A 139,456-nucleotide genomic window follows, 5' to 3' on the forward strand; every position below is an offset into this window, starting at 1 on the left:
CCCTAGTGGGGGGCTGAGCAGTGGGAGCCCCAGGAGGGCCTCTAATCCCTGCTGGGGAGGGGCTTCCTGGAGGAGGTGGCAACTCACCTGTGATGGGGGTAAGTCAGGCTGGGTTTTTTTTTTTTTGGCGGGGGGGGGGGGTTGTCCAATCAGGCTGAGGAGATCCTTTACCAGCTCAGCCCTCTGAGGTCAGTGTCTGGGAAGTGGAGAGGATGTGTGCCCCCAAAGGATGATGGGGTTTTGATAAATATTATGGATGAGGAGGGAAGGAGGTTTATTATCATCAGCTTTGGAGCCTTGTTGTGGGGTTCCGGGTCAAGCTGGGGACAGGCCGGCGTGGGCTTGGGGATCTGGGTTTGTGTCCTAAGAGGGTCTCGGAGAAGGCGTATAGAGAGAGAGGGCAGTGAAATGAGGTTGACAGCTGGGCAGTGGCCCTTGATCCCCAGCTGGCACAAATGGTGCCCTACCGCTCCTCCAGGAGCTGGGGTGGGGGGGCCAGAAAAGAGGCGCATGCAGCCCAGCAGCATGGAGGGGCCGCCCCAGGGTGCTGTCCAGGGGCAGCTGGCAGGAGCCAGGTGATTTTTCCAGAACAGACCCAACCCTCCAGGACTGGGGAAGGGCTGCGGGCAACCTCCCAACAGCAGCTGCCCCTGTGCCCGCACACCCAAGTGCACGAAAGCCTGTGTCCATCTCCTGGGCAGCAGCGGGTGAGACAGGTGAAGCAGGTGGGGGTCTGCTGACCAGTGCTCAGCCCCACCCCCACCCTGCCCCAGGCCATTCTGGGCACCAGCGCCAGTTGCCCTCAGGCCCCAGCCTGAGTTCCTCTGACTTCCCTCTCACCCTCCCGTACTCCACCTGCATGTGAGACCCCCACCTTCCTCCTGACCCTGGGAGGGGGGCGGGGCTGGTGGAGCAAAGCAGAAGCCTTGCGGAGGGTGGGGCTGTGTGGAGCCTGGGGGCTCTGGAACCACGGCCCAGGGTGCAGGCAAGGACTTTAGGGCACAGTCCGCGCCTGGAGAAACAGGGCTGCCCCTGGTTGGGGCTTGGTGTCTGGGGGGGAATCCTCTCTTCGACTCTGAATCAGGTGAAGGCCCCGAGCAGGGCCGGGATGTCACACAGACCCCAGGATCACAGGGCCCTTGGGCTGCGAGTTGAGGCCGTTGCCTCAAAATGTTGCCAATATGGTTTAATGTGGTAGAACCTTTCCCCCACCCCCCAGTCCCAGGACACACCCATTCTGAGAAAGCCCACGCCAGGTGATGGCTGGTGGGCCCCAACTGGACTCCCCAGTCTTCTAGGAGGCCCCTTGGGGGAACCGCTGGGGCTCCCTCATTTAATGGATTTCATGGCTCTAGCCTTCAAGAGTATGTGGTATTTGATACGTGGTACTCTAGTCAAGGCTATGGTTTTTCCAGAGGTCATGTATGGATGTGAGAGTTGGACTGTGAAGAAAGCTGAGCGCCGAAGAATTGATGCTTCTGAACTGTGGTGTTGGAGAAGACTCTTGAGAGTCCCTTGGACTGCAAGGAGATCCAACCAGTCCATTCTGAAGGAGATCAGCCCTGGGTGTTCATTGGAAGGACTGATGCTAAAGCTGAAACTCCAGTACTTTGGCCACTTCGTGCGAAGAGTTGACTCATTGGAAAAGACCCTGGGAAAAGACCCTGGAAAAGATGCTGGGAGGGATTGGGGGCAGGAGGAGAAGGGGACGACAGAGGATGAGATGGCTGGATGGCATCACTGACTCGATGGACATGAGTCTGAGTGAACTCCGGGAGTTGGTGATGGACAGGGAGGCCTGGGGTGCTGCAATTCATGGGGTCACAAAGAGTCGGACACGACTGAGCGACTGAACTGAACCCTGGTATGTGAGGGACTTGGAGGAACAGGCCAGGATGAGAGGACAAAGGGGCTGGTTTTCAGCCCTGGAGGCAGGAACAGACCCTGGGGTCCCCCTTGGGAGGTGGAGCCCAATCCCCACAGCATTAAGGGCTCCCGGGACTTCTGTGCGTGTCCCAGGAGGCCACTGGCTTCTGGGGCCAGAAGCTTGTGTGTGCCTCTGATGGCTTCTTTCCACTCAGAGGGGGCTGGCAAGCCCCCGCAGCACCTTCCTCCTTCCCTGTCCACCTCTCCCTCTAGAATGTGCACTTTGGGGGAACATAAATTTGGATCTGCGTCGTTCCCTGTGCGCCTGTGTCCCCAGTTTTTGTAAGAGCACCTGGCTTCTAGGGCGTGTCTGTTAATGAACGATGTGTAAAATGAATATGTGTGTGTGTGTGTGTGTGTGTGTACACACAGTATAGACACAGGGATTCAGAACTGGCTTTATCCCAGATGGAATTCCACAACAGAAACATGTGGATTGAGGGTGTTTGGCATAGGAGAGATGTCATCAATGTGTCACAGATGTGATGACATCTGTGCTCAGGGGCTCAAAACCTGAACCTTTGGTCATCGTTTGAGATTTTCCTTAATAATACATCTGCACTTCCTCCCAGGGCTTTCGATGGTCCATACCATGAATTTTAACAGCTCCCTGGCCTTCCATCATCCCGGATACCCTCATCATTTATTTATCTGCCCTTATTGTTGGATAATTGATTTTCTAAGCTGCATCAGCATAAGCAGTGCTTTCGTGGGCACCTTCGAACATAAATCTCTGGGCCAATCTATTGTTTTCAGGTATGTCACTAGAAGTAAAATTACTGGGCCAAAAGGCATGCCTGTTTTTAAGGCGTGTATATATTGTTCTCCAAAAAGATGGTTCCAATTTGAATAGGGTTCTAAAAAGAGTTTTGTCAGTTTTTAGTACCCAAGTAGGGAAATGCACAAGTGTGCATAGAGACCACCCACAATCCACCTCCCTGAGAAAACAACGGTTCACGCTATGACTTTCCAGATTTTTAAACTATGCTTATTAAATAAACATACAAACTGTATGTAAAATATGTAATATGCATATATTTTATGCATATTAAACACATAATATTTATACTTTATATATTACCTCCCTTTCCCGGAGATCCTGCTGCGGCCACCCAAGAGACAGTGGTTGCTCCTCTTGATCTCTGTGCCCACCAAGAAGATGTTGAGTGGCTTCATTTTTTTAAAATTTGAATTATGAAAATAATAAGGCTGTCCTTTCCATTTTCTGAATATAAAATTACAACATTGGATTATTCTGTTTCATACTACACACATCTCCCCAGACATGCGGATGGGCGTGCCGTCTAGAGTTTAACTTGCTTTTTAAAAAAAAAATTATTTATTTTTGGCTGTGCTGGGTCTTCATTGCTGGGTGGACTTTTCTCTAGTTGTGGCAAGCGAGAGTCACTCTCCAGTTGGAGTGAATGGGCTTCTCGTTGCAGTGGCTTCTCTCGTTGCGGAGCCCGAGTCTAGGGCACTCGGGCTCAGCAGCTGTGGGCCCCCGGCTCTGGAGCGCAGGCTCAGTGGTTGTGGCACATGGGCTTGGTTGCTCTGCAGCATGTGGGATCTTCCCCGACCAGGGGTCAAACCTGTGTCTCCTGCATTGGCAGGTGGACTCTCCACCACTGAGCCTCCAGGGAAGTCCCTTAACTTGCTTTTAAAAAAAAAACTGCACTATATTGTAACCCTCCAGGGAATACATTTTCACTGGAGGAGGAGGACTGGGTGGGCAGGATGTTGCTGCAGGGGGAGTGTGGGAGGAGGGGGGCACTGTGGGGAGAAGGGCTGAGTTGTCGGGATTGTCTGAAGAATCTGGAGTAGGAACAAGAGGGGTTTAAGGCTGGACATGGAGAGCAGGGCTGGATGCCAGGACCTCAACACCTGATCTGGGTAATGGGACCTTGTTGGGAGGGTCCTGGGGGACCCCAGGAGGCTTTAGGCAGGAGAGGGACATGCTCAAGGCTGTCTTTTAGGGCAGTTAATCTGTCAGTTTATGCAGAATGGCTCAGAAGGTGCTAAGATGGCAGATAGTTTGAGCAGAGGCTTCAGGTCTGTGTCCTGGGTCTGGGGTCCTTTGGGTGTGCCATGGGTAGAGAGAGAAGCTGAGCTCAAGTGGACGTCCAGACTCTGTCTCCATCTGCTCTAGCTTTTGATGTTGGGTAACTAGTTGCCACAAACACAGCAGCTGAAAACAACATCCAGAGCCTTCCCTGGAGTTCTAGTGGTTAGGATTCTGCTCCCAATGCAGGGGGCACAGGTTCAATCCCTGGTCTCCTGGTTGGGGAACTGAGATCCCACAAGCTGTGTGGCACAGCAAAAAGAAAAAAAAAAGAAAGCAACAGCCATTTATGATCTTACAGTTTCTATAGGTCAGGAGCCTGGGCACAGCTTAACTGGGTCATCTGCTCAGGGTCTCACAGGCTGCAGTCAAGGAGTCCCCAGCTGAGGTCTCATCTGGAGTTCAGTGTCCTCTTCTGAGCTCGTTCAGATGTCAGCAGGATTGGTTTCTTGTTTGTTTCTCAAGGCTAGAGGGAGCCTCCCTCTCTGCTCTGAATCTCTTCTTCCAGGGAAGACCTGAACTGTCTTTTAAAGGGCTTACCTGATTAGGCCAAGCCCACCCAGGACAATCTCTCTTTTGATCAAAGTCAACTGAGTAGGGACCTTAATCACATAAAGTCAGAGATTCTACCCCTACCCAAGGAGAGGGCATGACAAAAAGTGTGTCTGCCTGCGGTGGGAATCATGGGGCCATCCTAGAATTATGCCATCCACACTACTTTTTCAAGGGCACCTTCTGAGTTCAAGGTGCCCACTCCTGACCCCTCATATCCCAAGTTCAATCCATTGCCACTTCTAAGATGTGAGCTAAATGTTAAGAAGCTCTCAATACACTCTTCCCAGCACTTTCAATAGAGAAGGGAATTCTTGATAATCACAAGCTTCAAGACCTGGAGGACTCCCAGTGGGCTAACAGGAGTGGTGTAGCTTCAGATGGGGGCTACTCATCAATAGTTGCTGAAAAGACAAGTCCATCTCTGAACTGAAGCACCATGAAAGGGACACAAAAGGGAAGAAAGCACTTTTTTCCTCCTACTTCAAAGAGCTACTTATATAGCTGGGACGATCACATTGGCCTGCTTGTTTTGTTTCCCTGTGAGGTTATTAATCTCATTACAGAAAACATGGAGATAAGTGGATTGTGAGCCATTATAAAGTATTTACATTCCGGTTTGGGTCTTCCTAGACTTTTTACATTGCATGTTCGAAAATGTATGACAAACATCTTGGCACACGTTGCTACCCCCCACCCCCGGGCCCCCTCCCCCTTATTTTGGATTACTTTTTGAAGTAGGGCTTAGAGAAGGAATTACTGGGTCAAAGTATGCAAGCGTTTTTGAGGCTGTTGGTACATTTTCCAAAATGCTTGTGTTGATGTTTATACAGGGGCCCCGGCTGGTGATCTGGGACTTGCCTGTTACTTTATCTTCGGGTCAGGAGCCTGGGCCAGCTCTGGCGATCTGTGTGGGAGAGAGCCCTGCTTCTCCCAGCTCTGTGTCTGGCAGAACAGACACAGCGCTCCCCACAGCGCCCTCCAGGGGCCAGCGGCAAAAGTGCAGAAGCGGGGGTGGGGGAGGGCGTGGGGTACCGTGTTGCTTTGGTACAGGCACCGCCCCGCCCCAGCTGTGCCCACGAAGTGTGTGCTTGGAAGGGGCAAAGGGGAGAGCCAGACTCTCTGGGCAGGGAAAGCCAATTTTACTGCAGAACGGGGAGTATGTTGACTTTCTCAAACTCCACCCCTCGCTCTGTATTTTTCCACCAAAAACACCGAAGCACTTGATGGAAGGTAACCGTGCCAACAACCCTGTGAGGTGGCTTCTGTCGTCACCCCCCATTTTACAGAGGGGGAAACTGAGGCCTGGAGAGGTGCCTCGCCTAAGGGAAAACTCCGGTCTTTATTTCTCAGGTTTTGGGTTTGGCAAGAAGAGCCAGAGACTGCCTTTCCTTCCGTCTCTCCCTCTTTCTCTCAAGTTCCCTTCTTTCAAACAGAAACAGAAGCCCAGGCACGCCATGCCCTGTCCCAAGCCTGCTTGGCCAGATGGGCAAAGGGGAGGCGGAGGGAGGAGGATTCCAAAGTCTCCCGGCCTGGGACGGAGGCCTCGGGTACCTTATCCTCATGGAAAAATTATATCCCTGGATGGTGCCCAGGGGGCTGCCCACGCAAGCCCTGTAATTAGGGCCACAATAGCGACAGCAATGTTGGAGTGTATTTTCTTTCACAAGGAGGGCCCCGTGCTCCCTCCCTCAGCTCCCCAGAGCTGCATGTGTAAACGATTAAGCCGGTTTGTTTTTTCTAGAGTGCTGGGGAGGAAGTGACATTGACATCCTTGCGGCCTGAGGGCAGGGCCAGCGCCTCTGTGGGAACCAGGCCCACGCCTCTCTCTGAACCTGGTCTCGGGACCCGCCTTTCCAGGCCCTAGCGGGAGCCCCCACCCAGTGGCTAGAAGCCCCCCACCCAGTGGGGGTCCATCTCTGCTGCAGGCAGCCCCAACCTGGCAACGCTTCACGGCCGCTCCCTTTGGACTGAAAATAGAAAGACCAGACGTGCCTCTGTCTGAACTCCGGAGCGCTGCCCGGGACCTGGGCAGGCTCATCCACTTGCTCATGACCAGTCCAGCGCTTCTGGGAGGAAAGAGGCCACTTTTCCTGGCTGTCCATGAGGGCGCAGCTCTGGACCCTGTGCGCTGGCCCTTGGCTGGTGCAAATCCCCAGGGCGGGGGCGGGGGGTGGGGGTGCGGTAAGCTGCATGTGAGGAGACCTCACTCAGACTAGGATGGCCCCAGTGCTCGTCGGATGGAAGGGCACTGACGAGCCCTTCAGTGGCCAGCAGGTGGCAGAAGAAGGCAGCTGGCTTCTTCCCGCCACCTCTACCAGGTGAGTCCTGCTTCCAGGGGCTCTTCCTCCTGGACACATCCATGTGTTTAAACCACATCCTGGCCCCCTGGCCTCCCCCTAGTCCAACAGCTAGTCATCAGCCTCTGTCTCTGCTGGGTCCAGGACGCCTCCTGAATTTCCCACTCTGTCCTCATCTGGTCCAGGCTGCTGCCCTCCTGCGTGGACAGCCTCTGCAGGGGTGTCTCTGCCTCCACACAGAGTCCAAGGTGGGGAGGGGGGGATCCCTCTACCAAGCAACCTCCCTCCATGATGCCTCACTGCCAGGATCCGCACTTCAGATCTGGCCACACAAACCCCACGTGAACTGGTCCCTGCTTCTGTCCATCTTCATCCTGCATGAGATCCAGACCCAGAACTGTCCCCCTCTGGCCCAAAGAGACAGCTTCTGGCCTACCGCAGGGCCTTTACACATGCTGTTCCCCTAGCCAGAAACACTGTTCTCCCTCCCTCTTCATCTTTCCAGGACACCTCCTCCAGGAAGCCTGCCTGGATGCCTTAGACGAGACTTGGAGCTCCCTGTGATTGAGATGGCCTCTGTAGCTAGGCACCCCATGTCAGTTCTCTGCTTTCTGCTCAGGGCCCTGCACACATCAAGAGTTTTACAATATTTGTTCAGTGAATGAATGGCAAATGGAGACCCAGAAATCACTTGCCTAAGGCAGAGGCCAAACTGAGCAAGAAGACACAGCTCTGACTGTCCCCCCCTCACCCCCCATCCCTGTCCCCCATCACACACACATGATCAGGGCACTGGTCTCTTCTTGTTCTGGCCCCTGTAGTCAGCTGGGCAGAGCCAGCTGCAGACATCAGCAGAATGGCCCTCCCCATGCCTTCAGCTGGAGCCAGTGCCTCCCTCCGTTTATTGGTGCCCCCTACCAACTGACCAGAGCCTGAACCTGCCATCACAGGTACACGGCGATGGTCCCGGGGGCCGTTGGCACATCTGAAGAGGGTGACACCCACCCCACAGGAACTGTGTTTTCATGGTGGAATTCCCAGTGGAAGATGGGGAAGACTCTCTGGGGGTGACTTGGGAGATGGGGAAGGTCCTCACCTCACTCGGGGACGGTCACACCTTGTAAAACAAAAACAGAGACCGTTTCTTATGTTAGGATTGCCACGTGGCTTTGACCTGTTCAGGGTCACCTAGAAGATGCAGCCTGTGGCGAGGATGCTGGCCCTTTGGAGGTGTTTTGATACCATATGGGCAGGGAAGACTGGAGGAGTGGGGTCCATCCATGGAGTCCAGTGGTGTGATGAGAGGCTGAGCACCTCTGGGCCGTCTAGGGGTCGGGAAGTGTGTTCTTTGTTTTTCTATTTTTGGCCATGTCACATGGCTTGGTAGGATCTAGTTCCCCAATCAGGGACTGAACCTGGGAGACAGCAGTGAAAGCACTTAGTTCTAACCACTGGCGGGCATGCATGCTAAGTCGCTTCAGTCGTGTCCTACTCTTAGAACAGTGGAGTGGGTTGCTATGCCCGCTTCCAGGGGACCTTCCCCACCCAGGGATCGAACCCATGTCTCTTATGTCTCTTGCATTGCCAGGTGGGAACCTACCGCTAGAGCCACCTGGGAAGCTCTAACCCCTGGACCCCCAGGGAATTCCCCTGGGAAGTGTTGTGTCTCACTTCCTGGGGGCTGGTTGCAGAAATGATCTCTTAACCTCTCTGGAGGCTATGCCCATCAGGAGGGGTGGCCTGGGGCCAGGTGGAAAGGGCTGGCTTCAGACCACTCCCCTCACTGCACAATTTTCTGCAGACTCCTGAGTGGCTGGTGGCACACAGGTCCTCTGTCACCCCCAGTGACCATCTGCAAAAGGGCAGGCTGGAGAACTTGGAAGAAGGGCTCTGGTGGTCTTGACTGTTAGACCACCAGAACCACTCTGTCCTGTAAGCCCACCTGGGGCCTCCTCTCTGCACCCCCACTGTCTGAGCCATTCGCCCAGGCCCCTCCACAGCCAAAGGCCCAGGGGCACCCACACCTCCTGCATGTCCAGCAGCAAGGGCTTTAATTCCAGCCCCTGCCCCCCACACCTGTGCTTCCCCTGCCATAGGGTAGGGGAGACACCCCCTGCCCAGAGAGGGCTGGGATCCTGCCCAGAGTCACACAGCAGGGTTTCTCCCAAACACCTGGGTGTAGGGGCTCCAGGGAAGGTCTCTGTCCTCCAACCCCACTCCCCGCCCCTGGGGTCTGCACGGTGATAAAGGACTTTTTCAGAACGAGGGACACAGACAAGGGCAGCTGGCCCCCCCAGAACGGCCCCTCATTGGTTTGCTGTCCTGTCCGCAACCCCCCCGCAACCTTTGGGGGCTTAAACAATTTCTTCTTTTTTTATTTCTTACAGACAACAGCTTTTTGGCTTTCATACACCAAGTAAGTGAGGTCCTCGGTGAGCTGCTATTCCACCTTCTGGCCCAAACCCTCCAAGGATCAGGGGCCGAAGTCTCCAGCGGCCGTAGATGAGGGGCTGAGCCAGGCTCCAGGCATCTCAGCAGCCTCTTGGGCCCAGGAGTCTGGGCTGCAGAGAAGGGCCAGCCAGGAGAGCCCACCCAGCCTGTCCTGGAGACAGGGGGCAGGAGAAGGTCACTTTCCTGCGTGTCTGCCCTCTTTTCTGTTGTCGTTAGACCAGGGAGGCACTGGGATCCTGGCGGAGCCGGCTGTCAGTTCACGGTGGGCACCTGGCTGTGATGCAGGCTGAACTCCTTGGCCTTGAGACGGAGACTGGCGATACTGTTGGCCATGCTGACCCCCGGGGTCGCGGGGCCTGAGCCTCCAGGGCTGTAGGGCGGCACCGTGCTGGGGGCGACAGAAGACACAAGGACATGTCGGTGCTGCCCGGAGCTGACCACCCTGGCTGTCCATCCAAGGACCCCAGCCTCTGGTCCTCCTGCCTCCCCTCCTCAGCTCGCAGGCAGCCTTCCCCTGGGGCTGGAGGTGACCTGCGGCCGCAAGATTTAGGGCAGAGGCAGAAGGGCCCACGGTCGGCACTGGGACCTGGAGCCGCCCCTGCAGGTTTGGGGTCATTCCTCGCTGGACCAGGAACTTCCTGCATCCTGTTCACCCCCCAGCGCCCACCGGGTGCCTAACACACAGCAGGGTGGGGGTGGGATGAACGCACACCTGTATGGAAGGACACCTCTTGATGGTTCTCCTGCCCCAGGTAAGGAGAGGGCAGGGAGGGGGTGGGAGGGCTGTGGGTCTAGCGTGGACATTTCCAGGACTCAGATCCCACAAGCTGACCCACTGGATCTCCTGAGACCAGGGCTCCCACAGAGCTGCTCACACAGCCTAAGGGGTGGACAGCACCCCTGGGAGCTGTGGGGTGCAAAACCCCAACTCCCCAGCACCCCCTCCCTCTCCCGCCCTGCCCTGCCACCTTTTCCTGGCTTTGACCAGGACAAAACTGCCCCAGCCCTCGCCTCCAGGTCCCAGCCAGGTCCCCAGGACTGGGAACCATCCTCGGGGGCCCTCCCGGCCTCCCTCCAGGATGACCAACAAGAGGTGCGGAGGTGCTCGCGCCAGCCTAGAAAGCTGCAGGTTTTCTTTCTTTTTTATTTAAAAAAAAATTTATTTAGTAATTTATTTGGCTGCGCTGGGTCTTTGTTGTGGCATGTGGGCTCTTTTAGTTGTGGCTGTTAAAGTTCTGCTGAAGATCTAGTTCCCTGATCTAGATCCCTGTGGGATCTAGTTCCCTGACCAGGGATGGAACCCAGGCCCCCGGGATTGAGAGTGCAGAGACTTAGCCACTGGACCACCAGGGACGTCCCAGAAATTGGCAGCTGTTCAGCTCCCTCAGGGTGACAGGGTTTCTCCACTCCCTACTCTCATCTTCTTGCCAGTCCACACATTTACAAATATACGTGCGTGCGCGCACGCGCACACACAAACATACACACACACATTCTTACAACCTCCCCCATGCACACAGTCACACGCCTGCCCACACACCCCCAGTCCACGGAGGGCCTGGGCCCCTTTCACAGTTCTCTCCAGAGCCTCGAAGGAATCTGGATCCTAAAACACCCCATGGGGGTCTCCAGACTGCTGCCCGCCCGCCAACCCTGACCGGAAGCAGTTCCCACTCTCACCTGTAGGGGGACGAGGCTGTCCAGGAGAGATAGTCCGGGCTCAGGGTGGTGGGCCGGGGAGCCACCGGCTGCTCGATGGCGGCCTCCTGACTGTAGGACTTGAGCAGCGAGGCCGAGCGGTTGGCCAGCATGGCCCGCTCGTTTCTGCGGAACTTGGCCCGGCGGTTCTGAAACCAGACCTGGGGTGGGAAGGAGCCATGAGTGGGCTGCCAGGGGGACCCAAGTCCTTTTGGACCCACTGTGTACCTGCTCTGTCACCCACCCTACACTGGCGGCCTCATTTCCCTGAGCCTCAGTTTTCTCATATGTAAAATGGGGGTGATATAGTGCCTGCCGCTGGGTCAGTGTGTGTTGGAGACTGTGCCAGTGGAGGAATGAAGGCATGAACCGATGAACATTTAGCTGCTGGAAGGTTGTAATGAAGAGAGCTGTACGCTGGGCACTCTGCTCAGAGCTGGCACGGAGAAAGCCCTGGACACTTTAAAACGACTTTTATTTATCAAAACCCTCTGTGCCAGACACTGAGCTAAGCCACAAAAATAATTCTTTTCTCATAAGAAGGCTATAAAATAGACCCACGCGATCCTCATTTTACAGGGAAGCCACCCTGTGGGCTTCCCTTATAGCTCATCTGCCTGCAGAGCAGGAGACCCCAGTTGGTTTTGATTCCTGGGTCGGGAAAATCCCCTGGAGAAGGAAATGGAAACCCACTCCAGTACTCTTACCTGGAGAATCCCATGGACAGAGGAGCCTGGTGGGCTGCAGTGCATGTAGTCGCAAGAGTCAGACACGAGTTAGCGACTACACCCCCACCACCACCTATGGCACAGAGGGGTTAAGTAACTTGCTGAAGCTCACACAGCTGGCCAGTGGCAGGGCTTGGATCGGACCCTCAGCCCTCCTGGCCTCAGACGCCCCCGCACACCTTGGCAATTCCTTAACCCTGAGTGCATGGTGGCTGTACACGCTCCTGCGAGGAGCCCACGGACTCGCAGCGCTCACCTGGACGCGCGCCTCGCTGAGGTTGACCCGCCGGGCCAGCTCCTCCCGCACGAAGGCGTCGGGGTAGTGCGTGCGCTCGAACACGCGCTCCAGAGCCTGCAGCTGGCTGCTGTTGAACGTGGTGCGGTTTCGCCGCTGCTTCTTCTTCCGCTTGGCGGCGCTGCTGCGCCCGGGGCTGGGACACTCACCTGCAGAGGGACCCAAGGGTCAGCTCAAGGCCAGGCCGGGCCGCCCCTGCGCCCGCAGGCGCCCACATGGTCACGACTCAGGCAACGTGCGCTGAGCGCTTTAACCTGTGTCTTCCCACTGCGGGTGGATGGTCCAGCCCTGAGATTAGGACCCTTTAATTCACTCCTTTGTTAATTTCTTTATCCATCCATCCATTTATTCTACAACACACTTACTGAGCACACGACGTGGCAGGCACAGGGCTAGGGCCCTGGGGATATAAAGGTGAACCAGAGCAGCCAGGTCCCCCTCCTGGGGAGCCAGGGGACAGGCACCTGCTGCCGTGAGGGACAACAGACCTGATCAGGGAGGGCCAGAGGCATCTACGTGTCCTCAGAAGCTGGCTCAAACTCTGGGGTATGGTCAACCACCATGGGTATTTGTTGTTGAATCACATTAATATATAAAAAGGCACAGTGAAAGTCACAGTTCTGAGGGTCCACTGCATGCAGGTAGGCTTTTTAACACCCACAGACCATTGGATGTTCACAAAAACCCAGGCAGGTGCTATTCACCTCCTCATGCCCCATCTACGGAGGAGGGGGGAGTTCAGTTACTGTTTCCACATTTCAATTTTACCCAGGGGTTAAACTGCTGACCCTTCATCCTGAAGGGCCCAGCTCACTGCTCACTCCTCCAGGAAGCCCTCCCTGATCTCCTGAGTGCACAGGGAATGCTCTCTCCTCCATTGCATTCACTGGACACTTAGAACCAACCCTGTCTGGTTCAGTACTTGCTTATGTATCTTATTTTCTTATTAAAAATGTGTATTTTATGGATAAGCAACAAGGTTCTACTATATAGCACAGGGAACAATATTCAATATCCTATAATTAAGCATAATGGGAAAAGAATATGAAGAAGAAGGTATAACTGAATCACCTTGCTGTACACCAGAAATTAACACATTGTAAATCAACTATACTTGAAAAAAAAAAAAGGATACTTCATCAAATTAAAGAATCTGGAGATTTCATGTTAAAAAAAGTATATTCTAATAACCAAGTAACATCAGTGTCACAGTAAAAGATTCAGACAACACAGAAAAGGACAAAGGAAAAGTAATGACGCCCTTCTCTTGACTCTACTCCCCAAGCTTTACAAAATTACAGATGTGCATTTAAAATAACTTACAAGCATGACTCTACAAATGACCCTACTTCACCCCTTTTCGTGACTGAGTAATATCCCATTGTGTTCATGTGCGTCTTCTTTCTCCATTCGTCATTGAGCATTTAGGTTCTTTCCATGTCCTGGCCATTGTAAATAGTGCTGCAATGAATATTAGGGTACACATGTCACAGAACAAAATAGGGTCATTTGCAGAGACGTGGGTGGACCTAGAGTTGGTCAGATGGGCTGTATAAGTCAGAAAGAGAAAAACAAATATATATTAATGCATATATGTGGAATCTAGAAAAGTGTTACAGATGAACATATTTCCAGGGCAGGAAGGAAGGCTGGGAGGGACGGGGAGATCAGGACGGACACATGTAGACTGTGCTGTGCTGTGTTTCGTTGCCCAGTCGTGTCCGACCCTTTGCGACCCCGTGGACTGTAGCTCACCAGGCTCCTCTGTTCCTGGGGATTCTCCAGGCAAGAATACTGGAGTGGGTTACCACGCTCTCCTCCAGGGGCCACTGCTGCTAAGTCACTTCAGTCGTGTCCGGCTCTGTGCGACCCCATAGACGGCAGCCCACCAGGCTCACCCATCCCTGGGATTCTCCAGGCAAGAATACTGGGGTGGGTTGCCATTTCCTTCTCCAATGCATGAAAGTGAAAAGTGAAAGTGAAGTCGCTCAGTCGTGTCTGACTCTTAGCGACCCCAGGGACTGCAGCCTACCAAGATCCTCCGTCCATGGGATTTTCCAAGCGAGAGTACTGGAGTGGGGTGCCTTTGCCATCTCCGCATATATACACTACCATGCATAAAATAGATATCTAGTGGGAACCTGCTATAAAGCACAGGAAACTCAGCTTGGTACTCTGTGATGACCTAGAGGGGTGGAATAGGGGGTGGCTGGGGAGGAGGAGGTCCAAGAGGGAGGGGATATATGTATACTTATAGCTGATTCACTTCATTGTACAGCAGAAACTAATACAATTTTGCAAAGCAATTATACTCCAACAAAGTAAAATTTAAAAAGCTTACAAGTATGAGATCACGCTGAACACACTGGTGCTGCAACGTTCCTCTTCCTATTTACTATACTCCTGAGACCGCTCCAACCCGGGCCAGCAAACCAGCCTTCTTTATTTGCATCATATGAACTGATCTGTATTTTCCCTTTTGTTCCCTTCTTCCCTGGTGGCTCAGCTGGTAAAGAATCTGCCTGCAATGCAGGAGACGTGGAGTCAATCCCTGGGTTGGGAAGATCCCCTGGAGAAGAGAACAGCTACCCACTCCAGTATTCTGGCCTGCAGAACCCCATGGACTATTTCATGGGATCGCAAAGAACCAAAACAGTTGTCATAGGAACAGTAACCATCACCTGTTGTCACAGTAACAGATTCAAACAACACAGAAAGGGACAAAAAGTTCCCGACTCTGCTCCCCAAGCTTTACAAAATTATGTGTGATTTAAAAATAATTTATAAGCATGACTCTACAAATGACCCTATTTCATTCCTTTTAGTGGTTGACTTTGAGCGACTTTACCACGTTCCCTGTCCCACCTTCCACCTGTCAGAACCATTGTAAAATTCGTCTTTGCTTTATCCTTTCCGCACTGCTTTTTGCAGTTTTTTCTCTCATATTTTCTCCTGCTCTTCTATTGGAAGCTAGCAGACTGCGGACTGCTGTGCCCCTCTCTTTGATCCCACTGAGCAACACATCCCAGGGATTTTGCCACCCAGTTCAGACAGCCCTGCATGTGGCTCTGTGCCACTCAGTTGTGCAAATGTACTAGGTTTTTAAAAATATTTATTTACTTATTTGGCTCTGCGGAATCTTTCCATTGTGGCACGCGGGATCTAGTTACCTGACCCAGAATCGAACCCAGGCCCCCTCTGCATCAGGAGGGCAGAGTCTTCGCCACTCGACCACCAGGGAAATCCCTAAACTGTGGTTTATTTAACTAGAACCAGAGCCCTATCGATTGGCAGGTGGTGTGTTTCCCATCTTTTGCAACTCAGAAGAATACCACAGTGAATAACCTCATGCTAACATGATATTCTATTTTTTCCAGTGAATATTTGGGACAGATTCCTAGAATTGGGATTGTTGGGCCAATGAGTAAAAAGCTAGCTAGAGCCAAGGACCCCCTCCAGGGTTCCCAGCAGCAGTGGATGGGAAGGCCAGTTCTGCTCCCAGCTGGGTCAGCAGAGGGTGTGGATAACCTTTTGGATTTGGGGACACACCCTGTATTTTTGCTTCCTCAGTTACACATTCCCTTTATGTTGCTGCTCAATTGCTCATTCATGTCCGATTCTGCGACCCCATGGACTGCAGCACGCCAGGCTTCACCATCTCCAGGAGCTTGCTCAAATTCACGTCCATCAAGTCCGTGATGCCATCCAACCATCTGGCCCTCTGTCGTCCCCTTCTCCTCCTGCCCTCAATCTTTCTCACCATCAGGGTCTTTTCCAATGAGTCAGCTTTTCGCATCAGGTGGCCGAGGTACTGGAACTTCAGCTTTGTATCGGTCCCTCCAGTGAATATTCAGGATTGATTGCCTTTAGGATTGACTGGTTTGATCACATCCTACATTCTTCACACGATGCTGAGTTGCTCAGCTGAGCATCTAGAACATTCCAGGCCCGGCCACAGATACCATTCAATCCTGGCTTTTGAACGCTCCCACGTTCGCAGAGTTTACTGACTCTTGAGCAACCAGCTGATTGGATTGGAGGGCAAACTGTTCCATGAGTCCAGTAATGGTTGCATGGGTCGGAGGTGGGGGCAGGGGAGTCGTCAAGCAGGAATCAGGCAGGGTTTCCCGGGAAAAGATGGCCTTACTGGGTTTGGACCGGTGGTTCTCAATTGAGGGCAATTTAGCCTCCAGGGGACATCTGGCAATGTCTGGAGACAATTTTGAAGGTCAGGACTGAGAGGCGGATGGAGCTCCTGGGACGGAGGTAGAGACCGGGGCTGCTGCTAAGTATGCTTCAGTGCCCAGAACAGACCCTGGATCAGGGAATTCTTTGGCTCACCGTGTGCACAGCGCTGAGGGAGAGAGGCCCTGGTTTGGAGGGAGGACCAGGAATTGAAGTCCAGTACTTTCCCCTTTGGAAAGTACTAAAAACACAGGACACATGTGGGAATGGGGTAGGCGGTGGCAGGGAACACGGAGCGAGCTGGCTTCGACTCCTGGACCCGCTTCAATCTTCACTCCTCACCCCTTTCCTCCAAGAAAAGGTGAAGATGGATGAGAATGTCTGGTGGCTGTGAATGTCTCTCCACCCCCGCCCCTCACCCCCTCAAGCGGGAAGAAACCTTACACCGAAATATCAAGGGTCGAGCGCTGAAAACCTGTGTGATCAAGACCCCAGAGAGTGGATGGAAGCTTCTGGAACACCAGCCATCGCGAGCCGATTTCCGCCCCCCACTTTAGGCAATGCTGCTTGGGCACAAACCCAACGCAGGAGGCCTTTCAGCCAAAAAAGGAGACTTTTTCGGGAAATTTCTGAGCAATTCAAAACGGAGGGTGTTGAAATGAAAACCATTTTGCAGCCTTGGCCCCTGCCAAGGGGGTGCCGGAAGAAACAACTCTGCTCTTTGGCTAAACTGCTGGAGCCTTGGAGCCGAAACTCTCAGGCAAGGGATTTACACCCCCAGCTCCAGCAACCCGACTCTCACACCCCTCACCCCAGCTGGGCTGGACTCACTTCTCTCCGTCAGGGCAGCTGTGATGGAATGCGCTCAACCAAAGTGGGTCTGGGCACGAACAGCGTCCAGTGTTGCACACACTCCCATCCACTGGATCCCAGCATCTGCCCTACGAGGTGTTATCCCATTTCACACACTGGGAAACTGAGGCTCTGAAAGGTTGACCCAAGATCACGCAGCTGGGACGTGCCTGTGGGGAGACTCAGGCAGCCTGGAGTATGAGTTTGTCTCTGCTGGGTCGTCTTCCCTCATTCTGCTGGTTCCCAGGGAAGGTGATGCCAGGTGTGGGGCGGGGCAGCGGGGGATCACACTCTCAGTCCCAGCTCTGGGAGACCTCATGGATCGTGTCATCTCACTGCTGTGTAAATGTCCCCAAGACTCCATCCTTGGGGGGACATCCTTGAGGGGGGAAGACCTCACCTCTGGGAGTCCTGCAGGACCGTGGCTTGCCCAGGGTCACACAAAGTTTCTGCAGAAGCTGAGTTTAACTGAATGCCAAGAGCACAGTCATTGCTCCATAAATGCTCGCTGCATTTAACATTTTTTTTTGGCTGTGCTGCACAACATGTGGGATCTTCATTCTCAGACCAGGTATCGAACCTGCGCCCCCTGCATTGGAAGCGCAGAGTCTTAATCGCTGGGCCTCCAGGGAAGTTCCTGCCCTTAACATTCTTGACTGTATGCAACCCGCTTCCACCCCCCACCCCCCAAAAAAAACAAGGATCTTTCTTCTTCAGCCCAGCCCCTAGCAGAAAGCTGCTTCCAGTCCCAACTGCGGGCAGAGGCTGAGAAGAGGCCATTGAGGATGTGGAAGATTTAGGAGGTGTCTTGGAGGTGACCCAGGACTTGAACCCACAGCTTTGGCCTCAGCCAGGGCTCACTCTCAGGCTGCACTTTGCTTCCCAGTGGATGCGCCGGATGTTCGTTACCACGAGTTCCTGAATCGCCCCCTGAGAAGTGGATGTGGTGGGCGTGTGTCCTCTGGGGGTTCCACGCTTGAGCTTCAAGCATTTGGAAAATAAATAAATACTCTTGAAGCCTCGGGCCAGCGAGCACTGGGGCCAGGTCTGTCCCAAAAAGGCTGTGCCCAAAGTTTCCTTTTGTTCAGTAAAAGTTCTGGGATTGAAAATAAAGCCTGAAACCACCTCCATTTACCTGGGCTCTTTAGGGGCTACCGTGAGGGGCTGAGTCCGGGGAAAGATAAACGGACTCAGATAGCAGAGGCAGCCACGCTCTCTCTCTTACTACATTACAGTGAGAAAAAGTGACTGCTGCACTGTTCTCTGCCATTAAATTATTTCACACATACCATTTACTTGGCTGACTTCAGGCCAAAGACATTTAAAAACCCTGCTCTCGGCCAAATGATCAAGTGTTCCTGGCTCCTTCCCCTGCACCCATGGTTTTTCTTATTCCATTTAATTTAAGGGTCTAAATAGTCTGGAGGGAATTAACTGCAAATTCTTCCTAAGACAAATAAACCCGGCCTCTTCGTTTCTGCCTTTCTCAAGCTGTTGAGAGACACTCTCTGTTTGTTTTTGCTTCAAATAGTCAGTTTGTGCCTGACCCTGGGGCCACGGCGAGCTCCAACCCAAATAAATAACTTTTATTAATTAGCATTTATTCCGACCGAATAAGCGGTCTCCCCCACCCCAAATGTGATCTCTGCCAACACGTTCACAAAAATAAACAACGGGTCCCCAGGACCTCGATGTGGATTTAACAAATTAACACTGGGCCTTGGTCAAAGGAGTTTTGAGGCTGCAGAAATACTTACAGCCAGAAGAGGCTGGGGAAGGAAGTGGAGGTGGGGGGGTGCATGGAGGCTGTGCCCCCTAACACCCAGGTTTCTTGGGAGAGAGCTGGGTTCCTTTGAAAGACCCCCTAGGAGTGGGGCTCAGACAGGAATTCTGGAATCTGTAGCCTTATGTGCCTTCCAGGCAGCATCCCTGACTCCAGGGCCAGCAGGAGAGCCTTGGGAGAGAATCACGCCTCATCAGATAAGAAGTAACAGGGAGCAGAGGTGGTTAAGGAGGCCCGGGTCCTGGTTTAGGGCCGCAGGTTGGCGCTGGCTCATCAGCACAGTGGCCACAGGCGAAGCCTTTATTCCACCCCAGCCTCAGGAATCCCCCTGAGAAATGGAGGTAACAGGAACCACTTCACTGAACCCTCATGAGTATCCGACCTGGGTGCTCTTAGCCTGATTTTTACAGAAGGGGAAACTGAGGCACGGGGTTAAACAACCTGTCAAAGCCACATGGCCAGTAAAGGCTGGGGCAGGGACTTAAATCTGCACATTGGTCCAGAGCCCAGGCTTCTTACCACCTTGGCATAGGCAGCCGGCCCAATGAGTACCCCCAGGTCCTCTTGTAGAGGGATCCTGGGAGGCGGGGGAGTCTGTCCAGGGGCTTAGCGTGAATGGTCAGCCAAGAAGAGGGGGCTGAAGGCAACCGGAGCATCTCTAAAGCTGGGGTCTGTGCTGGAGTCCCCGGCACACAGGCCAGGGGTAGCTGGGAGGGGCATGTAGGGCAGGGTAGCTTTGAGAAGGGCCAGGGGGGTGCCAGCTTATGATGCCTGAGAGGGCAGAGCCAGGGTCGGGCCTGGCACTGTATGCAGCACTCATATTGGAAGGAAGAAAGGAAGGATGGGCAGGAGGGAGGAGAAGAAGCGTGGACCCTGGAGCCCTCTGGAGAAGGGCACCTGGGCTTCCGGGGGCTTCCCCAGGAGGCCAGCCCCACCCCACCCCCAGAATCTCATGCAAGGAGCCAAGAGCCACTTTCACGCTTGGACCGGTCAGCCTCTGTCCAGGACACGCAGGGACCAAAGCTAAGGCACAAGTGGGAGCAGGTGGTGAGATCACTGAGGCGAACTTTCCAGCATCACTCCTGGAGGCCCCCAGCAACCTCGAGAGTTGGGGGGGGATGTCACTGCTTCACAGAGAAGACGGAAGGGGGGCCCAGAGAGGGGCTGGGACCTACCCAGGGTCACATAGCAAGTGAGGGCTTTCCCTCTGCAAATCCCAGACCCATTCTTTTTCTTACTACACCCCTGGTAGCTGCTTGGCAGAGAGAAGGGAGGGAGGAGGTAGCCCCAGTTCCCAGCCCAGCCCTGGGCAAACTGACCATGAACTTGACAGAGGTATGGGGCCATCCTCTTGAGAGCTTTCTGGTTCTATCTACTGGATGGGACCCCCAGGTCCCCCAGGTGGGCAGCGCCAGGACAGGGCGCCTCAGTGGTTTCAGAGATGTTGTCCCAGGTTAGTGGTCTCCCGGAGGCCAGCATTTACATTGGACAGGCACATCCTCTCCCTTGTGGACTCCTGCCCATTCCGTTCCTGGACTTGCCACTTCTCTCTGCCTCCCTGCTCACCTTCAGTTCTCAGCAGAATGCCACCTCCTCCAGGAAGCCATCCCAGACACACACACAGCCCCCCATCACAGCTCTGTCACGCTGTAGGGTAAATGTAGAGTCGTTTGTCTGGCAGGGACTGGAACTTAACTGTTTTCTGACTCCCTGGGACCCATCACAGGGCCTGGTCCAAGGTAGGAAGTGTTAATCGCTCAGTTGTGTGACTTTTTGTGACCCCCGTCGACTGTAGCCCACCAGGCTACTCTGTCCACGGAATTCTCCAGTCAAGAATACTAGAGTGGGTAGCCATTTCCTTCTCCAGAGGATCTTGCTGACCCAGGGATTGAACCTTGGTCTCCCGCATTGCAGATTTTTTACCGTCTGAGCCAGCAGGGAAGTCCAAGGCAAACTCTGCACAAATATTTGTTGAGTGTTAAGTGAATGAATGAATGAATGAAGAGATAAACGAATGAATGAGGAGGCACTGAAAATGTGTGGGAAGACTTCAGAGTCTGCTCCTGTCCTGGGCTGTCTCCAGGGTCCAGGATCCTCCTCGCGGAGCTACAGAGGCCTGGCCAGGGCTGAATCATGACAGCACGTGTCACAGGGCAGGGGGCAGGGGCTTGGGGCGGTGGGCTGGGGAGTCAGCCACCAACAACCACTGCCCAGCCACCCCTCCGAGGATGTTTCATCTCAATAATTCTGAACAAAAACCCAAGCAGCTGATCCACTTTTATACCTACCAGTCTGGAGAAGGAGAAAGTATCGCAGGAAGGAAGGTGAGGAAGGAAGACACACTGGCACCCAAGAGAGCAGAGAGGTGCCCTGGAGACCTATCCATGTCCCCATGGCCTCACAGGCCTCAGACAGCATATAAGAAGCCAGGGGTCATGGGCCACCCCCGTCCAGGACTGCTGCACCCCTAGGCCTTCCCAGCCTGCACAGTAACCAGTGTGTCTACGAGGAGGGCTCAGCCAGGCTTGGGCTGACCCTGGAGGAGGCTGGGGAGGCCCGCATGTCCTTCTGAAACATCAGCAGAGTTCTGGAGGCAGGTGCAGTGCATCTGGGTCTCCCTAGAGTCTAGAACCTCTATGCACAGGCACTCAGGACATGGCATGCTGCACACACTTCCATCAGGCCACTGGATGCCCCAAGAAGCCCTAGTGGCGGGGCCGGTGTGCCGGGGGAACTTGCCTTACTGGACAGCATGAACTTCTGTCACCTCAGGCCCTTTGCACATGCTGTTCCCTCTGTCTGGAGCCCTGCACCCCTTTTGCCTGGCGAATGCATCCCTGCCTTTAATCTCAGACTAGATGCCCTGTCGTTGGGGTCTTTTTCAGCCCCCAGACCAGACACATCTCCTTGGTACAGGCTTCTGGGCCCTCTCTCTCTCCTGCACATCTGTAATTAAGTCATTCTTCCTTTGGTTACCTGCTTCATGCCTGTCTCTTTCATTTCATTGTAAGCTCTAGGAAGACAGGGGGTGGTTTGCCTTGTCACTGCTGTATCTCCAGCACCAGGCAAGTAGTTTGGTTTCAGAAATATTTCTGAATGATTATATAAATGAGGGAAGGACTCGTTCCAAAAAAGGATAAGAAGTGTCAAGTTCCAAAGCCACTTCCCTTCACCCTCAAAAGGGTCAGACAATGGTTTCTTAGATATGACACCAAAAGCACAAGGAATTAAAGGACAAGAGAGAAATCAGACCTCTTCAAATCAAAAATTTTGTGAACATCATCAAGAGTTAAAAGGCAACTCACAGGATAGGAAAATTACTTACAAATCATATATTTGGCAAGAGACCTATATTTAGAAGATGTTAAAAACTCTTGTAACTCAACAACAAAAAGACAAACAATTCAATTTAAAAATGAGCAAATAGGGACTTCCCTGGTGGTCCGGTGGCTAAGACTTCACGCTCCCAATTCAGGGGGCCCAGGCTCCACCCCCGGCCAAGGAACTAGATCCCACACGCTGCAACCAAGAGTCCGCATGCCACACCTAAGACTGGTGCAGCCAAAAAATACAGAAATATTTTACAAAAATAAATAAAAATGAACTAATGATCTGAATAGCCATTTCTTCAAGTAAGATATACAAATGACCAATAAGCACATGAAAACCTGCTCAACATCATTAACCATCAGGGAAACAGATGGAGAAGCAAAGCAAAATTCACAATGAGATAGCACTTCATGCCCACTAAGACGGCTAGAATCAAAAGACACAGTAACAAGTGGTGGCAAGAAGGCAGTGAAATCAGAACTTCCAGCCACTGCTGATAGGAATGCAAAGTGATGCAGCCGCTGTGGAAAACAGCCTGGCAGTTCCTCAAAATGTTAAAAATAGAGTTAGCATATGACCCAGTGATTCCACTCTCAGTTATATACGCAAGAGAAATGAAAACATATGTCCACACAAAAACTTGGATATGAATGAATGTTCATAGCAGTATTACTCATTATAGCCCCAAAAGTGGGAACAACCCCAAATGCCCATCAACTGACGTGTACACCAATATCCATACAATGGAATGTTATTCGACTGTCAAAAGGGATGAAGCACTGACCCATGCCACAAACGAATAACCGTTGAAAACATTCTCTGTGTGCGCTCAGTAGCTCATCATGTCCCACTCTTTGCAAACCCATGGACTGTAGCCCGCCAGGCTCCTCTCTCCATGGGATTTTCCAGGCAAGAATACTGGAGCAGGTTGCCATTTCCTACTCCAGGGGATCTTCTTGACCCAGGGATCAAACTTGTATCTCTTGCATCTCCTGTATTGGCAGGTGGATTCTTTACCACTAGCCCCATTATGTTGAATGGAAGAAGATGGTGACATTGACAGAAAGGCATATAATGTAAGATTCCACTCATATGAACTGCTCCAAATAGGCAAATCTATAGAGACAGGAAGTAGATTAGTGTTTGCCAGGGTGTTGGGGGAGGCTGGTGGAGGTGGGGATTGGGGTGGGGTGAGAACTAAAGTGTGCAGGGTTGCTTGCTGGGTGATGAAAATGTTCTCAATCGATTGTGGTGATGGCTGCACAACTGAATAGATTAAAAATCACTGGATTGTATGCTTTAAATGGGTGAGTTGTATGGTATGTGAATTATGTTTCAAAAAGTTGTTCAACAAGAACACAGAAAAAGGGAAGGAGGCAGAGAGAAATACTGGGATTGGCTGAGGATAGCAAGGAAAGAAGACCCCTGTATGCTTGGGGGGTGGGGAGCCAGGGAAGCAAAGTGATAGCAAGTGGGGGGGCTCAATCCTGCCTGGGAAGCCCCAAAGCCACTGGGTCAGAAATGCTTAGAGAGACGGCAGCCACAAGCTGGGGTTCTCCGGATAGAATGTCTTTGTGTGGGGGCTGCTGGAGGCAGACAGGTGGGACCAAAACATCTTCAGAGTCCCAGGGCACTTTGACAAATGGGATCACTGGACCCAAGTGGGGAGAAGGGATGAAGCTACCAGACAGAGAGCATTTGCATCCTATTCTCAGGCACAGAGAAGGGTGGGAGGTCAGAAGCCAGACATAGCTGGCAATCTCAAAGGCTCTGGGTCCCCGGAGCTTCCCCTGGTGTCCCTAAAACCTCTGGGTCTGGGGCCTGATCACCTCCCATCGCAGGGCCCCAGGAACCAGAAATTCACATCTGTGGTCAGCCCAGCCTTCTCTGCTTTCGAGATCCCCAAACAGAGCTCCATAAATTGGGGGCACACGGTTGGAATGGGGGTGCATAGGGGATTGAGGGTTAGGGAGTCCATCACGAGGAAGAGCAGCCCTTTGCTCAAAATTTGATCTGAGAAGGAGGTTAGCGTCTGTTCCGTCTGGTTTTAATCTAAGGTTGGTGGCTAAATGCCAGATTTATTGTAAAACCTACATTTTAATAAGGGGCTGGTATCTGGAGGAAAGCTCATTAACCATTTCCAGACCAGGGTGAAGTTGCTGCTCGGGGCTCAGTGTGGGGTTTTCTCTCCCAGCTCTAGTTCCCGGGCCTCTTGAAGCCCAGGGCCAGCACCTGCTGGGAGTCAGGGCGAAGGCTGGGGGCCAGGCGCAGAGGCAGTCCGACTCTGTGTAACTTGATTCCGAAACAAAGCTGCAAACAGTTCTGGGATCTCAAGTCTGTAACGTTTGTCTTCTCAGGACTCAGACTTGAAGGAACCTTACAGATTATCTGTCAAAGTCCCTCACGTTGCCCATGGGGAAACTGAGGCACGTGGCGGGGGGCACGGTGACTTAGCCAAAGGGCTTTCAGCAAGGCGGTAACACCCCAAGTCCTGTCCACTGATGTCCACCCCTGAGGATATGCATTTTCCTCCTTGCTCCTCTCTGCTTCTGGGTTCCCTGGGGAGCGGGTGCAGATGCGCATCCTTGACCCAGCAACAGGGCGTGGTTGGCAGGGGGCGGGGCAAACCAGCAGCCCCGCCAGAGAGCCAATGGCTACCTCCGCCGCCGAGCATTGGAGACGGAGGAAAACATAACCCTGTGGGTTCTTAGTCAAGAGAGCTCCCCTCTTGGGTGCTCCGTCTCACCATCTGTGCAGTGGGACAGGAAGAGATATACCTCCCTCTCAAGGCGGCACAGAGAACGTGGAATAGTCCAGGGCTTTCCCGAGAACATGCTCAACGCAGTGGGCTACACACATGCCCACCACCTTCACTAGTACTTTTTCAAAATGAAACCGAGACCCTGACTCACTGGTTCTTCCCCTAGGTCAATCATGAACCCTTGGAGGAATCTAAGGAATTCTATGGACCCTTCCCTGCTGGCTCAGATGGTAAAGAATCTGCCTGCAATGCAGATTCAATCCCTGGGTTGGGAAGATCCTCTGGAGAAGGGAATGGCTACCCACTCCAGTATTCGTGCCTGGAGGACTTCATGGACAGATGAGCCTGGCGGGGTACAGTCCATGGGGTCACAAAGAGTCAGACATGATTGAGCGACTAACACTTCCACTTTCCCCAGAAAAACACAGGTGCACACAGAAGTTTTGCACATACCTTTGGGGAGGGGGCATGGTTCATAGACTTTCTGAATTGTGTTCACAGACCCTATGCTAAAGAGTCGGCTTGAGGACTTCGCTGGTGGCGCAGTGGGTAAGATTCTGCCTGCCAATGCAGGGGGCACGAGTTTGATCCCTCGTCTAGGAAGATCCCACATGCCTCAGGGCAACTAAGTCACAACTGCTGAGCCCACATGCTCTAGAGCCTGTGCTCCACGAGAGAAGCCACCGCAACGAGCAAGCCAAGAGCAACAATGAGGAGTAGCCCCTTCTTGCCTCAACTAGTTGCGTGTTGTGTGTTAGTCACCCAGTCGTGTCTGACTCTTTGTGACCCTATGGACTGTAGCCCACCAGACTCCTCTGTCCGTGGAATTCTCCAGGCAAGCATACTGGAGTGGATAGCCATTCCTGTCTCCAGGAGATCTTCCCCACCCAGGGATGGAACCTGGGTCTCCCACATTGCGGGCAGATTACCGTCTGAGCCACCAGGGAAGTCCAACTAGAGAAAGCCCGCATAGCAATGCAGAACCAGGGCAACCAAAAATAATAAGTTAATTAATTTAAAACATTAAAAAAAAATAAAGTCAGCTTAATGGAAAATCAGCTTCTGTGCTCTAGAAGGGAGAAGGCAATGGCAACCCTCTCCAGTCCTCTTGCCTGGAAAATCCCATGGGCGGAGGAGCCTGGTAGGCTGCAGTCCATGGGGTCGCTAAGAGACGGACACAACTGAGCGACTTCACTTTCACTTTTCACTTTCATGCATTGGAGAAGGCAATGGCAACCCACTCCAGTGGTCTTGCCTGGAGAATCCCAGGGACAGGGGAGCCTGGTGGGCTGCCGTCTTTGGGGTCGCATAGAGTCGGGCACGACTGAAGCGACTTAGCAGCAGCAGCAGCAGTGCTCTAGAAGAAACTGACCCTTTGTCCCTGTTTCACCTTGGGGTCCCCTGCACAGACCACCACCCCCCCAACAGAGATAGCAGCTGAGACAAAGGCAGTGCCCATCTGCCCCTCTTCCAAGGTTGGCGGGACCTCCTCTGACCCCAGCTCTGGGGCAATGTTGTACTCCCAGAGAGGCTGACCTTTAAAGCATCGCTGCAGGTTTTTATGACCCATCTGTGAGTTCCAGGCATGCTGGAAAATGTGAGTTTGAGGCTCGGCTCAGAGAAGCTCCAGGCTGTCTCGAGTGTTTCTGCTGGTGGCGAGGACAGGGCCGCCCCCGCCTCCACTTTCTTTTTTGGCTTCCACTTACTGAACTTTTATTGTGTGCCTGGCACTGTGTTACAAAGCCCTGCCTTCGCCAGTGCAGACGGCGCTGTTAGTAAGCCTTGTTCTCCATCACAGACGTGAGGGTCAGGCGGGAGAGGTAGCCGACCCAGGTCACACAGCCAAGCAGTGATGAAGCGGAGGCTTACGTCTGGTCTGTTTGTCCCCAGAATGGCTGGCACGTGGCAGGGGAAGCTGCCCTCATAGCCATTTCCAGACCAGGCTGAAGTTGCTGCCCAGGACCCAGTGTGGGTTTCTTCTGCCACTTAAGAGCTCCCAGCCTCTTGAAGCTTGCAACCTGCTGGGAGTCACAGCGAGGGGGCCGGGTGCAGAGACCACTCCAATTTCCTGTGGCTTAGCTCTACTCGAGCAAATCTGTGTGTTCTGCCCACACCCACACACCAGGCTCATGGGCCCTGGTGCCCTCAGAGCTGATGACCCTGCTATGCGTCCTGGCTCCCACCAGCCTCATCGGCAAGGTGGACTCAGAGCCTGAGGACAGGGCCATCTGTGACATCCTTTCTTTTTTAAAAAAATATTTATTTGGCTACGCTGAGTCTTAGCTGCAGCATGTGGGATCTGGTTCTCCGACCAGGGATTGAACCCAGGCCCCCTGCATTGAGATTGTGGGGTCTTAGCCACTGGGCCACCAGGGAAGTCCCTGTGACATCTGTAACTGGTCCTAGTCACACCCTGGGATGACAGTCAACACCGACTCTGGAAATTTCTCTATGGTAGTGAGCCATAGTCCCTCTCTCTGTGGGTCCCCGAGTTTACGCTTCGAGCGAGGGACAGCGCACCTGACCCTTCCTCAGGGCCACCTTGCTAACATTTGAAGGCAGCTTTTCCAAAGCCTCCGCCATGATGCTTGGAGGCTGCCCTGCCCCCTGTCCACCCTGGTGGCCCCCAGGAGGGCTGATACCAGATCTTCCAGATTTCTCATGAAGTGTCCACTGACGTTCTGCTTCGAGACTCCCTGGGAAGCTCATTAAAAAGGGACATTCCCATCCATCCCCAGGGAAGTCCCAAGTTACCCTTTTCCTGTTGCTTCTGTTTTCCCATCTAGAAAATGGAGATAATGTATTCCAATAAGGCTTCCTGGCACTAGGGGTAAAGAATCCGCCTGCCAATACAGAAGATGCAAGAGATGCGGGTTCAACCTTTGGGTCAGGAAAATCCCCTGGAGTGAGGAAATACCCCACTCCGGTATTCTGGCCTGGAAAATTCTACCGGCAGAGGAGTCTGGCAGGCTATGCCAGGGGCCTGCAAAGAATTGGACACAACTGAACACATATCCCTAACAAGAGTTTTTGTGGGGATTAAAAGAGTTACCATATGTAAAGTTCTTAAGACAGTGTCTGGGACATAGTAAGTGCTGAATCACATTAACCATTGGTGTATTTATTTGGAGTCAGCTGGGTCTAGGTTTGATTCCCAGACTTGCCATATGTTAGCCATGCCACCTGCTGGCAAATTCCTTAACCTCTCCAAACCTCATGTTTGCATCTGTCAAGTGGAGACTTTCAGAGGATTAGGGGTGGGAGCCCTAAATCTTGCTCCTAAACAACAGCATGTCGGACACTTACTTTCCTCCCAAGAGCTAGTGCCCTCCCACTGGGAGGCTGCCCTGAATGCGCCTGAGAAGTCTTTATCATCAGCACCTGGCACATAGTAGGTGTTCAATAAATATGGAGCAAACACATGTCTGATCTAATGAACGGAACTTGGGTCCCAATGGGGAGGTAGTCCCAGTTCTCTGTCCACCCAAACACTTGATGACTTCTGTGCACTGTAGATCGGGTAAACCGTGTCAGGCTTCCTGACTCCCCCGACCCTCCTATGTGTGTGCACGCCCAGTCGTGTCCAACTCTTTTTCGACCCCATGGACTGTAGCCCCCCAGGCTCCTCTGTCCTCGGGATTTTTCAGGCAACAATACTGGAGTGGGTTGCCATTTCCTTCTCCAGGGGATCTTCCTGACCCCAGGGATTGAGCCCCCATCTCCCGTGTCTCCTGCATTGGCAGGTGGATTTTTTTTTTTTTTTTAACCACTGAGACCCTCCTATCTGCAGAAACAAATTTACTGGGTTTTATTTATTTTTATTTTTTTTTACGTTTTGGCCACACTGCACAGCATGTGGGATCTTCGTTCCCCAACCAGGGATTGAACCTTCTCCCCCTTTGCAGTGGAAGCACAGTATCTTAACTGCCAGAGAAGTCCCACTTATTTTTTTTTTTTTAATTAAGGGCCAGAATATGTGCCAGAGAAATCCCCTCCCAAAGAGAAAGCTTAAGTATGGCGCTCAAGGCCAGAGGACCATGGGCATCATCTGCCTGTAGGAGAGGCAGTAAAGAGGTGCTTGGGTTGGAGCCCCATCTGCTGAGCCTGCTTGGACGGGAAGGGGTGGCTGGACTGGACTGAAGGGGCCGGGGGCTGGTGATTCCAATCCCCTCTCCAACTGGGGCCACCACCCTCCCTCTCCCTTGGGCCCCCAAATGCAAAGGAGACTTGATCTCAGTCCCAAAGTTTCCAAAGCCCAGCAGCCTGGATTGGGATCCCAACTCTTACACTTCACAGCCCTGTGACCTTGAGCTTGTCGCTGTGCATCTCTGGGCCTGTTTCCTCCTGGAGAGGGCACATGCTGGTTCCCACAGCAATGTGACAAATGGCCAGAGAGCTCTGACTGCCCGGGGCTCTGCCTGCTCCACCCTGAGCCCCTGGGGACCACGCAGGCGAGTCCTCTTTCAGTGTTTTAATGTTAAGGGGACTGACACCTCCTTCCCCCAACTCAGCATCCTAGCTCCTCACTTCCAGAACAAGGAAGCCTGGCATGGCTGGGAAAATCCAGTCTTTCCACATATCTTCAAAGGTTTTCTATGAGACACTCTTCTAGGAAGCACGGGGGGTGGGGGTGTAAACCGAGGGGACCGCCACCCCCCGCCTCCAGCCAAAGGCCCTGCGTGAGGCCCCCTCCTCTGCGGCAAGGCTGGGCTGGCCCAGCCTGACAGCACCGCCCTGCCCTTTTGCCTTCTCTCTGCTCTCCATTCCGCCTCCATCTAGCGGTACCAAACCATCTCCCCCCTGCCTCCATCTTCCTAACCTCCCCTGCTGGGAACGGTCGCTGCGGGTGGGTGGGGGGCCTGGGAGCCCAAGCACCGACAACTGGGAGCTCTGATGGCTCAGCTCTGTGGCTCACTTCACAGGACCCCCGAGAAGGCCCGGAGGGCACAGCAGAGCACCCCGAGGCTGCCGCGGCCTGGGGGTGGGGCAAGCGGCTGACCAGCCACCGGGCCAAACTGGGAGAGGCCTCAGTGAAATCCTTGTATTTCACAACCCTCACCCGCCCCGTGGGTTAAGAGCCCCCCGTCCGAATCCATGCGTCAAAAAGCCTCCAATCCCTACATTTCCTTTGCCCTATTTCCTGCCCGCCTCCCCCTATTTTGGCATTTCTCGGCACGGCCCAAACTCTTCGTCTTAGGGGAAGCTCTGACTCAGAACTTTAAAAAAATCTTACGCACAAACTTAAGAAAACAAACTTCGGGAGGGGGGCGAGGCGGGAAGAGTCCCCTGGCCCTCGTAGGGGGCGTGGAAGGGCTGGGCCTTCCGAGTGGGAGCCTTCCCTCGGGGGACCCCACCCGCGGGAGCCCAGCATCCCGGGGCCACTGGCCCATCCGGGCGGGGCGCTGGCCGGCAGGCGGGGACCGGGGTGGGGCAGGGTGGGGAGGGAAGGTCGCTTTTCCGCCCCCGCGGGTCTGGGGTCGGCCCCTGAACCCAGGGGGTGCCCGCCCGGGCGCGCCCGCCGCCGCCCGTCCCTCCCCGCCATGTGCGCGCCAGCCCGTGCGTGCGAGCCCGCCGCGCCGGTGGCGGCCAGAGCGGCGCCGGGGCACATCTGGTTCCAGGCGAGCCCCTGGCGCCTGCCTCGCCGCAGACCCGCGGCCCAGACACACAGACGTTAATAGATCGGCGCGCCCAGCCCCGCGCGGCCCGCGCCCGCCGCCGCCAAGCCGCTCAGCGCGAGAGCGAGGCGGCCGCCCGCGCGGGAGGGTGGGCGCGGTCGGAGGGGTGGGCGCGCGGCGGGCGCGGCTGGGGGCGGGGGGCGCAGCGCCCACCCTCCCTTCCCCCTTCCGGCAGCCTGTCTTCCCCGCTGCTCCGACGCCTCAGTCCCCACCCACCCTTCCCCCAGCCTCCGCTGGGTCCCGCGTCGGAGCTAGCATTGGCCTTCCCCATCCTGGGAAAACAAATTCAGTTAGCAACAGAGGTAGTTCCTGCTTGTCCGGGGGCGTGTCGCGGGCTCCGGGGGGGACCGGGCCCGGCATATCTCCTCATAACAATCTTATGCGACAGGTACGCTGCTACCAACGCCGCTTCCCATTTCACAGGCCGGGAAACTGAGGCTCAGAGGTCACTGGCCCAAGATCACGCAGGGAGAAGGCAATCGCAGAGCTGGACTGTTGGACTCCAGCCCCCAGGCAGATCCACATCCCTGGGACCGGAGGTCTCCCGAAGTTGGCAGCAACACGTGCCTTCATCTGGGGCGCCCCTCCCCTGCCTTTCTCGGGTGAGAGCAGGTTCTCACCCGCATCCCTGGTCCCTTATCTGACAGGTCCTCTGACCCAAGCACCTGGGGGCAGTGAGGCTCCCAGGGGACTCCCAGGAATTCGGGTGGCTGCTTATTCCCCATCGCACCGCACACCAAACCCTGCACTTGGAGGGCACACTCCAAGGCCTCACTTGCTAAGAGAACTGCTCAGTTGTAGAAGCTCCTTTAAAAAAAAAAAAATCATTCATGGCTATAAGAGGTGTTCTGCTTCTAAAGGGGGCTATGATCTTTACAAACAGTCCCCCTAACAGTCCCCTCAGGGTTATAGGTCTGAGTGGGCTAAAGTGGGTGGGTGAGTGGAGGTGGGTTTTGTCTTTCTCGTTTTCTTTCTTTCTTTGCTTATTTTAACCATGGCCTTTAGCCCTAAGGGCTAAGCATGTGTGCTTGCAAATTGCATTGGCAAGTACTGTGTTGTGTCCAGGTTAAGTTTAATATCCTCCTTCTCCAAGGGGACTTTATAAGAAAAGGAGGCCATGGCAAAGTGCCACACTCAGCCTTAAACTGGAAGAAGAGCCTTTTTCTGAAATGCTTATACAACAGCAAAAGGGTTATACTCAAAACTTTCCCATTCATACCCTCTGAATTCACTCGGGGTGGGGGTGGGGGGGTGCTTATTAACTCTGGCTGTCAGAAATTCTAGGGTTTCGAACAAAACCACACTTTAAAAGTTCCCAGGCTGAGGGAGGGTAATCAGCTCTGTAATGGTCTCTGTGGACATGCCCGGGCACTGAAAACCAACGGGGAAAGGAGTCTTTTTTTATTTTTCAGCCAAGTCCCACAGTAGAGGTTCCTGGCTCGTGGGACACCCCCTTGCCCTCCCCCTCAAAAGAGGTGGGGGTCTGGGGAAGACCAGCATGGTACAGGAAGGGGAAGGTCAAGCAAACTAGGGGCCCTGAACGGGCTCTCAGCTCTGATTCCCTCCCCTCCATCGTGGTGAGACGGGCCCCTTCCCTGGCAGGCTTGGGGGACAGGGGGTGAAGGCCAGGCACTGGCCAGGACTAACGGACACTGGCTCTGATGTGTGAAAAGCAAACCAATGAAGCACACTGCTCAAGTGGGACCTGGGGCAAGTGACTGAATCCGGAGGAAGCGGATTCTACAAGGCCTCCGTTGCTTCTGCATCCTTTCTCCCTGCAAAGGCAGCTTCTTTTGCTCCTTGAGAGGGCTTGTGGCAATTCCTGGTCACAGAACTTGATCTCCTAGCCTTCCTTTACCCCTCACTCCCCCAGAGTCAGAAACTTCTGGAACGGGTGCTGACTGCAGGCACTCTGTCCACACTCCAGGGCTGGCGGTGAGCGAGGGAGTCCTGGGAACTTGCAGAGCAGCCCTAATCTCCACGAGGGCTTCCCTGGTGGCTCAGATGGCCAAGAACCAGCCTGCAATGCAGGAGACCTAGGTTCGATCCCTGGGTTGGGAAGATACCCCTGGAGAAGCGAAAGGCTACCCACTCCAGTATTCCGGCCTGGAGAATTCCAGGGACTGTATAGTCCATGTGGTCACAAAAAGTCAGACGCACCTGAGTGATTTTCACTCATCATCTCCACGAGGCCCACGAGACGCTGAACTTCCAGGCAAAGGCTTGACCCGGCCACAAGGCCTTTGCTCGGCCACGTGCTGACACCATATGATCTAAAAGGGGCTGCCTTCCGTGGAGCCCTCTGGGCACCCTCTTTACATGGTGACTTTGTGGGACCCTCACACCTGCAACCTTAGGAAGCAGGTAGCATCAACCCATCTTACAGAGGAAGACACAGGATCTGAGAGGTCTAGTAACTTCTCTAAGGTCACACAGTCTATTAGCAGAAGAACTGGGACTCACTCACACCCTGATGTACCAGACTCCAGCTCATGTGCTCCTAACCACTGAGACATACTGCCCCCTGTTGGGAAGGTTTTAGCTGGGCACAGGTGAGTTTGTGCTCACCTCCTCCCAGGAAGCATCCGGTACAGAGAGTCAGAATTGCAAAGGGCCTCAGGGAGCACTCAGACCAGGGCTGGATCTCGGTGTTATCCTCCCCGGACCACCCACACCCCGGTCACTCAGAGTAACAGTCTGGTAACAGCTGGTTGGAACTCTGTGTTAAGGAGGATTCTGAGGAGCAATGATTGATTAGTTTTGTTTGGAGGAGCAATGATTGATTAGTTTTGTTCGCCACGTGCTCAGGAAGGGGATTCTGGTTTTTTCCTAAGATTTATTTATTTATTTGGCTGCACCGGGTCTTAGTTGTGGTTTTCAGAATCTTTAATTGAGACATACACACTCTTAGTTGTGGCATGTGGGACCTAGTTCCCTGACCAGGGCTCGAACCCAAGCCCACTGCATTGGGAGCATGGAGTCTTATCCAGTGGATCACCAGCGAAGTCCTGGGAAGGGGATTCTGACAAGGAGGCAAATAATTGCCAGTCCTGACCCTGGGTTTGAAGAGAGAGTTCTGGACAGGGCCAGGGAGGGGATATGGGTTTTGCTCCCTGCTCAGGGCTCTTTCCACCTCAAGGGATACAGCGAGCATGGTCAGGTGTGCCACCATCTCACCACCCTTGCCCCTGACACGTTCACCCTGGGAAGTTGCACACAGGTCACGAAAGTCCATTTGAGAGAGCTATGTTAGTTCTGGGGCTTCCCCGGTGGCTCAGCAGTAAAGAATCCGCCTGCAATGCAGGAGGCACAGGTTCAATCCCTGGGTCGGGAAGATCTCCTGGAGAAGGAAATGGCAACCCGCTCCAGTATTCTTGCCTGGAAAATCCCATAGATAGAGCAGCCTGGCGGGCTGCAGTCCATGGGATCGCAAAGAGGTGACTATGACAGATTAACTAACACACACTTGAAGCGACTGAGCACACACATTAGTTCTGCCTTTTTAAGGAAATTAATGCATAGCACTCCAGTGTTGCCAGGAGACAAACCCTCATCCAGGGCCCTGGTGGTGCAGGAAGAATTATCTAAACTTCTAAACACTTAAAAAGTAGGAGCAAGAGGGGATGTAATGTACAACAGGATAAACATACTTAACAATCCGCCTACAATGCAGAAGACCCCTGTTCAATTCCTGGGTCGGGAAGATCTGCTTGAGAAGGGATAGGCTACCCTCTACACTATTCTTGGGCTTCCCTTGTGGCTCCCCTGGTAAAGAATCCATCTACAATGCGGAAGACCTGGATTCCTGGGTCAGGAAGCTCCCCTGGAGAAGGGAAAGGCTACCCACTCCAGTGTTCTGGCCTGGAGAATTCCATGGACTGTATAGTCCATGGGGTCACAAAGAGTCAGACACAACTGAGCGACTTTCACTCACTCACTCACTGTGTGTTATATACGAAAACCGAGAGAGTAAATTCTGAGTTCTCATCCCCCCAAAGATATTTTTCCATTTCTCTAATTTTTCATCTATATGAGATGATTAGTGTTCATTAAACTTATTGCATTAATCATTTCATGATGTAGGTAAGTCAAATCATTATGCTGTACACCTTAAACTTATACAGGGCCGTATGTCAACTATATCTCAATAAAAACAGAAGGAAAAAAATAGGGACAATATCCTACCTCCTGCATAGAAATACTACTAGATTTTGCCCCAAGAACACGTGTTTTTTTTTTTTTTTAAGATTATCTACTGTGAGAAATTTTTTTAATAAAATTAAATTATAAACAGCCCAATTAAAAAAATGGCCAGAGATCTTAATGGACACCTCACCAAAGTAGATACACAGATGGCAAATAAGCATATGAAAAGATGTTCTACATCATGTCATTAGGGAAAATGCAAGTGAGACCAGCAGTGAGACACCATCACACATCCACTAACACAGCCCAGATCGAGAACACTGGCAATATTCAGCGCTGCCGAGGATGCAGACAAACGGGAGCTCGTGTTCGTTGCTGGTGGGAATGCAAAATGATACGTTCACTGGAGAAAAGAGTTTGGCGGTTTCTTACAAAATGAAACCAACTGTTCCCATACAACCCAGAAAGCATACTTCTTGGTATTTACCTAAAGGAGCCGAAAACTTATATCCACACAAGAAGCTACACATAGGTGTTTACAGCGGCTTCATTCATAATTGCCCAAACTTGGAAGCAGCTACTTGGCCTCAATATGTGAATGGATAAGTAAGCAGTGGTCCATCCAGATGACGGAATAATATCCAACAATTAAAAAAAAAAAAGAACTATAAAGCTAAGAGAAGACATGAGAGAAGTTTAAATGCATGAATGAAAGTGTTAGTTACTCAGTCCTGTTTGCAACCCCATGGACTGTAGCCTGCCAGGCTCCTCTGTCCATGGAATTCTCCAGGCAAGAAATTCTTCAGGTAAGAATACTGGAGTGGGTTACCACTGCCTTCTCCAGGGGATCTTCCCAACCCAGGGATCAAACCCCGGTCTCCTGCATTGTAGGCAGACGCTTTTACCCTCTGAGCCACCAGGGAAGCCAATTTCTCTGAGTCACCAGGAAGTTTAAATGTATATTACTAAGTAAAAGAAGCCAGTCTCCAAAGGCTCTATATTGTATGATTCTGGAAACTACACGACATTCTGGAAAAAGCAAAACTATGCAGAGAGTGAAATGATAAGAGGTTGCCAGGAGTTGGGGGCAGGAGAAAGGGGAGGGATGAATAGGCAGAGCAGAGTGGATTTTTAGGGCAATGAAACTATTTTGCGTGATACTATAACGGTGACTATCTGTCATTATATATTTGTCCAAGACCAATGGACTTCCTTGCCCCCTATACGTGTCAATTTAGGCTCATGGACTATAACAAACATACCACTCTGGCTGGGGGCAGGGGAGGGGGAGTGGAGGGCTTCCCTGATAGCTCGGTTGGTAAAGAATCCACTTGCAATGCAGGAGACCCTGGTTTGATTCCTGGATGGGGAAGATCTTGGGCTTTCCTTGTGGCTCAGCTGGTAAAGAATCCGCCTGCAATGTGGGAGACCTGGGTTCGATCCCTATGTTGGGAAGATCCCCTGGAGAAGAGAAAGGCTACCCACCAGTATTCTGGCCTAGGGAACTGCAGGCCATGGGGCGACAAAGAGTTGGACACAACTGAGCAACTTTCACTTTCTGGTGGGGGATGTTGATAGTGGGGAGGGTGTGTACATATGATGGGGGCAAAGGCTATGTGGGGACTCTCTGTACTTCCTGCTCAATTTTTTTGTGAACTTGAAATTCCTCTTAAAAATTAAAATCTACTTAAAAGGGAAAATAAAAAATTAAAATATAGCCTATGGTATGCTGGTAAATATTTTAACAACTGGCTCTCTGGGAAAGGGGACCCTTAATTTATAGTGTTTTCCAATTTCTGGAGGATAGATACTTCTACAACAGCCAATTTCTAGCTATAATGTGACATCAATTAGGGTAAAATTGTGTGGAGACACACCAGTATATAGTATTTCCACTAACTAGATATAAATAATCCCAAGAACATACCTAGATAACAGTAAAATGTAGTAAAATTACTAGAGGTAAGTTTTGAGTATATATTGCCTTTATTTTAAATATGTGCTGTGCTGTGCTTAGTCACTCAGTCATGTCTGACCCTTTGTGACCCCATGGACTGTAGCCCATCAGGCTCCTCTGTCCATGGGGATTCTCCAGGCAGGAATACTGGAGTGGGTGGCCATGCCCTCCTCCAGGGGATCTTCCCAACCCAGGGATCGAACCCAGGTCTCCCACATTGCAGGCAGATTCTCTACCATCTGAGTCACCAGGAAAGCCCAGTTTTAAAAGTAACGTGTATAATTGTAAGTTTATATAATTTAACTTTTGTGAGCATCTGTATTTGACAACCAGCTTCCAAAATTCTGGAAATTTAACAGTTGGTTCTCGTGAGCCAGCACTAGCTACACCACTGCGATTTCCAGCCCATCTAAGGGAAGTGGTCTCGGCTTTGCCTATTTCCTCCCATCTTTATCCATGTGCAGGCGTCTTTTGTCAGAGCTGGCAGCATGCTGCACAACCTGTTTTTGATCTGCAAACCAGGCGTCATAGTGACTAGCAGCCCCCCCAGAAAATGGGGAGTAATTATGGAGGCAGAAAGGGGGAACTGGGGTCCTTAGTCCAAGCTGGGTTGGGGGTGGCAGAGGTGGAGTGTTCTGAAAAAGAATGGGACTTCCCTGGTGGTCCGGTGGCTGAGACTCGTACTCCCAATGCAGGGGCCCTGGCCAGGAAACTGGATTCTGCATGCTGCACCTAAAGTAATCCTGAAGACGGCAATGAAAGACTGAAGATCTTGCATGCTGAAACTAAGACCTGGGGCAGTCAAATAAATAAGTAAATATTTTTTAAAAATACTAAAGGAAATCAGTCCTGAATATTCATTGAAAGAACTGATGCTGAAGCTGAAGCGCCAGTACTCTGGCCACCTGATACAAGGGACTGACTTATTGAGAAAGATCCTGATGCTGTAAAAGATTAAGGGCAGGAGGAGAAGGGGATGACAGAGGATGAGATGGTTGGGTGGCATCACCAACTCGATGGACATGAGTTTGAGCAAGTTCTGGGAGTTGGTGATGGACAGGGAAGCCTGGCATGCTACAGTCCATGGGGTCACAAAGAGTAACTAAACTGAACTGAACTGGAAAAAAAAAAAAAAAAGAATGCCAAGCCCCACCCCTCCAGACTGGAGAGTCTGACTCAACAGGTTTTGGGTGGGGTCTGGACATGGAACTCACTGACAGCTCTCTAGGTCATGCAGCTGTGTAGTCAGGGTTGGAACCACTGACAATGCCAAGTGCATGATCACTGGCTATTAGACTGGCCTAGAGTCAAGTCCCAGCTGCAAGCCACTTACCCAAAATGAGTTTCTTCATGTGCCAGATGGACATCTCCCTCCAGGATTGTCATAGGTGCTATCTCAGGTAACCAAGCACAGTACAGGTACAGGGAGGGAGAACGGGAAATAACGATGGATCCTGTGCACATGCGAGGAGAGATTCCTGTGTGCAGGGCACCATGCCAAATGCACCACCCTGGGAGATAAGCATTTACTCCTCTTTTACAGATGAGGATGCAAGGCTCAGGGAAAAGGAGGACTTGCCTAAGGTCGTCCAGTGAGCTGGAGCAGTGTCAGGATTCAGACCAGCGCCGGCAGCTTATGACTTAGGAAGTGAGTGCTTTGGGGGCTCAGAGAAGAGCTGGGGGTGGAGATGGCAGGAAAGCTTCAAAGAGGAGGTCTTTGGAGAAGAGATGGGAGTGTGCAAAGGGGTACAGGAGTGTCTCCTTGTGCCATGGGACCAGTACCACTAAGCCAGGGGCCTCTTAAAAACCAACAGTATGGAGCATTCCTGGCCTCATGTATACTTCAGCTCTTTTCTCTGAGACCCTCCTTATTCATAATTTATGGGAAGTCTCAGCAGAGTGGGGGCTTGCCATTTCATTCTATAAATGAGATAGGGATGCTAGGCTCAAAGTCACACAGGTGGTATGGCAAGAACTGGTTAACAGTGGGCTCCTACTCATCCTACAAGACCCCACTTGAAAAACCCTGCTCCACAGAACCCCTTGTGCACATGTCTGCTTCAGCCTCCTCATACTAGCAAATACGGTCCTCTATCTCACCCCCTACTAGGCTATGAGCTCCAGGTGCCTCTTTGGATGTAGTATAACTGAAGGGTTAGTTGCTCAGTCCTGTCTGACTCTTTGTGATCCCATGGACTGTGCCTGCCAGGCTCCTCTGTCCATGGAATTCTCCTGGCAAGAATACTGGAGTAGGTTGCCATTCCCTTCTCCAGAGCATCTTCCCGACTGAGGGGTTGAACCCGGGTCTCCTGCATTGCAGGCTGATTCTTAACCATCTTCAGCCACCAGGGACTGAAGAGAAGTAGAAAGAGCAGAAGAAATGTGAGCCTAGGGAGCCTTCCTGGCCTTTCTCCTTCAGCATCAAATAGACCTTGTCCTGACATTGATGTGCTTCTTGGAGGAAAGGTGAGATGGATGTGTATTGCACATGTTTAGGGAGTGGGGAGGAAGCTCCAGACAGAGGGACAGATGCTGAGATGGACAGCTCATGCTCAGTGACCACACCATGGAGCCTGGGTCAGACAACCTCCTTTCACACCATGAGACCCTTCCAGTCCTCAGGTGTTAGTTGCTCAGTCATGTCAGACTCTCTGCGACCCCATGAACTGTAGCCCACCAGGCTCCTCTCTCCATGGGATTCTACAGGCAAGAATATGGAGTGGGTTGCCATGCCCTCCTACGGGGGATCTTCCTGACCCAGGGATAGAACTTGCATCTCTTACGTCTCCTGCATTGGCAGGCAGGTTCTTTACCACTAGTGCCACCTGGGAAGCCCTCAAAGCCTTTTTCATCCACACTCAGTAACAGTGCACAGCAGGTGCTAGCACTACCTTGCTTTACAGGAGAAACAGGCACAGAGGGTTGGTGTTCCTGCCTGAGCTTGCCCAACTGGGATCTGAGCTAGAGTGTGTCTACTCGCTCTTACTGCCTGGGCCTGCTACCTTTCTGCTCCCCACATCTCAGGTGGATAAATAGGAGTAGCCATCCCCTGTGGGGTCTTATCATGACTGCATGGACTCAGGGACAGTGACCAAAGTGGGCTGCAAGGGACTTTCTCAGTGGTCAGGTGGTTAAGACACCATGTTTCCACTGCAGAGGGCGGGGGCTCGATCCCTGCTTGGGGAAATAAGATCCCGCATGCCACAAGGCTATGGTTTTTCCAGTAGTCATGTACGGATGTGAGAGTTGGACTATAAAGAAAGCTGAGCACGGAAGAATTGATCCTTTTGAACTGCAGTGTTGGAGAAGACTCTTGAGAGTCCCTTGGACTGCAAGGAGATCCAACCAGTCCATCCTAAAGGACATCAGTCCTGAATGTTCATTGGAAGGACTGATGTTGAAGCTGAAACTCCAATACTTTGGCCACCTGATGCGAAGAGCTGACTCATTTGAAAAGACCCTGATGCTGGGAAAGACTGAGGGCAGGAGGAGAAGGGGATGACAGAGGGTGAGATGGTTGGATAGCACCACCGACTCAATGGACATGAGTCTGAGTAAACTCCGGGAGTTGGTGATGGACAGGGAGGCCTGACGTGCTGCAGTCCATGAGGTTGCAAAGAGTCGGACATGACTGAGCGACTGAACTAAACTGATGCCACAAGGTGTGGCCAAAAACTAGGGAAAAAGAAAGGGTAGGGGAGCGAGTCAGGCTGCTGGTTCTGTGACCCTGGCAGGTCATTGCACTGCTCTGTGCTCAGTTTCCCTGTCTGTATAGCATGTCACTGGGCTTCCCCAGTGGCTCAGTGGTAAAGAATCCACCTGCATTGCAGGAGCCACAGGAGACACAGGTTCGATCCCTGGATCAGGAAGATCCCCTGGAGGAGGGCATGGCAACCCACTCCAGTATTCTTGCCTGGAGAATCCCCATGGGCAGAGGAGGCTGGCAGGCTACAGTCCATGGGGTCACAGAGTAGGACACAACTGAAGCAACTTGGCATAGCATGCCACTCATGATTGTGGTGAGGATTCCATGGGATGATGCCTGGAAAGTGGTCAAGACACAGGACCCACAAGTGTCTCTGTGGCTGACAAGCACTTGGTCAGCCCTCTGTATGGGTCACCTATCCAGAGGGGTGGGTTGTATAGACCAAGCTCCCAGCCAAACCAGGGGCCCCTCTTCGCCCTTTCCCTTCCATGAAGCATCTCTGAAGGCTGAATGCAGCCCACGTCTCAGGCTCCAGGACTGAAGAAGCAACCTGCCCCCGTCATTCTACCCCACCCCCCTCCCTCTATCCCCCTCTGCAGGGGGCTGCACGGCAGGGGGCTGTCCCTCAGTCAGCACCAATCAAATATGGAAAAGAGCCTGCAGCAGGCTTGGTGTATGTGTTTGATTCTTCCCTAACCAGGGCCTGGCCCCCACCTGGGCACCTCTGATTTCATTAGCATTCTGCCCAGCTTCCCCCCTCCTCCCACCAGACCCACCAAGGCCCCCTACTCAAAAATCAGTACGGTGGAGTTTTTTTTTTTTTTTCAGAGAGGAGGGGAGGGAGCCCCAGGTGGAGGAAGGGTAGCTGATTGTGAAGATGAATTCCAAACCTCCTGATGAGCAGGGACCTCTTTCTAAGCTGGCCCTACCAGGGAGGGAACCAAAGGGAGGGAGGTGCCATCTCAGATACATCCTACCCCCAACCCCCTGGAACTTACACGAGCCCAATAGCACCTCCTTACAGTTTGCATCCTCTATACCGCACTCCCCTCACCCTAGTCCTGACCTGGAGAAGAGCCAACGCACAGGACCAAAGTCTAGAATCCATACTTAGGAGCCCCTGTCCCACCACAAACATCCCACCAGCCTCACTCTGTCACTTCCTGTCTTCGCGTATGCTGTTCTCTCTGGCTGGAATACTTTCCCCACGAAGCCCGATCTAGTCTTCACCTCTCAGCTTAGGCACCACTTCCTGTAGGAATTCTCCTGTCACTACTCAGAAAGGCTCGTCTGCCTCCCCAGATGCTTCAGTAGCACGGCCTAAACTCGCTTGGACTACACCAGTGTTTCCATCTGTCCCTCTCCAGGGTTCTCTGTGTTGATAGCGGTGCCCACAAGGTAGGTGCTCAGGAAACACTGGATGGATAAATGAATGAATGGGTCACAGCCCATCTCAGTTTAGCCTTTAGGCTCACAATGCCTGAGGTCCAGGTGCTTTTCAAAATCTGATCTTTGGGACACCTGAAATACAGTTTCTTATTGCCTCCAAAATACGAGCAGAAGGGCAAGTAACAAATGGTTAATGACATGTGGACCGCGCAATGACTGCATGTCAGCTGGACACCCAAAGTCCACCTCACCCTTGGCTGTGTGTGGATGAAGTCTATTTGACCCGGAGTGATTGATGGTATGGGAGGGGGACACTGATACGTAAGGGGGCCCAGCAAGACTCTCGTGGGTAATACATGTGAAGCCCATGAAGCAGGGCTAGCGCTGTTTCGTGAACTCTACCTTGTGAATGCGCGCTCTGCTGTGTCCAGAAGCATCGCTTTGGAGGCAAGCTCCCTGCATTCCCGGTCCAAGGGGTTCGGTTGAAGTCCCACCCCCCACAGTCCAGCTTTGGCCAATCAGCACGCAGCTCCTCTGCGGCCGCTGTGATTGGCTCAGAGTTGGGCAGGGACCCGATGTGGCAGCAAGATTCAGACAGACTCTGGCTGCTCCATTGTTTAAGCCCGGGATCGAGTCGTGCCTGAAGTTCCACCCTGGATGTTTCAGTTTTGCACATTATCTTAGCTTTTCAAAGCCACTTGGGGCCAGTTTTCTATCCGTTGTAGGTGCCAATCCCGACTAGCATGCTGCCCAAACCCCACCTGGACACTGGCAGAACTAGTAGAGTGCCCCTCACACACATACTAGGGGAACCCCCACCCCCAAGTCTGCAGTGAGTACTGCACCGAGGGACTTGTGGACCTGCGTTTAGAATACTCTCTCCTAAAAAGAATACATTTGAATCAGTTCTAATGAGGTGGATGAAACTGGAGCCTATTATACAGAGTGAAGTAAGCCAGAAGGAAAAACATAAATACAGTATACTAACGCACATATATGGAATTTAGAAAGATGGTAACAATAACCCGGTGTACGAGACAGCAAAAGAGACACTGATGTATACAACAGTCTTATGGACTCTGTGGGAGAGGGAGAGGGTGGGAAGATTTGGGAGAATGGCAATGAAACATGTAAAATATCATGTAGGAAACGAGTTGCCAGTCCAGGTTCGATGCATGATGCTGGATGCTTGGGGCTGGTGCACTGGGACGGCCCAGAGGGATGGTATGGGGAGGGAGGAGGGAGGAGGGTTCGGGATGGGGAACACATGTATACCTGTGGCGGATTCATTTTGATATTTGGCAAAACTAATACAATTATGTAAAGTTTAAAAATAAAATAAAATTGGAAGAATAAAAAAAAAAAAAAAAAGAATACTCTCTCCTCTGCTCCCAGTCCCTCTCCTGCCTTGTTGGCTGTTCGTGGTTCCCTCTCCCGATTAATTTGGGATGTGTTCAGAGGGGCTCCCGTTAGCCACAGCCTTGGGCAGTGGGGACGCGAGAATGAGAGGGCTCTGGGCTGGCTGTGCAGTCGGGATGGTGACTTGTTTCTGAGCCCCAGATGCTCTGTGCTTCTCAACTTAGTCGCATTACCGACCTAGCAATTAATGATCTGTAGAATCCATCCGCCTGCCAACGCAGGAGACTTAGGTTCGATCCCTGGGTCAAGAAGATCCCCTGGAGAACGTAATGGCAACCCACTCCAGTATTCTTGATGGGAAAGCCCACAGACAGAGAAGCTTGGTGGGCTAGAGTCCATGGGATCACAAAATCGGACACGATTGAAGCGACTGAGCGCGCGCGCGCACACACACACACACACACACACATACACACACAGGCACACTGTGCCATTATCAGTTAATTGACTGTCTCCTGTTACCTAGAAGCTCCTAGGGGCGATGGGCGATCTCTATGGTGCCCGCACAAAATACAGGCTCAAGAAATACATGCTGAGTAGAGGAGCCTCTGATAGCTTCTCTAAAGATGAGGGGTGAGCTTATACACTCTGGGGTTAGTGCGGGCCCCTTTAGGGAGATGATGCGTTAACTGCTATGAAGGGGGTCCCGGCAAAGGCTCCCGGTGGAGTGACTTCGGCCAAAGAAGGGACATTAAAGATGGTGCGGCAGGCATGGGCCCAACTGGAGGAGAAGGGGAACAATGCAGGCCATACTCAGAGGTCTCCATGCCAGAGATGGAAGCCCCTCCCCAGAGCTGCTCCTGCCCCGGCCCCTGTGTGCCCAAGATGGGGGAGGGAGGGGAGTGCTGAGTTCCCCAGGATGGACACAGCCGCTGCTGAGAGAAGGGTGGTCACACTGCCTGCACGCTCCCCACTCCATCTCACCCCAAACTTGCCAGAAGATGAGGGGAATAAACAAGCCCCACCCACACTGTCCACCCCAGGGTGGGGCTAGGGGTGGAGCAGCAAGGGAGCCATCGCCTTATATGGAGCTAGTTTGGGTTAGACAATTCCCATGCTCATGCTGGGGAGACGAGGGACCCTGGGGACCAGCAGCTGCCCGGGGTGTGGCTGGGTCCCCACACCCACGCTGTCTCCGGGACCGCCTGCGAGTTGCTAATAATAGCAATGGCGGCAAAGGTGACAGCAGCAGCTGGCCATGTGCCAGGACTACGTGCAAGGCTTCCTGTCTCTGGACCCTCACCATTCACTCGCCCTTATTCCCACTTAACAGATGAAGAAACTGAGGCTAGGAAAGGGTAAGCCCCAGGCCCAGGAAGTCAACTGGGGTCAGTCGGACTCGCTGGCCCCACTCTGGCCCTCCTCTCCCTAGGGCCCTTGGGTGCATTAGGAGGCCTCTGGCATACTGCTGACCCCCTGGAGCTGCTGCCCTCCTGCCAGAACCCAGGAGAAGGTGGGAAGAAGAAAGTGTGCATTGCAGAGGGCAGCCCCCTTTCCCAAGCTCTGCTGTTCCAGTTGGAAGTAAGCAGCAAAAACATTCGCCACAGTCCCCAAGAAGTTTCCTTGAACTGAACTCTCCAGAGGCCCACATTCTTCCGCGGGGGGCTCCAATCTGGCCCCTGGGTGCCACAGGGGACACGTCCCACCCGTGGCCTCAATGGAATGGGGCTCTTCCGGCTTGTCTCCCTCCCCGCTGATCAGGGCTCCATCCCACGCTGTCTGCCCTGTCCGCAGACCCACTGTTCACTTAGATTTCCATCTGGTTTTTGTTTTAGGGGGTGGAGGAAGGGGAGGGTTTAGGGAGAAGCTAAGAGCTGGCACCCGATGGAGGTTAACCCGCTGCATTTGCTTCTCTTCTTGGCGCCCCAAGCTCTGTGCGTTTCCCCCCTGCCATCCGCCTCCGCAAATCTCAGGGCTGCTTGATCATCACATAACCTGCTTCTGATGGACGGTTAGACATCAGAGCCCTGGGCAGAAAAAGGAGCCAGCATCAAGATCAGCTTTCTCAGCATTCCAAACACCATGTCTAAACCAGCTTAGCTCAAGCCAGAGATCAGCTGAGTGCAAGTGTGTGTGTGTGGGTGGGTGTGGGTGTGTGCACGCACACATGCAAGTTCTAGATGTGTGGTGAGAACCCATCTGTAATTCCTGAAGGAGCGTATCTGAGTATCTCAGTTTTCCTCCCCAAGCCATCTTATCCAGCGACCCTCTAGAAGTTGCAATTAATCTCTAATTTGCATTTTTAACCTCAAATGCCACATTATAAAAATAGTTGTGTTTTATAGACGGTATTTGTCATGAAATTATACATGGTTACAATTTATACCATGGAAAAGAAAGCAAGCTGCTCTTTCTGCACGGGGGAATGCCAGCCTGGGTCTGCAGCAAAGCCCCATCCTCCTAGAGAGGGGACCCCAGGTCACTGGGCAGAGCTGGGCAGAGGCAGAGGGCTCATGGTCCTGGGTGTGCATTGGATAACTTGACTCCTTTTTAGAAAGCATCATTAAAGAGCCAGCAGCTCCTGGGACCCAGAACTCTATTCCTGATCTCGACTCCTCTTCCTGCAGGGTCTTGGGAAACTTCTCCCGCCTTGGTTTTTCCATCTTTAAAAGGGGGTTTGACAGTCCTAAACTGGGTATCTGCTTCTTCCCAAGTGTCAGGGAGCATGAGAAAGAAAACAGAGAGATGTTTACTGCACGCCTCCTGGAGACCAGAGGTGAACCCCTGCCTGCTTGACTTCATCAACTCCACTGAACAGCCCAGGCCCCAGGTACCGGCATTGTGCCCATTTTGCAGATGAGGAATTTGAGGCTCAGAGAAATGAGGCCCTTTTCCAAGATCATCCGGGAAACAAGGGTGAGGTTGGAGCTGGAGTCCCACAGCTAAGCCAGGCAGCATGCCCTGCTTGAGAAGGTGGGGGACTCCCTGGGATATCGGGGCCAGCTCTCTGCTTCTATGCCTGGGTCATTGTCAAGCTGCATATGAACAACAGGAGCAGGCAGTCCCTGTCCCAGGATCCTGGCCGCCTGCCTGCCTGGGTCAAGGAGCAGTTCTGATTTCTTTCTGGCAATCCTCTGCCCGGCGCTCTCACCACTCTCATCCATCCCTTTTTAAACAAGCCAAGAAAGGCTGGGTGAGGTCGGAGTCAGCACAGCCCAGGGGCTCCAGGCCAGCAGGGGTGGGGAACACCACGAAGACAAGGGTCCAAGGCCTGGAGCCCCCATGGCCTCCATACACAGCCCATCTTTCTGGGTCTCCGCTTCCTCCTCTGGGAAATGGAGCCATAAGACTGCCTACCTCCTGGAGGATCTGGGAGAAATTAATGAGATTTACACAGAGGGCTGAGCACAGAGCAGGTGTGCAATAAATGGTCCTGACTGTCGGGGTCTCAGTGATGATGAAGGGGAACACACTCCAAGGCCACTCAGCGCACCCCAGTCATCCAGCCCCCGACTCAGCCACAAGCACCCCATACTCCCTCCACTCCTCCTGGGAGGCAGGGTTTGCAGTCAGCCTGGGCCTACCTTCCTCATCTTGTCAAGGAAACTGCCATCCCTGAAGCCCTGGTGTTGGGTCTGTGACAGGTGCAGTTGCCCCACTGATGGAGTGGCGAGCCCCACTCTGGGCAGGGGGACACCCTGCCTCGGGTTCTGCATGGCTCCTGGACCCACCCTTTCCTGACACGGGTTCTTGGATCTCAGAGAGAAGGTGTGCTGGGGCAGACAGACAGCGCTTGTGGTCTGCTCCTTTGGAGATGGGGTGCCCACGAGGCTCCGGGCAGCCAGGACACAAGAGGTGTTCCCAAGTTAGCCATTCACTTCCCAGATGACAGGAGACATACCAGGGTGCTCTGCGCACCCCCAGTACCCACAAGGGGCACAGAAAGCATTCCCACCCCTCCTAACACAAAAACTGCCAATCTTGAAGCAGGCCTTGCTCATTGGTCCTCTCAGTGGGACTCCCTCCCACTTCCTCTGCTCCTGGAAAAGCCCCTCTCTCTCTCTTCTGGTGTGCTGAACAACATGTGGAATCTTAGTTCCCCGACCAGGGACCGAACTTGTGAACCCTGCATTGGAAACATGGAGTCCTCTGTATCTGCTGTTCCTTCCATGTGGAGCACCCTTCCCAACTTCTTCTGGTTAACTTCACTCATCCTGTAGAGCCCTTCTGAGAATCCACTTCCTCCAGAACGCCTTCCCTGAACCTCCAGACCAGGTAGGTGACCCCACTATCTGTTCTCATCTCCTTTATAGCAGAGATCACACCTCTTTGTTTCTTGATGGGACCCCAGGATCCAACCCTCAGACTAGCACGGAGTAGTAGATGCTCAAGAAATATTTCTGGAAGGGAGGCTGGAGGGAAGCCTTCCCCATTTCCTCCCCTTGGAGCTCTGATCTGCCCCCAGCTTGAATCCACTGCAACGGCAATAGATTCCTTTAAACGACGACCCCACTTTCAGCCGCATTAGATCTTGGCCTTTTCTTTTTTCCCTCCCCGTGAAACCAGAGTAGTTCATTTTTACTTCTTGTCTCCAGCAATTTCCCACTTTGAGCTCTGACACTCTCCTCGCTTGGGGGTTTGGTGGCAGGGCAGCCGGCTCGGCAGGAGAGGCTGGCCTTCCAATTAGAACATGATGTCTCTCAGAAACTCGAGATTCCCAAAGGCTGGGGGCCCTCCCAAGCCGCCCCCAACTCCCACATCACAGCATAGCCCAGAAGCCCTCTGTCCTGGCAGTATGGGTCAGACTCTGCACAGGGATGTGTCCCCGGAAAAGCAGTATCTTAGCCACTGTGGAGCTTTGGGGTAAGAACCGAGGGAACCAGAGGGACAGTCCCTCCCTGGCAGGGGCTATGCTGATTCTAGCAAGAGGACACTACGGGGCTTCCCTGGGGGCTCAGCGGTAAAGAATCCGCCTGCCAAGAAAGGAGACACGGGTTCGATCCCTGAGTTGGGAAGATCCCACATGCTGCAGAGCAATGAAGACCTGAACACCGCAACTATCGAGACTGTGCTCTAGAGCCCGCAAAACTCAACTACTGAGCCCATGTGCTGCAACCACTGAAACCTGGCAGCCCTAGAGCCTGTGCTCTGCACAGAGAGAAGTCACCGCAATGAGAAGCCCGAGCACCGCAACTCGAGAAAAGCCCGAGCAGCAACGAAGACCCAGTGCAGCCAAAAACAAATATTTAAAAAGAGGACACTGTGGCTCTTGGGCCATCTGAGGGCTCAGCACAGAGTGGTCAGCGTTGAACCTGGGCTCTGGGGACCACAGTGTATTTCCTGGGTGACCTTGGGCAAGTCACTTGGCCCTTCTGAGCCTCAGTTTCCTCATCTATAGTGAAAGTCGCTCAGACCCTTTGTGACGCCATGGACTGTAGCCCACCAGGCTCCTGTGTCCACGGGATTCTCCAGGCAAGAATACTGGAGTAGGTAGCTGTTCCCATCTCCAGGGGATCTTCCCAACTCAGGGATTGAACCTAGGCCTCCCGTATGGCAGGCAGATTCTTTAAGGTCTGAGCCACCAGGGATAATACCGCACCTGCCTAATAAGGCTGCTGAGAGAACTCAGCATGAGGCAGCTTGTGAAGTCCTGAGCTCGGGCCCAGACAGAGGTAAAGAACTGGGCATCAGGGTGCTCCTGACTCTGCTCCACTCGCTGGTTAGGGACAAGCATGATCAACCTAGACAGTGAGTTAAAAAGCAGAGACAGCACTTTGCTGACAAAGGTCCGCATAGTCAAAGCTATGGTTCTCCCAGTACGGATGTGAGAGCTGGACCATAAAGAAGGCTGAGCATCAGAATTGATGCTTTTGAACTGTGGTGTTGGAGAAGGCTCTTGAGAGTCCCTTGGACTGCAAGGAGATCCAACCAGTCCATCTTAAAGGAGATCATTCCTGAATATTCATTGGAAGGACAGATGCTGAAGCTGAAATTCCAATACTTTTGCCTCCTAATGTGAAGAACTGACTCATTGGAAAAGATCCTGATGCTGGGGAAAGATTGAGGGCAGGAGGAGAAGGGGACGCCAGAGGATGAGATGGTTGGATGGCATCACTGACTCGATGGACATGAGTTTGAGCAAGTTCTGGGAGTTGGTGATGGACAGGGAAGCCTGGTGTGCTGAGGTACATGGGGTTGCAAAGAATCGGACACGACTGAGTGACTGAATGACTCATCTGTCCAGTGATGCCTCAAACAACAGGTGTGTGCACGCAATGAATGAATGAATCAGTTCAGTTCAGTTGAATGAGTAAGTGAATTAATGAATTACATCCAGTGTTCTGGGAACCAAATAGCAAGGCATCGCTTGGAAGGGGACTGGGAGGGATGGAGTTTCATATATAGTCTTTTAGGGGAAGGTTGGAGAAGGCAATGGCACCCCACTCCAGTACTCTTGCCTGGAAAACTCCATGGATGGAGGAGCCTGGTGGGCCGCAGTCCATGGGGTCGCTCAGAGTCGGACACGACTGAGGGACTTCACTTTCACTTTTCACTTTCATGCATTGGAGAAGGAAATGGCAACCCACTCCAGTGTTCTTGCCTGGAGAATCCCAGGGATGGGGGAGCCTGGTGGGCTGCCGTCTCTGGGCTCGCACAGAGTTAGACACAACTGAAGCGACTTAGCAGCAGCAGCAGCAGGGGAAGGTGGAAAGACCTGTTTTCTGTAGCCTCATCACAAGGGAAATAGGGAACAAAGGGCCAATTTCTCTTTTCTCCCATTTCTGGGACGTTTTCCTGGCCTTTCCTCCCTCATCTGAGATGCACACCCCCGCCACCTGATTTGAGTTGTGAGAACCGTGCTTCAGGTCCTGGGGGAGGCAGCCACGTGTCCAGCCACGCGGGGAGGACCTTGCATCTTGAGGCATCTCTTGCTTCAAAGCCCACGGGGTTAGAGGTGGGGGGCGTGGAGGGGTGCTGGCCTCAGGGAGGGCAGGGCTGGGCTGTACTCTCTCAAAGGTGAGTCCATCCTCTGCCATCCGCACAGACCAGGCATTCCCGAGGGCAAGGGGCACGGCAGATCCAGGTCTGAACATCCCCCTCACTTACTACATCCTCAGTTCATGCTTCATGGGGTCATGAAAAAAGATGCAGACTCTGAGGCTCCAAACCTCGGCTCCTCCGCCCACCGTGGGCCCTTGGGTGAGTCACGCAACCGCTCAGAGCCTCAATTTCCCCAGCCGTCTTGAGAACGGCAGACCCCCCATATGACCTTCTCACGTGATCAGCTACTCTACTTCCATCACTTCCCTAAACCCTTAAAACCACCCCGCAAGGGGCACGATTCTCCTCCCCTTGACAAACATGCTCAGAGAGAAGATGACACTTGCCAAGGTCACACAGCTGGCCAAGCCCCAGCCCCGGCCCTTGAGTGGACGGCTGAGATGCCCTGTCCAGAAACTATCCCCTTGCAAAGAGACCCCTGGATTACTGGTTCTCTTCTGCAAGAGGAGAGGCCTGAAGACTGGGTTGGAGGAGGATGAGAAGGCAGAGAAGGAGGACCCCAGGTCCACAGGGTCCCGGAGGGGAGGCCCAGGAGGGAAGGGGAGGGGTGCCAGGGACTCCCAAGGGCCCTTGCCCACCTGGGGTGGGGGGCGGCCAGGGCCTGAGCCCTGGACGATGCCGGCTGCCCGCTGGCTGGACCGGCCGCCTGAGGCACCATCTTGAGAGCATTAGGGGCTGCTGTTCACAGATGTTTTCTGTTACATGTTATTTGTTAGTCTAATGAAAGGAGGTGCACGGGCTTTCAAGACCTCGGAGTTCTGCGGGGGTTTTATATGGGAGGCCCGCGCAGAGCTCTGGCGGCAAGAGGAGGCCGCGAGGCCCCTGCCAGGCGCGCCCGGCGGCTCCTGCTTTGATTCCGAGGTTTGCAGCCATCCGCGTGGTAATTCTAGCTCTGGTTAAATGTCATTTTTAATAACGCCATCTCTGGCATGTAAACGGCTGCGCCCGCGGCAACAGGGGCAGCTGGGAGGGGGAGGCTGGTGGTGGGGGGTGGGGGGGGTGGTGGAAGGACAGGCAGGGAGGGAGGCGGGATTGGGGACCAGTGGACAAAACCCTCAGGGGTGGTGGTCACCGTCCTGGGGGCATGGATGCCCTACCCTGCGGACCCTGCTGAGGAAAGCCTGCAGCGTTGTGAGGGGCAGAGAGGGTGGGGGGACAGGGAGGAGCAGGCCAGACAGGCCAGACAATGGGAGGGGGCTTTTCCAGTGACAAGTGATAGAGACCCCCCAGCTCAGGCTTCTGACCCCCACCCCCGACCCCGTCACCCTGGCAGCGAGAGGGAGTCAGGATGCTCGAGGGGAAGAGACAAGATCTTCCGCGTGGGAACGCCCCCTTCAGTCCAGCTCTTTGGGAGCCTTGGGCTGGCACCCAGTGGGTGCCCGCTGAGTGCTGGGAGGTGCTCAACAGTGATTGTGCTCCCCTAGACCCAGCTGTGCGGCTTCCAGTGCAGTCAGGTCTCTGGGGAGGCGGAGGCTGGGCTGGGCCTTAGAGCAGCAAACACCGCCCCCCACACACATACTGGCCCCTTCTAGATGCTTCCAAACGATGCCAGTCTTCCCTGGCGGCTCCAGTGGGCCTCTCCATCCTCTCACGAGAGGACCATTATCCCTGCAGGCAAACAGGAGGACGACAGAGGGGCAGAGTTAACCCTGGAAAGAGCTTCCGAGAGCACAGCGGTGCACACGCTGTGATGCCTATAAAAATGACTAGCCTTGTTTAGTCGCTCAGTCGTGTCCGACTCTTTGCGACTCCATGGACTATAGCCCTGCCAGGCTCCTCTGTCCATGGGATTCCCGAGGCAAGAATCCTGCAGTGGGTTGCCATGCCCTCCTCCAGGGGTTCTTCCTGACCCAGGAACAGAACCCAAGTCTCCCGCATTGGCAGGCAGATTCTTTATCATCGAGCCACCTGGGTAGCCCCCAAAATGACTGGGACTGTGCCAAACGCAGAGGCCCAGGTCCAGGCTCCAGAGGGTTTCCTTCCATAGGCCGACACATGGGAACATGCATTTCACCTGCTCCCAGGGTGATTCGAATGCAGTGATTCCTGGGCCCAGGTGTTGACAAACAGAAGGTCCGACTCCCTCACCAGGGGACACTGAGGCACACAGAGTCAGGGAGTGTCCCAAGCTGTAAGGCTGGGCAGGTCCTGGTTCCTGACTCTTAGTCCTCCTCCTCCTGCCTCCAGGGCAGCCACAGCACAGGTGACACGCCCTTGCCTCGTCATCTCAGCTCTGGGTGGAAAAGCCTTTGGGGAAGCTTCCAGGTCTTGTAGCCCCTGGGCATCCCGCTCTCACTGCCCTGACCTCCCCCCAACCCGGAACCTTCTCCAAAGACCACAATGCCCCCAGCATCCCCTACCACCCATCCTCAGGCCGCCAGGTCCCAGCTTCTCGACTCCTCTGCAACTCATCGCCCCAGCATCCTTCCAAGGTCCCCACTGCCCATGCCCTGGCTGCACCTCCCAAGCACAAGAAAGCGGAAAGGATCACAAAGAGGGACCCAAAGTAATGTCTTCCAGAGCTGGCTTCACTTTTAGGACGCAATAAAAAATATCATGAGCCGTAAAGGGCCCCAGGTGGATGGCGTCCTGTCATCACGGGGGCCCCTCGGAGCCGGGCTGGGAGCAAGCAGCTTCCCACATGTGGAAGGGACACGGGGCGAGGGGCCTGGCTGGCAGGGTGGGGGGGCCCAGCCCGAGCATCAGGGTCACGTATTCAGTGACCTTCATTCCCAGGACACCTGGAGATTCCCTGGCTCCTGGGGAGGCATGGCCTCTCGCTAGCAGCAGCTCGGCTCCCTCTGGGCGGGGAACACCCTGCCCCCTTGCCCCTGGGGGCTGCCGGGCACCCCCATCTCCCTGCGTCTGCTCAGCATGGGCGCCTGCCGAGACCACTTTTCCCAACTCTGTCTAAACAGGAAGCTCCCACGGTGCCTTTCTACTCACCACCTCGCAAAAAGCACTTAACCCCTGGCCCTGTCCAGGCGCAATCTGGCTGCGATCTGGCTGCAATCTGGCTGCTGGTCTGTCCACCAGCGGCCTGCGGCCACCCTGGCTGTCAAGAGCCTGGACCTGATCATCTGGGCCAGGCTGGAGCCTTCGGGACAGGGGTGTGAAGGTGGGTGTGGGTGCAAGTGTGTGTGTGTGAGAGAGAGAGAGCGTATGTGTGTGGGAGTGAGTGAGCAGGTGTGTGTGTGGTGGTCGTGTGTGTTGGGGCGGATGGTGTGTGTCCCTGTGTCCGTGTCTGGGAAAGCCACCATGTGGCTCCCAAACGCCAGCCAGAGTTATCACCGACCCACCGCAAAATGAGGAAAACAGGGGCAACTTGCAAGCTTTCTGGTTAAGTAAGTCTGTTTTAAGGACCATTCTCGACTCTGAGATGAAGATGCTGAGAGGTGCTCGCTTGGATAAAAGGATGGGGGCAACAAGATGACAGTTGTTGTCAGTAAATGGCTTTTCTTGGCCACTTAAAAATGCGTTTCAGTTTATCTTTAATTTTTTGGCCATGCCACCTGGCATCCCATCTGGGGACTGAACTCGCGCTCCCTGCCGTGGAAGCATGGAGTCGTAACCCCTGGATGGCCAGGGAAGCCCCTCTTGGCAACTTCTAAAACTGCCCCACTCTATGCCAGTTCTTCGAAGTGCCTGGAAATTCTCACCGGGGCTTGAGATCTGAAAGTCTAAGCAGCTGGTAGGAGCTCAAGGCGAAACACATAGTGGGTGATCGGAAAACAATTGCTGAATGCAGTGAGTGAGTGAGTGAATGAGTGAATATGGGAGCAGGCGGTAGACAAGAAAAGAAGTCCTACTGATGGTCCTCAGTCAGGGACCCTCCACAGCTCTCCCCTGTCCATGAGGCCATTCTGGATGTTTCCGGGCAGGACTTCCACTCACTCTTACATCTTCCAAGCCACCCCTCCCCGCTACAAGCCAGACAGTCCCCATGCTGCCAGGCCTGACCCACCTCACCCCCAGCCCCAACCCCAGGACCCAGGTCACACTGCTGAGAATGTGGAGAAGACCCCTCCCCTGGCTGCCTCGTGGTCCCCTGAACACAGCCAACGCCAGCCTGGGAGTGGACATCCCTGGTCAGAGCACCCAGCATTCTGGGGGCTCCAGGAGTGGCTTTGGCCAGCAGTGGAGGGCAGGGGTTTGGGGACAGGCCTGGGCTGGAATCCCATATTCATTTGTGTGACCTTGGCAACCACTCAGCTTCTCTGAGCCTGTTTCTCTCTCCATAAAATGGGTATAATAAAAGGACCCACTTCTGGTTGGTGTGAAGACAATGAAGGGTGAAGCACGGGGGTGCCCTGGCCAGCAAACAGTAACCGGTCACCCTCACCACGTACCATCAAAGGCACCTGCCTTCCCCTCCACTCCCACGGCCTCTGGCCCCAGGGTACCACCCTGGTCAGGTTCCAACGCCGAAGCTCTGTTTGTAGGATGTGTTCAGGGCAGCACTGGCGCCTTAAATCAGTCCCAAGTTTCACTCCCACCTGAGATTAGCCCCTGCCCTTTGGATCTGGCACACCAGGAAGGCCTCCCAAGTTTTGCCTTGTTCAGGCCGACCTCACATCCCTGCCCAGGACAAGACACTGGGAACCCTTCCTCCCTGCCTCTATGCACTTAGAAACCTAACACGGCTGAGGGTCATCCCAGTGCCCCACTCCGTGCCAGACCTCAGGACCTCCCTGACCGCTTTGATCCTCAAACAAACCTCAGTCTCCCCAGCAACCAGGTAGGGCTTCCCCTGCCCCACCCCTCCAGCCCAAACACTCGCTGTGCAGGAGAGAGAGGCCTGGACAAAACAAAGCCCCCCCACCTCCCCAGCCAGGAGACCTCAGGCAGGTTACTTTGCCTCTCTGGGTTGCCCCCATAATAGGAATGGCAACCACTAGCCCAGCCTGACTCATAGTGAGCATCGCCATGAGCTGTAAAGGAGGCCCTTTATTGAGCACCTACTATGCTCCGGGCATGGTCTTCCACACCCTATAAGGGACATCACTGTCCACCATCCCCATTTCACAGATAGCAACACTGAGCCTCAGGGAGCTTCCTGGGCCTCAAGGGGGCCAGCAGGGATTATCACTACTGCTGCAGTCACTTTTCTGGAGTCTTCTGGAAGGGAACAGTGGAAGCTCCTGCCCTGTTGAGCTTCTGTTCACAGGGAAGGACCCTTGTGGGAGTGTCCGGTGGTCCCAGGCCCCCATGCCAGGCTTGCAAGCTCCACTCAGATGATCTATCAAATAGAGCAGCAAGACCACCCTGGAACCATGGGCAGTGCACGAACTAGCCAGAGTCCTCCCTGCTGACAAAAAGCCCGAGATGCAGATCACTGGCCCCTCCTACCAGGTGTCCAGCCATTCTCAGACTGAATGCCCTGGGCTCTCAGCTCTACGCCTGGTTCCTACACCTGGTTCCTCAGCTCTCATCACTCCTGTCTCCCTGCTCCTGGGCATGTGCTGAGGGAGGCTCTCACCTGTCTGGGGGGTCCAGGCTCAGCCAGGACCCAGGCCTCAGAGACGCCACCTCCCTGGGGAAATGGGCCCATCCCAGGGCAATTTCTCAGCCCAGATCGAATCATGGAGGAGAGACAGGAGGTGCCCCACAGACACCTGCGTGCTGCTTCCCATCCTTCAGGTTGGGGCCTGGAGGTCACACACGGAGAGGCGAGCCAAAGCCAGGAGCTGGACCCGGGTGTCCCGACCGCCCTCTTCCCGGGCTCATTCACAGTGGATCGCTGTCTCCCCACCCGTGCCCCCCAGAGGAAATGGATGGAGGGAAAGGAAGGAAGGGGAGGAAGCAAAGCAGGCTTGTCTTTAAAAGGTCGGTTCTGAAGAAACACTTTTGTCTTTATCGCCTACCAGCCCTGCCCCTGTCTCGCAAGCTGGCACCTGGTACCACCCCCATCTCCCTTCTCCACGGCCCCAGAGGCTGCCGCTGCCACCTTTCAGAGCCAGTTAGAGGGAGGCTGGCTAAAAAGTCAGATGTGGAAAACAGTACGGCGGTTCTCAAAAAACTCAACATAGAATTCCACTCCTGGCCCCTCAAAGAACTGAAAGCAGGGGCCACACCCGTGTTCCCAGAAGGATCATTCACAATCGCCCGACGGCAGAAGCAACCCGAGTGTCCACCAATGGGGATACGGGGAAATCAAATGTGAACTATTTGCAACACGGTGGGATACTGCTCAACCTTAAAAAGGAAGGAAATTCTAACACCTGCTACATGACGTACACATCGTGAGAACGTCATGCTAAGTGCAATAAGCCAGGCAACGGAAGGACAGGCACTGTACGATTCCACATCTATGAGGTCCCAAGGGTTGTCTAATTCATAGACAGAACTTAGTGGTTGCCAAGGGCTGGGGGAGGGGGGATGGGGAGTTAGTGCTCAATGGGGGGCAAAGTTTCAGCTGGGGAAGACGGAAAACGTTTAGGAGCTAGACGGTGGGGATGATGGTACAAGGATGCGAATGAACTTCACGCCGTCCAACTTGACGCTTCAAAACGACTGAAACGGTAAACGATGGTAGATGGTTTACTAGAAAAATCCAAAAATGAAAGGCCAGCTGGCCCATCTCTCAAACTCAGTGGTCCCTTCAGGCCTCCCGCTCAGATACTTGGCCTTGCCTGCCACCACTGGCAAAGGGGAGAGGGACATGCCACCCAAGCCAGCCGTGCCCGTGGCTTCCTTCTGCCCATCAACAGAGGTGACTCAGAGAACAGCTCCGTGGGGGTAGCCCAAACCCCCGGCCCAGGGCCCCAGCCCACCCCAGCTCAGCCTGTGCCCTCAGGCTCCAAGGGCCCCACTTGAATCTCTGAGAAGGGAACCCACTGGGTTCGGGCATTTTTCCTAAACAGGTCGCGGCCCCAGTGGGGCCAGGCAGCCTCGCTGGGTTGTGGGCTTCATCCCTGCCTGGCTCCAGGGGTTTCGTTTATTTTCAGTGCATCCGCATTCCTGATTCCGCCCTGCCCACAGGAGGGAATGTTTTAAGGAAAATCTCAGTTATTAATGTGGTTTCTTTTGTTGTAAGTCACTGCGAAGGCAGCAAACGAGAGTTTATTTTCCTAACGTGCTTGGCATAGCTTGGCGCCCCGGCCCAGACCTCAGCGTTTGACTTGGGAGGAACCCGAGACCCTGGTTTGCTCTGAGTCACCGGCGAAGCCACAGCCTTCCTGGTCAGTTCCAGCGGGGAGCCTGGTCCAGGGAAATCATTGGCAAGAATAGGCTAGATGTACTGATGACTTTGTGAAACGAAAGACTGAAAAATCTATTCAAAAATTTTTGAGACTGCTAACCAGACAGGTTGAAAATACATCAATTTTCTAACTCATTGGTTTCCCCATTAACCTTTATTTTTCTAATAAGGGTCACCCCATCTCTTTACGGGCTTCCCAGGCGGCACAGTGGTGAAGAATTCGCCTGACAATGTAGGAGATGCAGGTTCGATCCCTGGGTGGGGAAGATCCCCTGGAAGAGGAAATGGCAACCTGCTCCAGTATCCTTGTCTGGAGAATCCTGTGGACAGAGGAGCCTGGCGGGCTATAGTCCATGGGTCTGAAGAGAGTCAGACCCAACTAAGCGACTGAGCATGCACGCACCTCTATTCGGTTTCAGTCGCTGCCTTTGGATCTGGAAACAGCTCCAGAAGCCACAAGAAAAACCTACTTCCAAGCGTGTCCAAATCCTCAGCGAGGGGCCAGAACTGGAGGATGAAACCTCAGCCTAGGGCCCACAGATGCTGGCCTGGGGACCAGAGTCCCAGCACCCTGAGGTTTGGCTGCCCGCTTATTAAAGGGGCCCAGTGACGCAGGCTGGGCTCATGAGGATGGGGACGAAAGGTCCCTTCTCCTCCACCTTTGGAGACTCCATGAGTTGGGAATCCAGCCGCAGTAGGAGGGGGCACCTGCTAGAAAGAGGAAGTAGGGGAGCAGGGCAGGGTGCCAGTCTCTCTATCCACCTTCCTGCTCGGGGGCCCGGACCCCTGAGCAAGCCAAGGGATTCTCTCTCCTAGGCCTGGGGGCTGCCCCAGAACACCCCCAGCTCTGCCCCCCTGCCTCCTGGCAGCGGGCACCACTGGAATGCACCCAATTGGCCTTGGGGAGCTGCTTGACTCGACATAAAACATTTGGGTTTCATGGCCTAGAGATTTGTTTTCAGTCTAAGGAATGAGTATAGGGTTACCTCCTTTTAATTTTGCCAAGTAAGGACATTAAAATAAACCCATCTCCAGACATTATCCCTGTTTCATAAAAGAAAGTGCCTTTTAACACCAAAAGTGAGCTAGGAAAGACGCAATCTCAAACAGAGAATTCTTTAAGCTAGGTTTTTGAGCTTCAGGAACTCTCTGTAGTGTCCACATTGGGCTTCCGTTTGTCTGTTGAGGTCTGGAGAAAATGTCCCCAAGGGCCGAGGGCCGGGAGGATGGAGCTGAGGTCTAGAGGGTGGGGGCTTCTTGAGCCTGGCCCTGATTCTGCCTGGGGCCCCCAGTCCCTCACAGTGATGGAAGGAGATGTCCACCTCTGGGGGGCAGACTGGCCACTGCCCTCGGCCCTGTCCCACCAGAGCCCACACACGGGGGTCCTCTGTCCCCAGTGCCTGGGAATTCCCCGTGTGCAGAAGAGAAAGGGCTCCCGGGCCCTCAGTGGGGGAGACGCGATCCCGGGGGGTTGCTGGGAAGGCCTGGGGGCTTGGGGACTGCCAGAGGCCCTGGCCGAGCACTTGTGACCCCAGCTATTCTGGGACTCCCCCAGAAAAGCCCCCCACTTGGAGCCCTTTTAGGCTGTGAGCAGGAGAAGCAGGGCCATCTCCTGTCCGTCCCCACGGCCACGGCCAGGACTTGAGGACAAAGCCCGCCTGGCCTCCTTCCTTCTCTCTCCACCCCACCTGTACTCCTTCCTTTTCCTTTCCTGCCTTTCTTCAATTTGCTCCTCTTTCTGTCCCCAGCCCCCAGGGGTCCCCCATGCCTCAGGGGAAACTCGGAGACCTCCCCTCTGCCCTGCTGGGAAGCTGGCTCAGAGCCAGCAAGAGACCCGACGGCCACAAACAACCAGCCGGCAGGACCCACCCGACACCAGGAAAGGGCACTCCACTTTTCTCTTGGCCCAAACCAGACACCATCCATCCTTCCACCAGGGAAACCCCAGCTCCCAGGAGGGGGTCAGCCTGATTCCTGATCCCCTGGGTGGGTGAACAGAGGCCAGAGGGGCTGGCGAGAGGTGGATGGACACCACTGGGAAGGACTTGGAGGCCATGGCATGCGGCTGGCGCCAGGCGGGCATGGCATGACATGTCTGAGACGCACCATGACAGTCAGGTGTGTGTCGGCCGTACCTCTCCGGTACACCCAGGCTCCTGGACAAGGCTTCCGACAAGGCTGATGACACCTCACCTTTTCCTGCACCTTCTCTCATCTGAAAAGTGGGGTACGCAGCCACCCTGGGCTCCTTGCAGACCCCGGAGGCTGGTGCAGGAAGTTGAGGACCCCAGGGACAGGTGGGAATGCTTCTGGAGTCAAGTGGGTGACTCTTAATGGGCCTAGAGTCTCCAGCAGGTCTGCCGGCTCCCCAGAGCTAGGAGAGCCAGGAGTGGTCTCAGAGGACCCCCACACTCCTTTCCAGGGCCAGGGGTGAGCTATGTGGACTCCAGCCCTCCCCCTCTCTCCAGCAAACTCTCCCCGGCCAGGATCTTTGCTTTATCTTCATCTTCTCCTCTTCCAGCCACTCCCCCCTTCTTACCAAGGGCTCAAGACCCTGCAGTCCTCTGTGACTTTTTGACACACACACACAAAAAAAAGCCACTTGGGTGGGTTGTTTGTTTTTAAAGCCCCTTCCTGATGACCTTTAACCTCGGCAGGGTAAGAGAGGCCTAGCTGGCTTTTCAGGGCTGGGCCGCTCCCCCTAGGGAGCTGCTAGAAGCGGGGGCAAACTGGTGGGGGAGGGCAGCATCGATACCCTAGCCAGGGCATCCTTCTTAGAAAAGCCTAGCAGGGTGTCCTGGAAGAGAGCGGGGCAGAGTTGGAGACCCAGCTGTGCGACTAGGTCTCTTCGCCCCACTCGGAAGCCTCAGTTTCCCCAGCAATAATCGCACCCACTTCTCCCAGGCTGTTTGGGAGTGGGGGGATCAAGGGGTACCACCCGGGGCAGGGCACAGGGCAGCACAGCGCCCTGTTCTCCCAACGACTGGAGGTGGATCTGGCCTCCCACAGCCGACAGCTCCCGTCCCGTCCATCGCGGACATACAACCTCAGGGAGGGCGGCGGCGGCGGCGGCGGCGGCGGGGGCCACGCCAGCCGCTCGGGAGGCGGCGCCCAGCGCCCGCACCCCCGGAGGTCCCGCCGCGACTTCTCCTTCCCAGGCCGGGCTCCGGCAGAGCCAGAGTCCCCGCTTCCGTCGCCGGTCCCGCGCTCGCCCCTTCGGGCCCACGAGCCTCTGGCCCCGCATCCCCGGCCCCGGCCCCGCGCACTCACCGTCCTGCGGCGCCGCCTCGCTGCCGCTGCTGCCCCCGGACGGCTCGCGCGCCGCGCCCTCCCGCGCCTCGGCCCTGGGCGCGGGGCGCGCCGCCAGCCGCCCGGCCGCCGCCACCTCCTCCAGGTCCAGGAGGTGGCTGACCGTGAAGTTCTTGCGCGCCTGGGCGCAGTCGCCCGGCCCCAGCGCGGGCGGCGGCGGCGGCGGCCCCGGGCCTAGCGCCGGCTTGTCCGGGGCGAAGGCGGGGCCGGCCGCGCTGTCCATGCCCGCGGGCCGCCCCGGGGTCGCCGGCGGCGGTGGTGGGCGCGGGTCCGAGGCGCGGGTGGCAGGCGCGGGTCGGAGCGAGCGCGCCCCGGCCGCCCCGCGCTCGGCCCCGCTCCCGGCCGCCTCTTGGCTCCGCGGCCCGCCCGGCGCTGACGTCGGGGGAAACCAACTTTCTTCCCTCCCCTTCTCTGCCGACTCGCTCGCTCCCAAGTTGCTCCGACGCGAGCTCCTCCGGCCACACGCCCCTTCTTGAAGCAGACCTCGCCCCCTGCCTCTCCTCCTCCCCCTTCTCCTCGCCTCGCCCGCCCCCACCGCTCCGACTGCGGGAGGGAGGGGGTCCCGCGCCAGGCCGGCTGGAGGCTGGGGGCGGGGAGGGGGGAGAAGATAGTGGTGTCCTTCTTTCAGCGTCCCCACCCGCATTTGGAGGAATGGGAAAGTTCAGTGTTTGGGTATGTGTCTGTCTTTTTTTTTTTTTTTTTTTAATCCCCCAACAAGTGTCTGGAGAGGTGACAGTGGAGGGATTAGCAGCCCCGCTTCCATTTACAAATTCCTCCGCAGGGGACTGGGGGAGCGACTCTGGGGGAGACGGATTCCACGGAAGATCTGAAACCTCCCAACCCACCTTTACCCCCATGCGCCCTAATGCTGCCGTCCCTGCCCAGACGGAGGAGAGTCCTCGGTCCGCCTGGTTCATACCACCTCGCGCCAGGGTCTCTGCCCCAGAAGGCAGTACATCATCAAGCCTCTGGGGGTGTACCATCCCCCTAGCCCACCTCGGGGATAGTCCAGGCCCTCCCCAAGGAAAACCAAAGCAAGAGGAAGGAGGTTCCTCCCCTGCCCCCCTCCCCAGAATTCCTAGTTTACACACGGAAGATGGATAGATAGCCAGACGACAGCCAGACTGACAGATGGGTGACAGAGAGTGAGAGAGAGGCCTGCCTGGGTCTCTGCTCTTGTTTTTGTTTTGCAAGGAAAGCACAGAGAAGATGCCCCCGGTGGTGAAGCGAGACTGTAAGCCATCCAGATGCTGCTGGTCTTTCCCCAAAACTGCTCTTGGAGGCCTGGCCTTCCATTGTCCCCTCCACCACTGCAGAGCCATAACGTTTGAGCAAGAAAAATAAGCCCCCAGGAGAAGACCTTCAGAAAATCCTTTCTGGGCTGCTGCAAAGGAAACCCAGCCTGCACACACCCCTGAAAACCTGTAGACGGGCAGCCAGGTTCTGCATGAGCCAGGATTTTTCCCAGAAAGGCATCACCCCCAAGATGAGGCCAGGTGTCCCCCACATGACCCACAGCCACCCATAAGAGCACATGCGAGGGTAGGTTGAGGACCTGGAAATGATGAGAGATGAGGTTCTTCTTTTTTTTAATTTGTTTTATCGGTCATGCCGCAAAGCACGTGGGATCTTGGTTCCCTTCCCAGGGGTAGAACCCCCACCCCCAGCACTGAAAGTACAGAGTCTTAACCATTGGACAGCAAATTCTTCTTTGGAAAGTTGCCCAACGAGTGTCCAATGAGAAAGAGATCCAGGGGCTCCAGGGGTCCCCAGCGCTGCCCACATGTGAGTGGTTGAACGACTTTCTGAGGGACTGAGCAGGGTGGGGCAGTGACTGGATTCTAGGAACTGCCTGGAAGAACCTCCCCCCGCTTCACCCCCGGCCCCTGCTGGAGCACCCAGCAACCGAAGGGTAAGGAGCACTTATCCCGGGAAAAGCACAGCGTTCAGAGCAGCATTGGTGTAGGAGACCAGGTGCCAGGCCCAGTCCACCATGCACTGCTGTGTGACCTCAGACATGTCCCTCCCCTCTCTGAGCCCTCCCCCCCTTGTGAAGTGAAGTGAAGTGAAGTCACTCAGTCGTGTCTGACTCTTTGTGATCCTGTGGACTGTAGCCTACCAGGCTCCTCCGTCCATGGGATTTTCCAAGCAAGAGTACTGGAGTGGGTTGCCATTTCCTTCTCCAGGGGATCTTCCTGACCCAGGGATCGAACCCAGGTCTCCCACACTGTAGGCAGACGCTTTACCTGTCTGAGCCACTAGGGAAGTCCTCCCTTGTAGAAGGGGCTTAATGCTGCACCAACTGCTTGGGCTCTATGGGCATTCCATCAGAGTGCAATCCTGGGCGTATGGCCTAGAACACAGGACACTGTCAGCGTCAGCCTGCAGAGCTGGAAAGGGCCTGAGCATCATCCGGGTTCAAATGCAGACCTTGCATCTCCCCGCTGTGAGCCTTGCTGCTGCTGCCAAGTTGCTTCAGTCGTGTCCGACTCTGTGTGACCCCATGGACTGCAGCCTACCAGGCTTCTCTGTCCACGGGATTCTCCAGGCAAGAACACTGGAGTGGGTTGGCAGTCTATTAATACTTGCCTCTCAGTTGCCGCATCTGTAAAATGGACTCTTAGGGGGATTCAGTAGGTTGATATGTGTGGGGCACCTGATACCTGGGGAGCAATCAATCAGTGTTAACAGTTACCATTTTTAGGGGACAACCCTGGAAGTCCACTGGTTAAGATTCCACTTGCCAATACAAGCGACACAGGTTCCATCCCTGGTCCTGGAAGATGCCACATGCCACGCGGCCACTAAGCTCACGTACCACCACCGCAAGGAGAAGCCGGCGCACTCAGTGAAGAGCGGCCCCTGCTCGCCGCAAGGAGAGAAAATGTGCAGCAGAAAAGACCCAGCGCAGCCGAAAAGATAAATAAATAATACTTTTTTAAAAGATAAAAAAATAAAAACATTTATTCCAAGAAGTCATGGAAGGCAGTGATGGCAAACTCAAGCTTTAGGGCTAAGGGGACACCAGTCTGAATCTGTGCACTGCCATTTACTAGCTGTGTGGCCTTGCAGAGGTCACTTGCTGGTCCTCCCTGAATGTGATCTGTCATCTGTATGATAAAGGGACCGATTTGAAGGGATTCTTGTGAATTTGGCATTCTTCATGTTGTTGCTAATTCCCCTGGCCAGTCCTAGGGCTGGTGGCTGGGGCAGTACAAGGATGGCAGAGTAGGGCAAGTGGCATTGACTGCTATTCTATAGCTCAGCACTTGAGCAAGAGCTCCAGGCCTGAGGCAGTCTGGAATGCACCCCAGGAAACTCCAGTTAACCTGGGAAGGATGGAACTCATTACCCGAAAGGGATACAGCTAAAAGATAAATGACTTCCATGGTGATTTAGATAAATCCTGTGATGCTAACCCAGAGTGGGCAATGAAGGGAGAATAAGATCCCAGTTTGGAACGTCTCTGTTCAGCGAGTGGTTATTGAAGCAGGCCCTGATCTAAGCAGTGCGGAAGGGGAGGAAGAGGAGGGAGCAGAGAGAGCCCCTGCTCTGCGGCGAGAAGCTGATCCTCGGTTGGCACCTCTGTTCGAGACTGGCTTCCGAGTCTGAGCATGAGTAAAAATGCATATTTGCCCCAGTCTTGAAAGCTTGCATGCTTTAAAAAAAGTTAACTTCTCTTATTACAGAAGTGACATGCTTATTGCAGATTTTAGAATACACGAATAAAATTAAGACAATCAGTTCAGTTCAGTTCAGTTGCTCAGTCGTGTCCGACTCTTTGTGACCCCATGAATTGCAGCACGCCAGGCCTCCCTGTCCATCACCAACTCCCGGAGTTCACTCAAACTCACGTCCATCGGTGATGCTAAAAGCACATATATCCCACTCCTAGAGATTTCTGAGACACGATAGATTTTATATACATATATATATATATATATATATATATATATATATATATAAAGTTGGTTTAATGAAAGAGATTGATGATAATCTTCCTATTTATTCAGTATTGAATAAGCTATAGAAGAATATAGAAATATAGAAGCTATAGAAATATAGAAGAAGCTATAAGACAAGAAAAAGGCATGAGCTGAAAATAAAGAGTATATCCTTCTAGCTTTTATCTATATTCTAGATCGATGGAGAGAATAGTTAAATACATTATAAAAGTCAAATTATGTTGTGCTTTCTAATAGCTTGTACATTATGTCATTAGTCTTGTCCACTATTATTTTTATTGAAAACCTAGTGATATGTTATTCCCTATTGCTGTACATCAGTCCCTATTACTATACATCCATAGTTACTTTCTTGATCGTAAATACCTAGAAACAGGATATCTGGATGTGGTAGGCAGATAATAACCTCCCAAAGATATTGACATGATAATCCCTGGAAACTGTGCATATGGCAAGGCAAAATTAAAATAGCAGATGGAATTAAGTTTTCCTATCAAGTGACCTTAAAACAGGGAGAATGTTTTAGATCATCTGAATGGGTCCTTTAAAGTGGAAGAGAGAGGCAGGAGAGTCATTGCTGGAGTGATGCAATGCGAGAAACTTGGCTGGGAAGTGCTGGCTTTGAAGGTGGAAGAAGGCAGCCACTGACTAAGAAACACAGACAGCCTCTAGACATTGGGAAAGGCAAGAAAATAGATTCTTCCCTGGAGCCTCCAGAAGGAAATGCAGCCCTACAGGACGTTGGTTTTAGCCCAGCACTTCTGTTCTCTGAGAAAGATTGAAGGCAAAAGGAGAAGGGAGTGGCAGAGGATGTGACGGTTAGATGGCATCACTGACTTAATGGACGTGGATTTGAGCAAACTCCTGAAGATGCTGGAGGACAGAGGAGTCTGGCGTGCTGCAGCCCATGAGGTCATAAAGAGTCCGATGCAGAGAGTAGCGACTGAACAACAACAACACCTATTCTCTGAAAAGTTTAACATAATGCCTTTGTATTCTTTTAAAACACTAGATTTGTGATCATTTGTTACAGCAGCAAATGGACAGCTAAGGCGCTGAGTCACAGATACTGGCCAAAGATTTCAGACTTTTGGTAATATTGCTTCATAGCCTCCAAAAAGCTTGTATCAGTTTCTACCCCTGAAGAGCATGCACCACTTTAGTTATTTTCTCTACTGATGGCACAACTCTTTACGGTTTTATTTAATGTGAATAAAATGTGTCCAAGAGCTGTCTATTCACTTTCTTTGCCGCACAGCCTCTTCTTGGGATGGGTGACTCTGATGGCCGGCTGCTCTTCCAAGACAGCTTTGTAGCTGTTAAGGAAACACTGTGGACACTCTCAGCAGACTTAGATCTGGTGCACATCAGCAATGTTGTTACTTCCAGCTTCTTGATGCTGCAGATCAGGAACTTCAGGAAGCCACTGGACAGCCTGTACTCGTTTCCTTGTTGCTCCCGTTACCTCTGCTGGGCATGGAGAACAGGCCCTTGAATCTTCTCTGGATCCCATCGTGAATGCCTGTGAGTTCCTGCCCAACTCCTCCTCTCATCATACCGCTGACAGACCAGGAAGAAGGATGATAATAATAATAACTTGGACTTGCCTGGTGGTCCAGTGGTTAAGAACCTGTCTGCCAGTTCAAGGGGCATGGGTTCCACCCCTGGTTCGAGAAGATTCCACATGCTGTGGGGCAACGAAGCCCGTGGGCCACAACTACTGAAGCCCACACCCTAGAGCCCAGGCTCTGCAACAAGAGAAGCACCGCAATGAGAAGTCTGAGCACCGCAACTGTAGAGGAGCCCCTGCTCGCTGCATCTAGAGAAAGCCCGAGCACAGCCATACATAAATAAAATAATAGTAACAACTTACAGTTTGAAAGACATTTTCTTCTTTTAGTATGCATGTTGTTGTTGTTTTTCAGTCGCCCAGTCATGTCTGACTCTTTGCGACCCCATGAATCGCAGCACGCCAGGCCTCCCTATCCATCACCAACTTCCAGAGTTCACCCAAACTCTTGTCCATCGAGTCAGTGATGCCATCCAGCCATCTCATCCTCTGTCGTCCCCTTCTCCTCCTGCCCCCAGTCCCTCCCAGCATCAGAGTCTTTTCCAATGAGTCAACTCTTCGCGTGAGGTGGCCAAAGTATTGGAGTTTCAGCTGTAGCATCATTCCTTCCAAAGAACACCCAGGACTGATCTCCTTCAGAATGGACTGGTTGGATCTCCTTGCAGTCCAAGGGACTCTCAAGAGTCTTCTCCAACACCACAGTTCAAAAGCATCAATTCTTCGGTGCTCAGCTTTCTTCACAGTCCAACTTTCATATCCATACATGACCACTGGAAAACGATAGCCTTGACTAGACGGACTTTTGTTGGCAAAGTAATGTCTCTACTTTTGAATATTCTATCTAGGTTGGTCATAACTTTCCTTCCAAGGAGTAAGTGTCGTTTAATTTCATGGCTGCAATCACCGTCTGCAGTGATTTTGGAGCCCCCCAAAATAAAGTCTGACACTGTTTCCACTGTTTCTCCATCTATTTCCCATGAAATGATGGGACCAGATTCCATGATCTTAGTTTTCTGAATGTTGAGTTTTAAGCCAACTTTTTCACTCTCCTCTCTCACTTTCATCAAGAGGCTTTTTAGTTCCTCTTCACTTTCTGCCATAAGGGTGGTGTCATCTGCATATCTGAGGTTATTGATATTTCTCCTGGCAATCTTGATTCCAGCTTGTGCTTCTTCCAGCCCAGCGTTTCTCATGATGTACTCTGCATATAAGTTAAATAAGCAGGGTGACAATATACAGCCTTGACATACTCCTTTTCCTATTTGGAACCAGTCTGTTGTTCCATGTCCAATTCTAACTGTTGCTTCCTGACCTGCATATAGGTTTTTCAAGAGGCAGGTCAGGTGGTCTGGTATTCCCATCTCTTTCAGAATTTTCCAGTTTATTGTAATCCATACAGTTTGCATCAGGTGACCAAAATACTGGAGCTTCAGCTTCAGCATCAGTCCTTCCAGTGAATAGTCAGGGTTGATCTCCCTTAAGGTTGGCAGGTTTGATCTCCTTGCTGCTGAAGGGAGTTTCAAAGTTCCACACAGTTCCACCACAGTTTGAAGGCATCAATTCTTTGGTGTTATGCATTCTTTAAGGTTCAGCTCTCACAACCGTACGTGACCACTGGGAAGACTATAGCCTTGACAATACGAACCTTTGTCAGCAGAGTAATGTCTCTGCTTGAATTAATCACTGAATGGGAATATTTAATGGCTACTCTATTTATTTTTTAATTCAATTTTTATTTTATATTGGAGTATAATTCATTTACCTTGTTGTGTTAGTATCAGGTATGTAGAAAGTGATTCAGTTATACATATCAGTTCAGTTCATTCAGTTGTGTCTGACTCTTTGCAACTCCATAGACTGCAGCACGCCAGGCCTCCCTGTCTATCACCAACTCCCCCCACTTGCTCACACTCATGTCTATTGAGTCGGTGATGCCATCCAACCATCTCATCCTTTGTCGTCCCCTTCTCCTCCTGCCCTCAATCTTTCCCAGCAGCTGGGTCTTTTCAAATGAGTCAGTTCTTTCCATCAGGTGGCCAAAGCATTGGAGTTTCAGCTTCAGCATCAGTCTTTCCAATGAATATTCAGGACTGATTTTCCCTGAGGATTGACTGGTTTGATCGCCTGGCAATCCAAGGGATTCTCAAGAGTCTTCTCCAACTTCACAGTTCAAAAGCATTCATTCTTGGCGCTCAGCTTTCTTAATAGTCCAACTCTCACATCCATACATGACTACTGGAAAAACCAGAGCTTTGGCTAGACGGACCTTTGTCGGCAAAGAAACGTCTTTGCTTTTTCAGATTCTTTTCTCATAGAGGTTATTAGTTTAATGGCTACTTGTATTTATTTGCAAAATGTCTGATTATATTCACTACTCATTTTTCTTATGGAATTGGTTCTGTTTCTATAATTAGGCCTTTCTTTCACTGTAACAACCTCTGCAAGACGCTTGACTGTCAATCACTGGAGGACTAAGCCCATTTCACAGATGGAAAAACAGAGACCAAGGATGACATGGCATCCTGAAGCTCTTCTGTTCACCTGATTGGCCCCTGCAGCCACAAACCCAAGAGCCTCTTCTGAAGGAGACAGTTTAGCAGGGACAGCACACAGAGGCTCGCGGACCAAGCTGTGCTCACTGCTGCACGTCTGGGGAATCGTAAACACCGCAGGCTGATGTGACTCAGATGTGACCAGGCGTGACCGTGACAGATCACAGGGCTCTGTAAATATTGTGTCAGGTTGCTATCACAGCGGGGCTCCCTGCTCACCCCAGACCCCGGTCCACCCTCTGGGAAGCGGAGCCAAGTCCAAACGGGGCAGAACATCTGGTCCCCTCCCTCAGCTCACCGCCCAACCTTTTCCCAGCCTCAGTTTCCTTCCTAAGGACGCTCCACACCAGGAAATCCCACTGAAGTGACTGCTTCTCAGTTCTTGGCAAGGGATGAAATATTATATCCCTTTGAAAAATGTTTCTGCTCTACCTGCAAGTCCAAAGATAGAGATGTCCTCCAGATAGAGGGGGCTTGTTATTCACCGAGCCTTCCTGTAAGCCCGGAGATGTACTGAACCACATCGTCTTGTAGCACCGTCACAATGACTGAGAGGGGAGGGGGATGGAGACTCGGACAGCTTGAGCTCCGTCTCCTGGTAAGCTTGTCAGGTTTCTAACCATCACGACAAGTTGTCCCATGAGGAATTAGGGCTAAGAAGTCATTTGTTTCTCTTGAAGCAGTATGATCCCCCCTTAAAAAATAAAGATCAAGGAATGAGATCTGCACAAGCCATTGCATTTCCCTTTTTGCCCTGGCTACTAGGAATCCCAGATAATGTTAAGACATAATCACAGCAACTCTCTGTCCAGGAGGCAAGTCAGTGTATTAACTTCTCTTTTCTTCTCCTTTCACATGACTTTTTCATTTTCCTGTGTTTGTTTTAAATCTTTCTGATGCAGTGGCCCCTGCGTTCGACATTTTCCAGCTGCACGACATTCACTGGGTCGCCTGACCTCTTGGTCTTTTCGTTTCCTCACCCGTAAGATGGAGGTGACAATGGGAGCTACCTCACAGGGCTGCTGTGAGAATCAGATGAAATGATTTGTGTAAGAGTTGAGTAAAAACCCTAGCATGAGCCTGGCAAGTGGAAAATAGTCAATAAACAGCACCGATGGGTGTAGTAACAGGCTTTGGGAGACTTCCCTAATGGTCCAGTGGTTAAAACTTCATTTTCCAATACAGGAGGCACAGGTTTGATCCCTGGTCGGGGAACTAAGAGCCCATGTGCCTCGTGGCCCAAAGACCAAAACCAAAACATAAAACAGAAGCAATCTTATAACAAATTCAATAAAGCCTTTAAAGAAAAAAGCTTTGATAAAGTCAAGAGAGCACAGAGAACCTGTCCTAAATGGGAAGACTTGGCTGGGTGTGAGGCTGGCCTGCTGTGTGTCTGCTGTGGACCTGCTGTGTGACTGTGGGCTGCGTGCTTTCCTCTGCTCTATCCTTTACACCGCCGTGTCTGCAGAGCCTGAACGGAAAAAGAAAGGAGAAGTGATGCAGGCCCTGACCCGATGCACAGTAGGGCTCCACGCAGGGTTATTCCGAAAGAGAATGGTGGATTGAATGGCTGATGGTCAGGATCGCTACTGCCCAGGACACAGCTGGCTGGCGGGGTGCACTAGGTCTAGCCCACGCTACATTGGCATCCAGGCAGTTCTGGGGACCCGAGGACCCGCCCAGGGCTGGGACAGGCCTGGATCTGGGTCCTGGGCCAAATGACAGGCTCCTATTAAGAACCTGCTGTGTGCAGGGCTCCCAGTGGGCACGGCGTGGTGCCCAGGTTACTTACACTCTGGACCTGCGACAACCCCTCTTAGCTGCCCTTGGGGCAGGGCTCACGGGCTTCATAGGACCAATGGGAAATGGTCCTGAACAACTCATTCCACAGCGATTTACTGAGCGCCTACAGTATCCAGAAGGCTTCCTGGGTGGTGCCAGTGGTAAAGAACCCACCTGCCAGTGCAGGAGACGTAAGATCCCTGGGTGGGGAAGGTCTCCTGGAGGAGGGCATGGCAGCCTACTCCGGTACTGTTGCCTGGAGAATCCCCATGGACTGGTGGATCCGTAGGGTTGCAAAGAGTCAGACATGACTCAAGTCACTGGGCGTGCACTCACGCTCTGAATACTGGCATTTTGGAGGAGCACAAAGCCACAGGGGGACACTCAAGAGAGGCTCCAGTTTAATCTCAGCAGCTAGAGCATCACAGACTCAACTCAGGTGCGCCAGGCACTCTGTTCCAACACAGACGTCTTCCAAGCTGTGGGCTTCAGGCTCTGGGGACCCATGTGACTCCCAGGTTGAGCCTTGCTGGAGAAGTCCTTTCTGTTATAGGCGGACAAACTGAGTCTTGGAGGGGAAAGACACCCCCTCCAGCCAGCGATCCATCCCACCCCCTCCAGCCCTGGCTTCCCCAGGAATCCAGGGAAGGATGCAGGGCGAGGGGCATGGGCCTAGCTAGGCCCAGGGCACCCCCAGCCTCCACAAAGGCTTCCGGAGCCCTCGGGCCCTGCCCTGGCTCCCTCGCGGGCCCGCCAACATCTTGCTGTGATTACTCTGCGGTGAGCAGAGTAGAGCTGTTCTAGGCCCTTCACCCGCACTCAGCATGGGGGCGGGGGCCGCAGTGGCGGAGGACGAGGTGGGGCTGAAAGACAGGGCTGGGGCGGTCAGCTCACCGGCTTAATTGGGGATCTAATAGTTATTATTATTTATAACTCGATCTTGAACCCTCGCCAGGAGAGTGTGTTCACAGCCTGTACGATCCTGGCAGGCGTTAAATAATTAAACCAAGGGCCTAATCGGTGGTTAAACTCCCCGTGGGCCCCCACTTCCTTAGTTCGCTGATTGCTGATATTTTGGGGGTGAAATATGACCATTTTTACGATCAAAGAGATCAGAGTTCCAAAGGCAAGAAACAGGAAAAAAAAAAAAAAGGAGATGGCGGGGGCGGGGGGTCTTCCTGTTTTCTTTTCCTCTGACTTAGTGGTCTGGTAAAGTTTCTTTAGACATGCGAAGATTTACACACCTTTCTGCAGGGAGCCTTAAATTACTCCCGATTCCTCACACATTTCCCTCAAGCAGCCAGGAACAGTAAGTCATTGAGAAATGGACCGGCCTCCCGGTAATCACTCGGCGGCCTTTGAGAAGGAGAATGTCTAATGACTTTTTTTTGAAGTGGAGGTCAAGGTTTTTTAAATAAAACAATCTGTATTAATGCAATTTCCTTTTTAGCTGCAGCGATGGATTTTTTTTTTTCCCCCTTTTTGTCCTTTTTTTTTTTTCTTTGGCCAGGGTTGGGGGAGGGATGGGAGGCAGGAGTGGAGAAGAGCATGGCCATTTTTTCTCTCTCCAGACAATGTGCCCCTAAGGACATACATTTATTTAAAACTCTGTATATCATCACCCTGTCAGGGCCTCCAAGTGGGACCCCGAGCCTCCCTCCTGGTTTGTTTCGAATCCCTGGGCCGTGTGGACGGCCCAGTAGGCTGGCTGCTGGGGCTGGCCACTGGTCTTCCCGTTCCTTCCCCTAGGGCGGCTGGACCCCTGCGCTGCGTGGCCTGCACCCCCAGCCCGTCTGATCACCCAGCTCTCAGTGCAGCCATTTGGCCTCTGGTCCTCCACCTTCCCATCCCACCCCACCTCAGCTGCCTCCCACCGCTCAGCACCGGGTGGGGGGCCCCCCTCAGGTACCTGGAGACTTTCTTTCCCTGCCCTCCGAGAAGACGTGACTCCACGGTTATGCAGTGACGAACTGACATAACCACCCCAGACAGAGCTGAGTTCCAGTCCCAACTTGGGCACTCTCCAATCTCCCCCACACCCCGCCCAGTTTCCCTAAATCTTCCTTTATTTATCTGTCCAATGGGAGGATGAAAAGAATTACCTGTACCCCTCGGGTCACCACGAGGCTGCAGAAAGCCTCTGCTGGTCATGCCTAACCTGTGCCCCGTGCCTGCCCCCCAAAGCACACTCCGCTTATTACGGCGGCCACATCGCCACCGCCATTACCCCCAGACCTAGAGCGGGCTTGCCTGGTGGCTCAGCAGTAAAGAATCCGCCTGCCAATGCAGGAGCCACAGGTTCCATCCCTGGGTCAGGAAGATCCCCTGGAGAAAGAAATGGCAACCCACTCCAGTATTCTTGCCTGGGAAATCCCATGGACAGAGGAGCCTGGCCGGCTATAGTCCCTGGGGTCACAAAGAACCGGACGTGACTTAGTAACTACCAACAAAAACTACAGGCCTAGAGCAGAGCCCGAGGGCAGGACCAGGCCTGTTTCCCCCCCAGCCCCCACCCCACCACTCCCACCCAGCCTCAGCTCACAAGCTGGTGCATCCAAATGCAGGGCTTAGTACCTCTATCAACACATTTTCATTGATTGCCTTCCAGTACTGGGAGTCGGCTGGAGCACGGGGGATAGAGTGGTGACCCAGAGAGCCCGGTCCTGCAGAGACGTCAATAAGCCAATCTCAGTAGAGAAGTAAACAGATTAGAGCTCCGCGGGGGAGAGGGCTGCGGGAGGGCACCGGGGAGGGCTTCCCCAAGGAAGCTGTGTTAAACTGACTCTTGAAGCCTGCCTGGAGAATCCCACGGACAGAGGAGCCTGGCGGACTACAGTCCATGGGGTTGCAAAGAGTCAGGTACAACTGAGTGACTAACACTTTCCACTTTGCAGGTGACAGGGGACAGAATCTAGGGGCAGCCAGGTGGGAGACCCGGCACTTGCGAAGGACCCCCACAGCCTCCAACCATACCTGTTCCAAGCATCCTTTTTGTTCTTGCTCTGCCTTGCCTTCCCCTCCCAGCCAAGGGCTTGAGTGACCATTTTCAACTGCCCTACACACACCAAGGTCATGAGGCATCCATTCCACAAGCAGGTGCCACCCTCCTCCCTGTGCCCTTTCTGGGCTGAACCTGGGACCATGGCGGGGACCAGGGTGCCCTGTGGGCTCACAACCTGCAGATGAAGCATGAAGATGCATACTGAACTCAGGGCTGAACTTCAGCCATCCTGGGCAGGGATGGGAAGGTGGGATCCGGGAAAGGACCCCAGGCTGTGCAGGCTAGTGGGGAGGTATTGGGTTTTAGGGGAGAAAGAGAATTAGCCCAGAGGTTGTCTGCCCAGAGTAGAGACCCAGCCCTGGCAGGGGACTCTGGGGCCTGGGGGTGGGGGTTGGCAGGCTTGGTGGAGTCCAGGGGCAGGGTTTCTAACATGCAGGCATCTGGCTGAGAGGGAACTAGGTTAGTGTCAGATGGCTCAGCCACTGGGGTCAAAGCTGGGAAGCTGACCACCCATTCCCCTGCCCGTGAACACCCACACTGGCCTAGCTCGGGGCTGCAGCCTGGAGTCTGGAGAGTCCTGCTCCACAGGGGTAAGAGATAGACCCCAAGGCCTCTGACCTCACCCCCTCTCTCAGTCAGCTCCTGCCCAGGAAAGCCTAAGCCTGTGCCCAGCACTAGCTGCCCAGAAAAGGAATCCCAATCACTGTGACCCATGCAGCACATCTGGGAAGAACCCAGAAAAGCCTGGGATCAAACCCCTGTACTGCCAGCCATGTGCTCTGCAACCCTAGGCAAGTCACTTCTCTCTCATCTGTACCTACACCTCTGGAGGATTCACCCACCATGCATTTCAAGCCGGGCGGGGCCTTGATAAATGCTGGCTTGAGGAGGGACCCTTGGCTGAGCGTGTGGATTTCTGGGATTTTCTGGAACCTACTCTCTTGGTCTGCGAAGTAGACCTTGACCTCTGGTCACTGCTGACTCCCCTGAGGCCAAATCCCAGGGAACAACTCCCCCGCTGCCCCCAGGCCTCTTCTGCCCTGGCTCTCTCATCCCGCCTCTGCCTCGGTGTTCAGCCAGCTCTTCTGTCTCTGTGCCTCCTCCATGGTTTCACTGTCTTTGGTTTCCCTCCATCTTTGTCTGCCAGGAACTGTGTCCCGGAGGAACCAACACTCCAGGGCTTTTCTGTGTTCCCTTTTCCAGAGATGGGGAGAGGGAGGCAGGGAATGAGAGAGAAAGAGAGAGAAGAGAGGAGGGAAAAAAAAAAAATCAAAGCCCACATATTGGTTCCAGATGTGGCTCTCTCTCCCAGCCCTCTCCAGCAATTTAATTAAATTCCCCCAGACAGCCAGGAGGGTTTCTTAATGATCAAATTTCCCGGCTCCCCTCCTAGAACGGGCCCTCTCTGTCTCCCTGACGGATGGCCGACGGGACTCTTCCTGCCGTCAGCTTTGCCAAGCAGGGTCCGTGGTGGTGGAGTGGGGTGGGGTGGGGGGCTTCCCCGGAGCACAAAGGACCCTGCTCTGCGCCCCACTCTGTCTCCCTCCATCCCCAAGGGCTCTGAGCCCTCCCGAGCCTTCGCTTGGCAGAGCCTCCCACTCAGCTGAGCTGCAAGGGGTGGAGGGGTCTGAGTGGTCCTTGCCCTGAGCTCCGCCTCTGGGCCGGCCTGCCAGGAACTGAGGCCAAGCGGGTGACAGTGGGGGTCAGATGGGGAGTCTGGATGAATCAAGACTCTGGGCTCACAGATCAGCGAGGCACAGGGCAGGCTCAGACCTCCTGGGCACCCTCCCCAACCCATTTTGGCAAGGGGATAGACCAAGGCTCATCGAGGGCAAGGCCTGGGCTGAGATTACACATACCTGCCTTCCAGGGATGGAGAAGGCAATGGCACCCCACTCCAGTACTCTTGCCTGGAAAATCCCATGGATGGAGGAGCCTGGTAGGCTGCAATCCATGGGGTCGCTAAGAGTCAGACATGACTGAGCAACTTCATTTTCACTTTTCACTTTCATGCATTGGAGAAGGAAATGGCAACCCACTCCAGTGTTCTTGCCTGGAGAATCCCAGGGACGGGGGAGCCTGGTGGGCCGCCGTCTATGGGGTCACACAAAGTCGGACACAACTGAAGTGACTTAGCAGCAGCAGCAGCAGCCTTCCAGGGACAGAGAGGCAGACACAGACGGACTAGCATTTAGGTGGAGACGATGTGCCCGGAGGAGGCCTGGGATGCTTCCCGCATGTGAAGTTCAGTGTCCTTCTCAGTAGCACCCCTGACTTCTGGAGCAGGAAGGAATCTAGGTGAGCCTCGAAACCACCATTTTTTGTGCCCATGAAGCAGTTAAGTTGAGAACAAGCCAGGCCAGACCCCAGGCCCCAGACCTCCTCCCATCTCGAGGTGGGGGTCCTGAGGGGCTCTGCGTGGACTGAACGTTTGTATTCCCCACCCCGCAAATTCATACGTGGATGCCCTAACCTCCAATGTGATGGCGTTAGCAAGTGTGACTGTTGGAAGGCGTTAGCTTAGATGAGGCCATGAGGGTGGAACTCCCGCAATAGGATTAGTGCCCTTGAGGTCATCCCCCACAGGGGATGGCGGCCGCCTACAAGCAGGAAGAAGCGGCCTTGGAATGAAACCTACCTTGCTGGTGTCTTGATCTTGAGCTTCTCAGCCTCCAGAACTATGAGAAATGAATGTCTATGGTTGGAGCCACCTAACCTATGGTACTTTGTGCGGCAGCCCGAGCTAAGACAGGCTGCAGGTACCTTCTCTCCCTGTTCTCCTTCTGATCCCTAAGGACTCATCTCTTCTGGAAGAGGCTGGGGGGTCAGGTGAGGCCTCGGATGTGGGCACACATGATGGCAGAGAAAGGGGAGGGGTCCCTCAACATCCCCTCTGCAGCTCTGGGCTGCCCATCTCAGAGCTTCGTCAGGGGCTAGCCCAGCCCACAACTGGCTCTCACAGGCCCCACATCAGGACCACCTGGCAATGTCTGGATGCGGAATGTGGTGGGGACATGTCAGGGAGGAGGCTGCCCTTGGAGCAGGGGCTGCAGCCAGCAGGGCCGGATTTCCTGGAGGGGGCGGGTGGTGGGGAAAAAGCGGGGAAAAGATGGGGGTTAGAGATGTCCCTAGGGGTTGGGGAGTCTTGAAAATGCTCCTGAGTGCTTCCTAGTAGAGACACAGAACGAGGGAGGGGACAGGGCAGTCTTTCCCCGGACCAGCCCAGATCCTTCCGGCCACTCCTGCTCCCGGTCCTCTGGTCCCTCAGCTGCCCCCTGAGCCCCACAGAGGGCCAGGCCCTTAAGCGTGGGGACTGCAGCCAAGCAGGCTGGGCCGCTTGTGAGGGTTGCGGGGGGTCAGGGTGGGGTCAGGTGTCGGGGAGGGGAAAGGAGACAGGAGTTTGTGGGGGGCGCACACAGGAGAAAGCCCAGGGTGGCGGCGGCGGCCCCATGGCCGCACCAGAGGGGGTCTGCCCAGTCCGCCTCTCTGCCGGGACTGCCAGGCCTGTGGCTGGCAGCCCCACCAAGGAGAGGAGGGAGACTAGTCCTTGTGCGGACTGCTGTGTTCTCCAAGTGGTGGCTCAGACGGTATAGAATCTGTCTGCAATGCAGGAGACCCGGGTTCAATCCCTGGGTCCGGAAAATCCCCTGGAGAAGGAAAGGGCAACCTGCTCAAGTATTCCTGGTGGAGAATCCCATGGACAGAGGAGCCTGGCGGGCTACATACAGTCCATGGGGTTGTAAAGAGTTGCACAGGAGGAGAAGGGGACGACAGAGGATGAGATGGCTGGATGGCATCACTGACTCGATGGACGTGAGTCTGAGTGAACTCCGGGAGTTGGTGATGGACAGGGAGGCCTGGCGTGCTGTGATTCATGGGGTCGCCAAGAGTCGGACACGACTGAGCGACTGAACTGAACTGAACTGAGTGACTAACTAATACCAAGTATCTTACTTTAAGGAAACTCTGCCAAATCAAAAAAGAGAGAGAAATAAAAGGGGAGGGGAGTAGTTTTACCAATTTCCCCCTCCAGGGCCTTATAAGGGACAGACCTGGCTGCCAACAGGGAGCACCGGGAAGGTGGGGTGCTGGGCTGGGGCCGTGACATTGGCCCTCCTGCAGCCTCAGCCCTGAGTGTGTGTGTGTGCACATATGTGAATGCGTGTGCATGACTGTGTCTCAGCAAGTGTTTGCATGTGAGAATGTCTTGCGAGTGTGAATGCAGTGTCACACGCACGTGTGGGTGTGTAAGGATGCCTGTGTGTGAAAGTGTGCGTGAACATGTGTGAGCGTGTAAAAAGGTGAGCAGGAGTTGGGGGGGGAGGGGAGTGGGAGGGAGTGCGGGGGACCATGGCTGGGCAGGGGGTGGGTTTCCAGGGAGATGCCGAGGGCCAGGCTCGGGCTCGAGTCCTGGGGAGCTGCTTGCTGGCTAGCTGGCCTGGAGCTGGTCAGTCCTCTCTGCAGGCCTTGGTCTCCCGACTATGACACAGGAGTATTGCTACCGCTTCTTTCCTGGGGTGTTCTGACCAGTCGATGAGACATCCATGTGAAGTGAAGTGAAAGTTGCTCAGTCATGTCTGACTCTCTGAGACCCCAAGGACTACACAGTCCATGGAATTCTCCAGGCCAGAATACTGGAGTGGATAGTCGTTCCCTTCTCCAGGGGATCTTCCCAATCCAGGGACTGAACCCAGAACCCACACTGCGGATTCTTTACCAGCTGAGCCACTAGGGAAGCCCAAGAATACTTCCCAAGAATACTGAAGTGGGTAGCCTTTCCCTTCTCCAGGGGGTCTTCCCAAGCCAGGGATTGAACTCAGGTCTCCCGATTCTTTACCAGCTGAGCCACAAGGGAAGCTGTGCAGAGCTTCTAATCTGATGCACGGGCCCAGGACGCCCTCCACCAGAGGCTGCCGCTGTACCAGTGCATCATCCATGCAGTCAACCTGGGCCCTGTGGTACCAGAGGACTAGGGAGGGCAGCCAGGGGAGGGCGGCCAGGGGAGCCGGGGGCATTCGGGAGGGCCTCAGGGGAGGTGACCTCTGTGCTGGGAAGGATGTCCCTAGGTGAAGTTGGGAGAAAGTTTTTTTAATTAATTAATTTATTTGGCTGTGCTGGGTCCCAGTCGCAGGATGTGGAATCTCCGATCTTCAGCTCCGATATGTGAACCCTTGGTTCAAGTGGGGTCTAGTTCCCCGACTAAGGACCGGACCCAGGCCCCCTGCACAGAGTCCCAGTTTCTGGACCACCAGGGGAGTCCCAGGAGGAGAGAAGTTTTTGTGGACAGACCTTGCTCTGGTGCTCTATGGTCTTCCCTTCAACCCCAGGAGTAAGAGTGCTCAGGGCCAGATCCTGCCTCTGGCTGGTTTAGCATTTTGAGTCTCAGGTAAGACACAGTCCTTGGTAAGAAGGTGGAAAATCACAGAAGCCCAAAGAAGATCAAAGTTTCCCTGATCCCTGCCCCTAGAAATAATCACTGTTAACATCTCAGTATGGGACCACTGAGAATTACTCCCGGGACTTCCCTGGTGATCCAATGGTTAAGATTCTGTGTTTCTAATGCAGGGGCTGTGGGTTTGATCCCTGGCTGGGGAACAAGGACCCCAGATGCCATGCAGCATGACCAAAAACTTAAAAATAAATAGAAGAATTAGTCCTTCCCATGCACACATGTACACACACACACTTTTTCCCAAGTGGGATCAGACAGCACCTACCGTTCTGTAACCTACTTTGCTGAGCTTCTGTAGAGCAGAATCGAGCATGTGGTAAGTCCCATATGTCAGCTGTTTTCACTGTTAGTGTTGAAAAGCTGGAGAGACTACACTTCTCTCCTTATTTTGGTTGACCCTTTTTCATCCTTCGTGACATGGCTGTGCATGTCCTTTGACCATTCTTCTCTTAGGGTTTTCGTTTTCTTCTTGTTGATTTTCAACAGTTCTTTATATATGAAGGTTATCCCCCTCTGTGCGTTAGGTACTCAGAGTGACTCCCAAACTCCCTGGGGAGGAGGGGGCAGGGACAGACCCTGCTAGGGTCTGAGCACTGGGTGCTTGGCCCCAGGCCCACCGCCTGCTAAGAAGCCCGGAGTTGGGTGGCAGGAAGTGGCTGGACCGGCAGGATAGTGAGAGGCAGGCAAAAAAAGAGAAGGTTCAGAGCTGAAACGAGAGGCTCTGAGTGACAGAGCCTTAATGGGAGGCAGATGGAGGAAACAGGATTGCCCTTGCTGATGGGAAGGAGGTCATGGGTCACGGAGCTTTCTAAAGATAGGAGTCTGGGAGACGGGCAGGCGACAGGGCCTGTTCCATGGTGTGGTGCCCAGGGGCTGGGACAGAGCAGAGGTCAGCCCCTCCCTTCTGCATGTCCAGACCCTCTCAGGCCCAGAAGCAGAGGAGATGCAGGCACCCGACCCCTGGAGGCCAGGTATATGGAAGAGACCCCCAAACTTGGGTTAATGACCCAGCCCAGCTGTGCAACATTGGACAAGCACTCAAACCTCTCTGAGCCTCAGTTTCCTTGTTGAAAAGGGTGTAATACCAACACCTACTTATTGCTGTTCAGTCTCTAAGTCACATCTGACTCTTTGAAACCTCATGGGCTGCAGCATGCCAGGCTTCCCTGTCCTTCACTATCTCCCAGCATTTGTTGAAATTCATATCCATTGAGTCAGTGATGCCATCCAATCATCTCATCCTCTGTCACCCCCTTCAGGAGGGTATATTAAGATAAGTATGTCAAACGTTACTATAGAATGGGCTCAGTAAATAAAAGTTAACTTGGGATTGTTACTGTTCTAATCACTAGACAATTGTTCTTTTAGAGCCCATTGGCAACATCAAGGATCTCTTCATTGGCTCCAACTCTGTCAGAGCCAAAGGCCTTTGAGTTACAGGGGGGGAAACTGAGGCCTGGCGTCCAGAAGGGCCATGCCTGGGGTCATCCACTGGAGTGGCTGTGTATCCTCCAAGGAGATATTTTAAATCCTAATCCTGAGGAACCTATGACCGTGGTCTTATTTGGAAATAAGGTTTTTGCAAATGTAATCAAGTTAAAGTGAATTCATACTGGATTAGGGTGGGCCCTCAATCCAGTGACTGGTGCCATTTAGAAAGGACAGGGAGATCTGGACACAGACACAGATGTAGGAAAGAAAGCCACATGAGGACAGAGGCAGGCAGAGATCAATTCAGTCCAGTCACTCGGTCATGTCCAACTCTTCGAGAACCCATGGACGGCAGCACGTCAGGCCTCCCTGTCCATCACCAACTCCCGGAGTTTACTCAAATTCATGTCCATTGAGTCAGTGATGCCATCCAACCATCTCATCCTCTGTTGTCCCCTTCTCCTCCTGCCTTCAATCTTTCCCAGCATCAGGGTCTTTTCCAATGAGTCAGGTCTTTGCATCAGGTGGCCAGAGTATTGGTTTCAGCTTCAACATCAGTCCTTCCAATGAATAGTCAGGACTGATTTCCTTTAGGATGGACTGGTTGGATCTCCTTGCAGTCCAACGGACTCTCAAGAGTCTTCTTCAACACCACAGTTCAAAAGCATCAATTCTTTGGCACTCAGCTTTCTTTATAGTCCAACTCTCACATCCATACATGACCACTGGAAAAACCATAGCCTTGACTAGATGGACCTTTGTTGGCAAAGTAGTATCTCTGCTTTTGAATATGCTGTCTAGGCTGGTCATAACTTTTCTTCCAAGGAGTAAGCGTCTTTTAATTTCATGGCTGCAGTCACCATCTGCAGTGATTCTGGAGCCCCCCAAAATAAAGTCTGTCACTGTTTCCACTGTTTCCCCATCTATTTGCAATGAATTTATGGGACCTGATGCCATGATCTTAGTTTTCTGAATGTTGAGCTTTAAGCCAACTTTTTCACTCTCCTCTTTCACTTTCATCAAGAGGCTCTTTAGTTCTTCACTTTCTGCCATAAGGGTGGTGTCATCTGCCTATCTGAGGTTATTGATATTTCTCTCAGCAATCTTGATTCCAACTTGTGCTTCCTCCAGCCCAGCATTTCTCATGATGTACTCTGCATGTAAGTTAAATAAGCAGGGTGACAATGTACAGCCTTGATGTACTCCTTTACCTATTTGGAACCAGTCTGTTGTTCCATGTCCAGGCAGAGACCAACACAAGCCATGCCCAGAGATGCTAAAAACCTTCTCTATTGTCTTCAGAGGGAGCATGGTCCTGCTGACACTTTGAGGTCAGAGTTCTGGCTCCCAGGACTGAGAGAGAACAGATTTCTGTTGTTTTAAGCCACCCAGTTCCTGGTGCTTTGTTCTCACAGTCTCAAGGAATGAATGAAGCCAGGGTTGAGGCTGGCCTTGGGCCAGGCTGTGTCCACCCTCCCAGTTCTGCCCTGGACCCTATAGAATGGTCTAGAAGATGGGCCGCCTGTCGTTACTGACCACGTGCTCTAGCCTTCTCCAGGCCCCTTAGGCCCCTCACCTGTGCCATGGAGCAAGTGACTCGGGATCACTGTGAAACCCGGGGGTCACCTGGGGGTGCCTGTGCCATTCAGGGCCCCGGGATCAATTGACGGGTGGGGTGTGAATCCTTCAAAAAGGGGCAGGCATTCCCAGACCCCCAAGGGAACTCCTGCGGAGACTGAGGTACACCAGAGCAAGGGCCCCATCCAGAGGGATCTTGTTGCCAGATAGGAATTTGGGCCCAAGTGTCCAGTCTTCTGCTTTTACAAGACAAGCTGGAAATCTCCGCTTCTGTGTGAGTAAAATAAATTTCCCAGTTTCACTTAAGGAGAAGATACTTCTTCCTGGAGTGAGAACCAAGGCAGACGTGTGCTGGAAATGAGGGACTTTGTAATCTGGAGCCCCTTCTGGCAAGCTTGCCGCGTGTATGTGTGTGTGTGTGTGTTAGTCGCTTAGTCGTGTCCAACTTTTTGTGACCCCATGGACTGTAGTCAGCCAGGCTCCTCTGTCCGTGGAATTCTCCAGGCAAGAATACTGGAGTGGGTTGTCATTTCCTCTTCCAGGGGATCTTCCCGACCCAGGGATTGAACCCAGGTTTCCTGAATTACAGGCAGATTCCCTGCTGATCCCCCTACCACTTTTCTTGCTCCTTTAGGCAATGGAGGGGGAAGCAAAATTAGATCTTCTGAGACCTGATGGGGATTTTAAAGGTTCATCCCTTGATCTGCACAACAACCTTATAAACTGAAGAATTATAAGCAAGCAATTGTCCAGCCCTTGCTGCATACTGGACCCTGCTGGGTCCCCATAGCTGGACCTGGAAGGCTTTGGATTGGGTTTTTCTTGGTGGACGGGGTTGGGGCAGGATTGGGGAGCCCTACTCTACCCATTTTTTAATGTTTAATTGTAGGCACATGGGATTGTCTTTAAATTCATCTCTAAACGTTTTCCACTTCCTTCAACAAGACTTGTCCCTGACACGTGTCAGGTGGGAGAGACTCCCAAGCCCACGTGGTGGAGGGTGGGGGGCGATGGGAGACCAAGGCTGCCACCTGAGCGGCTGGGACTGGTGCACCCCTGCACGACGGGCTTTCCAGAATCACGAAGACATCAGGGCTCCACCGTGGGCCTCAAGGTTGTGGACGTTTGAATGCGAGGCCCAAGGCCTGACGCTACTCCCTAGAAAAGTGGCCCCAGCCTTGGGCTCCTTCCTGTTAGATTCGACTGACAGTAACAGAGCTCTTGACCCAAGATCTTGCGTGGGTTTGATTATCCCCATTTTACAGATGAAGAAAGTGAAGTTCATTGAGTCCATCAAGGCAGAAAGTGGAAGAAGCCCCAGTAGGCTGCAAGGGCTAAGGAATCGTCCTCATCGCCCGTCGGGGTGGGTGTAGTTCAGTCAGCGTGGGGACAAGGTGAAAGCCAGGCCCAACCGTGGTCCGACCCAACTCCCACCCAAGTCGGGGGCACCGGGGGTCCAGCCTTCCTGGGAGCTGGGCAAGGATCCGCCCGGTGTGTACTCGCTCAATGGGCGGAGCTCGGACGGCGCCCAGCGGCCGCGAGCGGGATAGCAAGGCGGAGCCGGGTCGGGCCGGGAAAGGAGTTTGCGGGCCTAGGGCTGGGATCGGACTTGGCTGCGGGTCTGCGCCCTCCAGTCCTGCGGGCTGCCCCCACAAGACACCCCGAGCTTGCTCACCCAATCGCACCGCGATCCTCCGAACCCGCAGAGGGCGCTGTCGCCGCCGCCCGGTCCCTTCCCCGGGGCCTGAGCGGGCCGGAAGCGCGCGGATGACTTCCGGCGCGTAGCCCCGGGTTGGGCGGTGCACCGAGCCGGGCGCGGGGCGGGGACTGGACCTAGCGAGTGGCCGAACCTGGTCAGGACTGCGGGCCCCGCGACGCACCCCAGTCGGCGTCTCCGCCTCGGTGGAAGGTGCGGCCGCCGCCATGCCGTTCCTGCATGGCTTCCGGAGGATTATCTTCGAGTACCAGCCGCTCGTGGATGCTATCCTGGGCTCCTTGGGCATCCAGGACCCCGAGCGGCAGGAGCCCCTGGACGGGTAACTCGCGCCCTCCCCCGCCTCAGACCGGCGCGGCACCCCTTTCCTTGTCGCCATAAATATGGCGGGCGGTGTCCTCATCTGTCAGATGAGACCGAGGGCGGGCGGGGATGGGTGGAGGCGGCCGCGGCCCGCTCAGGGAGGGCCGTGGGGCGGGGTGGCGGCAGGGCCTCTGCCTCAGCGCCCCACCCTGCGCCCTGCCTGTCCTGTGCCCTCTACCTGGAGTTGCAGAGGGGCAGGGTGTAATCGGTAAACGCGGCGCGGGATGAGCTTTCTGTAGCCCCGAGTTTCCCGTTTGGTATAGACAGGCGCGGGTCTGTCATACATGAACCTGTGGGAAGGCTGTTCAGAAAGCATCGTTTAGAGGCTACATTGGCGAGCTAAAACCCTCAGCCTTCGTGGTGATCGTGCTCCCAGAGAAGAGAGGCTGACAGTGATTAAAGTGGTATATACTGCCTTACGTGGAGCGGAGAAAAGAGCCGAGGAGAGGGGGATCGGGGGTGTGTTTCGGGCATCGGTTGGAATTGGCGAGGGGGGTAGGCGGGTTGGGGCTGTGGAGCAAAGGGCTTTCTGGGTCCCTCTGCCTTCGGTGGACCGAACGTCTCTGAGTGTGATCGGGCTTCGGGAGGTCTGCTGACCGCCCTGGCTGCGGGATGGCCTGAGCTGGGGTGCAGCACCTTCTGCAGCCCCGGGTCAGTCGGTGTCTGGTTCTTGCCCTTGGCCGCAAGGGTTCCCTTCAGTGCTGACAGCGCAGGTGTATGAGGCTTTGTACCCAAGCCAGGGGCCAGGTTGTATGGGTAACTTGGAAGGAGGTTGATGACAGCCCCAATCCTTTCTCAGCAAACCTGAGGAGTCTGCTCCATTGAAAAGATCTTGCTTGGTCCTTTCTCCCACCCTTTTCGGAAGAGACTTTCTGCCCCATGGAGCCAGGGCCCTGCCTGGGGTGGGGGTGGGGGCGAAGTGGGGGGTGACTGCAGGAGACCAAAGGCCACCTACCCGCAGGGTGCCAAGCCAGCTTGTCCCACCCTCAGCTGGTCCTCTCTCCTGCCCCAGGCCCAGTTATGCCACCAGCGAGGAGAGCCGCATCCTTGTTCTCACCGAGCTGCTGGAAAGAAAAGCCCACTCTCCATTTTACCAGGAAGGCGTGAGCAACGCCCTGCTGAAGATGGCCGAGCTGGGGCTGACACGCGCAGCCGCCGTGCTCCTGCGGAATGGAGCCAACCTCAACTTTGAAGGTCCTCCGGAGCCTGGAGGGCTGGGGTGGACAGATGGCTTAGGTGTGGCCTGGGCGGGGGGGCGGGTGGTCAAAGCCTCCAGGCTCTGCCCTCATCTGTCTCAGGGGTGATGCCCGAGGAAGCCCGCACTGGGTGGCCTCCCAGCCTGCAGGTTTCCCAGAGGCCCTTAACCGCCTCTGCTCGGAGCAGGTTTGTCACTGCTCCTGTCAGGCGATTGACTTAGCAAACTTTCCTCCAGCTCCCAGTTAAGTCCTTGCTTCCATTAATGCGAAAATGGGGCTGCTGGCGCTGTGCCCAGAGCTAAGGGAAAGTAATTTTCTGCCACTGGTTCTGAGCCACGGGGAGAGGGGGGAAACAGATAAGACACTGGGCATAAATCACAGACTGACGGTGTTGGCGTCCGGCTGGTGTGCCCGGGAGGTGCTGAGGGAGCCATCTTCCTTCCCTCTTTGTTTTGCCCTGGGTGGGGGGCTGGGGCGGGAGACAAGGTCAGCCAGGAGACACTCGGGACTGACTTGTTCCCAAATGGGGGTTTTTGTGCTGATACAGGACGTGCCAGGCGTATCTTTCCTCCCTTTTGGAGGACAGGCTCAGAGGCTGCTGGGCTCCTGGGAGGTCAAGGAGCTGGGGGAGGCATTCTGTAGTCAGTCACTTGGGAGACCCAGCTTTGAGCATTTGTGGGTGTTCCTCCCCACAGTTTTGTTTTAGGTCCTATTTTACAAAAGGGACTAAAACCCAGATTAAGTACTTGTCCGTTCATTGGAATGCCTCCCCAGTACCCGAACTTAGGCCTGACTCCGAGCACCCTAGCATCCGACGAGGACAGCTGTGTCCTGACCTCTCATGGTGCCAGGAGCCCTTGGGTTGGAGTGTTGGGGCTGGGCTGCCAGGCTGGTCCTGGGATCCTGTGAGAATGTGCTGATGGGCAGGACTAATGTGAGCTGTGTCTGCGCCTTCAGACCCCGTCACCTACTACACGGCACTGCATATCGCCGTCCTGCGAAACCAGCCTGACATGGTGGAGCTGCTGGTGCGCCACGGGGCCGACATCAACCGGAGGGACCGGGTAAGAGCCAGCCCTGCTCTGAAGGAGGGATGTGGCCGGGGCCCTGAGCGCTCACAGGCCCCAGGGCCAACCTGGCTGTGCTTTCTCGGCTCAGATCCACGAGAGCAGCCCCCTGGACCTGGCCAGCGAGGAGCCGGAGCGCCTGCCCTGCCTGCAACGCCTCCTGGACCTCGGAGCAGACGTCAATGCGGCCGACAAGCATGGTGGGTGCTCCTGGAGAAAAGCAGGATGCGCTGGGGCAGGATAGACTGCCTCGTGAGGTAACCCCGGGCGTGCGGGGGTGACGGCTCGTTAGGCAGGCTGGAGGCAGCCCGTCTGATGGCAGAGCATGGCTGGTGCGCGCTGGTGTCTTCTGCTGACTCACAGAGGCTCGGGAGGCAGTGCATCTTGGCCCCACGAGGACGTCTGCAGGAGCTGGACCTGTGTGCTCAGCTCCTGAGTGATGGGGCTTCCTTCCACCCAGGCTGGGTCTCAGGTAGCATTTCAGGGTCCAGAAAAATCCTCCTTCTCCTGGCCCTTCTGGTCCAGTGTTTGTGTCGGTGGAGAGAAAACGGCCAGAAACTTGTCACCCTCAGCCGTGGCTGAGAGGTCAGTTTGGTGTTTTGTTTTTGGCTGTGCCGGGTCTTTGTTGGTATGTGGACGTCTGTCTAGTTGGCGAGTGGGGGCGACTTTCCGGTTGCGGTGTGCAGGCTTTCCATTTCGGAGGCTTCTCTTGTGGAACACTGGCCCTAGAGCATGTGGACTCAGGAGCTGTGGCTCCCGGGCTCTCCAGCATGGTCTTAGTTGCTCTTCGGATATGGGATCTTCCAGACCAGGGATCAAACCTGTGTCTCCTGCACTGAGGTGGATTCTTTACCACTGAGCCACCAGTTTTGGTGTTTTTTTTTTCATTTGGCTGCACCGGGTCTGAGTTGGTGCACATGGGATCTAGTTCCCTGACCCGGGACCAAACCCAGACCCCCAGCACTGGGTGCACAGAGTCCTAGTCACTAGGCCACAGGGAAATCCCCCAGGTCAGTTGTTTTTAGCCTTCAGTATCTGGACCTGAGGGTATTTCCTCTCCCACCCCCAGGCCGTCCAGCCCCCACTCCCCGCCTCACCAGCTCTCCCCCTCTAGGTAAGACGGCCCTGCTCCACGCTCTGGCCAGCAGTGATGGGGTGCAGGTCCACAACACCGAGAACATCCGGCTCCTGCTGGAAGGAGGTGAGCCCCACCCTTCCACGCGGCTCCCCCTGGCCCGTGAGGCGCGGCTCCACTGGCCGAAGGCCTCCTCCCACCTTCTTCCCCCTCCTGGCTCTCCTAGGGGCGGACGTCAAGGCCACGACCAAAGACGGGGACACAGTGTTCACCTGCATCATCTTCCTGCTGGGCGAGACGGTGGGAGGCGACAAAGAGGAGGCCCAGCTGATCAATCGCTTTTGCTTCCAAGTCACACAGCTGCTGCTGGCCCACGGCGCCGACCCCAGCGAGTGCCCGGCCCACGAGTCCCTCACGCACATCTGCCTCAAGAGCTTCAAGCTCCACTTCCCCCTGCTGCGCTTCCTGCTGGAGTCGGGAGCTGCCTACAACTGCTCCCTGCACGGCGCGTCCTGCTGGTCCGGCTTCCACATCGTCTTCGAGAGGCTCTGCTCCCACCCGGGCTGCGCGGAGGACGAGAGCCACGCGGACCTGCTGCGCAAGGCCGAGACCGTGCTGGACCTCATGGTGACCAGCTCCCAGAAGCTGCGGCTGCCCGAGAGCTTCGACATCCACCCCGTGGGCAGCCTGGCGGACAAGATCCAGGCGCTGCACTCCTCCCTGAGGCAGCTGGAGAGCTACCCGCCGCCCCTCAAGCACCTGTGCCGCGTGTGCATCCGCCTCTGCCTTCAGCCGTGGCCCGTGGACGCCAAGGTCAAGGCCCTGCCTCTGCCCGACAGGCTCAAGTGGTACCTCCTCAGCGAGCACAGTGGCGCCGTCGAGGACGACCTCTGACCGTCCAGGCTGCGGGGCGGGGTCTGGGCAGCCCCGTCGGCCTGTGGGTGATTCAAGTACCAGGGCAGCCCGAGGGGAGGGCCTTGGATCCGCCTGTCAGAAGGTGCAGGGTGGAGCCAGGTGGCCGCAAGCGCTCCAGCGGGGGAAGGCCTCTCTCTGCAGGGAGACTGCCCCCGCTTCCCCTGGGAGCGACTCCAAGCCTCGGCCCACAGTGGAACCAGGGACAGGGTTTAGGACAAGCACAGACCCTCCTGATGGGAGGGAGTGCCAAGCACTGAGAGAAGCAAGGGGGCTCCACGCCTGCGCCCTCCTGAGGAAGCCGGCCCGGCCCGCGTGGAGACGCCCGGAGGGGCCTGTGGGGTGCAGCCCAGCCGAGACCCTTGACTCTTCACTCAAGATTCTGTCAAAAACATAAGTGCTTCGGGGCAGGTAGGGAGAGAGCTGAGCTAACTCTGGCCAGCTTCTATAGCTCTGGGGCAAGCCACCCAGCACCCCGCCTACCAAGGGGCAGGGCTGTGCTCTGGTGGCAGCTGTTTGTGCCAAACCTGGGGTTTGGGGACCAAACCTTCTAAAAAGCAATCATGCATGACCATGGGCTGTCTTTCTGAAATGTCTTATGTCGTGAGGGCTCATCTGATGGGAAAAGCTACCAAGGCTGAAAGCCAACCTCCGCCCTGTGTTGAGCCCTCACCAGGCCGCCTGCGGGTCCCACAGGGTGGTTATTGTGAATTGTGTAACCGCCTTGGAGATAAGCTGAGGGGACTAAAGGATATATTTATAAATTAAACTGATTTCTCTTGGCCTTAAAGGTCCTTGTGTAACATTCACACATACACGCCCACCACCTTCCCTGAATTCAGGGTAAAGGATCCCACAGCAGCCGGGAGGGAGGGGCAGCAGGTACAAGATGCCGTGCTTAGAGCAGTTTGCAAACCGCTCCACATGGTTGTCCCAGTAAAGACAAGCACCACTCCAGACAGGCGAGGGCCTCTCCAGTATAGGCTTCACCCTTTTATTTTTGACTGAAAATGCCCCCCAAGGAGGAGCCACAGGCACAGCCAGGAGTGACACTCTGGCCTCTCCCCTTGCCGCAGGCTGCAGTGACCATCAAGTTAGGACGCCAGGGCCCCATCCCCACCAGCACCAGGAACGTGGACACGCCCCCACCCCCCACCAGCACCAGGAACGTGGACACGCCCCAGCCCCACCAGCACCAGGAACGTGGACACGCCCCAGCCCCCACGAGCACCAGGAACGTGGACACGCCCCAGCCCCCACGAGCACCAGAAACGTGGACACGCCCCAGCCCCAGGAACGTGGACACGCACCAGAAGGACGTGGACATGCCCCATCCCCACCAGCACCAGGAACGTGGACACGCCCCCATCCCCCACGAGCACCAGGACCCTGGACATGCCCCCATCCCCCACCAGCACCAGGACCGTGGACATGCCCCCATCCCCCACCAGCACCAGGAACGTGGGATCCCCACGAGCACCAGGGCCCCATCCCCACCAGCACCAGGAACGTGGACACGCCCCATCCCCACCAGCACCGGGACCGTGGACACGCCCCATCCGCCACCAGCACCGGGACCCGCCCCATCCCCACAGCACCAGGACCGTGGACACACCCCTATCCCCCACGAGCACCAGGAACGTGGACACGCCCCCATCCGCCACCAGCACCAGGACCGTGGACACGCCCCATCCGCCACCAGCACCAGGACCGTGGACACGCCCCATCCCCCACCAGCACCAGGAACGTGGACACGCCCCATCCCCCACCAGCACCAGGAACGTGGACCGCCCCATCCCCACCAGCACCAGGAACGTGGACATGCCCCATCCCCACCAGCACCAGGAACGTGGACACGCCCCCCCACCAGCACCAGGAACGTGGACACGCCCCATCCCCCACCAGCACCAGGAACGTGGACACGCCCCCATCCCCCACGAGCACCAGGACCCTGGACATGCCCCCATCCCCCACCAGCACCAGGAACGTGGACACGCCCCGGCCCCCACCAGCACCAGGAACGTGGACACGCCCCCATCCCCCACCAGCACCAGGAACGTGGACACGCCCCCATCCCCCACCAGGAACGTGGACATGCCCCCATGCCCCCATCCCCCACCAGGAACGTGGACACGCCCCCATCCCCCACCAGGAACGTGGACATACCCCATCCCCCACGAGCACCAGGAACGTGGACATGCCCCCATCTCACAACAGCACCAGGAACGTGGACATGCCCCTGGCCCCCACCAGCACCAGGAACGTGGACATGCCCCCGGCCCCCAAGAGCACCAGGAATGTGGACATGCCCCCATCCCTGAGCACCAGGAACGTGGACATACCCCAGCCCCACGAGCACCAGGAACGTGGACATGCCCCAGCCCCCACGAGCACCAGGAACGTGGACATGCCCCATCCCCCACGAGCACCAGGAACGTGGACATGCCCCATCCCCACCAGCACCAGGAACGTGGACATGCCCCATTCCCACCAGCACCAGGAACGTGGACATACCCCATCCCTGAGCACCAGGACCGTGGACATGCCCCATCCCCCACCAGTACCAGGAACGTGGACATGCCCCTAGCCCCCAATAGCACCAGGAACATGGACATGCCCCCAGCCCCTACGAGCGCCAGGAACGTAGACATGCCCCATCCCCCACCAGCACCAGGAACGTGGACACCCCCCCATCTCCCAACAGCACCAGGAACATGGACGTGCCCCCATCCCCACAATTCAGCAGGTGCCGCATGGGCTCTGGCAGCCAGGAGGTCTGGAACTGCAGGCCCCACAGCCCCAGCTCCCCTCCTACCCCGAGGCACAGTCCTCAGCAACTTCATTAAGGGTCATTCTGTTCCTCCTGAGGCAGCCAGGCCTGTGACTGGAGGGCCAGCCAGTGTCCTGGAGGTGAGGGACTCTCGCTTCTGATAGGAGCACAGGGGCCCCGGGGTCGCCCAGTCCCCACCTTGCTGCAGCCTCAGCGCCCCATCCAGCAGCACCCCTCCAGACCGGGTCTCTTATGCCTTTTTGAAAAACAGCCTGTTTGGCAGTAGACGGCAGACAGGTATATTTAGTGACCCCGCTCAACACTCCCGAACCATCAACGTGGCGCTTCTGGGCCTCGCCCGGCCGCCAGTCCCCGGCCCCACACCGGGCCCTCGCTCCGCTGGCCCGCTCATCTCAGGGCAAGGCTGTAGACGTGGTAGATCTCGTCTGGGAGGTTCTCCTGCCGCTCCTGGGCCAGGAGGCTGAGGCCTGCGCTGCGGACGATCCTGTGCACCACGTCCAGGGCGCGGCACACGCTGCTGTCCACGTCGTCCAGGATGACGCCCTCCTGGGCCATGTTGTCCTTGATGACAATAATGCCATTGGGGCGCAGGCCCCGCTTGCAGCGCCACAGGAACTCGGCCAGATGCTGATCGGTCAGGTGGCCTGGGGGAAGCAGAGGCTGTCACCGGGGAGAGGCAGGCCCCGCTGGGCCCCTGCCTGGCCTTCGGCACCACTACTACCTTCCTGAGTGCTGACCGTGCTGAACACACAGGGCGCGCTGGCTCTCAACAGCCCTGAGGGGGTTCACCAAACCCCACTTTGAGCGGAAATGGGCTCAGAAGCCACCTGCCCCACACCTGCCCTCCACCCTCCCCTCCTAACCTTTGCCAGCGGCGTGCACCCAGCCGAGTTCCTCACCTACATCACAACCCCAAACAGAACTCAGGGCTGGACCCCGTGGGTTCCTGGCAGGCCTGGGCCACCGAGCTTGCAGTGGGGAGGCCTGCTGCCAGGTGGGCAACCCGAGAAGAGCACCCCGATTGTGCCATCAGGCTAAGTGGGTGCAGGCCAGGACAGCAGGGCAGGGCTCGCTCCCCACAGACAGCACAGCGGGCGGCTGAGGCTTCCACTTCTCCTAAAAACCCCTTCCTTAGAAAAACTCATTTCCACATTCTTTGAATGCAATTAAAACTTGAAAATTAAATATTTTTTTCAGCAAAGAACTGCCCCCAAATGGGTCACAGCAGATACTGAGTTGAAACAAAATGTGGAAACAAATGAGCCTTTGAGGTGGAGCCCCGGGGAGGGAGGAGTTGAGGAGCCTCTGGCCCCCCACCCGCAGGAGCAGAGATGGGCAGGAAGGTGCAGAGAGGCGCGGCAGGCTCACCTATCACCCACTGGATCCAGATCACATCGTAGGACTGTGGCTCGGGGCTGAAGTCCTGCAGGCCGCAGCAGAAGAAGTTCCTCACTCTCTTGCCCTCCTCGCCCAGGTAGGTCTTAGCCTTGACCAGGAAGTCCTCTGTTACATCCACCATGTCCACCACTCCAAAGAGAGGCAAGAGCAGCCGCTTGGTGATCCTCCCAATGCCGGCTCCGCAGTCCAGGGCGTATGAGGTCCCCGTCTTGTTCGGGCCTTCCTGAAGCAGCAGAGAAGACAGACTGAAGAGAAGGGTTAGAAGCCAGAGGGACCCCTCTGCAAAGGGCCTTTCCTTGTGAGCCCCCAGAACTACTCAGATCAGCACAGGCTGGTGGCTGGCGTGGGTGGCGCCGGCGGTGGGCGTGAGCACAGCACAGCCGTTTTCTGGGTCACATGTTCCTGAGATGAAAGCCAACCTCCACTTAAAGGTGTTAACTTGACTAGATGCACTCATCTCCTCTCGCTCACAAGGGCCGTGGAGAGAAGCAGTGAAAGAAGGAAGAGGGCACTCGGTGAGCACACCTGGGAGGCTGGCACACGGGTGGAGCAGGGGGAAACAGCAGCCACGGTGTGTGCCGAGGGAGAGGCAGGGAGGCGGGCCTGGGGAGGCTCTGGCCCTAGCGCTGCCAGCCTGGCACAGAGGCGGTGGCAGGACAAGAAAGTGGGAGTCTGTGTTCAGCAGACCAGCCAACACCCACAGCCCAGATATTTGCAAACATGGCAAGAGAGCAAAGGTTTCCGCCTCTGGAAAAATGGAACAGTCTGCGAGAAAGCTGCTCTGTTCCGGCACCAGGAGGCCCCAGTATGACAGCCGGCTCCTGGCTGGGGACCTTGCGGCAAAGCCTACGAGCTGGCCCGCCCCACCCGCTCGTCAAGGCCTGGGTGGTGGACGTGGGCTCTCCTCCTGGAGAGCACACCAGACCTGCCTACCCTCAGAAACCTCTGCAGGAACTTCCGGGAGCTGTTGATGTCGATGCTGGAGATGTGGCCATACCCCCCGAGCATGCCGTCCACGGTGGCAGGGACCTCCTTCCAGTACGTCTTGGCCTTGGAGTAGAACTGCTTCTCGTCCTCGATCACCTCGCTGGTCATGCTGTCAGCAGCCGCGTCTCTGCCCAGGCACCAAACTCAGCACTGGTGGTTCCTGAGAAGGAAAGGGAAGTGGGTGAAGCAGCCAGGTTTCGGGCCCCAGTCTCCTGGCATGGCTGCTCCTGGTCACACGATCCTGTCTGATGCCGAGGAGTGGCTGCCCCCTCCAACCCCCGCCCGCTCCTACCCCTCGGAGGGCAGTGCCTCCTGACAAGAGCCGTATTCAAGTCATTTCACAAAGCTATCTTCATGTCAGAGCAGGAGACCCGGCGTCCTGGCTTCTCCATCTTTCCTTTCCCGACAGGACACCTGACCTGGCGGCTTCTGACCCCACGGTAGACAGGATCCCGATCTACAGTTAAAGAAGAGCAAAGCACGGAACTGAAGCCTCCTCTCTGGGACCCCGAGGACCCCGCCTCCCAGCTTCGGTCATGAGCACGTGGACAGGCTCGCCACGGGGTGCAGTGCTGCGAACAGGGAGAGAGGCAGGCGGACACACACCACCGTGCATGAGGGCCACAGAGGGGCACAGGGGCGGGCAGACGACGGGCGCCAGGAGACGTGACACAGCAGCCGACACCAGGGAGGAGGACACATTCGCACAGCGACTGGGAAGACGCGAGGGCGAGGGGCTCCTCCAAGGGGAAGCTCGGGGTCCTCTAGGTCACGGCTGCCAACTCAGCCTTCACCCCGAAGGGCAGCGAGCTGCAACTACTCCGGGTTAAGCAGGAAGTGGCCTGAGACGTGAGATTCCAGAAGGCGGTGCTGGCAGCTGAGTGGACTCCCGGGTGAGAGGACCAGCAGATGGCCAGGCCCCCAGAGCAGAACAGAGGCCCACAGCGCCCCACACCCGCCAGCTGGGCTGCGCCACACGGGGCAGGGAGGGTCACCTCTCCCCATGGACAACACTGGTCTACAGATGCTCTCCGTGCACAGGGCTGGTCCAGATATAGCCCGCTCCCCGAATGGAACCAGTGCAAACACAAGGCAGAAACGAGGCCTCTCGCTGAGACAGAAAGTGCTATGGGAACTCGAGGGATGAAGAAGTCCCTTCCGAGTGGCAGGCGGGGCAGCAGCTGAGAGAAGGCAAGCCCTGAGCCGGGCCCTGAGAACAAGGAACACTCTGGATGGTGACAGGGGCAGAGCAGAGACGGCGTGGCGTGCATGCCACACAGAGGGCTGGCCCGGCTGGCTGCCATGTGTCACCAACGGGGAAGCGATCGGGTGAGTTTCTGAAGGGTGAGGGTGTGCGGGGACCCATCCTGGGGACGGAGCAGGGGCAGCGTGGGAAGGCGGGGCCAGGTCAGGGTCCCTACCCTAGGCCAGGAGGCCCGTGCACCTGCCAGGCCCTAGCCCCCCCGCGTGGGCAGCTCATTGTCACCTCAGCGTCGCAGCTTGAGTGCCATCTCCCCCCAGAGGCCTGCCCTGACCCACCGAGGTGCCTTCCTCCCATGTCCTTACCCACGCCCCACGGCTGCTGCCTTCAGAGCGTGTGTTTCCTTCTGAAATGAGCTGTTGACTGACCATCTGGCCTGCGAGGGCACACGGGTCACTCGGTGCAGGGGTGGCAGCACCCCCCGACCCCGTCCTACAGGAAAGCTGTGCGCCTCTGAGCTCCGGGGGCTTCACTCTGCCCCCTTTACAGAACTCCACGGGGCTGAAGTTAAGCCCACCCCACCCAGCCGGTACAGTCCTGCAAAAGAGCTGAGAACCCCCTAAGACCAAGGAATGCCTCAAGGGAAGTAATGGGAAAGTGCCCTGCGGACAGCACGGGCCTTCAGGACGCAGCCTGGAGACTAGGAGGAGAGAAGGGAGACAAAACATGAGGCGTGCTGAAGATCTTTCACTCCCGTGTCTGTCGCCAGCCTCCAACCCAACACCTGTATTCTGATCTTGTCCCAGAAGGAACCTTCCAGAAGCAGCAGGCGTGCCCCGCGCAAACAACTCAGAGACACGGCTCCTCGATGCAGTTCCACTTCTGCCATGGCCAGCCCCTTCCAGAGACCCCACCAGCGAGTGCGGTCACCAGGGAGGGCCCGGCCTGGCAGGTGGGAGCTGCTGGGCAGGGGGCCACCTCCTCCACGGATCCAGGCTTTCTCACACGCTGGCCTTCCGAGGAACAGAGGAGGGCCGAGAGATCTACTAGCACAACCAGGTTGGCCAAAGTCCCACCCTCGGAGGCCCCTTCTGCTCCTGGAGGCCCCTGCTCCAGTCCTTCCACGGGCTCCTGAGTCAGCTCTCAGACAGATCCCCCGCTTCCTGGGCAGGCGCAGGGCCTGGGACCGCGGTGACTTTGGCTCCAGTTACTGTACCCACCCAAGAGCCCTCTGGGGTAACAGGCTAGGGGGGCCTGGGTTCCAAATACTGTCCACCCACCCCAATCATGGCAGTGTCCCACACCCGTGTCCCAACCCCTGAAGCTACTACCCTCCCGCCCAATCAGAACGAGGACGTCGCATGCTGCTTTTGAGAATGGGCTCTTGTCCCCCCAACCCTGAGGGACACGCACAGCGAAAGGATGCAGAGACCCCCCAGTCCCCAAGCACACTAGCTGCGGCAGTGGCTCCCTGGCAACTGACGGGGGGGCCGCCAGCTTGAACATCACCATGTAACTTGACTGGGTTTGGGGGTGGCTTACGTGGGTGGGGTCGGCAAGGCCAAGTGGGCTCCCCGGCCCTGGCAACAGGGGCCACGGCAACTCTGTCACAGCGTCCCACCGGGCCCTGACCGCCACCCAGGAAGAACCGCGCCAAAGCCAGCTCTTCCACACCACACAGCTTGCTCCCCCGAAGACAAACTGCAGGTGGTTCGACCCTGTCCCCCTCAGATACACTTCTGGTTCTGTGCTTGTCTCTCTCTCCCCACAGGACTGGGAACTGCCTGAGAAAGCAGTGGCGACATCCTGGAATGTATCATTGTATTTCTCTTGCATTCCACACAGCTCATAGGTATTCAACAAAATTCCCTGCCGATCAAATGAACAGAATAATTGTGGGCCAGACGCCCCCGGGGTGCACTCTCTCCCTCTGCCTGTTGTTTGCCCTTCCTCCCAGCAGACAAGGCTCCTGGGCGCAGGGACAGTGCCTCACACACCATTAGCCTCAGACCTGATACAAGGGGGCAATTTACTAACTGGTTGCTCAAGAATCAAAGAAGGACCTTTGTGCGGCTACAGCCATTCTGTACTTTTCAGAAAATCCTACAAAGATGTAACCGTTCCAATCTGATAACACTGAAGCCCTTTACTGACAGTATAATTTTTTGCTTTACCAAAAGCCATACAACATGATTCCTTTAAATGTCAAGGTCCCCTGAATAATCTCATTGACAAGAATTCCACTTACAGGCAGAGTCTGGGAATAAGCCAGGGAGGCACATCCAGCCTGGGAAATGGCAAGGGTGACTTTGACATTTATTCTAACAGCTTAGACTCATTAGTAAACATGACTTCTGGGGCCCTGTCTACACTGTACCTCCTGGCATCCAGACTGGGGTGGACAGGAGGTCCCTAGGAGTCAGTGGGGACAGCAGTGTTATTGATCAAACTCCAAGAAGTCCTCCTACACTCAGTCCAGATCATAGGAAGGAGCCACGTGGCTGCAGGGATGCGAAGGGGCCTGGACACAGTCTGGTTTCGTGAGTGCTCTAAATGAGCTCGGAGGAGAAAAGAGACCCTTTGCTCATTATGGAACTTCTGCTTCTCAGAGTGGAATGTGTCTGGGCATCCTTCATGGTCATCTCCCCACCCCAAGGTGTTTAGGGCGACCCTGGGCAGCCACCCCAGCAACTACTCTTCTTCCAGGATCCATGACAGAGAATGGTGTCTGAACTGTCCCTGCCTGTAAGTGGAATTCTTGTAAATGAGATTATTCAGGGGACCTTGACATTTAAAGGAATCATGTCGTAACGGAGGGAACAAGGAAGAAGCAAGGAAGAGGGGAGGGGATTAAACTCTGATGGTGAATGAACCAGGTCCGAACACTGGCTCTCCTCTCACTGGCTGTGTAAGCTCAGATAAGACACAACCTCAGTTAAGTAGGTGTCTTTATCTATAAAACGGGAACAATATTGACTTTACAGGAGGGCTGTGATGATTAAATGTGGATATAAAAGTGAAAAGTGATCCAGACACTGCTGGGCACATATTAATCTTAAAAAAAAAAAAAAAAAAACCCTCTGTCCAATGAGATGCTCATCAATTCTCTCTGCTAAATGTGAAGATCTAATGAGAAAATGTGCTGAAAGGCCCTATAAACCGTGGCGTGTTGGTCACACCTAAGGGATTATCACTGCTACTTCAGGGTGGTCAATCCAGTCACTCAAATGACTCTGCCAATGGCAGCAGAGGGGAGCGAGCCTCCAGCCACGCAGGCACAGAAACCCCCAAGGTTTTGGTGACTCCAGGGCTTCTGGTCGCCACCAAAGCATGCCACATGTATTTACTTCCAACCCTCCCATAGTCTCTGGTACACACAGAAAAACCATTCACTAAAATGGAGCAATGCACACACACAGGAAACCAGGAACAGAACAAGGACAGAATCCAGACTTCTGACCCCGCTCAAGGTCCCCTTTCTCCCAGGGGCTCAGGCCATCTCACTGAGCAGACTCTACATCCAGACCATGTGCAGTACAACCCGGCCCCACCGGCAGGGCCTCTGACACCAGTTGTTTCTAACCCTTGTCTTACAGACGCACCAGATCCAGAGAGAGGTCGCAGCTGACTGGGCAGCAGAGCCTGGGCCTTCAGATTTATGGCAGCCTCTCTGCCAACAGGCTGACCTTGGCTCCAAGGGCTCGGGGGGCCGGCGGGCTGTCCTTTGAAATAGCACCTCTGTTGAGCCGTCACTGGGGTCGGGTCCAAGGTGAAATATGAGAGCGGCGCCTGGGTAACGAGCACGATACCCTGTGCCCGACTGTGATCCGAGCGCTCTTCCTGAATCCTCACACCCACCCTCCTTTGAGGGTGCGCGCCTTACCCGTCTGGCAGAGGGGAAACTGAGGCTCAGACAGGGAAAGGAACTTGAGGCGGCGGGGTTCGGCGTGGGGGCAGTGCCCTGATCAGGCTTGCGGGGTCTCAGCCTTCCTCCACCCCGGGACCCCGGGGGCCCAGGGCCGGCCGGCGGACCTTCCGCGAGCGCGCACGTGGGGCCGAGCCCGCTCGCGCTCGGGTCACGTGAAGAGCCGGGGAGGCTTCAGGGGACCCAGGCGGTTGGGGTCCGGGGCCTCCCCTCTCCCGGCGGCCGCTGTCTCCGCCCCCCACCCCGCTCCGCCTCGCGCTACTCACCCCGGGTGGGGGCTCCCGGGACGCGGGAGAAGAGGACGGGGAAGCGGAAAAGAGGGGCGGCAGGGCCGAAGACCCCCCCACCTGCCCACGACCAGCTCCGTCCAACCTTGGCTGGAAGCGACACCTCGCGGCGCGCGCCGCTTTTGCCCACTTACGTCACTTCCGCGCTTCTGGGGGCGGGGCTGCGTCGGGCTCCGCCCCGCGCGCGGCTTGTCTCCGCCCCCCCGCCCCCTTGACCCCTTGGGCTTCTGCCCTAACTCGAGAACTTCACTGCCTTTAAAGAGCCAAAACGCAGAGCTTATCCCGCCTCCGGCTTTTGCACCAGCTCATTTGGAGGAGGCTTGAAAAAAGCGTTTTGTGGGTCTTCCACTGGGTTACAAAAAAAAGAGGCGGGGGAGAGAGCCTTATTCTTGCCTTGACTCTACCCATAACAATTAACATCCTTAAAATATACAGATCCAAAAAAAAAAACAAGTAAAGGAAAAAATACTCTTGACAGTGCCAAGGGGTTGCCACTCCAAATAAGCGGAACAAGGCCATGAAGTTTCCATTTCGAAAAGGTTGCCCTCTCCTAGGTTCCTCCCATACACAAATTCTGAATTGGTCCCTGGAGCAGTCGAGATGAACAAGTGAGTTTGCAGGTAGAAGACCTTGGGAACCTCTCCAAGCCTCAGTCTCTTCTTCCGCCAGATGCACAGAATAATTACTCATTTCTCAATGCTCGGAGGGTTACACCTGTGAGATATTGTGAGTTGAGACTTCAGCCCAGTGTTTGGAGCCGGCTGTCAGTAAATAGAAACTGATTCATAATATTCGTCAAGGTATTCATGTATAGCATAATATTCACAATATTTATCATAAATTCTTTTTTCCTAGACTGACACCCTGGCTTAGATTTACAGTGCCTCCTGGACACTGCACACAGGAGGAGCTTACAGTGTGTTTGCTGTAATGAAGTGAAAGCTATGGTGGGGCAGTGGGGTGCCCTGAAAAGCCCCACCTTTTTTTAAAAAATATTTATTTGGCTGAGCTGGATCTTAGTTGCAGCATGTGGGCTCTTAGTTGTTGCATTTGGGATCTAGTTCCCTGACAAGGGATTGAACCTGGGCCCCCTGCATTGGGAGTACAGAGTTTTAGCCACTGGACCACCAGCGAGGTCCCCCGACCTGCTATTGAGTCCCCAGATCTGTCCATATTATGTAGCATCCTCCCTTCAGTTCAGTTCAGTTCAGTCGCTCAGTCATGTCCGACTCCCTAGGGCACAGCAGTTTAGACTTGGTTCCCTGGCCTTGGACCCCTCTCCCAAGCTTCATTTTCCACACCTCTACGGCAGGAGGATAGATCTTGGGCAGCCTCAATCAGGAAGTTTCTATAATCTTTGTGAGTGTGGCTCCGAGTCTAGATCTTTGCGGGGGGTTGCCTAAAAATCCACCTCTACTTTTTTTTTTTTTTTTTTCTTTCCTGTCCATGGAAGACAAAGTCCCTTCCCTGCATCTGGACTCCAAGACTTTTCCAGGTCTGGCTGGGCCACTGAATTCCAAAGCCTCTTGCATCACTGAATTCCCAGGCCTCGCACGTAATAGATACTCAATAAATGTGTTCAGCATATATGGGCTGGAGGCTTTCTTAGAAATCATCTAGGTAGTCTGGTGTTCCTCATTCATTTTCTAAAAATTCACATACCCTTAAAATAAACAGAAAAAATTTCTCACCCTCCTCACTCAATATTCTAACTTCCTAAGGAAGGATGTTCTTCCATCCCTGGTTGAGGAGCCTCTGCAGAAATACATTACATTGGGATTTCCCTGGTGGCCCAGGGGTTAGGAATCTGCCTTGCAGTGCAGGGGACATGGGTTCAATCCCTGGTGGGGGAACTAAGATCCCACATGCTGAGGAGAAAAATGAGTCTGCATGCCCCAGCTGGAGGGTTCGTAGGTCACAACAAGTCACAACAAAATATCGTACATCTCAACGAGAGATCTCGCTTGAGGCAATGGAGAGCCACGCATGCTACAACCAAGACCTAACACAGCCAAATAAATAACTAATTTCAAAAAAAAAGAAAAGAAATCCATTATATTGTCTGGGATGCCTCCTCCAGGCAGACATCTTGTAATGTGAATTCAAAGTCATCTTTTTCTCCATTTTCAAATTGTAAAATCCTATCAGGCCAGCGAAATCACTGCCCAAACTACCCTTGTTCCTCACTCTAGTTTTACAGTACAAGCTTCCTCCCTGCCCTCTCCCAACTGAGAGTCACAGATGGAGCCCAGCTGTCCATTTTATCATGGGCCCTGAGAAAGGAGAGACTTAACCAGCCTCACACAGCATGCAGAAGCAGAGCACAGGCTCAAAGCTGGTTCTCACAGCTTGCAGGCCCACCGCATTCTTACTGCCCAGACTTCCGAGTTCTAACTCCAGAGTCACCCCAGCCCAAACCTGACCCACCTGAGCCTCCCAGGCCCAGAGAGGGTAACTGAACCCCCCAGCCCTTCATCCCTGCCTTGGGCCTGGTTGCCTTGGCAGGGAGTCCCACACCCCTTTATGACTGCAGCCTTGATATCCTGAGCATGACAGCCCAGCCCTCTGCCCCACACCCAGCCTACTTGGCCCTGAGTGCCAGGCGGGTCACAATTACTCTGGAAAGGCATGGAGGCGGCAGGGAGGGGCCAGCAGAGGGACCAGGCCGGGAAGATGGGCTCTCCCAAAGACCAGCCCACCTGTTAGGGGCCTCTAAACTCAGGGGGCCGTCTCTGGCCCCACCCCCCAAAGCCCCACTAGGGTGAGTGTGACACTAGCAGCTGGTCAGTGCACGTGTGCGTGGGCGCACACTCAGTCACGTTTGACTCTTTGCGACCCCATGGACTGCAGCCTGCCAGGCTCCTCTGTCCATGGGATTCTCCTGGCAAGAATACTGGAGTGGGTTGCCGTTTCCTCCTCTAGGGGATCTTCCCAATCCAGGGATTGAACCTGGGTCTCCTGCTTGGCAGGCAGATTCTTTACCATGGTGCCACCTGGGAAGCCGGTTCAGAGCTGACAGCAATCTGGGGAGTGGGGTGTGGTAGGGAGGAAGCAGGCTCAGATCCCAGTGTCAGAAGCTGGGGCGGGTGGTATGTGTGTGTTTGTGGCGGGGGTTGTTGGTGGGTGGGGGGTGGGTCTGGGGCTCTGTCTCCAAAGGGGAAGTTTGTTAAAAATAAGTGTCTTGACCTGCCCCCAGTGAATCGGAATCTGGGGCATCTGTATTTTCAAGAAGCTCCCACCCAAGGGACTCGGGCTCCAGCAGGAATGGGCAACTGCAGGGCAAGCCACCCCTGTAAGCTGGTTCCAGCTTTCCCGATTTCTACCTGAGAGCTAGTAACAGCAGAGCAAGTTGAACACTCCAGGTGTTAAGTGCTTTCCACATGGTGCGGTTTCATTCTCACAAAAGAGCAGGCCCTGGGTTATCCCCATTCTATAGATAAGGGCATTGAGAGCAATTAACTGGCTCCCGCAAGGGTACAGCTAATAAGTAAGGGCAGTGAAAGTCGCTCAGTACTGTCCGACTCCTTACGGATGCCATGGACTGTAGAGCCCGCCAGGCTCCTCTGTCCACGGACTTCTCCAGGCAGGAATACTGGAGTGGGTAGCCATTCCCTTCTCCAGGGGATCTTCCCAACCGAGGAATGGAACCGAGGTCTCCCCCATTGCAGGGGGATTCTTGACTGTCTGAGCCACCAGGGAAGCCCCAATAAGTAATGGAGCTGAGAGTAAATCCTAAATAATAATTTTAAAATAATAATAGCAGTTAGGCTTTGTTAAGCACGTACAACGTGCCTGGCATTATTCTAAGCCATTTACATCCGCTGGCTCATTTAAACGTCACAGCAACTTGAGAATGTGAGTGCTCTCACCGTCACCGTTTTTTCTGGTGAGGAAACAGGATCGGGGCACTCTAGCCTGAAGCCACTTTTACTGTCTGGCGGGCCAGTGGTGGAACCCCCCGAACCACACTGCCGCGCTCTGGGCGCTATGGCCTGGCGGGGGTGGCTGGTCTACGCCCTCCTGTCCACTTCCCACGGCACCCGCCCTCCGCCCCTCACTGGCGTGAGGATGCCCTGAGCTGAGCGCAGGGCCAGACATGCCCCGGCGTCGCCCCAGCTTCTGGGCCCAGCAGGTGGCGCCCGAGGGACTCCCCGGCGGTGGCGATCGCCGGCGCAGAGACCCGCTGCTGCCCAGGCTGCTGCGGCCCGAGCTCCGAGCAGCCTCGGACGCGGGGGTCTTCGGGGTCTCGAGGGCCTCTGAGAGCGGCGCCGAGCGGTGGCAGGCCCCCCAGTGTGAGTCCTTGCACTCCGATCCCGGGCTGGGCTTCAGGCGCTCCCGGTCCCGCCTGCCGGTCCTGCCCACCGTGGCCCAGCGGCCGGCGAGAGCCGGACAGGGCTGAGGTCGCTGCTGCTGCCGCCCCTGCTCTTGGCCGGCGAGCCCCCCGAATCGGCGCCCGCATGCCCCGAGCTCGGACAGCGCAAGGACCCTCGCAGGGGCTCGGCCAAGGAGACCTCCGATTCCTTGGGCTCCCTCCTAGGAGAAGTTCTCCCGGGCCGGTTCCGGCAGTTCCTGCGACAGTTCAGGGCTGACTCTGCGGAACGGCTTCTCCCACCGAGTGAGGCCCCTGTGGCTCCCCCCCAGGGGGCGGGGCAAGGCGGGGCTGCGTCATTTCCGGTAGTGAGGGTGGTCGGAGTGGGGGTGGTTGGGTGGGGGGGTCACACCACCTGGCATAGAAGGATGCTTGTATTAGTGAAGTAGGGCTGGCAGAATCCTGACAACCACTGCTTCAGGGCGGCCCTGCCATTGTACAGATGAATAAACTGAGGCCCAAGGCCATACAACCAGGAAGACTCTAATAAAGACTGTCCCCAAGCGAAGGCTCATAACTCTTTCTACTTCATCCTGCCCCCCACCCCCACCCCAGCACCCTCAGCATCTCAACATCAAAGGCATTCTGCGTCAGAGTTCAACGGAAGTCCTCCTCGGTGTTCCAGCTCCCACTTCCTCCCAGAGCTTGGGTAAGCGTCAGTGACCTCTTCTTGGGGACAGGGTTGTCATCAACGCTCTGACCATGGAGGACCCTGATCACTCATATGAGGTGTGGCCTGTTTGTTTTCAAGGGGCCAATCATCCTACCTCAAGAATAGCCTTAAGAAGATTTTGCTTCATCAGATACCTGCCCTGGGGCCCTTGAGTAGAGATTACCCGCAGTTCACCACGGTCAAGGCCAATCAGTGAGTTGTGGGAGGATGGGGGCAGGGGGGTGGGGAGAAAGAACATTTCTTTCCTTCCTCTGTCTTTCCAGAATTTATCCATCTGTCCACCTGTTTATCCATCTATATGTCCATCCATGAATCAAGTCTTCTCCCAACCTGTTTAAGGGTCATCCATCAACATCTATGAATCCATCCACCCATTCATTAATCAGGTCTTTTACACACATTCATAATTCACTGATGAATCCATTCATATAATCATTCTCCTATTCACCCATCCACCATTGCATACATCTGTGAACCAGGTCTTTCACAATCTATTCACGAATCTCTCCACCCATCCATCCACTCATGAATCAGGTCTCCTGTTGATTCATTAATCCATTTCTCCAGCCAGCCAGCCAGCCAGCTACTCACAAACTCCCACAATTCTATCCACCTATCCATGAAGTCAATGATTGATCATCTACCAATCCTTCCATCCACTTGTAAATCCAGGATACTATCCATCACTAATCTAATCATGAAGCCAGTCTATATACCCACCTGCATAATCATTCATCCACCCATGTATCCATACATCTACTTATCCTCCTAAGATCCAAACCTTATATTAAGACCTTTGTGGGAGTTCCTGGCAGTCCAGTGGTTAGGACTCAATGCTTTCACTTCTGTGGCCTGGATTCTACCCCTGGTTGGGGAACTAAGGTCCTCCAAGCCAAGTGGTGTGCCAAATAAAAAAGACCTTTTCACTATTTCATCCATCAGTCCATCCACCCACCCACCCACCAACCCATTCTTTCACCCACCTGCCATTCATTCATCCATCTCTTCCTCTAACTTTGATTCACTTTTACTATATGTCAATGGAGAAAGTGAAGTCGCTCAGTCGTGTCTCTTTGCAACCCTGTGGACTGTAGCCCACCAGGTTCCTCCGTCCATGGGATTCTCCAGGCAAGAATACTGGAGTGGGTTGCCATTTCCTTCTCCAGGGGATTTTCCCAACCCAGGGATTGAAGCCAGGTCTCCTGCATTGCAGGCAGATGCTTTAACCTCTGAGCCACCAGGGAAGACCCAGGGAAGAAGCCACCAGGGAAGAAGTCAATGGAAAAGGAAATGGCAACCCACTCCAGTATTCTTGCCTGGAAAATTCCATGGACAGAGGAGCCTGGTGGGCTACAGGCCGTGGGGTCACAGAGAGCCGGCCATGACTGAGTGTCTGAGCACAGCACATATGTCAAATATTGGAGGGAATAAAATAAGGATGGAAGTAGGAAGAGCCCGGGCACTAGCACTTAGCTGGACCTGGATGCAGTAGCTCTAAGGGAGGGAGAAAATAATGCAGAAGTAGTTCCCCCTGCTTAACCGTGGATGAAAGGTGAAGAGCATCGTCCTTGAGTTTAAAGACCGGGACAGTACATACACCAGACACGCCATTCCTTCTCATCCTGGGCCCATGGCAGACATTGCTAATTGAGCACAGCACTTTCCCCCACTGAGCCTCAGAACCCTTCTTGACTCAGTGCTCTAGGAAGACACCGCCTATGAATACGCACCACCGTTGCGTAACTAGGTCCCAGTGCATGTAGCCGACTCTGTCTTGGTCATCTCCTGGCTCCCGGACTCTTTAAGGGACTCATGAAAAGTGTCCTCTCTGTGTCCACATGGACATAAAGATGTGGTCAGATAAATGGAGACAGGTATAGCCATAGGCATGTACTTAAGATCGAACATGGCATTTCTGAATAACAGAGCCATTGATGGATCAAGCACACCATCCTGCAGCCTTGCTCTGGTGGCTGAAATGAATAACAATAAATGTAATAATCACAGATCCCCTTTACTGAGCCCAGGCCCCTGGCCAGGCTCCAAACTAGATGCCTCACATTTTATCTGATACTCAACAAACTCTTAGCGCACTTCTAGGGGGGATGTTAGTGTAAAGAAGCTGCCTATCAATGCAGTTAGACAAAAAAGATGTGTTTGATCCCTGGGTCAGGAAGATCCCCTGGAGAAGGGAACAACAACCCACTCCAATATTCTTGCCTGGAGAATCCCATGGACAGAGGAGCCTGGCGGACTATAGTTCATAGGGTCGCAAAAGAGTCTGACATGACTGAAGAGACTTAGCACATACTCATGCAAACTCTTATAAGGATGTTGTTATCCTGCCCACAACACATAGTACATAATTTAAAGGGGAAATCTGCTGGTGGTCTGCCCAGTGTCACAGGACTGGGATGGTTCATAGTTGAAATTGATGACTATGAGGAACAGTTCTCAGAGATGTTTACCCTTGGCCCTGCAGACCCTGGGGGTGTGGGGGGTGCTTTGCAGTCTCTTTCACGTCTTCCCGGCCCTGTACTGTGGGCATGATGATCCCATTTTACAGACAAAGAAACTGAGGCTCCAAGAGTTAGAATTGAAACCCAGGGACCGCCCAACTCCTGAGTTCATATCCTTCTTCTCTCTGCTAAATTGCTTGATATACAAGATTGCCTGCTCTTGAACCAGGATTCATAGCCCAGTCCCACCCCTAACCAGCTGTGCGATCTTGGGCAAATTGGGGGGAAAAAATCAAAAAACCTCTGTGCCTCAGTTTCCTCATCAGTAAAATGGGACTAATAATCGTGTTTCACAGGGTTGTGTGGGTTTGGTGGGCTGATGCCTGTTACGTGCTTGATCCATTCCTTTGGGGGGTAGGAAGTGCTCAGGAGGGACCTGCTCTGATGGTCAGGATCCCACAGAGAGCTCTGGTGGACGTGTGTGTTGCCGGGGTGGCATGCCGGGGAGGCTGGTGGCTGAGCCTCTCATCTCTCTCACCAGGCCCCAGGCTACACAGGCCCCCAAGCTCAAGGCTGTGCTCACCCACAACTCCTCGGGGGAAGGCTCAGGGCACCGCAGGCGATGTTGCCCTTTCCGAGTGCGATTCGCTGACGAGACGCTGAGGGACACAGCACTCCGTTACTGGGAACGCAGCTGTGCTGGTGAGCAGACAGGAGGGGGAGCTCCAGGACTCCAGAAAGTTCCAGCCTGAACCCTGGCCAGCAGAGGCTGGGCCCTGGTACTGCAAAGGCCAAGAGGCCACTGACCCTGCAGAGGAGGCCCCTAAACTGGCCTTTCCAGAAGCTCTTAGGGTGACCTTCAAGGACGGTGTAGAGGGTCTGAGGTTCAGCAGAGGTGGCTCAAGGCAGATGGTGCCAGGGAGCAGCTGGGCCCAGAGAGCAGGGTCTGCCCAGGCCTGGCCACCACGCAAGGATTGCTCACTGCCAAGGCTTCCCACACACTGTATCCCCTGCCCACCCTGGACCCGCACCCACAGCCCGCAGACCCCGCACCTGGCCTCCAGGGGCTGGAGAAGGTGGGAATTGAAATGCCCAAAGCGTTTCCCAGATCCATGAAGGCAGACCTCAGGGGCCTGGCTGGGGAGGTGTCCAGAAAGTTCTAGAAGATCACACCTCTGTGAGAGGCTGGCACTGCCTGGTCCAGCAAGGAAGCTCGGAACCAACCATCAGTCCCAGTTTCCCCGGGGAGAAGTGTGCTCTCGGCTCTTTGGGTGATGGATGTGGTCATATCGGTGGTGGCAGTTTCCACTGTTTTCTGAAGTGGGTGTCACAAGAGGCAAGCAGGAAGAATACACATCCTCGCTCTAGTATGAACCCTTCCCAAGGCCCCCTTTCCCCATCTGCCCGGCCCTTTCTCTTCTCAGGATCCAGCAATCCAACAGCCTCATCTATTTATTAAGCATCAACTGTGTGCACTTTCAGAGAACAGCTGCTCTAAAGCCTTGCTGGGGATTTTTATTTTTCAGTTGCTTAGTAATGTCCGACTCTTTGTGACCCCATGGACTACAGCACACCAGGCTTCCCTGGTCTTCACCAACTCCCAGAGCTTGTTCAAATTTATGTCCATTGAGTCGATGATGCCATCCAACCACCTCATCCTCTGTCGCCCCCTTCTCCTCCTGCCCTCACTGGGGGTAAAGTCCTCAAAATCCAGGACCTTGGCCGATTCAGGAGGAGCCTGACCCAGCCCCCTCAGGATCACAGGAAGTTGGAGGTGGAAGCTGAAATTTTGCCCAGTTTTGTTTGATGGGGGAAGCCAAGGCTCCAAGAGCAGATGACAAGCAGCTGAGAAGTCAGAGTCCACCCCAGCCACTGCTGGGAATCCCAGGAAAAGGAGGGGACGGGGGCTGGAGAAAGTTTCTTGGGAATGGCAGCTGGCTGGCACGGGAGACACTTCCTGGGAAGTTGCTGGGCACAGGGGCTGTGGCCATCCCCTCGGGGCACCAGAGCGGGATTTCAGGCTTCCTGACCAGCCAGAGGGGCAGCTGTTGGGCAGGAAAGACTCCAGCCCTGTAGGATTCTCAGAATCATTGCTTGGATTCCCTGGTGGGGCCACTGGGCTTCCCATAGTGGGAAAAGGGGAACCTGTTTGGGGCTGGAGCTGGAGTGGGTGTGTGGGGAGAGGGTGGGGGGCAGTGCCGAGCTTGGATAAGAAAGGCAGAAACAGTCATGCAGGATAGTTTTAAAACCAGAGCCTTCTCTGGAGGCAGCCAGAAGGCGCTGGGGAGCCTTGGGTTGCCATGGAGACAGGGCTCTGCCTGTCACAGGGAAGAGGGGGGAGGGTGGGGTACAGGTGGCCCCGCCCGGGGAAGAGATCTCACCCATGCCCTCTCTCCTTCAGCCCGGCAGGGCATCTTCGAGAACAGGACAGCCAAGCCCCGGTCAACAGCATCGGATCGGGTGTTCGGGAGTGTCGGGAGATGGCTGGAGAGCTTGCCCAAAGCCTTGTACCCGAGGGCCAAGGAGGAGACCGCGGCCAGCCCCTTCAGCTGGGACTTCCCTGGCCTGTGAGGCTTTGTGGAAGGGGGCGGGATTCACGCGCCTCCTCCCCCTGTAAACCACCCTGTCCAGCGGTGGTCTGGGCCCTGGAGGGTCCTGCCAGCCATGCATGGACCTGGGACTCGGGGTCCACGCAGCTCATGGGCGCCTGTCCCCCTCAGGTCCACCCTGGAGCCGAATGGCCACCTCCCTGAGGACACTTCCATGAGCAGCAGCCTGCCCTTCATCCCCAGGGCCACCGCCCAGAGGCAGCGGGGGGACCTCAAAGCCTTCCTGGAGCAGGTGGGCAAATCGTCCTGTTCCTGGAGCCAGAAGCTGGTGAGCACTTGCCGGTGGCCAGCCGCGTGGAGCGCCCTGCCTGGTGGGAGGGTGCCCAGTGGGGTGGCTTGGTCTCTGGGTAAAACCTCTGTATGTGCTTGCCTAAGGGCTGGGCTTTCAGGCTGGACCGCCTGGGGTCAGATTCCAGCTCCTACCCTGCTATAGGTGGAGGCTTTTTTATGTCAGTTTCTGCATCTGTACAGTGGGGCCCACCACAGTGTCTGCCCCCTCGAGGTGCAGTGTAGAACTCCCTGGGCCCAGGAAACCCCATCTCCTGCCCAGAGGCCCCTGAAAGTGGCCCTCCTTCTTGCTCTAGGAGTCCTTCCTGCCCAGCTTGGTGCTGCACACGATCCTGAAAAGAGGCCGCCCTAAGGGGTACCAGCTCCTCCTGCCTTCAGCATCGCATCGCACCCAGAGGTGAATGGTCACTGGTGTCCAAGCCCAGCCATGGACATGGGTGAGGGGTGAAGAGAGGCCTTCCCTAACCCACAAATAAAAGCACATCCCAGGTGGCTGGTATCTGCTGCGGGTCTCACCCTGCAAACCTCTCCAGGTGCCTGGTTGCTAGTCTTTGGGGGTCCTGGACCAGGGGGTATGGAAGGGGTAGGGTCACAGAAGATGAGGAAGTGAGGCATCTTTAGGGGTCAGGCTTGTTCCAAGTGAACCATTCTGGGAGGTGGGAGACCCTGCCATACACCTCAAACCTAGGACCAAGCCTCTGTCAACCTAGATCAGCCCACACCTGAACAACCGCCTGCTCTGAACCACCAGCCCCCCAGCATCCATCTTTGACTGGAACCAAAGGCTGCTTGTTGTTGGAAGAGGACCCTCTTCCAACAACACAAGAGACGACTCTACACATGAACATCACCAGATGGTCAACACCGAAATCAGACTGATTATATTCTTTGCAGTCGAAGATAGAGAAGCTCTATATAGTCAGCAAAAACAAGACCAGAAGCTGACTGTGGCTCAGATCGTGAACTCCTTATTGCAAAATTCAGACCTAAATTGAAGAAAGTAAGGAAAACCACTAGACCATTCAGATATAACCTAAATCAAATCCCTTACAATTATGCAGTGAAAGTGACAAGTAGATTCAAGGGATGAGATCGGATAGACAGATGATCTGAAGAACCGTGGATGGCGGTTTGTGACATTGCACAGGAGACTGTGATCAAAACCATGCCCAAGAAAAGGAAATGCAAAAAGGCAAAATGGTTGTCTGAGGCGACCTTACAAATAGCTGAGGAAAGAAGAGAAGCGAAAGACAAAGGAGAAATGGAAGGATATTCCCATCTGAATGCAGCGTCCAAAGAACAGCAAGGAGAGGTAAGAAAGCCTTCCTAAGTGATCAATGCAAAGAAATAGAGGAAAACAATAGAATGGGAAAGACTAGAGATCTCTTCAAGAAAATTAGAGTACCAAGGCAACATTTCATGCAAAGATGGGCTCGATAAAGGACAGAAATGATATGGACCTAACTGAAGCAGAAGATATTAAGAAGAGGTAGCAAGAATACACAGAAGAACTATACAAAAAAGATCTTCACCACCCAGATGACCACAATGGTGTGATCACTCACCTAGAGCCAGATATCCTGGAATGCTAAGTCAAGTGGCCTTAGGAAGCATCACTATGAACAAGGCTAGTGGAAGTGATGGAATTTCAGTTGAGCTATTTCAAATCCTAAAGGATGAGGCTGTTAAATTGCTGCACTCAATATGCCAGCAAACTTGGAAAACTCAGCAGTGGCCACAGGACTGGAAAAGGTCAGGTTTCATTTCAATCCCAAAGAAAGGCAATGCCAAAGAATGCTCATACTACCGCACAATTGCACTCATCCCACATGCTAGAAAAGTAATGCTCAAAATTCTCCAAGATAGGCTTCAAAAGTACATTAACCAAGAACTTTTAGATGTTCAAGTTGGATTTAGAAAAGGCAGAGGAACCAGTGATCAAATTGCCAACATCCATTGAATCATAGAAAAAGCAAGAGAATTCCAGAAAAACGTGTTTCATCGACTACACTAAAGCCTTTGACTGTGTGAATCACAACAAACTGTGGAAAATTCTTAAAGAGATGGGAATACCAGACCTCCTTACCTGCCACCTGGGAAATCTGTATGCAGGTCAAGAAGCAATAGTTAAAACTGTTCAAAACTGGGAAGGGAGTATGTGAAAGCTGTATATTGTCACCCTGCTTATGTAACTTATATGCAGAGTTCAGTTCAGTTCAGTCGCTCAGTCGTGTCCGACTCTTTGCGACCCCATGAATCGCAGCACGCCAGGCCTCCCTGTCCATCACCAACTCCCCGGAGTTCACTCAGACTCACGTCCATCGAGTCAGTGATGCCATCCAGCCATCTCATCCTCTGTCATCCCCTTCTCCTCCGGCCCCCAATCCCTCCCAGCATCAGAGTCTTTTCCAATGAGTCAACTCTTCACATGAGGTGGCCAAAGTACTGGAATTTCAGCTTTAGCATCATTCCTTCCAAAGAAATCCCAGGGCTGATCTCCTTCAGAATGGACTGCTTGGATCTCCTTGCAGTCCAAGGGACTCTCAAGAGTCTTCTCCAACACCACAGTTCAAAAGCATCAATTCTTCGGCGCTCAGCTTTCTTCACAGTCCAACTCTCACATCCATACATGACCACTGGAAAAACCATAGCCTTGACTAGACGGACCTTTGTTGGCAAAGTAATGTCTCTGCTTTTCAATATGCTATCTAGGTTGGTCATAACTTTTCTTCCAAGGAGTAAGCGTCTTTTAATTTCATGGCTGCAGTCACCATCTGCCGTGATTTTGGAGCCCCCCAAAATAAAGTCTGACACTGTTTCCACTGTTTCCCCATCTATTTCCCATGAAGTGATGGGACCAGATGCCATGATCTTAGTTTTCTGAATGTTGAGTTTTAAGCCAACTTTTTCACTCTCCTCTTTCACCTTCATCAAGAGGCTTTTTAGTTCCTCTTCACTTTCTGCCATAAGGGTGGTGTCATCTGCATATCTGAGGTGATTGATATTTCTCCCGGCAATCTTGATTCCAGCTTGTGCTTCTTCCAGCCCAGCGTTTCTCATGATGTACTCTGCATATAAGTTAAATAAGCAGGGTGACAATATACAGCCTTGACGTACTCCTTTTCCTATTTGGAACCAGTCTGTTGTTCCATGTCCAGTTCTAACTGTTGCTTCCTGACCTGCATACAATTTTCTCAAGAGGCAGGTCAGGTGGGCTGGTGTTCCCATCTCTTGAAGAATTGTCCACAGTTTATTGTGATCCACACAGTCAAAGGCTTTGGCATAGTCAATAAAGCAGAAATAGATGTTTTTCTGGAACTCTCTTGCTTTTCTGATGATCCAGCGGATGTTGGCAATTTGGTCTCTGGTTCCTCTGCCTTTTCTAAAACCAGCTTGAACATCTGGAAGTTCACGGTTCACATATTGTTGAAGCCTGGCTTGGAGAATTTTGAGCATTACTTTACTAGCATGTGAGATGAGTGCAATTGTGCGGTAGTTTGAGCATTCTTTGGCATTGCCTTTCTTTGGGATTGGAATGAAAACTGACCTTTTCCAGTCCTGTGGCCACTGCTGAGTTTTCCAAATGTGCTGGCATATTGAGTGCAGCACTTTCACAGCATCATCTTTCAGGATTTGAAATAGCTCAACTGGAATTCCATCACCTCCACTAGCTTTGTTCATAGTGATGCTTTCTAAGGCCCACTTGACTTCACATTCCAGGATGTCTGGCTGGATCACACTAGGTCAGTGATCACACCATCGTGATTATCTGGGTCATGAAGATCTTTTTTGTACAGTTCTTCTGTATATTCTTGCCACCTCTTCTTAATATCTTCTGCTTCTGTTAGGTCCATACCATTTCTGTCCTTTATCCAGCCCATCTTTGCATGAAATGTTCCCTTGGTATCTCTAATTTTCTTAAATGCCAGGCTAGATGAAGCACAAGCTGGAATCAAAGATTGCCGGGAGAAATATCAATAACAGATATATATGCAGATGACACTACCCTTATGGCAGAAAGTGAAGTGAACTTGCTCAGTTGTGTCTGACTCTTTGCGACCCCATGGACTGTAGTCCACCAGGCTCCTCAGTCCATGGAATTTTCCAGGCCAGAATACTGGAGTGGGTTGCCATTTCCTTCTCCAGCTTCGGGATAAGGGGCTTGCTAAGCGTTGCTGACAGAAAGTGAAGAGGAACTAAAGAGCCTCTTGATGAAAGTGAAGGAGGAGAGTGAAAAAATTGCCTTAAAACTCAACATTCAAAAAAACTAACATCACGGCATCCAGTCCTATCATTTCATGACAAATAGATGGGAAAATAATGGAAACAGGAGAGATTTTATTTTCTTGGGTTTCAAAATCACTGCAGATGGTGACTGCAGCCATGAAGTTAAAAGACGCTTGCTCCTTGGAAGAAAAGCTATGACAAACCTAGACGCATATTAAAAAGCAGAGACATTACTTTACTGACAAAGGTCTGTATAGTCAAAGCTGTGGTTTTTCCAGTAGTCAGTTGGATCATAAAGAAAGCTGAGTGCCAAAGAATAAACTGTGGTGTTGGAGAAGACTCTTGAGAGTCCCTTGGACTGCAAGGAGATAAAACCAGTCAATCTTAAAGGAAATCAGTCTTGAATATTCATTAGAAGGACTGATGCTGAAGCTCCAATACTTTGGCCACCTGAGGCGAAGAACTGACTCATTGGAAAAGACCCTGATGCTGGGAAAGATTGAAGGCTGGAGAAGGGAACCACAGAGGATGAGATGGTTTGATGAAATGGTTCATCAACCACTTGATGGACGTGAGTTTGAGCAAGCTCGGAGAGGCGGTGATGAACAGGGAAGCCCAGTGGTCTGCAGTCCGTGGGGTCGCCGAGTTGGAGAGGACTGAGAGGCTGAACGGAGGGGCTGCTTGTGGGACTCCCTGGTAGGGTAAGGGCGTCCAGACTGTGGAGGAAGGGAGCGTTCCCCAGGCCAGGTTTTCACCATCTGGTCCCTGGAGGGCAAGCATCTGGGTGGGCAGGGGCCAGATGTTTCTCTCCTAGTTGGGGCGGGGGGTGGTCCCGGGAGTGGGGGAGTGTTTGGAGTCACGTCAGGAGGTGGTGAAAGACAAGGGGGCAGGAACCGCCTGGAGCCCTCCTGACGCTGCGCTGACCCAGCAGCTCCACCTCCTTCTGCCTATGTGCCGGGCTTGGCCCTGCCACACACCTGCGTGCCTGCCACTGGGCAGAGTTCAGCCCCCTCCCCTTCCTGAAGCCGCTGTGGCTCCAATCCCTCACCAAGGCCAGCGTCGAGGTCTCTTTCGCCACCTCCTGGCCACGGAGGAAAGAGCCACGGAACCCACACTCAGCGGGTGCACTGCTGAGGGGGAAGGGATGGGATTTGGGCTGGACGGGCTGCAGGGTTCGTGGGACCAGGACAGGTTGTGGATGGAGGAGGGTGCTGTTTTCTTTCTTTTTTAATTTTTTTTTTAAATTGAAGGATAATTGCTTTACAGAATTTTGCTGTTTTTCTGTCAAACCTCAACATGAATCAGCCATAGGTATACATATATCCCCTCCCTCTTGAACCTCCCTCCCACCTCCCTCCCCATCCTACCCTTCTAGGTTGACACAGAGCCCCTGTTTGAGTTTCCAGAGCCAGACAGCAAACTCCCCCTTGGCTGTCTATTTTACATATGGTAATAGAAGTTGAGGGCGCTGTTTTGAACGACGGCTTTGCCTCCACAAAGGGGTCAGTTCAGTTCAGTTCAGTCGCTCAGTCATGTCTGACTCTTTGCAACCCCATGGACTGCAGCACGCCAGGCCTCCCTGTCCACCACCAACTCCCGGAGTTTACTTAGACTCATGTCCATTGAGTCGGTGATGCCATCCAACCATCTCATCCTCTGTTGTCCCCTTCTCCTCCTGCCTTCAATCTTTCCCAGCATCAGGGTCTTTGCCAATGAGTCAGTTCTTCGCATCAGGTGGCCAAAGTATTGGAGTTTCAGCTTCAGCATCAGTCCTTCCAAGGAACATCCAGGACTGATTTCCTTTAGAATGGACTGGCTGGATCTTCTTGCAGACCAAGGGACTCTCAAGTCACGGATCTACAAACCCTGTAGGGGATGGGACCGGAGGGGGATTGCAATCCTTGGAACGACTTAATCTCTCCCATCCCCACTCTCTGACTTGCACGCCCTCCCACTCCACCAGCAGTAGTTCTGTTTCCTGGAGAGCCTGCGAGTCCAAAAGGAGGCTTGCTTCTAGTACACCTCCTCCTCTTGGCCTTTGCGCAGGCCAAGCTCACCGGCTCCGAGCCTCAGTGTGTACCCCCCGCAGAGTCGCCGCGGACCACCGCCCCACCCCAAGGAGGCCACCGGCTGCAGCGCCGCGCCGCGCCCACGCGGGGGCAGTGTTGGCCTGGCTTTGGCGCCGCCCGGCGCGGCCTAAACTTCGCAAGCTCTCGCTCCAGGGTCGGAAACTTTTCCCCTCGCGCGGCGCTGGCGCCTGGCGTCCTGCCCCCTGCGCTAGCTCTCCGCGCCGGACCGCGGACGGGGACCCCGGGGGACGCTCCCAACCCCCTCCCCCAACCGACTCTTTCTCGGTTTTTGTCGTTAAAGCAAAAAATCTGCTTAAGCTTGCAACAGCGGGATCAGCCGGGAGCACTAGAGATGGAGTCCAGCGTGCAGAGCACGGGGGCGGGAGTCGGGGTGTCGGGGCCCCCGAGAGCGGGCGGCGGGGACCCAGCGGGCGGCCACGCGGGGTCCCGCAGCCCGGCTTGTAGGGGACCCCTCCGCTCCTCGCCCTCATCCCACCACGCCCTGCCTCGCATCCCTTCCGCTCGCATCGTCCCCCTCCCCCGGGGCCCCCACCCCAGCCCTCCATTTCTTCCTTCCCTCTCCGCGTTCTCGTCCTCTCTCCTGTCTCCCTCCTCGACAGACACGGATTCTGTGTCAAGAGGACCTTGAGTGGCCCCGAGCCTCCCCTCTCGCCACTCCCAGCAGAAACGCAGGGACACACGGGGACAGCCGCGGACAGGCGCCTGCGCGCGCGCGTGCGCGTGCACACACACATGCACATAAGCACACGCATCTCACACACACAGACACATCATACACACAGGCACCACATCCCAAGACCCACACCACACAGTTAGAAACCCCACATAACAGAGAACACCCACATACCCTCCCATGGTCGGGGATCTGCCCGCGACCGCACCCCCCACCTTCTGGGTGCACTTGTTGCCGGGGAGGCCGCAGATGCAGCCCCCACCGCAGTCCTCTGCAGACCTTTCCAGCATGCCCCTGCCCCTCTGCACACAGAGCTTGGACATGGCGCGACTAAGAAGGGGGACGGAGGGAGGGACTTGCTTCAGGGAGGGGAGCGACCCCTCCCCAGGGTCCCCAGCGGGGTCCTTCTCGCTGGTACATTTCCACTCAGGGCTGGCACGTGGCCAGTCCCTCCTGGGCTCCAGGGAGCCGCATGGCTGGAAGGCCCTGGGAAGCAGCTGTGGCTGGAGCTGGCCGCCCCTCCAGCTCTTGCTCCCCACTACCGCAGACCCCCTGAATCTCCGGAGGGTGGGGCGAGGCAGGTGGACCACCCTCCGCCCCATGCACTGGTCTCTTCCAGTTCCTGTCTGCCCTCCTCAGTCTGAGCCATAGTAGCACCCACCCCCTTCCACCCCCTGCCCTGGACCGCCTGCCTGGGCTGTGGGCAGACCTGTGCCAAACCAGGGCTGGCAGCTGGAGCTGCGGCTAGTTTGGAGGGTGGTGGGGAGGGAGGAAACGTTCCCAACGCAGCGCAGAAGGAAGTGATGGGAGAAGCAGGAAAAGCGCCCCTCCCTTCTCCCGGGGTCCCCCCTCACTGGGCCTCTCCACCCCCTGGAGGGCATCTCCTTAGCTCCTTAGCAAATAAGGAAACTGAGGGCCAGGGAAGTTACCGGGTCTTGTCCAGGCCGTGCCTACCACTGGAATTGGAGCCAGGTCCGGTGTGCCCCAGACCAGACCCCCCTCCCCCCACCCCCACCCTCCCCCACACCCTTCCCCCACCCCCACCCTAGACTGTCTCTCACAACCATTCCTTGTTGGGAAACCAAAACCCAGAGAGGCTCATCGCTTTCTCAAGGTCACTTTGTTTTTAAGTGTTGTAGTCAGGATTCAAATTCAGCAGGAAGAGAGGCCAACATGGGATCCTGGGCCTTCTTCTCCCAGGGGCAAGCAGGGTGGTCTGGAGCCCCTTCCTGCCCCAGGGTCTGTCCTCCAGCTCTGGGGCCCCGGGGAGGCATGGAGAACCCGGGGAAGCCCAGGGCGGGAGAGATGTATTGGAAGGTGGCGTTTGGGGAGGCTGTGGAGACTGGCTAGTGATAGGGCTGGAGCAAAGGGTCCTGAGAGCCGGAGTCTCAAGAATTCCCTGGAAGGCGGGGCTGGGCCCACGGGGAGGGGGGACGGGAGTGCTGACTCCAGGCAGGGTCAGAGAGGCGCCGCTGGGAGGCTGGGTGTCAGTGTGGAGCCACGGAGATGCAGAACCCGAGACAGCCGGGGCCCCAGGGATATGAGCTGTCCCAGGGGCTCTTTCCCTTTCATCTGCAGGCAGTTCGTTGAGCGCCTACTGTGTGCCACACTCATGTTGGGCCCCGAGCACACAGTGGGCACCACATGTGCAGCCCTGCTGTCCGGAGGCTACAGTCTGCTGGGGACATGGACTCAAGTGGACGATTGCAGGACAGAGTGACAGATGCGGGGAGGCCGGGGCTTTGGGGGCACAGGAGGAACCTAACCCACTGTTTAGGGCACCGGGAGGACACCTGGGCCTTGTGACGACAGGGAGGTAGAGGAGTGGTCAGACCCAGACGGAGGACTGGGGGAGGGGCAGGGAGGCAACTGCTGTGGGCCCTGCATCAAGGCTGGTGGGGCTCTTCTTAGCACAGGCTAGCGGGGGCCAGGGCGGGGCAAGGGGCCCAGGAGGGCTGTTGATGAGGCAGGGGGAAAGCCAGATTTCCCCAGCCGAGATAGACACACCCTCCCCGCCCCCCACCCGGCAATGCGCCAGTCGCTGCCCACTGCTCATTCCAACTGCTTTTGTCTCTGCCATTTATCCTAGCCCACCATGTCCTCCCATCCCCTGGTATTCCTGTCTTTTGGGGTCCTGTTGTCATTCCCTCCCAAATATGCCCCAACTGACAGATGGTCTGCAGCTTCCAGGGGCTCCTGCCGAAGGCCATCGAACCCTTCCACGGAGACAATGCATGCCACCACCTCCAAGCCGCCCCCCAAGCCTCAACCTTCCCCTGTAAACAGCCTCAGGAAAAGGGGTGATGCTGATAATGGTCACTGTGCCATTTGGGCTCATCAGAGCCAGCTTTGGATGCTGGGTGGGGTCCGAGCCAGAAGCAGAGACTGGACGCATCAGATGGGGTTCTGGAACCCTCTTCAATAGTGGAACTGGGACCCAAAGAGCCAGGGGCAGCTCATCTGCCATCTCCCATCATGAGGCCTTGGGGACCCTTAATGACTCGCCCACCAGGGTTTCCTGGGTTTATTGCCTGCACCTGGCAGTCCTGGGGACTGCGGTGATGCCCGCGAGTTCCCAGGGAGCCCCCATCTGGCTCTGGGCTGGCTTCCAGTTCCCCCAGCTGCAGGGCCCGGCAAACCTTGAAGAACCCTCTTCCAGGAACCTGCTGGCCCAGGCAGCTCGGAGCCCCTGGAGCATGTTCTCCAGGGGACAGTGCCTCCCACAGCCATTCCACAGTGTTAACCAGGGTGACCAGGAATCCACGTGAGTGAAACAGACCTGGGCCCTGCCCTCATGGAGCTCAGAGGCCACTGGGGACCCCAGAGGCATAGTGACAAAGCTACTGAGCAGGTCCTTGTACAGACATTGATCCAAAGACTGCCATGCTTCGAGCTTCCTGATCCGTGAAGGAGGGTGCCGCTCTCTGAAGTAGGCAGGCCCTTAGCTCCGTATCTGTGTGTGTTCGTTGCTCAGTCGTGTCCCACTCTTTGCAACCCCATGGACTGCAGCCCACCAGGCTCCTCTGTCCATGGGATTCTCCAGGCAAGAATACTGGAGTGGGTTGCCATTCTCTTCTCCAGAGGATCTTCCTGACCCAGGGGATCGAACGTGGGTCTCCTGCATTGCAGGTGGATTCTTTACCGTCTGAGCCACAGGGAAGCACCCATAGCTCCATATTAAAGATGAAAACACCAGGGTACAGAGAGGTTAGGCCACTTTCCCAGTCACGCAGCTGCGTCCAGATAAGAGGTCCGTGAGAAGTGCTGTGATGAGGGATATACAGGAGGGTGTGCAGGGAAGCCCGGGGCAGCCACCGCCTCGAAGTAGAGGTTTCCCTTCCAGAAAAACTGGCCCCAGCTTTCTTCTGGCCCAAAGGGGAAGGCCCAGGAGGGCAGGGCTGCAGCCAGTGTAAACAGGCTGCCCTATTGATGGTAAACTCTGCCCACACCTCAGTTCTGTTCTTTGTCCTGAATTCACTCACAGAACACATTTATTGAGCATCTACTGTGTGCAGGCTCTGGAAACAAGACAGAGGCACTTCGGCCTCAGGGAGTTCACACCTTAGGCAGCAGACACAGACGGGGGCTGGGCTCACGGGCGAGTGACTCCTGCACTCACTCAGGACCCTTTCCTGAAAGGGCCCTCGGCTGGGTTTAACGCCAACATCTGGAGATGCGTAATCAATTTTGAGCAAGGAGCCCTAGGTTTTCATGTTGCCCTGAGCCCTTGCAAACTGTGAACTAGTCCTGGACACAGACATTAAGGAGGGCTGGCCGGAGGGTCCACAAGCTTTCTTGGAAGAGGCAGTCATAGATTGGCCTTGGTGTGGGCTTTGTCCTGACCCCAAATCCCATCCTGGGCCCCCAGATCACTCAAGGCAGCTCCCTGGGGACTGGGTCAGTCAGCATAAGGCAGGGGGTCAGGACCAGCAAAGCTCCCAAGGGACTTTAAAAACACCCCTGCGTATCTGTATCGACTCAGTGATAATGCATGCCCAGCATCGGTAGGCATAAGCTGGAGCGGAAGAGAAGAAAGCCCCGCCTAGCCATCCCCCACCCAGCCCTGGTCCCTCCCACTGGGTAACACTGTTTCCTGGACACCCTCCAGAGTTATTTGCACCGTACAAGGAAGTGCGTACATTCGTGTATTTTTGTATTGTCACACTGATTTTTTTTTTTGGTGTGGTGTCGATTTTATTAATATATACGTTCTGTATTGCACACACTTTCTGCTGTTAGTGTTCCCACTTGACAGTCTAACTAGGAACTCAGAGAAAGCTCTTTCAAGGTCATTGAATTGGAGAGATGGAGAAACTGGGACCCAGAGTGTCACGGCAAGCGTGGGGTGTTCTGGTGGCCCAGGCACTGCTCCTGGCCATGGCACCGTGATGCCCACGGTCCCTCCACGTGCTCATATTCGCCCAGGCGTCACTGACAGCCAGCCCCTCTCCTGTCCTAATTTCAAGGACTGCCATGGAGGGAGCCAAAGCTCTATTCTGTGAAGGAGTTGCTGCGATGATCCGAATTTCTACATGGGGCTCAGAGAGGTGCGGCCACCATCTTGGGGTCACACAGCTGAACAAAGGCTGAGACCTGCAAAGCGGCAGTGCCTCCCATGAGCAGGATCACGTTTCCCCAGGTGGGGCGCTGCCCCTTGCCATATACTCACAACCTCCCCTATGCCAGATGGGAAGGCCTCGACTTCAGCAGGTGAGAATTGGGCAAAGGACCCTGCCAGTCTGACAAAGCCGCCAGGAGGGAGCTGGCGGGAGTCCCAGGGAGGCCTGGAGGGCGGGGCTGGGCCAGGTGGCCTGCTGGGGTGGGTGGGGCAGGTGTGGGTGTCTGCCCCCCAGGCCCCAGCTGCATGGAGGCTCCTGGCACGCACCCTTGGCGGCCTGTCGCCCGAGAGAGCTGGCATCAGCTGGTTGAATGTGCCTGGGGCTGCGATTCAGCATTTGGGTTCGAAGCCTTATTTTTATTGTGTTTTGTTTATTCGAAGCTCGCCTTTGAAATCTGTTTTCATGCCTCCCATCCCAGAGAAGGGAACCTGTTTGGGGACAACGCGCAGCAGTTTTCTCAGCCTTTAAAATAATTCCTCCTGAGTTGAGGGCTCGGTGTCCCTGGGCACATAAGGCCCCCGAAGCATGTGCACCATTGGTGGGTCTGCAGGACAGCTGGACACCCACCTGCCCGGCCAAGCCGCCCCAGGCAACAGGCAGCCCCACAAGTTGGGGGCCCTCCAAGCACTAGGGTGTCGTTGACGCTGGCGAAAGGAGGCGCCACTTTGTGGGGGTGCTCATGAGACCTTCTGATGAAAGCTAAGGACGTTATCTGTCCAAAAAAATGTACCCACACACAAAGCTCTGTACTCACTTCTGGGAGCTTCCAGGATCTTCTTTGGCCCATCTGCAGACCCCTTCCTCCAGTTTAGAGCCTGTTCCTAGAGGAATCTCACCCTCAGCCTTTTTGGAATAATAGGGAACAACAATCAGTAGTAGCTAAAATTCAGCAGTTACCGTTTCGGGGGTTGTACCGCGGGGTTCCGCTGATGAACTCACATATGCCCCAGGATTGAAGGTCATTCACCAAAGATCTGACAGCTAGTAAAGGGCTCAGCCTGGATCTAAGCCTCACCAGTCCAACCAGTCTGTCCTCTCAGCCTAACATATACACGTGCACAAGCGTGCACACACGAATGCACGGTGCCTGGCCCCTCAGGACACCTGTGGATTACGCGAGCCCGAGTGGAGAGCCCCAGGTCGCACCCGGGCCTGGGGATCTGACCAGGGTTGGTAGCTGGGGGCCAGTCCTTGTGAAGATCAGAGGAGATCCACCCAGAGATTTCTTTGGCTCGAGGCCAGCGTTGGGGGGCTCCACCATCCAGGGAGCTGATAGTATTGTGAGGGAAGGGGCCAAAGTGGGAGTCCCCCAGTGCAGACACCCCTGAGGGCTGCCATCCCAGCACAGACAGGCGCCTCCCTTCCCTATCCTCTTCTCTCCTTCCCTTCCATCCTCCCTGCATCCCTTCTCTCTGCTCTTCTCCTTCCCTCCCGCTTCTCCTCCCACCCACCCCCCCACCTCCACAAACAAGGCAAGACCGTGTACCGCTCTGCTCTGGACACAGCCCATTTCTGAGAAGCCGGACCCCGTCTGCAGGAGCCACGCAGTTTGCAAGCTGGCTGAGCCCAAAGACCGGGTCAGGCCTCCCACTCCCCATCCCGGGCCTCTAGCTGCCCCGCCCTCCTCGCCCCCAGGGCAGGCAGGACAGGCCTGGGGTCTCCGTGGGCCTTCCAGGCTGGGATTTCCAGCGACTGTGGAGTTAAGACCCTAATACTATTTCCCAACAGCTTGTGGTGGTTTAATAGAATTGAGGGTAAATCTAACTTGCAAATTTTCCCTTTTGATCTCCCTTCTTTTTTCTCTTAGTAGCTCAACAGAACTGGGTTTAGAACAGGGCTGCAGACAGCTCCCTTCTCAATCCTGCTCCCAGCCAGCATTCTCCTGAGGAGGTCTGAAGTCCTGGGGTGCCACGGAGGTGGCTATCAGCCTCCTATCCCCGACCCCACATGGCACTGACCTGGCCCAGGCAGGCTTCTCCAAGCCCCAACCAAGGTCCTGCCCTTCAGCCTCCCCGCTGGCTTCTCCCCTCCTCTGCAGCAAGCAGGCTTTCTTCATGCCCTCAGGGCCTTTGCACTTGCTTTCTCCTCTGCCTGAAACGCTATTCCCACTAGCTTCACTGACTCCTACGTAACATCAGGTCTCAGCGTGGAAGTCTCCTCCTCAGGGAAGCCCTCCTGGATCAGCCTGAAACCACGGTAACATTGCTGGGACACAGAGGACCACTCTCAGCAGACCCCGAGCTCTAGGAGCCCAGGGACTGAACATGTTCCTGCCCAGACCCTGCCCCTCAGGAGCCCCCCAAGGGGCTCCCCGCTGTGTCCTGCACCTCAGTCTCCCTGCCTATAAGATGAGGGGGTGGGTCACACTCTTGCACTTGCCGTGTGATGATTCTCTGCGGCTCCCTGTGGGTTTCTGGCAAGGATCACACTCATTTCACGGTATTTGACTTCCTTGATTATCTGATTTTCCAGGGAGGAATTTTAAATCTCCGGGCTGGGGTGGCATCTGCCTGATCCCCGGGCACCCATCCCATCCCACCAGCCCGAGTACACCTGACATCCTGGGGAGGCCCACGCAAACTGCCCTCTTGGCAGACGAGGTCCCGCACTGAGAAACCCTGCCAGGCTCTGTGACCGTGTCGTTTGGCCCGTGGGGTCAGGGAAGGCGGTGGTGACAGCCCCACGCCCTGGGGCCAATGCTATCAAGTCAGGCACCGTGGCTCAGGAGCCAGACAGGCTGGGTTCAAATTGTGACTCAGTCAGTTTTTGTGAGACTAAGGCCCACCTTTCACTTCTCTATGCCTCAGTCTCTCACTATATAACGGGCATAAAAACAGAACTTCCCAGCTGGGGTTCTTGGATTGACCAAGATGGTTCCCTGCCTGGGCTCTGGGATTAAAGGGCTCTTCTCTTCTCATCCCAGAGGCAGCAGCTAAGCTTCAAGTCTCTGGAGAAAAACAAACAGGACTTCCCTGGTGAGCCAGCAGTTGAGAGTCCACCGGCCAGACCTGGAGACACAGGTTCGGTCCCAGGTTGGGGAAGATCCCACATGCCGTTGGCGGCTAGGCCCTCCTGCCATGGCTGCTGCTGCTAAGTTGCTTCAGTCGTGTCTGACTCTGTGCGATCCCATAGACGGCAGCCCATCAGGCTCCACCGTCCCTGGGATTTTCCAGGCAAGAACACTGGAGTGGGTTGCCATTTCCTTCTCCAGTGCATGAAAGTGAAAAAGTGAAAAGTGAAAGTGAAGTCGCTCAGTCCTGTCCAACTCTTAGCGACCCCATGGACTGCAGCCTACCAGGCTCCTCCGTCCCTAGCTACTGAGCCCCAACTCTGGAACCCAAGCTCTGCAGTAAGAGAAGCCACGGCCTTGAGAAGCCCATGAACCAAGCTGGAGAAGGGGCCCCAGCCTGCCGCAACCCGAGCAAGCCGGAACAGCGACGACCCAGTGCAGCCAGACAACAACATAAAGTCTCCGCTACTTAGCTGGCTGTGTGAGCTCCTAGTGCCAAGGTTTTCCCATCTGTAAATTGGGGGTGCTAGATACAGCCGTCTCTTAGGATGGCTGCCCGCCAAGGTGAGCCCCAGCTTCCTGCTCTGGATCTCAGTAAACCAAACACTAGGGAATCTTCCCAGAATCTTACGAGTGCCAGGGCTTCCTGGGCAGGGAGGAGGGCTGCTGCGGAAGCCGAGGCACAGAGGAGGGCAGCGACAGGCCCGAGGTCACACAGTCCGGCCAGGATGGAGGCTCTATGTCCGCCGGGCCCCAAGGCGCAGCCTCCCGGGCACCCCGCCCCCCCGCAGCCCCTGCCTTCCCCGGGCGTCAGGCCCTGTAGGGACACGCCCCGCAGGGGCTGCAGGGCCTCCCGGTGGTCTGCGCCTGCCCGAGCCGGGGGATGAAAGGGGAATCCGCCCAAACCTGCCTCCCTCCCGGCTCGCCCGCCCCTCCCGCAACCGGATCAGGCCCGGGCGGCAGGCTTTGATGTCGGCGGAGGAGCTGCGGCCCCTCTGCCGGGCGGCTTGGAGCCTCAGGGAGGCCGACTTGAAAGGGCAGCCGCGGGTGCAGCCTTCCTGGGATCGCCCGGCGGAGTGGAGGAGGCGGGGACGGGGGCGGAGGGGCCAAGCCCCTCCCAGGGGAGCGAGGAAGCGGCTTGTCGTCGGCATTCAAGGCCCTGCAGGCGGGTGCCCAGGCTGCGCCACCGGTTGCGACGGCCCCACTCAGCGCCCCCGGGCCGGACCGTGACTCTGGCTCCCAGGTGTCGCCGGATCTCAGGCCCTAGCAGATGCTGTTCCTCCTGCCTCAAACGCCCTTCCCAGCTTTTCCTCCCAGGCCTCACTGTCAGGCCTAGGGTTGGCGCTCTATCTCTTCTTCTGGACCTTCCCAGAACCGCTCCGCCCTCCTGCCTGGTGCCTTCCTCCTGGTCCGCTGCCACCGCAGGTGGGGCAAGGGGCATCCCCCACCCAGGGCAGCACACGCTCTGATAACCCCCCACCCTAGGCCTCTGGCTGTGAGCTTCAGGACCAGCATCCTTTCATTCCCCACGCCCCCCACTCCCCACCACCACATTGCCCCCTGCCCGGGTCCCCCCACCTGCTTGATCAGCCATAGGAACGTGCTTGGGAAACAGGGAGAAGGACTCTTTCAATAACAGCAGCCATAATAATAAGCTTAGGGGCAGCCAGTCTGGTGCAAGGGTGGAGGGTTGGGGCGCCCAGAGGATTCCAGTCTCCTCGAGCACACCTCAGGTTCCTGATACACCTTGTCTTCCCATTTCGAAGCTGGTTGGCCTTTCTCCCCAGTTCCAGGCCGGGCCTTGCCCTCATTCACTACACAGGAGCTCAGCCATATCCGACTCTTTGAGACCCCATGGAAGCAGCATGCCAGGCCTCCCTGTCCTTCACCGTCTCCCCCAGTTTACTCAAACCCATGTTATTGAGTTGGTAAATGCCATCCAACCATCTCATCCTCTGTCACCCACTTCTCCTCCTGCCCTCAGTATTGCCCAGCTTCAGGGTCTTTTCAAATGAGCCGGCACTTCCCATCGGGTGGCCAAAGTATTGGAGCTTCAGCTTCAGCACGGGTCCTTCCAGTGACTATTCAGGGTTGATTTCCTTTAGGATGGACTGGTTCGATCTCCTTGCTGTCCAAGGCACTCTCAACCACTGACAGCGACCAAAAGCTCCAGCCTGCTGACTCCCTGCCCAGAGTCCCATGATGTTCTGCAGCTGCCTCCCAGACCCGAGGCCTCTGCCCACGCAGAGGACTCCCTCAGCCTCTCCCAGCCTCCCAGAGAGACAGGCTGGGGATAGAGTTTTAGTTCCAAGTTGCAGATGGGGACATGGAGGCCCACCGAGGGCTCTGGGTCCCGGAGCTGGGGGGATGGAGCTGACAGTGCTAGGCCTCAGGGAAGAGAGGGAGCCCCTTGCTCAGGCTAGATTCAAACGTAGGACTCCGAGGCCGTCAGGCACCATCCTTTTTTTTTTTTTTTGTAGGGGGTGGATTCTCACATACTAACACAGGAACAAATTGGCCACAAGCCTCAAGACAGGCTTCAGTGTTAGTCTCAGGAGCTGACGCTTAGATGCACGCACGGCACCATGGAACTGGCTGTATGTGCACACAGATCCCAGGGCGGCTCGAAAGGGCCCTCCAGGGCTTCCCCAGGAGGGGGAGAAGGAGGGTTGGTTAGGGGGGCTGTAGGCGTGGATGTGCGGCCTGGGTGGGCCACAGCAGATGTGAGCTTCAGCCTCCGCTCTCCTCCAGCTCCAGCTTTCTGCCTCCCCAGGGGATGGGGTCTTCTGCCTGCAGCTCCCTCCCACCCCTCCAGCTGCTCCCACCCCAACCCCGGGGTCCTCTTGCTGCTGGGTTAGGCCGACAGAGGGAAGAAGGGAGAGAGAATGGAATAGCTCACCCCAGGGGCAGGAGACCTGACTCCTGCCTGGGCCAAGGCTCTCAGCCAGTTTTCTCACCTTTACTGGAGGTTTGGACTAATTCTCCTACTTCCTTACCTTAATAAATGTCTGCTGAGCGCTTACTCTGTGCCAACCCTGTGCTGAGTGCTGTGGATGCCTCTGTGGACAGGAAAGAGTCATCATTTAGTTGGTGGTGGGGAGCAGACATGAACAGATAGACCCATAAAGACAGGCTATGATGGTGGAACTACAGACAGTTTCGAGAAAGGGTTCTAAGACAGATATCAGGGAAGGCTTCCTGGAGGAAGTGGCATGGATGAATTGAAAGCAAAGGCCGGGGCAGTGGAGAGTGAGTGGTGGGAAGGGCAGAGGGTGAAGTAGGTGGCCTGGATTGTGTGAGTGGCAGAGAGAGGAAGGACTCACTAGAGGAGGGAAGGGCAGAGGGTGGGGGCACCAAGGAGTCTGGGCAGGGCCCTGGTTGAGTGGGGCCTTGCCACACCTGGGAACCCAGAGGATCCAGCCCAAAAAAGGACTGGAGATCCCTCAGTGTGGGTTCCCCACTTGGGCAGGCTCAGGACCTGATCTATGGCCTCCGGGACGGAACCTGGCCTGAGGCAGGGGGACTCGGCAAGGCCAGCTCTTGGGCAGGACGGGGGTGTTGCCCCTGGGAAAAGAAGAAGGGGCAGAGACAGTTGTGATGGAGGGTTCCAGAAAACCAAGGGGGAGGGAGGAAGGCGACAAGACGGCAACCTCCGGCCTCCTTCAAAAACTGAGACTGAATCCGTGTGAAAAGAAGATCTTCCTAGAGCAGTGCATTAGCTGGGATGCCCCGACCCAAACTTCTGGGTCCTGGGATTGGTGGGGCGGGGGGAAATCCTGATCCTGGGGAAGCAGGCAGGAGAGCCTGAGGGGGTGGGGGCGGTGGTAGGCTTTTGCCTGGCCCTGCAGGAACCCAGGGATGTTGTCTCACCAGCATTTTCCAGCATCTCCCTTGGGTGGTGGCTGCTTCCCCACAGAGTATCTCTGCCAAGGAGCTCTTCCTGGGGACATTTTCCTACTCAGTCCATCTGGGTTTGGTGCAGAGAGAGGAGGCCCTGGAAAGGTCCAGCCTCAGCCTTGAGGTTCCATCCCTCAAGGAGAGAGGCCCAGAGAACCAGACAGACTCGTTCTTCCCCCACCCAACCCCACCTGGACACCAGCCATCCACCCACTGGGTCCCTGCCAATTCTCCTGCCCCACCCCCCACCCCTCCTGCAGAATTCCTGGCTGCACTCCTGGCCCTGCTTCTTCAAGAATTCAAGGTCTCCATCCTTTTCCCTTGGGGCAGGGGAGAAGGGGCAGGGGCAGGTGGTGACTTTTTCTGTGCCATGGGCCACCACGGCATTGGGTGACACCGCCACACCCTGTCTTGTTTGTAAGTGTAGAACAAAATACATAAGATTACACTGGAAGCCAATTAATTTGAAATGCAGATATCAAGATATTTTTTAAAACCACATTTGTGATGAAACAATAAATATGCTACTTTATTAACCATTAACAAGATCTAGCAGCAGATCTAAAATGCAGAAGGGACGAATGAGATTTTGAGAAATCTGCATCAACTTTGATGTGGTCTGAAGATATTAAGGATTCCTACTGGAAACAAAGCCGCAGGTACTGCTGAATACAGGGCATGTTGGGTAAGTTCCTCACTGAAGGAAATGCTAAATTGTATAGTTAAAGGGCAGTGGAAATGAAGACGTAATTTTTTTTTCCCACCCAAGTTCATGATAGTCACCCTGAATTCTAAACATGCTGCACCCCAGCTTAAGGTTTCTTATTGTGCTCCAGTTGAAGGAGGCAGGAGGAGAAGGGGATGACAGAGGATGAGATGGTTGGATGGCATCACCAACTGGATGGACATGAGTTTGAGCAAGCTCCGGGAGTTGGTGATGGACAGGGAAGCCTGGCATACTGCAGTCCATAGGGTCGCAAAGAGTCAGATAGGACTGATTGACTGATCTGAACTGAACTCTGCTCCAATAATTGGGGTATGGACAGTATACCACCAATACCACCCTCCCACCAAGTAGGGAGGGGCCAAGTAGCTAAGGGGAGGAGTCCTAGACGCCAGGGAGAATCACTCGACCCCAGTAACCAATGAAATGTGGAAACAGGGGGAGAGGGAGGAGCCAGCTTACTTCCTGGTTTCTCCAGCCTCGGATCCAGGGTACTAGGGTTCCTGATAGAAGAGGGTGGTCAGAAAGAGGAGAGAGTGAGCAGCTCAGCTGGAAGTGGATCCAGCGGGAAAGAGAGAGTGTGTGTTGTCAGCTCTTGCTTGGTTATGCTGTGGTAACAAACAGCCTCCATTTCTCCAGGGTCTCATAACCACAACGCTTTTCTTGCTCACCTGCAGCTCCGCTGTGTATCACCTTCTCCAGGATCCAGGTGGAGACATTGCTGTTTTCACAGTAAACCAGGGCCCCTCGAAGGCCCATGTCTGGCTGGTTTGCAAGTTTGAGCTGCTCTTTTTTTTTTTTTTGCCACACTGCAAGATATGCAGGATCTTAGTTCTCCCACCAGGGATGGAACTTGCTCCCCCTGCAGTGGGAGCATGCAGTCTTAACCACTGGACCATCAGGGAAGTACCTGAACTATTCTTAATACTCAGTATTCACTCAAGCAGTTGCCCTGAATCCTTACACAACCCAGGAGGAGGGCTCCAAGATGAGCCACCCCTGGGGCTCGGAGAGGGAGCAAGACTCCCCATGGGTGGCCCAGCAGGGATATAGCAGAGTAAGGACTCCTTGCTCCAAGTTCCCTGGAATGTTCTTGGTTCCAGGTCTTGAAGCCCCTCCCCGCTCTTTGCCTCCTGGAACCTGGTGAGGCCTAGCTAATTGGCTGCTGGCACTGTTCCCCAAAGCAGGAGATATCAGTCAGGCCCAGGGGAATTCGTACAGGACTTGTGGGTCCTCACCAACTCAGACTGCAACTCCTCCTTAGCCAGCTGTCTCTGGCAAGGGAGAGGTGGGGCTCTGGTTTGAAGCCAGAGAGCCTGAGACCTCAGGAGCATCTTGACTCCTTCCCAAGAAGCCTGGATGGGGCTCCCTGTCTTCTAGGCAGCGGTGAGAAGCCTCATACCTATCCTGGGCCCTGTGTGGGGGCTGGGGGAGGAAGGATGTGGGAGAAGCCCTGCTGAGCACCCCCAAAGGTTTATAGTTAGACTGGGAGAGGTGGGCCCGTTGTCATCATAAGCGAGGCAAGAAGGCAGAATCAGGAAGATATTGGAAGGTGCTGTGCTGCTGGCTTTTAAAATTTTTATTTTATTAATTTGGCCGTACTGGGTCTTGGTTGCAGCACGTGGGTGCAGAAGACTGCCGCAGCAGTCTTCTATGCGGCATGTGAGGTCTTTAGTTGTGGCACTCAGGATCTAGTTCCCCGACCAGAGATCAAACCCAAGCCCCCTGCACTGGGAGCTGGGCATCTTAGTCACTGGACCATCAGGGAGTCCCTGTGCTGCTGGCTTTGAAGGAGAAGGATGAGACCACAAGCCAACAAATGTGGGCTGCCTCTAGAAGCTGAAAAAAGCAAGGAAACAGATTCTTCCTAGACCCACAAAAGGAACAGGTTTCTGACCCCAGACTGAAAGAGAATGAATGTGTGTTAAGCCACTTGCCCCTTTCCGGGTGGCACTATAAAAGAACCTGCCTGCCAAGCAGGAAATGTAAGAAATGCAGGTTCGATCCCTGACTTGGGAAGATTCCCTGGAGGAGGGCAACTCACTCCAGTATTCTTGCCTGGAGAATCCCATGGACAGAAGAGCCTGGCGGGCTACAGTCCATGGGGTTCACAAAGCGTCGGACACGACTGAAGCGACTTAGCCCACACACTAAATCTGTGGTTATTTGTGGTGGTAGCTACAGGAAGCCCAAACTGTGGGGTTGCACCAGCTCTTCTCCCAGGTCTTAGCAAGCCCTGCTGTTCCAGACAGACAAGAAGTAATACGCGTGACCGTGCTTTACAAAGAGGCAGGCGTGGGAGCTTCATGAGGTCACGGGGTCATCTAGAGTTTCTCCAGGAAAGGAAACCAGCCCTTTGACTGGGGGTGGGGTGGGGTGGGGTAGGGGGCTGCAAGGTGAGCAGGAGAAACAGGAGAGCGCCTTTTCAGAGCAGAACAGTGGGGCCCACTGGGCTGCTCCCTGCAGCTGCCCGTTTTATCATGAGTCCTCCGAGCCCACGAGTCACGAGCTGGAAAGGGGTGCCCAGATGCTGCTTCTCCGCCCCGCTGAGTCATCACATGGTCTCTGGGCAGGTCCCCCCCACCTCTCCAAGCCTCAGTTTCCTCTTCTGTAAAATGCAGAGAATCAGTGGGACTTAGCTGTAGTGCCCACCTGGATGTCATGTGTGTGTGTGAAGAGCTCAGCACCGGGTCAGGCACACAGGTATAACCCTGCATGTGTCCAGGTGGGCAGGCGTGCATGTCCAGGTGCGTATGTACAGGTATGCCTGTGCTGGGACCTGTGTGCAGTTATATATGCAGCCTGGATGAGCATTCTGAAATTCAACTTGGACTTGTCTCTCCCCTTTTCATAGTCCCCCTACTGCCCCAGGGAGAAGGTCACATCTTCACCGTGGCCTCCAGGACCCAGCACCGTCTGGCACCTGCGGCCTCTCTGCCTCCCCAAGTCCCCAGCTTGCACGCGGAGATCCAGCCCTGCCTGCCTCCTCTCTGCTCCTTAAGTGGGTCATGTTCCCGTGGGCGTCCAGGCCTTCGCACATGCTGTTCTGTGTGAAGTATTCCTCCGTTTGGAATACTTCTCTCTTTTTCCTCCTCACTGACTAGCTCCTACTCAGTCTGGGTTTTGAGATGACCTCCTCCAGGTAGCCTTCCCTGACTGCTAACCCCACTGGGATGATTACCCCACTTTGACCTCACGGGCACCTCCTTCCTATGTGCTCCCCTGGCCTCAGCACTAACCACCGGGTTGGATAATTGCTTGTGAGCATCCTTTCTCCTTCTGAGGGCCTGTTCTGAGGGCAGAAAGCTAGAACGCCTTGCTCTCCCCTGTCACCGGCACTCCGCATGTGGTCTAGCCCAGAGCAGGTGCTCAGAGCTTTGTTGAATGAATGAATGAGTGGGTGAATGCACAGGTCTGGGTGCCTGAGTGAGGAGGCTGCTATCACTTCCCTGTGCACACGCGTGCTTGCTCGCTGCTGGAGGGGTGTGCAGCATGTGTGTTCCTGCAGGGAGTGATGGTGGTGGGGTCACGACCGTGCCCTGGCGTGGGGGCTGGAGCAGGGGGAGGCCAGAGCGTGCTCCCCTTCCCTCCCTTGTCCCCTCTCCCCTGTGCAGACCTGGACTCAGGGCGGTGGCTTAGCCGTGGGAGCGGGAGGACAGAGCAGAGAGGTAAGAGGAAGGCAGACCCCTGCAGCCTTCAGCACAGAAGGCATTCTGCTCCTTCCTTCCTCCCCGACCTCCCCGTGACCTCCCTCCCCCAGCCTGGGCACTCCACTGAATGGGGGGAGGGCAGAGACCTCCTAGTGTCCCCAGGGGACACCAAGCCAGGCAGTACTTCTCCAGGCGGGCCCCCACCCCACCCCCATACCACCCCCGCCAGCTCTGGCCCAGGTCCTGGGGAGGACCTGGTCAAGCCAGGAGAAGGGCAACCTGGGGTGGGGTGTGTGGGGGCGAGGGCTGGCTGGGCCTCTTAGCCCAGACTGCCTGCTTGCCGGGTCCCTCCCTCATGCCTGGGTGAGGCAGATCATGCCACCTCTCTGACCCTTGACCCTGTCATCTGCACAATGGCACCTCAGTCCTCCCTGGCAGTGCTGTAGCAATTAACGAGATCTTGTTTACAGAAGGCTTGACACGGTGTCTGGTGCTGGAAGATGCTGAGCGTGTATAATTTTGTCATCATTGACATCACCCCCGTCCCCCCCATTTCCTCGCCCCCGGCCGTGGTCATCCTGCGCTGAGAACCATGCAGGTCTGGCCCCAGCACACCCCTGGCCCAGTGGGACAGGTCTGTCTGGCTCATATTTATGTCCCCTACCTCTGGCACCAAGTAGGCACTCCAAAAATATGTTAAATGAATAAACCAGCAGACTCAGTTGGGGTAAAGCACTTACTGTCTCCGGGCCTCAGTTTCCTTAAGTGTAAAACTGCATGTCCACGAACTAAGACTCTTCCAGGTTCCTCCTGGAACCTTGTCGCTGCTGTGCTGAGTTTTGAGTCTTTTTTTAAAATATTCATACTAGCTCACACATCCCCAGGCCCTCTCACCTGGACACACTGCCAGCCTCTTGCTTTTCTGCCTGTTTCTGTGCCTTGACCCCATTCTCCATCCTGTGCAGCTGTGCAGAGGTCTTGAAACACAAAGATTGATGGCAGGAAGAGAAGGGGACAACAGAGGATGAGATGGTTGGATGGTGTCGCCGACTCGACGGACGTGAGTTTGAGCAAGCTCCGGGAGTTGGTGATGGACAGGGAAGCCTGGCGTGCTGCAGTCCATGGAGTTGCAAAGAGTCAGAATTGAACCGTGATAGACTAGAGTGTGACGTGGCTCACAGGGCCCCACATGGCCCAGCCCTGAGAACCCTTCCAGCCTCGTCGAAAGCTCCTCCAGCCCCACTACACAGGCCTTCTCTCTGCCCTCCTCTACTGGCCCTCCCTGTGCAGACCCTTTGAGCACAACATGCTGTTCCCTCTCTCTTTAACTGGTGACTTGCACTCAATCTTCAGGTCTCCTCTCCAGGGCCCCACCCTCTGGGAAGCCCTCCTTAACCTCTCCTGAGACTGGGTCAAATTACCCCATTATTTCTTTTAAAATATTTATTTGTTGACCAACCCAGACAGCATATTAAAAAGCAGAGACATTACTTTGCCAACAAAGGTCCGTCCAGTCAAGGATATGGTTTTTCCAATTGTCATGTATGGATATGAGAGTTGGACTATAAAGAAAGCTGAGCGTCAAAGAATTGATGCTTTTGAACTATGGTGTTGGGGAAGACTCATGAGAGCCTCTTGGACGGCAAGGAGATCCAACCAGTCCACCCTAAAGGAAATCAGTCCTGAATATTCGTTGGAAGGACTGATGCTTATGCTGAAAGCTCCAATCCTTTGGCCACCTGATGGGAAGAACTGACTCATTGGAAAAGACCCTGATGCTGGGAAAGATTGAAGGCGGGAAGAGAAGGGGTCAACAGAGGATGAGATGGTTGGATGGCATCACCGACACAATGGACATGAGTTTGAGTAAGCTCTGGGAGTTGGTGATGGACAGGGAAGCCTGGCGTCCTGAGGTACATGGGGTCACAAAGAGTCGGACATGACTGAGCGACTGAACTGAACTGATTTATTTCATTTTTGGCTTTGCTGGGTCTTCCTTGCTTTGCGTGGCTTTCTGTAGTTGCGATGAGCAGGGGCTACTCTGCTGCGGTGCACCGCCTTCTTATTGCAGTGGTTTCTCTTGTTGCGGAGCACGGGCTAGTTGCAGCTCGAGGCTCTAGAGCTCGGGCTCAGTAGCTGTGGTGCAGGGCTTAGTTGCTCCGAGACATGTGGGATCTTCCCAGCCCAGGGATCGAACACACGCGCCCTGCATCGGCAGGCAGATTCTTTACCACTGAGCCGCCAGCGCAGGCCCCACTCCATTACTGACTGCGTCTCTCTCCCAGCGTCTGTTGTGATCAGAAAGGTCCCCTGTTTGTGGGATCACTGTGTGTGTGTGTCCCCCACTGGGACCATGTGTTCCTGGAGGTCAGGCCTGGCCTGGCTCCTTCTTACGTTGCTACAAAACAGTGACAAGCCTGGCACATAGGAGTTGCCCGATAAAGGGTAGCCACTGCTGGCATCCTCCCCTCCACAGCAGGAGCCTTTGAGGGGCTCTGCAGAGCGCCCGTACCCAAAGATCGGGCAACCACGTGGGAATAGTGTGGGCTGGGTGGAGGTCCATGCTTGACCTTGGGGGAGGGGAGCACCCACTGGGGGGTGATCAGGACAGTGGCTGGGACGGGGATGGCCTCTGGATGCCCACACCCAGTCCCTGCCTTCTGCCTCACATCATAGCCTGCTCTCAGGGAAGGGCCTGCGTTTGCCACATTTTGGACTTCATCCCATTCTCTGAGTTTGGCCTCTGCTGGAGAGACCCGGGTCCTGAGGCCCAGGATGAACCCCAGTGCCACCACTCATTGCTGTGCATCCTTAGGCAGCGCCCTCCCCCTATCTGGGCCTCTAGTTCCTCATATGGGAGATGGAGGCAATACTAGTCCCTGCTGCAGAGGGCAAGAGTTAGGGAGGTGCTCTGTGCCCAGCGCCCCTGCTGGGACAGGAGGCACTCACTAGGGAACTGGGACACAGGGAGCAACAGGGGCGTGGTCTTCAGGGGGTGCCCCCGAAACTGCTGTGTGGCTGGTCTGCAGCAGGCATTGGGGAGGGTAATAGAAAGAGCCTCAGAGTGGCTGCTGAAAGACGGTGAGCGCTGAGTGCACACGTGTGTGTGTGTGTGTGTGTGTGTGTGTGTGTGTACAGCTGCTGGAGGAGAGACTTCAGAGGAGAGGAGGGAGGGAGTGAGCTGGCAGAGCTGAGCGCTGCAGCAGCAGTGGAACCAGAGGCCCAGAGGCGGGAGCTGAAAGAAGCCTCCCAAGGCCACTGCAGTCAAAGCTGGAGAAGGAGGGGTGGGCCTGGCTGGAAGGAGGGGCTTCCCAGACCTGGGAGGGGAGGCTGGGGACCCTGGGCTGGGGGTCTGAGGACTCACAGGGTTCTTAGCATCCCTGGTGTGCAGAGCTTGCACTCTGCCGCTCAGAGGCCCCTGTCTGCATTCGAGCTCTGCTTCTCACTAGCTCTGTGATCCAGGGCGAGCCCTTTGCCGCTGGAAGCCTCCGTTTCTATGGCTGCAAAATGGGAATGATGATAGACTATCCCTGAGTATTTCCTGGGGCTACCATAACAAAGCGCCCCAGGCTGGGCGGCTTAAACCACAGAAATTAGTTTTCTCCTGTTTCTGGAGACTGGAAACCAAAGCAAGGTATCAACGGAGTTGGTTTCCTCTGAGGCCTCTCTCCTTGGCTTGTAGACAGCCGCCTTCTTGCTGTCCTCATGTGGCCCTTGCTCAGTGCGTGCCTGTGTCTTAATCTCCTCTTCTTAGAAGGACACCAGACATTGGATCAGGGCCCACCCTAGTGACCTCATTTTAACTTAAGTACCTCTTTAAAGACCCCGTGTTCAAACACAGTCACATCTAAGGTACTGCGGCTTAGGACTTCAACCTACAAATTTTGGGGAGGGGCTTAATCCAGCCCATAATACCGGGCTGGGCTCGGTATTTGGTCTGGGCTCCCTGCACACAGGCTAAAATAAAGGCTGAGGTATGAGTAGTTTGTCAGGGGCAAGACTGAGGGTGGGAGATGGGAGGGTGAAATAAAAGAGAAAAGAGAACTAACACAAACCCACATTCTCGAGTTCCCCGAGCTCCCCGTTAAGGCCACCTGGGTGCCCAGGCCCCGGGGTGGTCTGAGGTTCCTTATGAGACGCACCTTGGAGGAGGCATCCCAGAGCTCCTGCTCCCTGGGATCAAGGGTTGCCCCGAAGGTGTTACAGCTGATCTCCTCCGACTGCTGAGGGGGTTCGGGTGGGTGGAGGGATATCCCAGACAGGCAATCCTATTCCCACAGCTTGTTTCTGGCCCGGGTGTCCTACTTCTTGGGAACACAGCACCACCGACTGGCTGTGGGCTCTGGGCACGTGGTCTGCTTGCCCCTCGCTCCAGGGTCAGAAAGTGGCTACCATGCTTGTGCCCTTCTCTTGCCATAAAGTCGGGCCCTTGGTCCAAGCCCCAGGGAGGATGGGACCCCATGTCTCCAGATGAAGAATTGCGTAAGGCCTAGGATGTGACCAGCTATGGTGTTCTGAGAGGTGTGACAGATGACGGAGCACACATCTCCCTAAATAGGGAGGCTTGGTCTCTGCCTGGGCCAGCTCAGGGAATAGTGTGGAGGCCGAAGTGACCCTGCATGGCCTTCCAGGGCAACAGCCACCACTGGGTGTGGGCAAAGGGGCAGTGCTAGGCTGACCCACGGAGACCTTTCTGGAATAACTGGCAGCCATAACCACCCACTGAGGGGCAGGACAAAGTGACTGTGATCTCCTAAAGCCTGATTTCTCCCCAGGATTCCTAAATCCTTCCTGATAGACCATCATTCCTCCTAGGCTCAGCTTCCCAGCTGGCTCAGTGGTAAAGAACACGCCTCCAAATGCTGGAGACGGGGGTTCAATCCCTGGCCAGGAAGATCCCCTGGAGAAGGAATCCAACCACTCCAGTATTCTGGCTCAGGAAGTCCCCTGGACAGAGGAGCCTGGAGGGCTGCAGTCCACGGAGTCGTAAGAGTCGGACACGACTGAGTGACTAAACAACAACCTCCCAGGCTCAGGACAGGGGGACCGGGCTCTGGGTCAAACACAGCCTTCTGGATGCGCAACCCCAGGTGAGTCCTGTCTTCATCCCCTCATCGGGCCTCAGGAGGACTGAGGGGCTGAACAAGATGCTGGGGGCCTGGCCCTCAACGGGATTGTTAGTCCAGCCAGGGCACAGAGCGGCCACCCGGTGGGCCTGAGTCCCACCTTGATTGCCAGTCCAGTGTTCCTTCCACCACTCCTCAAGAGAAAGCATGGGGGTCATGGGAAGAGCGAGAGGATGGGAAATGCCCCGCACATAGTAGGTGCTTACTAAGTACGTGTTGAATGACTGAATGACTGGATGCAAGGATGGATGGACAAACGGATAGACAGGTAGGTAGATGCGGCCTAGCTCTGTTTTTTCCAAATCCCAACCACCCAGTCCAGCCCTTCCCTCCTCTTGCTAACCTCATTTGGTTGCTAGCAGTCTCCTGCTTTCATTTCTGCCGAGTCATTGCTCTCAACCCCGTGATGGGGCTGGGCGTGCCAGGAATCCAGAGAGAAGGAAACAGAACCTCAGAACTTCACCACTAGCTCCATTTTCGAGATGAGGAAACCGAGGCAGGGGGAGGGTCCTGAGGGTCCTGAGGTTTGGCTCAGCCCCAGCACGGCCCACCTCCCCAGCAGCCAAAGGCCCCCACCCTTGCCTGACTCACCCACCACCATGGGATGGCTTTAGGCCTTCTCTGGCAGATTTGGGTAACTGGTTGGAAGGGGGGGGGTAGGGGAGTGGGGGGAGTTTGGTCAGCAGATTGGGTTCCCTGAGTCATTCCCAGTCCTCCCAAAGATGTCCTAACTCAACCCACGTTGCTCCAAAGACGCGCCCAGCCCCCCTCTGGGGCCTATGGGCTGCCCCCAGCGACCTCCCCTGGGTGAGTCTCTCCTCTCTTCTTCTCGGGCCCTTCTTACCCTTCTGCAGGGTCTGGAGCCAAGACCCAGGGACTCGCCTCCAACCCAGCACAAGTACTATGGCCTTAAGCAGGCCTCTGGCCCTCTCTAAGCCTCCATGGCCCCAGCTGGGGCGGCTGGCTATCTAAATCCCTTCTGACCTTGACCCTCCAGGCCTCCTGGCAACTGGAGCTCTGCTCTCCCGTCTCCTGCCCACCCTCCTCAGAATGCCAGGTCTGCAGCTTTCCCTGACCTTGAGCAGACAGCAGGCTGGGAGCCCGCAGCTCAGAGCTTTGCAAAAGGGCCTCTGGTGATGAGAAGCCTTCCAGCTTTTCTGGTCCTGGGAGGCTGCACTGTCCTTGCTGGCCCCCTCCCCACACCCTATGCGGCGCCCCGAGTTTACTCTTCTCCTTGGCTTTTCTCATCTTCTCGCTAGTTACTTCACTTGCCTGTGCGTGCTAAGTCGCTTCAGTTGTGTCCGTATGTGCGACCCTATGGACTGTAACCCCCAGCGGCCTCTGTCCACGGGATGCTTCAGGCAAGGATACAGGTGTTGTTTGTTGTTCATCCCCTCGTCAGAAGGTCGTTTTTGCCTCTTGTCACTGCTGGGGGTCCCCCAGCCCAGAACTGGCGCGTGGCACATAGATACACAGATATGGTGCTCAGCAGATACTTGATGAATGAAGATTCTGCTCTCTAATGACAGCGGCTATTTATGGAGGGTGTAATACTTGCACACTGCCTCTGATTAGCAAGCCCTGCATGCCCAGGACTGTGCCAGCCCCTTTGGGAAGATGGGGAAACTGAGGCTCAGGGAGGAAGAGCCCAGAGGGAAGAGCTAAGGTCACACAGCGGAACCGGTGGAGGCTGGATTTGAACCCACAGGTCCAGCGCATGGGCCTGTGCTCTTGGTCCTCCCTCCCAGCGGGATGGGGGTGGCGGGAGCGGTTGCAGTTGCCACCCCGGACCAAAGGGGAAGCCGAGGTCAGTGCCGGGGCGGGGGCGGGGGGGGCGGGTGTCAGTCCGGCCCCCAGGCCTCCGGCCACGCCCCTTACTTATGGACCGGGAAGACCCAAGTACTCTACCTGCCTCGGGTTCCCTGGAAGCCTCCCTCCCAAACCCGAGTCAGTCTGGGAACCGGCCCGCGCCACCCCCCAACCCCCGCCCCGCCCGAGGCGGAGCTTCGCCCGCGCCCACCGGGATCCGGGGAGGGAGAGAGAAATGAGTTTTCCTGCCGCCCGGTGGCGG

The 139,456-nt window shown here is 54.8% G+C and overlaps 5 protein-coding genes across 11 annotated transcripts; 3 read left to right on the forward strand and 2 right to left on the reverse strand.

Annotated features, from left to right (window-relative positions):
- Nucleotides 1-9,196: 9,196 nt before the first annotated feature.
- Nucleotides 9,197-61,147, reverse strand: PRRX2 (paired related homeobox 2). Its single transcript, XM_070378853.1, has 4 exons — nt 60,686-61,147; nt 11,971-12,158; nt 10,969-11,147; nt 9,197-9,676 (listed from the first exon to the last, which is right to left on the reverse strand). Exons 1-4 carry the CDS (start codon nt 60,945-60,947, stop codon nt 9,541-9,543), a joined length of 765 nt encoding a protein of 254 aa, XP_070234954.1. The 5' UTR covers nt 60,948-61,147; the 3' UTR covers nt 9,197-9,540.
- Nucleotides 61,148-83,829: 22,682 nt separating this feature from the next.
- Nucleotides 83,830-89,528, forward strand: ASB6 (ankyrin repeat and SOCS box containing 6). Of its 3 annotated transcripts, none has more exons than XM_070378855.1 (6): nt 83,831-84,091; nt 85,145-85,326; nt 86,286-86,392; nt 86,487-86,595; nt 87,510-87,596; nt 87,823-89,528. In XM_070378855.1, the coding sequence occupies exons 1-6, from the start codon at nt 83,979-83,981 to the stop codon at nt 88,362-88,364; spliced, it is 1,140 nt and encodes a 379-aa protein (XP_070234956.1). In that variant the 5' UTR covers nt 83,831-83,978; the 3' UTR covers nt 88,365-89,528. The 3 variants fall into 3 exon arrangements, with proteins under 3 accessions (XP_070234957.1, XP_070234956.1, XP_070234955.1); XM_070378854.1 differs by having other exon boundaries at nt 83,833-84,091; nt 87,697-89,525; XM_070378856.1 differs by lacking the exon at nt 86,487-86,595 and having other exon boundaries at nt 83,830-84,091; nt 87,697-87,948.
- Nucleotides 88,956-90,969, forward strand: LOC138990016 (uncharacterized). The gene is made up of 4 exons (XM_070380180.1): nt 88,956-88,985; nt 89,459-89,843; nt 89,917-90,470; nt 90,535-90,969. The coding sequence occupies exons 1-4, from the start codon at nt 88,956-88,958 to the stop codon at nt 90,967-90,969; spliced, it is 1,404 nt and encodes a 467-aa protein (XP_070236281.1).
- A 458-nt stretch (nt 90,970-91,427) lies between these two features.
- On the reverse strand, nt 91,428-99,108 carry NTMT1 (N-terminal Xaa-Pro-Lys N-methyltransferase 1). 5 transcript variants are annotated; one of them, XM_070378857.1, is made up of 5 exons: nt 98,951-99,108; nt 93,851-94,015; nt 93,505-93,718; nt 92,542-92,794; nt 91,428-91,817 (listed from the first exon to the last, which is right to left on the reverse strand). In XM_070378857.1, exons 3-5 carry the CDS (start codon nt 93,664-93,666, stop codon nt 91,561-91,563), a joined length of 672 nt encoding a protein of 223 aa, XP_070234958.1. In that variant the 5' UTR covers nt 93,667-93,718; nt 93,851-94,015; nt 98,951-99,108; the 3' UTR covers nt 91,428-91,560. The 5 variants fall into 5 exon arrangements, with proteins under 5 accessions (XP_070234958.1, XP_005908846.2, XP_070234960.1 ...); XM_005908784.2 differs by lacking the exon at nt 93,851-94,015; XM_070378859.1 differs by lacking the exons at nt 93,851-94,015; nt 98,951-99,108 and adding an exon at nt 98,643-98,823.
- A 3,908-nt stretch (nt 99,109-103,016) lies between these two features.
- On the forward strand, nt 103,017-109,893 carry C11H9orf50 (chromosome 11 C9orf50 homolog). The gene is given in 8 exon segments (XM_014482569.2): nt 103,017-103,353; nt 103,356-103,586; nt 103,896-103,989; nt 104,092-104,205; nt 107,014-107,174; nt 108,874-109,039; nt 109,193-109,349; nt 109,666-109,893. Coding segments are annotated over 8 exon segments (1,314 nt in total). The 5' UTR covers nt 103,017-103,067; the 3' UTR covers nt 109,771-109,893.
- Nucleotides 109,894-139,456: the final 29,563 nt, after the last annotated feature.

This window comes from Bos mutus, chromosome 11, assembly GCF_027580195.1.
Source record: "Bos mutus isolate GX-2022 chromosome 11, NWIPB_WYAK_1.1, whole genome shotgun sequence".
NCBI classification, from domain to species: Eukaryota; Metazoa; Chordata; class Mammalia; order Artiodactyla; family Bovidae; genus Bos; species Bos mutus.

Coding starts and splice junctions, on each gene's coding strand:
- LOC138990016 (XM_070380180.1), top strand. CDS start 88,956: ATGGGCTGTCTTTCTGAAATGTCTTATGTC. Junction 88,986..89,458: donor TTTCTGAAATGTCTTATGTC/GTGAGGGCTCAT, acceptor CCCTTGCCGCAG/GCTGCAGTGACCATCAAGTT. Junction 89,844..89,916: donor CCCCCACCAGCACCAGGAAC/GTGGGATCCCCA, acceptor CATCCCCACCAG/CACCGGGACCGTGGACACGC.
- PRRX2 (XM_070378853.1), bottom strand. CDS start 60,947: ATGGACAGCGCGGCCGGCCCCGCCTTCGCCCCGGACAAGCCGGCGCTA. Junction 11,148..11,970: donor TCAGCGAGGCGCGCGTCCAG/GTGAGCGCTGCG, acceptor TTCCCACCCCAG/GTCTGGTTTCAGAACCGCCG. Junction 9,677..10,968: donor ACAGCCTCGTCCCCCTACAG/GTGAGAGTGGGA, acceptor TGTCGCCCCCAG/CACGGTGCCGCCCTACAGCC.
- NTMT1 (XM_005908784.2), bottom strand. CDS start 93,666: ATGACCAGCGAGGTGATCGAGGACGAGAAGCAGTTCTACTCCAAGGCC. Junction 92,795..93,504: donor TCCTGCAGAGGTTTCTGAGG/GTAGGCAGGTCT, acceptor CTGCTGCTTCAG/GAAGGCCCGAACAAGACGGG. Junction 91,818..92,541: donor CTGGATCCAGTGGGTGATAG/GTGAGCCTGCCG, acceptor TGCTTCCCCCAG/GCCACCTGACCGATCAGCAT.
- ASB6 (XM_070378854.1), top strand. CDS start 83,979: ATGCCGTTCCTGCATGGCTTCCGGAGGATTATCTTCGAGTACCAGCCG. Junction 86,393..86,486: donor ACATCAACCGGAGGGACCGG/GTAAGAGCCAGC, acceptor TTCTCGGCTCAG/ATCCACGAGAGCAGCCCCCT. Junction 87,597..87,696: donor CCGGCTCCTGCTGGAAGGAG/GTGAGCCCCACC, acceptor TGGCTCTCCTAG/GGGCGGACGTCAAGGCCACG.